This window comes from Hibiscus syriacus, unplaced genomic scaffold (assembly GCF_006381635.1).
Source record: "Hibiscus syriacus cultivar Baekdansim isolate YM2019G1 unplaced genomic scaffold, ASM638163v2 tig00111584_pilon, whole genome shotgun sequence".
NCBI classification, from domain to species: domain Eukaryota; kingdom Viridiplantae; phylum Streptophyta; class Magnoliopsida; order Malvales; family Malvaceae; genus Hibiscus; species Hibiscus syriacus.
Genome location: NW_024063127.1, coordinates 1,252,531 through 1,396,709, shown reverse-complemented (window position 1 = coordinate 1,396,709; position 144,179 = coordinate 1,252,531). Strand labels below are relative to the sequence as shown.

Genomic DNA, 144,179 nt, shown 5'->3' with positions numbered 1-144,179 from the left:
TTACTACAAAACTCCATGTCATTGTCCATTAATTCACCACTTGTCGACATTGTATAGATTTTGCTTCCATATAAGACAAACCCAACTTGAAGATGTTTCTCACAGCAAACATATTCAGGAAAAAATCATGGCTAGGGTTCCCTGCAAGCGTCTTCTTCTTGTTGCTTTTTTCCTCCTCCTCTTCATCGCTACAACAGCTAGAGGTAAAGTTTTGAATCTCCGATTGAATTTAATATATCTTTAGCCTTTAGGAGATCGGATCTGAACTCTTTGTTTTGTTTTTCAGCAATAAATATGCCGGTGGCTAAGGAAACTCAGAAAGTACTTCACGATGATCAAGTACTTACGGCGACGGAAATTCATGGAGAAGATCATGTTAAGGTTGATGAATTAGTAGCTATGGACTACAGTCCGGCAACAAGGAAGCCTCCGATCCACAATTAACTACCAAAGTTTTGTACATTAAAATAAGTACTTGCTAAAGCAGTTATTTTTATATATACATTCAGTCATTTCTACATGGTACGAAGGATAAAACAAGGTATTCATCATCTTATAGAGAATCCGATTCACTTATTCTCTAGATGGACTACAGTCCGGCAACAAGGAAGCCTCCGATCCACAATTAACTACCAAAGTTTTGTACATTAAAATAAGTACTTGCTAAAGCAGTTATTTTTATATATACATTCAGTCATTTCTACATGGTACGAAGGATAAAACAAGGTATTCATCATCTTATAGAGAATCCGATTCACTTATTCTCTAGGGTTTTTTTGTGTGTGTAACTAATAACCATGCATGGAGAAGCCTTGGATATTGTATCAGTTTTTTGTTTAATGGATACCTATAAATACCTACATGTTTCTGTCATTAAACTACAAGGCTTTGCTTTCTCACCTGAAAAATAATGGAACAAAATCAGGAAGCGGCACGAAATTGATGAATTAAGCAGCAAATAACAAAGGAGAGAGAGAGCCCGAGCTTTTCATAAAATCTGTTGCATAAAGTTGTATGACTTGCTTTGGATCGGGTTGATTAGTTATATCAGTTTGGAAACTAAACCCTTGAAACTTCACCAACAGATTCAGACAAATAAAAGTGCTATATATTCGGAGAACGAACTACGGAAACAACCAGCCCTTCGCTAACTTGGAACCCTAGGTTGATCCCTTCGTTTATCGAAGCTTCCAAAAAGTTTAGCTTCTCTAGCCAGCTACATCGCATATATAAAACTTTTAGACAAGATCTATAACAAACATGATTTACCAGAGTGAAAGTTAATATCTGATTATCATATCTACCTTGCATGTTGACCTATAAATATTTACAATGATTCACCGATTGATACACACACTAAATGCTACTATAAATACTCCCATCAAAACTAAAAAAAAGAGGGATAAACCATTCATTACCATAATCTACCCTTCTTTCTCTTCTTCTTCTAAACACCGATCAACGACAATTTCTTATCGACTGCAGTTCTTCGTTCAAACCAGAAAGAATAAGTTGTTAACTGTCGACAAGATAAACTTGTTGTCATCAACAATCGCTTATTGAAGCCTCCAAAAAGTTTGGCTCCTTTAGATAGAAATCCTCAAGCCAACTACAACGTGTAGACAAGACCATTAGGCAAAATCTCCGAAAGACTCGCATGATACGTCAAAGCAAAATCCAAGGTATGACTATTATATCTACTTAATTAGTATGCCAACCTATAAATAACCATAATGACCCTACGATTAACACACTAAAAGTCATTATAAATATCACAATCATAACTGAAAAAGAGAGTAAACCATTAATTACCTCGATCGACCCTTTTTCTTACTTACAATGAAACATTCTCTTCCTCTTCCTCTAAACACCAATTAAACACCGGCTTATAATCTTTCTCTTATTGACTGTAACTTTTGTTTAATTTAAAAGGTGTAATCTATCAATGACCGTCGAGATAAACTTATTACATCAACAACAACAAAAATTAAACTTAACTCTTCATAATTATTCTTAGAGATAATAGTAAACACAAAAGAACAACACCCCATTGCTATTGATTAAGAAGAAGTTCCCAAAATTATTGAAATTAACAAAAACAACAAAAACCTTGCTTGAACGGCATAGGAAGTTAAAATGGTTTGTAGAGCATAAACTATAGCATTCAATTGGAGATGGTTTACTTCTTAAATGGTTAATGGTGAAAATTCATTCTTGAAAAAATTTCAGTATTTTCTTATAATTTTGTGTATCGTATGTGAATAGAAGATGATATGATAATATGTAAAAATATTATCATGTTATCTATAGGGAAAATATATCAAATATTAACACATTAAAATTATGCATGTATATTTTTCAATTATAAATGTTAAAATTTGATTTCTATATACAATTAAATGTAAAGAGGAACATATGTATTTAATCAAAGATGTAAATTTTTAAGAAATTATAATATAAAGGAAAAATAGTAGCTTTTACTCCTGTAGTAGACTTAATTTATCACTTTCGCCCATATCGTATTTTCACATCAATTTAACCTTTTAAATTGCTCAATTGCATCATTTTATACCATACCCCAAACTTAAAATCCTAAATTATAAACCTTAAATCTTAAACCATATAAACCATAAACCTTATACCCTAAACCCTTAGGGTTTATAATTTACGATTTTAAGTTAGGCATAAGGTATAGAATGATGTATTTAAACAATTTTGAGGGCTAAATTGATACGAAAATACAATAGAGACAAAAATGATAAATTGTATCTGCTACAAGGACAAAAGTGATCCTTAAGCCTATTATAAATTTAGGAGCATAAAGTTACAAAAAAAAAAAAAAACTAGATCATCAGTATAAAATATAAAATTACTTGAATTATATAAAATTTAAAATTTTCTAAATTAAATCAGTTCCTCAACATCCTTCGGTGCATTTCTGACCAAATAAAATTAAGCTCAAAGAGTAGATGAACGAATTAAACATAATTCCTTTCAACGCATCCATTAACATTATCGAGCTCTTACATCACGTGTCTTGTTTGATGACCGCAAGCTTAGTGCTAATATTGTTAAATTTAATCTTTTAATTCTTTTGGATTAGAACTCCCTACATATCCGTTACCATCAGCTAATCCATCTTCAAAAAAAACAAAAAAACAAAAAAAATCATATAATCACAATTTTAAACTATAATCCGTTCATAAATTACAGTGCAGATGGATTTTTTTTCATATTTATTGCTCAGCACTAACTAAGCTTATAGAATCACCTACAAGTTTGACATCTAATACAAAAGTAACGCCAAAGTTTGGTCTCCTGAAATCCAAATAACATTACATGTCCAATCCAGTGAGGGGGGAAATGTTCTGTAAAACCCTACTCTCCCTTTAATCTAGAACCGAAGTAGAACTGATTTTGTTTTGTTTCCCTTCAGTTTCAAGGCTTTGTCCTGAGTAATCTATATCAATTCGAGTTTCAGTGAATTTTCTGCATATATAAGAACTCGAATATGAGATATTGCTTAAACGATATCAAACTTCTTACTACTTGAATTGTTCTGTTGATAAAGTAAAACTGAATTTCGTTAAAAAAAACCCACAATACTTCTCATTTCTTATATTTCATTTCGCAATCAAGAATATTAAAGATGTGTGTATTTAAATATATATTTTTTATATTTATTTCAGATTAATAAAAAAAATATAAAAAAAATTGTTTGGTTTCAGTTCCAGCTCCAGTTTCACTCTCTTAGTTTCTTTGCTGATAGTTGAGGTAAATCCAACAAAACCCAGAATTTCTTTTTGTTTGGTTTCTGTGTGTTTTTGATTGATTTTGTTGCTTTAGATTTGATAATGGGAAAAAAAGAAAATTGTAAAAGATAGATGGATCGGTATCAGAGGGTGGAGAAGCCAAAATCAGAGATTCCCATAAACCAAAATGAAATTAGGATAAGCAATGAGGAGTTTTATTACCTATGCCACCACTCTCCTCAAAGTATGTAATATTTTTCTGATACAATTGTTGGGATGAAATGCTTCCCTTCCTATAGTATGAGTAGCTATGAGTATGTTTAAGTTTTCCATTTATTTGGAGATTCATAGGTACTTTAAGTAGATTACATCCATGGAGATTTAACTTTGTGCTTCATAGTGACTATTGTGGTAATTGGGGTTCAGTAAGTGCTTCATACTTAAAAATTTAATCTTAGTATTAAAATTCCTTCATATGGAATTAAATTGTTTTTTATTTGACTTTTTTCCCTCTGCATTTTATGTAGGAGAAAGGTTCCAGTGAGATTGTTCTTAAAGCAATGGGCAGAGCCATTAGTAAGACTGATGATTGCAGAGCTAATCAAGGTAGCTTGAAGATGTCCCTCTCTGTTTCACTTCTCAATTACATGTATATATACGTATGCCATTTTCTTGATTTATATCAAGGTTTCTGTCTTCAGAGGAGAATTCCCGATCTTCATCAGAATACTTCCACTTATTTTTAATTGTTTCAAAGTTGGAAGTCTAATTTCCGGCTTTGGATTTAGACATTCTATGATGCATTTATGTGTTGTCCCTTGTTTTTGTTTCATGTGAAGAATTGTCTCTTTCTTTTTTTTACGACTGTATACTTCTATTTTTTTTTTTTTGGATAAGTAAGATTTTATTATCCAAATAGCAAGAAGCTACAAAATACAATAGAGTCAAAACAGATTACATACAAAAAGAATCAATGGTCTGCAATATTCCATTGATTGCAGAGGTTAATATTCACAGTAAGCAGTCGATTAAAAATCCTACCCTTTAAGTGAAGACTAACAACCTCTTTAATTGCCTTAAGTAAGTTTTCAAGAGACCTTGAACGCCCTTGGAGCAAACGTTTGTTCCTCTCTTCCCATAACAAATACAATAAAGTGTTCAAAGCCAGCTTCATAACCAAGGAAAGCAAGGATTTTCCTTTCCAGTAAATACAAGCCTGAGACATGAAGTCATCCCAGGTGCAGGCAGTAAAGATCAAACCTGATAAAGAGAAGATGGACTCCCAAAGGGAAGCTGCAGTAGGACAAGAAAGGAATAGGTGGTCTCTTGATTCAGGTTCTGCAGAACAAAGAACACAAAGAGAATCAGTAATCACTCCCATGCGTTGTAACCGGACCTTGGTAGGAAGCCTATCCAAAAATGCCATCCAGGTGATAAGGCTAAATTTTGGTATGTGCATGGGGTACCAAAGCAGTTTCTGCCAAGGAACCCTGGGTCTCTTTTCTCTGATAGAATCCCAAATGGAACTAGCAGTGACAGCTCCTGTAGACAGAAATTGATGCACCTCCAGTCTCATTTTCAACAGCCTCTTCATGCACCAGCTGGTGCTAGGTTTTTCTTATATAATATGGGTTACTATTTGTTCAATATTTCGTTGAGAAATATTGAATACATTTGAGTTTTCCCATTCTCTGGGTTTGAATTCTGCTTCTTAGGTCATATCTAATTACTCTTAAAATGCAACCTCCTCTTTCGGTTGATCAAGTGAAACCATTAAATGAATTTGAAGATGGAGGTATGCAATCTTGTTTCGTAAATAAGTACTCATCGAAGGGAAAATAAATTAGATGATGAGTTTGTAATATCTGATATTTTGATGTCATCTAGCTGTTGAGGCTCCACCGGAGACGTGAGGAAGGGGAAGAAGTGGTCGAGGTATCCTTATTATATCATATACGGTTTTCAGTTTGAGTATGTCAACTTTTCATTACCCTTTGCTTCTTGAATTTAGAATAATTATTTCAAAGCAATGCTGTTACCTTGGTGCATCCCGTGACTCCCTTTTTTTTGTGCACGGAGAAAATAACTTATCTACTTTCCTTTTTCTTCAGCCAATATATACTGTCTTATTTTAGTATTATTGTTGCGTTGATCTTTGGTATATCTTTGCATCCTTTACTTCGTATTTTTTTGCTTTTCTTTCATGTTATGTACTGTTTATATAACTTGGTGAATATGCTCATTGGATGTGTTCTGCCTCTTTGATGGGTTCAGGAAACTATCGTGCAGTAGGGGTATACAATGGTGATGGTTGGGACTCTGGCATGGTATTGGTGGCCTAGGTCGGGAGCGTGGAAGAGGTAACCCTTTCCGGGGTCGAGGACGAGGATATGATGCTGGATGGTACTATGAGTATGGTGAGTCCCATGCACCCCAGCCCAAGGTCGTGGTAAGTTTGTGATTTGGAATAGAGTTCGAAGTATGATGTTCTTGTTTTGCTACTAGCTTGTTGTTGAATAAGAGAGATGAATTTCAAATATAATAACAAGGCTAACTACCTACCTTCTAGGTAACATGCCTGCTCAGCATTCCAAATTCATTGCTAACTTGCATTTTATGCCAATTTTTCAAAATTAAAATAGTTGGAAATTTCAAGTACTTTTCTATTTGTATCAGAGTGAACTATCTGCCGACTTAAACTAGGTTTTCCAAAAATTTCATTTGAATGATGTGATTCGTATGTCGAAGAATGTGCAGTTCACGTAAGGAAGAATTTGGTTATCACAAGCATCTGCCGAGAGCAGACACCTAGTTTTATTATTAGATTGTCGTCATTGGTTTGTTGTACCTTTTAACATCATTGGCAGTGTATGATTTGCTCATCATCATGCTCGCAGGGCGTGGTCGTGGCAGGGGAAGAAGCGGGCGCGGGCGCGGGCGTGGTAGGTATTCTTCCAGGCCAGACTTACCAGTCCAAGCAAACGCCGTTTAAGAGGTGACGGCATCGTAGTTGGTGTGTTGTTTGAATTGTGGATGCCTGCTCTGCTTGTTTGTTCGCGAAGTTGATAGTGTTTAAGGTAATGTTATCTTACAAAGTATCAGACATGACATAATTAGGTTATTATATTAATATTGACACATATAAGTGAAATTTACACTAATCGTTAAAGTTCAGATTGAATTTGAAATCAGAGTAATCGAACATTAGTGGGGAAATCAAATACTTACATAAATTTTTACGTTCGTTAAATAAATCTAAAATTGGAGATTATATTCATATTTTATTCTTTAAAACATATCATGAGAGTAAAGTAATTCTTATTATATGTAGTTATAATCTGTTCCTTTATTATTCAATAAAAGATTATAATATAGCTTTTGACGATGTTCAATAGACTGATAAATACAATTACAATCCTAATTAAAAATATGACAGTAGGATTTAAATACTTATAATATATATGTCGGCATAAGTATGATATTTATTTTTAAAATAATTAGCTGACCCTTATTCTCATATGTAATGGGATAAGATGAGGTAAGATAGTAGGCTGCCCCCAACGCTAGGTTGAGAGCAGTTTCCATGGGAGACCTCCATATTATATGTAATTATAATCATGTTAACAATGTTATAATTAAAATCCATCTTGTAGCGTTGCCCTAGCCGTTCTCTCTTTTTCGTTCTTAGAATTTGTGTAGTCAACTGTAGATCAGTTTAATTTTTAAAATTTTATTTAGTTGACCACGATATTAGTTTTGATACTAGTTGTCGATCATCGATTTTTTTGTTTTTGTTTTTTATTTTTTTAATAAGAATAACTATACTACGTTTTTTTTATATTTGAAACACATTTTTCGTATTATTTCTTGGTCGTTTGGTTAGTCTTTTTATTTCATGTTTTTTCAGGGTTGAATTTGACGACGCACAAAGATGACATTTATTTGTAATCATGTTGATCTTCACTGCTATGGACTTTCAAATAGAGTTTGGATATGTGATTTTGCGTCTGTGGATAGTTTCTCATGATGTTCGTTTTGATTTGGAATTCTTGGAGATCTTTTAACAGTTTAATTTTTGTGTGGTTTATTTACCGATGTAATTAGATTTGTTTGTATCTATTTATCTTTGGAGTCATTTGATTGGGTTTTTAATCTTTTCTATGTATGATTGGTGTAAAGAAATTATTATTATTCCTTAAGGTCCCGGGTTTGAGCACAAAAAATATTTGGAGTGTGAGCATTTAATGTCAAATGGTTTAGAGTTTATTTTTGAACAAATATTGCCTTGTACTTACCCGTGATTAATAAAAAAATTATAATGTTAATTATAAAATTTTATTGTGATTTTAAATATTTTTATATTTTAATAAGATTAACCGATTCTATTAAAAAATAATATTCGTTTTTATTGAACAAGGTTATGATTTTCTTTGTTAAGGCTTCACTTTGATTAATTAGGAACAACCCGAGTCGCAAATATAGTTTTGTTGAGTTAATCTCCCGATGAAGATTTTCTAGATACACGAATACTTGAATTCAAAACTTAATTAAGCGAATTTACCACTTTAAGCAAGCCATTGGTTAGCATCATGGTTTTAAATCATCATTAACATTGATCGGAAAAGAAAATTCTATTGAAGTCGAAACATTTCATTGCCAAGATGCTGAATAAGCAGTAAATCAGGTAGAGGTAGAGAATCCCACTAAAACCCATACACAAGAAGAAGAAAAAAGAACAACAGGTGAATAAGCATGCAATGGAAGTTGAAAGGAAACTCAGCCCAAACTCGCTCAACTTTCAAGTTTCAACTCAGTCATCTAAAAAAGTACACTTCTCTCTGCAATCAAATATGCACACTTTTACTTCTAAAAATGTCTGAAAGAAAGAAAAAAAACGGCAGCAAGTCGTGTTCTTTTACAAGAATCCTTGCCATATCTTCAAAGGCTTAGTGTCCTTGTAAATGCTGTGAAGGAAGCGATACCTCCTCCGCTTCTTAAATGTAGGTCTGGAAATCTCTTCTTCTTTCCCGAAAATCTCTTGGATCATTGCAGAAGTTATCTCCTCTTGACTTTGTTCGGAAAATCTTTTGCTGTTGATCTTTGCTTCAACGTCGTTATTGCTACCGCTGCTGCTATACTTGTTAACTTCATCGCTGAGTTGCATCAGCTGTTGAGCCGCTTCTTCCATGTCCGAGTCCGGCATCACTGCTAAATCAATGATTGATTTCCCTCTCTTGCTTTGGCTAGTTTTTGGAAGGCAGGCGTAGAGCGTGCTTACTTTTGTGACGCCCAAAGGGTAGAAATAGAAGTTGCCGCGTTATTGCTATCAAGTCTTCAACCAAGATCACACGACTAAATAAAAAATTAATTTTTCTTTGATGTATGCGTAGATTTGCATTTTGGTACCTATATTTAATTTTAAGATTCAATTTAGTACCTAAAACTTCTTCTTCTTTAGCTCTATATCTGAACTTGACTTCTTCTTCAAATTTAGTACCTAAAATTTCTTACCAATGTAAATCTAATGTTTATTGATCAAACATCGTAAGGTTGATTGTTCTAGATCGGTGAATTTTTTATTTGAGGACTATTGAACCATATTCACCATTAATCTGTCAAAGTTTGTGTGTATGTGTACTTTGTTCTTTGGTTTACAGAATGAGATCATGACTCATAGACATTGACAAATTTCGGCTTCTTTAAGTCAATTGAAGGAAACGTCACAGATTTAGTGTTTTTTTTCTTCTTCAAAACATCTCTTAAATCTATTTATTTTCATTTATATTTTAGTACTAGAAAATACAATAACATTAAATATTTGATAAAATAAGTAGGGGTGTGCAAATCCGGGTACCCGGATCTTCGGGTAATTGATTTCTCAGCCCGTGTCTCGACTCGGATACTGTGGGTATCTGGTAATTGGGTACCTCAATTTTGCGAGTACCCAAATTTCGGGTACCCATATACCTTTTTTTTCAAATTATTAATTAAAAACACACACACAAATTTAAATTTATATATAATATTATTAATAATTAATAATATAATAATATTTTATATAAAAAGTATATAAAAATATATTATTAATAATTAAATATATAATAATTTAATATTATTTTATATATAAAACATCCCTAACAGGGTACTCGGGTACTCGAAAAAATTTAATTTTGTGACCTGGGTCCGACCCGTGAAATGTTGGGCCGGGTATCCGACCCGGCCAGATAATTTTTTTTTAGAGAATTACTCATTTTTTAGGATCGGGTCGACGAGTCGGATAAACTGAGTCGGATATTTTTGCACACCCCTAAAAATAAGTAAATGTAATTTTTTTTAATTTAAAAATTTAAAACATTATGAATTTTAAGGATCAAGTATTTTAAGTAATCTAAATATTATATAATAAAAACTTTAATCCTCTTAATTATCTCAAGAACCAATCCTATTATATATATATATATAACTACTATTACACATATGTGGTCATAGACAAAAAAAATCAAATATATGGTCAATATTGTTACACTGTTTTCAATAGGACAAATTTCTATAAAAAGGCTTTGTGATATAAGATACTCCAATAAATATGTTTTTATTATGAGGAATTAGCTTAAAAATCGTTTATGTGGATTGAATCAGTTCGCTCACTTTCTTCTCATTCTTTAAAAAAATTGTTCTCTAAAATAAATAGCAAATTGTTAGCTTTTACGAAATAGTGTCAAGATGAGTTGAATTGACCAATTGAAAATTTTAGGTATGAAGATAGGAAAAGAAAAAATGCACAAGTATTTAGAGTGATTTAACTTCCTCAAATAAAGTTTACATTCATTACCTTAGCTCCACACTAAGGATTTATAACAAAATCACTAATTTGTTCTTTATTTTTATAGGCTCAAGAGTAACCTTTAACAAATCCTTGGTTTTCAATGGCTAAACTAGAACCAAACTCATTTTACAAAAGGATAAAAATATTGTAAACAAGAAACCCTCACAAGGTGGATATTTACACAATTAAGCTCACAAAAACACTCTATGTACAAGAGAAAAGGAAAAATAAGATTGAAAGAGTTTTTCTCTTGATGTAGATTGTTTGGATAGATGTTGTAACCTTCTTCAAGTGTCCTCAACTAATTTTTATATATTGGAATGTGTTTGTGACAGTTTCTAGCCATTGGAGACTTAATTGCTGCAAAATAAAACTGCACAGACCAAGGAGTATCGGTACTCAAGATAGGAGTATCGGTACTACCCTAATAACTTTTAAATAAAATAGTCATTTATGACCGTTGGGCTACAACAATATCGGTATTGGGGTCATGATATTTATACTATGTAAAGTAGTATCGAGTATCGGTACAAAAAATTCCTACTGGAATCTAAACACCTTTGAAAACAACATACAATATCGGTACTGTCATATTAGTATTGATATTTTTCTTGCATTTGGTATCGATACTGCAAGAATAATATCGATATTGTTCAAGCGGTATAGAAAGCGGTATAGATATTGTAAGAATATTATCGATACTGCTTTCCAGAAAACTGTTTTTGTGTTCAAGTTAATGTTAAATAGACTTTGAATTATTTTTGAAATCTTTGAATAAATTCAATAAAGTCCAAAAAAATTCCCCTTAATTTGTTATATCAAAATATGTTTAACAATCTCCCCTTTTTGATATAACAAAACATTTGAAAATGTCATTGGCAAAACTCCCCCTTAATAAAACATTTAATGAAAAATAGAAGTATTTTAGAAAATATTTAAGCCCTCCTTTTTTATTCTTCAAATTGAATTTTTCAAACTTATACTTTTCTCCCGTTTATTATATAAAAAATAATTTAAAAATTTTAAGTTTCAAAAATAACAGTGGAGAGTAAGTAGAAATTTTAACATAAAATCTTTTAGAAAAAACAAAGCTCCCCCTAAACAAAAGAATTAAAAAAATGACTCTAAAATCTTGACAGTTAAAAAACTATTGAATTTCAACAAAGATATACAAACATGTTAGTAACAAATGAAATTCAATAAATACAAGTCTATTATACTTTATGCAATATTAACATGAGACATTAAAGTTCATATGCATAAAGCTTTCTAAAGATGGTATGCATTTGAGAATTTTGATATCAATTGTTAGAGAAATATTATTTACAATAAAAAACTCATGCATAGACATTTAAATTTAACGTTAAAAGTAAAAGTTTGTAAACAAAACACTAAAAATAAATTTGATCAAAATTTATTATGATGAATTAAAAAGTTTAATAAAAATCATTGACATTTTAAACTATTCACCATAAACATTTTAACATGAGAAAAAATAATCATTTAAGCTTAAAACTCATGCATGTATAAAACAAAATAGACAACCAATATATGAAAACAAAAACATTAAATTTAAAGGTTACCTATTCCTTTCATTGTGTGGCTAGAGCATTTGAATTTCTTCACTTTTGTCAACATTGCTCTCACACACCTACAAGAGACATTTATTTGGATTTTAGTATCCAGATTGCTTTGGATCCTTGAGCGTTAGTGAAAATATCTCTAGTTCCTTTAGGAACAGATACTCGTCTAATTTTAAAATATTTTCTAAGTTTTAAAGGACAAGTATGTTCCATGTGATCATGAAAATGATAATGTGAGCATTTTGCCATTTTTAAAATAGATTAAATGTTTTGAGAAATGATTTCATTTTCTTTTGTTAAGCATTCAAGCTTAACCTTCGAATTGAAATTTTCTTTTTCTAAATCTTCAATTTTGACTTTTAAAAGCTTAAAATCATTTTTCAAAATTTCGTTTTGTTTTTCAAAATCAAATTTTACTTTCAAAACCAAATCATTTTCATTTTTATATTTTGAAATCAATTTCTTAATTTAGAATTAATGGTCTCAAATTCCAAATACAATTCATCATAGGCATCATGTAACTCTTTAAATGAATAAGAATTTAAATCACAAGAGTTAGAAGTTACCCTTAAATCTTATTTGATGTCCATGAGACATAGATTGTGTAATACCCAAATTTTGACTAGTGGTTAAAATGTAAATTTTAAAAGTTTGAGAGCTAAAGTATAAACTTCGTAAAAGTTTACGGACAAAAATGTAATTTTAAAAAGTTATAGATTTTAGCCCATAAATGAATAGTTTGGCCTAAAACAAGGATTTTTTGGGAATCATATTTTCAGTATTGGATTCGTGTTAAAAGCTATAAAGCGATAAAGTTCGATATTGAAATCAGATAATTGGATCGAATCGAAATATTATAAAAATTTGAAGGATGTTATAAAATGATTGAAAATATTATTTCCATATTTTATATCAAAGAAATTTGTCTCAAAATAGTGTAATTTTTCAAATTTGGTTAAACTGCGAAATTTTAGTGACCAAAGTATAATTTTTGAAAATTGCATGGCCAAAGTGCCATGTCATTTGATAATTATCAAGGTACTTTTGGGATTTCTCATTAATTGAATTTTAAATTCAATTGTGTTATTAAAATGTCATGTGTCAAGGTTAATAAATACTAGATTAATCAAGAAAATTAGCACAAAATCATCTCCTTCTTCAAGCTTGGCCGAAACCACAATGTCTCCAAGGTAAACATTTTATTTTTTATTTTTAAGCTTACATGATTTATTTTTGGACTAAGTTATGAATTAGAGAATTAATCTACATGAAATTCTCTATCATTTGGTATCAATATTTCATAGTGTAGATTCTTATATGTTGATATTGAAGGTTAGGGTTAATGTAGGGTTTTTGAAGTTTGAAGAATTAATGAAAGATTATTATGTTTTTTTATGTTGGAGATTAATTTTCAAGCATGTATGATGTTTAAAATCAAGTGTAGAGTGATTTAAAACATTTGGCATAACGAGGGTTTTGATGATTGATTGGATTTTGGTTTAATTTGATGTTGTGTTGATTAGAATAACATGAATTTGAAGTAAGGAAGCTGAACGCATGCTTGAAATTGAATGAAAATATAGTCTTATGATCATAGTGACATTCGACCATTGGGGAAAAATTAGGGAAAATATTGAAAAAATTCCTATGATCTAGAATTGATATTAGAAGTGTTATATGTGACTTGGAGATCAATTTGGATCAATTTGGAGCCATGAGTTAGTAAAAGGGTTAATATACAAGTCTTGAGAATTGTGAGATATTATTACAAGAATGTAATATTTGAAGGGTTAATGTTGATTTTTTATAGTTGAAAATGCTAGAAATTTAAGTTTGAAAGTTGTTTGGAACCAAATTTCAAATTTGGTAAAATTTGAGGGTGGAATTCAAAAAGTCTCAATATTATGGGGACTTGATTTTAAATTTATTAAATGTGGTAGTATCATTTGAGTAAATTATTGTAATTCTGGAAATTTATTTAATATGTTGATTTTTGGGTTTAATTCTTAAGTTGAGATTTAATTCTAAGTTTATCAAGTTGTGTGATTGAATTTGAAAAGTCTAAGAAAATTTAGGATGAAATTGGAAGCTTTTGAATGTTTAAGTGTTGATTTGAATATTTTACCGAGGTGCTGGAAATTTTATGTGATTAATGTGAAACGATGATAATGGTGAAGGGCCATTATGATTAAATATGAAAGTTGATATGAATTCTAAAAAGAATTCATAATTAGTAGTTGAATTATGAAATTAGTAAAAGTTGAGTTGACAATGAAACGAAATATTCATGGAATTTAAGGAATATTTTGATATGTTTCAAATTACGATGGAATTACGATTTAGTTTTATATCAATTTAAGTATCAGATTTATTTTTATCGAATTTTATATTTAAGTTTAGATTATGTTAGTTCGATATTAACAAATAATTTGAATATTCTATCTTATTTCATGACGTCGTCAGTCCACGATAAATTTAGTGATTCAAGTAGCTTGAAAGGGAAGGAAAAAGTGTCGGATCGAGAAGATTATCGTGGAAAATATTTGATAGCGAGGCAAATGTGAGTGCATTTCATTTGTTTATATGTTTCGACCAAACATTGTGTTGCGACGAGCCAGTGTCGGAGTTACCTTAAGAATTGACTCTTAGTATTATGTGAAGTGTGATTCAAGTTTATATGTTTATTTAGTAAGCTAATAGAACTAGTGAATAAGTCAATGATACTATTTGGTAAAATATGCCTGGAAATTATGTTTTGAACAGTAAGTTTAGAAAATCATCAGAAATTCTATAAAAATAATTAGAAGATGAATATTATACCATTGGATTATTTTATCAGTCTAGTTTCGTTTAGAACAAACAGAAACTGATTTCTAGGAGTATACAAAAAGATATAAATTTTTAATCAGCTATAGGTCAGAAAATAAGACAGTAGATTCTGTCCAAAATTGCTTCTGTCAGTCAACTTTGAAAATTTGCTATAAATTGTGGAACTAGACAAAGTACCTTATATGGTTAGATTTGTATTTGAGTCTAGTTTTCATTGGTACAACCGGAATAATTTTTCAATATATATTAATACATAATAATATTTCTTTAAAGATAGTGCAAACTGTCAGAATATGAAATTTTAATAAATTGTGTAGTGGAAATAATGTTTAAAGCTTAGTGAGGTTGATATTTGATTTACAAGTAAAATTTTCAAATGATTATAGTTTATTTATTTGATTACTCTAATCAAGGACGACTTGTGATAAGTCAACCTCATTTTATTTTTCAGTAAGATTTGTAAATTTTCAGTATGGAATATTTCTATAATATTTTTCATCAACTTTTATAAATGATTTTGAGTACGGAATGCCCAAGTATGATATTTATGATGATGAATTCTAAATGTTTACAGTTATCAGATGATTTTTAGTTATCGTATATTTACATTTATCAAATGATTTTCAGTTTCAGATGTTTATAGTTATCAAATGTTTTACAGTTATCAGACTTAGATTAATAAATGATTCTATGATGATAAATATAAGCCCATTGTATATTGCTTTGATAGTTGTAGGTACATTTGACATGCCATTAAGTGAGTGTTTATCAGTTATCAATTATTAGTTCAACTTTGTTACATTTGTGTACCAATGTTCATAACCGTTGGTGCTCATGTTATGATTACACTAGAGTGCATCATATTGTAGTTTCAGCTATGATTCAAAATGTGTTGTGCCTAGTGTGCACCTTATACTCACGTACCTTGTGTTTTCTTACATAAAGTTATGATAGTATATAAAAGAAAAGAACATAGAATTGAAAAGAAAGTTATGAAATATGTTCGAATGAAAATAACAAAAGTTATTTATGATATTTAATGATGACTTACATGATTTTTGATAAAATAATGAGATGATGATTTTCAGGTTTTCAGAAGGAAACCGGTCTGACTAGCCCGGTTTGAAGTTTTAATTGTTTTTTATTTAGAATTTCAGTTTATTGTTTATATTTTATGGATTTTATGTTTTAGCTATATTTCTGCCTCACTAAATTTTACTTAGCGTGTGATGATTTTCATGTGTAGGTTCGAAAAAAGTAGTAGACGTGAAGTGAGAAGTTTGCTAGCATCTTATGGAAAATCAAACCTACCGACAGTATCAGTAAGACATCCTAAATTTAACTTATTAGTGGCATGTACATTATATCTATTGGGTTTCTTTATCAGATTTATTTTAAAAGGGTTTATAATAGTAATTAGGGATTATTTTCTTTTGTTTTGTTTAATTTTAGTATTAATCGTATTTATGAGTGAATAGTATAAATGTTATATTTTAAATGGTTTAAAATCAAGTAGTATTAGGCAAGTTGTATTTGGATATGAAACAACATTGAACTGCCTAATTACTGACTGGAATCAGATTAGTTTCAATGATCAAACAATATTTTATAAATCTATATGATTAAGGAAAAAGTTTTTAAAGTTAAAAAGGAAATTAATAAATTAAACAAAAGTGGATGAAACCTAGAAAACTCTAGACTCGATCAAACCTAGAAAACTAATCAAAATCAATAAAATGATGAATAGCAAAGTTTTAAGCATTTAAGTTCATCAAATGTCAGTTGAGTTGATATGACATATTTAGCTCGTATTACGAGACATATACGGGCCAAGGGTGTTACAAGTTGTGATAGAGAAGTGGAAAAGGATGATGAACTTTGCTATTCATTGAAGAATCAAACCTAGAAAACTCTAGACTCGATCAAAGAATGAGAGGATGAAAGGGGGATATGGGTTATGATAAGGTACTTGGATTAGGGTTTTGATTTATTGAATATAAGACAAATAAGAATAGGTTAAGAAAAAGGATTAGGGTTTTGATTTGTTAAATCTAACACAAATAATAATAGGTTAATACAATAAAAACAAGGGTAATAGAATTCTAATGAAATTAGGACAAAGGAAAAACAAAGGTAATGAAAAAAACTAAAAGACAATATATAATAAAGGAATTAAGTTTATATTCCCTTATGATGGCTAGTAAGGGGTTGTTATGGATAGATTTTGATAGATGAATACTCTTTGGAAAGATAATGAGAGAAAGATTGCAACGAAGAAGACGGATCAAAATTATGACAGTCGGATTTCATAAAAAGTGATTTGAAAATTTACCTCTAGTAGGTATGGTGCTTAACGCAAACCCTAAGGTTTTGAGATGGAAGTTGGCGTAAAGATGGAGGAAGAAGATGATGGTTTATGGAGATGAAAAATAGATGGATATGTACTACCGAACTCTCCTAGTCGCAATGAAAAGACAAACTCATCAATACAACTCTAATCAGCCCTCCTAATTACAATGAGAAGACAAACTAGAGTGAATATCTATTTCTCAAGAACTTGGAAGAACTTAAAGGAAAAGATGCTTCGAAGACACAAGACAATCAACTCTTGCAAAAACATTCTCACATTGTATTATTATTCAAATAAAGCTAAGAGACAACCGATCATAATTCTAGAAGACATGTTGACCAAATAACATCAGGATCCCATTCAAAAAGTAGTCGCAAGTCTGTTACTCTGTTGTTATTCTTTTCCAATGTTTTGTCGTGGGTATAACTTAGAAGCTTTAGTTCATCTTACTTTGATGTGAGCCATTTGGTATATGTATCATCATCCATCTCTTCAAAAGTATTCGACCTCGAATCTGGAACATCAAAGGGAGAAACATTAAAACCTTTTAAAAATTCACTCACATTATACTTACCAAGTAGATATGGTTTGAATCTTCGAGACTTTGTTCTTCTAATAGGTTCGAGTAGAAACAACAGTCCAAAGAAGCATTTTTTGTCATCATTAAGGACTCTAGTGCATGTGTTAGATTGGTTACTTCATCTTCATTATTTCAAGCAGCCACAAATGCCTTATTTTTGCTTGATCTTTTCTTCTTTAGGAGGGGACATTTATTTTTGACATGTCTCATTCTTTGGCATTCAAAGCACACATGGTACCTTTCTTCTTACTCAATTCATGTTTTTTGTCTTCTTTTGGAGTCATGAATTGTTTGAATCTTTTGAAGAGATTGGTTATCTCTTCATCTACATCTACCTCTTCACTTGAGTCTTGATTACTCTCATTGGTGGATTTGAAGGCGATTTACACCTCATTTTTCTTGTTCTTCTCTTCTTTTTCTTTTGGAGTCTCACATCATGATTGAGTAATGATCCGATGAGCTCATAGAGGGTGTACAACTCCAAATCCTTGGTTTTTTCGATGGCGTTTGATTTGCCTTCCCAAGATGTTGGTAATGAGACAACCATCTTTCTCACTACTTCTTTATTGGAATAGAACTTCCCAAAGTTCCTTAACTCGTTCGATTATTAAAGTGAACCGACCAAACATCGTCTTTATATTTTCATCGAGTTTCATCTTGAAGTTCTCGTAGTTGAGAGTGAGAATGTCAGTCTTAGACTTTTTTACTTGGTTTTTCCTTCATAGGTCACCTCCAACTTATTCTATATCTCCTTAGCATTAGAGCATTAAGATACTCTTCTATATTCATCCGGGCCAATTGCATATAAGAGAATGTGCATGGCTTTAGCATTGAGTTGGGTGAGTGTTTTTGTCTTCATTGGTCCACTCCGACCAGTTTCTTGGAGTATGAGAACCATCAATGATTGCATCCCAAACCACAAGATCAATGGCTTTAATGAACAAACTCATTATATTCTTCCAATAGAAGTAGTTGTCATCATTTAATTAAGGAGATTTTGAGATAGAGTGAAAGTCCTCGAGGTAGTATGAGCTAGAAGTCGAAGTCATCTTCTAGGTTGAGACGGGAATTGAAAGAGCGCTTCTATGATTTTCATAAGGTTGTTAAATCGTCGATTGTGACCCGCTCTGATACCAATTGTTAGCTCTTACGAACAATCGAAATAGTGCCAAGATGAGGTGAAATGGTCAATTGAAAATTTTGGGTATTGAGAGAATGATAAGAAAAAATGCACAAGTATTTAGAGTGGTTCAACTTACTCAAATGGAGTCTACATCAACTACCTTAGCTTCACACTAAGGATTTCTAACATATTCACTAATTTGTTCTTTCTTTTTCTAAGCTCAAGAGTAACATTTAACAAATCACTAGTTTTCAATGGCTAAACTAGAACTAAACTCCTTTTACAAAATGATAAAAGATTGTAAAAAAAATCTCACAAGATGGGTGTTTACACAATTAAGCTCACAAAAGCACTCTATGTACAAGAGAAAAGTACTATGTGTACCAAAAATGCTACTGGAATCTGAACACCTTTGTAAACAACATGTAATATCGATACTTTCATATGAGTATCAATACTTCTCTTGCCTTTGGTATCGATATTGCAAGAACAATATCGATATTACTTTTCCAGAAAACTGTTTTTGTGTTCAATTTAATGTTAAATGGACTTTGAATTATTTTTGAAAACTTTAAATAAATTCAATCAAGTCCAAAAAAGATTTTGCCCTTAATTTGTTATATTAAAATAGGTTTAACGCTAATAAACCATTGAAATTTAAATTAATTGATGGTAAGAAATAACTAATTAAGTTTGTATCAATTAATTAATTTTTTTTTTGTTAAACAGAGATGCATTATAGTTTGAAGGCAAATATCAGGATTCGAACTCACACAATTTAAGACAACATAAGTATCTTTAAACCCAAAGTCAATCAAACCGAACCTTCAAAAAGATTCTACTCAATTCAAATCCAAATCTTTAAAATAAAAAAAAAAATCGACTTGATCAGATCAAGTCGAGCTCCTAAGGTATGGGTGAAATGCTCTTCCTTAATATAAACTATGAAATAGAAAATGGTTGGACATAAAATTTTGTTTTGAAACTGAGGCACGGCCCGTTCAGCCAACTTTAACTAGACTTGAGAATAGTAAATTATGATTATGCTTGGTCTAGTGTAACAAGTCCCATCCCTGAATTTGATATCTAAAACACATAATAAAGTTTCATATAACTTGAATTTATGAGCATTACATTGGACAAATTCCCGATTCCATACCAAACATATTACAACATTCTGACAAACATTTAACAAAAAGAGAGAAAAAGTGGGAATGAATTTTTTGGCACCCCATTCTTTAATAAATGAAAACTCCCAAAACACAAATGAAAAATAATCTAAAACAATGAACAATCTGGTCCCATCTACATCACCCACCCCCCAACCTAAGTGATAATCATAATTATTAGCAAAATTTCTGCTTTGTTCTCATGATAACACCTTAACTCTTCATCATGAAAACATAGCCACACTACAACGAAACACAACTCCCTTCTTGACAACAGCCATTGCATGTGAGATGATTCAAGAACTGAATCTCTTTTTTCTCTTCTTTATTTTCTCTTAATTTTCCTAGTCGTCACAATTCAGCCCGCAAATCTCTAATACGGGGCCGTCTTTGGAGACAAATGGGTTTATTCGGACCCACATAAGGGTCAAGATCGAGGCCAGCAGGATCGACCACACCAATATAATGGTTGGCATCCGGTCTTGTTTCCCCAGTAAACCTTTGAGGAAGGGGTAAAGGTGGATAATAACCCAAAGGGCGAAAAATAGTCGCCCAAACAATGGTCCCCAGGAATCATACCCGTTATTGATTGCATCCGAGATTCCGACCACGACGCCGATTATGTTTAAGATCAATAGGGTGGTGGGAGGGATGAGCAAGGACGTCCACTTGAAGAGGTAAAGCTCGGAGAACTCACCATCATCAGCTGCTTTAGAGGTCACAGTGAAGCTTGTGCTGACACCGGCTAAAACCTTTAGCAAGCCCTGAAAGAGTGCAAATAGATGCGATGAAACACCTCCGATCACCCAGAATTGCTCATTTCTCCACCAGTCATCGATTCCAACACCACCCCACTGCATCTCAAGAATACCAGTTGCAGCAATTGATATGAAGAGAGCCATGAATATAAGACTGGCATAGTTGCTAATCTGCAAGTGTTGGAATTCAACATTAGACACCCGAGTTCTCTTTTTTCGAGGTTAGCAGTTGAAAAATCCTACCTAAAAAGTAAACATATCCGAAAGAAATAATTCAAAGTTATCCAAGTCCTGATATTGTGATATGGTCAATGAATGAGCAGTTATCAACGCTTTAGTATCATCTCAAAATGAAAATGCAAAGTTTAATCATGTATGAACTATGGAGCATAAAACAACATAAAAGTGAGTTCTTACCTCAGGAACAATAAATTTTCCAGTAAGGAGACAAATAGCTGGAAGGGTACAGTAAACAAGCAAGGGAATGGAGGTCCATGGATATACGACCGAGTTTATGTAGGAAAACCGTTCCAGCCATTTCAACCCGCCCCCATATCCATACCAAATGGGACAATGTCTGCTCAAGAAAATTTCAACAGATCCAAGAGCCCATCTCAGAACTTGGTGTAGACGATCTGAGAGGTTAATAGGAGCTGAACCCTTAAAAGCAGGTCGTTTAGGTATGCAGTACACAGATCGCCAACCATGACAGTGCATCTTGAATCCAGTCAGGATATCCTCAGTCACAGAGCCATATATCCAGCCAACCTGGTTTTCAAGTTCGAAATTTTGCTGATTATGAGATATTAATACATTAAAAACTTGCCTATATTATATACTCAGGTTTTTCACTTTTTACTTACTTCCTTCCCCCATTCGGTTTTATCTTCATAACCGCAACTTATAACTTGGATTGCTTCACTCAGTAATGATGCAGGGCTTGCATTTCGAGGAATTCCACCATTCTCCAGAAGAGTGGATGCCACGAAAACAGGAGACTGACCAAATTTCTTCTCCAGTTTCATTTGTGATGTCTCAGATGACTTGTGAGAGTTTGACTCTGACAGTGGCACAAAGATTTCTGGTTTAGAATGTTATGTTAAAAGCACATGATAGAAACATAGTTAGATCAATGGAACTCTCGTTGTCCCCTGGTAAGTAAACCCTTACCCGAAGATCCTTCAATGTTTTCAAGAGCGTGTATCTGCTTCGAAGCTTCCCTTTGTTTAGATTTCTTTGTTGTCTTCTTTTGCTTTGTTTTCTTGTTCTTTCTCGAAAAACAGCAGAGACAGAAGCACCATTTTGGCATACAATTGCAGGTCTTGCCAGGAGGCTTCTTGGTAACGGGTGCATCATAACCATAAAGTGCTTGCCTTCTGAAGACACACCCTGTTCCAACATATATAGGTCCTTGTATGCCATCTAACCCTTTCATGTTGATCTGGTTTAAATTTACGAGATTAGGTTTTGAAAGATGAGAGAAAGAACAGGTAATTCGCAGGGAACAAATGAAATAAGCTTACATCAAAGAACACAACATTCCGATTCGAGTATCTATCATGTCGATCAATTCCATCAAATCTTTGAGGAAACTGTACATAACAAACTTTCTTTCCAGATGTTGGATCCATCATGAAACACATGGCTTCTCTAAGTGCTTTGCTATTGTTAATATAGTGATCACAGTCAACGTTCAGAAGATACGGAGCATTTGAGAGAACGGCCGAGACTCGTATCTTCAGTACAATAATGAAAGTTCATAAGTTTAAAACCATGTGTTAAGTGTTAACTGCTAAATGAGTATGAAACATGAAAATTAAAGAACTTGTGCCTTACCAAAGCATTCATGGCCCCAGCCTTTTTATGATGTTCAAACCCTGGCCTCTTCTCACGAGAAACATAAACTAGGTGAGGTAACTCGTTTCCCTCCACATCGCGAACACCACTATGACCTAGGAAAACCTGCACATAAAAGGAATCAAAGATGATTCACGAGCTACTTTGACATATCACAAATAAAAGAAATAAACCCAATTTCCCAAGCATGCATCGATGGTGTTCTATGGAATAAACCCAATTTCCCAAGCATGCATCAATGGTGTTGTGTTCCATATAGCAAGCCAGATGTAACACCATCTCACCTGAATCATTCCGGGATGGTCACGAACACTGTTTCCAGGCCAAGGAGTTCCATCCTGCATCGTCCAGCCATCCTCCGGAACCTTCTGTGCTGTGGCAACCAATCCATTTATCCTAACTTTAAATTCTTCATACTCTCTCTGCATAATCAAATAATATAATAAATAAATTAAGCACTGCATGCTATCAAGAGCAAAAACCATGGTAAACACAACCTCAGATTGGTTGGAACTTAGGAACTGCAGATTAATTTTAGAACTCAAAATATGAAAGAAATGAAACAGAATACATGTTAAAATCCATGACAAGAAGTCACACACCTTCATCGCTCGCCTTTCCCTGACAAAAGTTGGATGGACTTTGTCTTTTAGGTAGTCTATCTTCTGAGAAAAATACCACTCTGGAGCACGAGGTTCAATATTGAATTTTTTACAGAAAGGAACCCATTTCCTAGCAAACTCAGATGTCTCGGAGAGAGCCTCAAATGTGAGCATGGCAGCACCATCATCTGATACATAGCATGCGACTTTATCAACCGGATAATCAACAGCGAGGATGGATAGAACAGTGTTCGCCGTGATCAGCGGAGGTTCTTTCATTGGATCCACTGTACTCACAAAAACATCTACACTAGCTAATTCGGATGGTTTCCCTTCTTTCTCATACCTGTGCATAACGGTAAAATTAGCAAAGAAGGAGCATCGTATTCAAAATAACATGAAGGAAAATTAAACATGGATGTGAAATCTAAATTCAAGTCAACAACCATAACACATAAAAAGCAAATGGGCAACACCACAAACCTCAAAGACAGTCGATCGAGGTATGTTTCACGCCGTATAGGGTACCATTTTGGGAATTGATCCAGAATCCATGAAACAGCAAACCATATTTCACAAATTACAGAAGTCAACCACAAGCCATAAGCATCTCTGACAGGGTGTAGAAGTCTATAGTGAAAAAAGAGGCCAAGAATTGCAAGACGAAGGATGATAATCATTCTGTACGGATTTATCTTGCTCGAAGGAATTGGAAGCTTCCTTGAAAGTGGTTGCCTGCCTTCATCCATCCTGAAAAGACAAACCATTTTTTTAGATGACAAAGCAACTACATTACAGTTACGATGCCCCAAAATAGCAGGGGAAAAGATAAGTCCGCCAGAAAACTGTCAATGTTCATAGATATTTATCTTGTCGCAAATTAAAATTGTATACTTTAAACAGTCACTTACATTGGCAAATCAGCATCCAGCTCGTCTCCATCAAAGTTTCCACCATCACTTCCTCCTTCGTGCTTAACCACCTGAAGTTTGTCATTCTGCCGTTTCTTCCACTCTTCCATCCGATCCTTCCATGAGACACTTCCATAACCATATACAGCTATATCTTTCTTAGGAACCATTGGTCTAGGTTGCACTGCAGCAATGGAAATGCTAAGGTTCAAGACTAGAGAGAATTTATTTAAAACTGATGACAAACAGAAGGATAATGACTTACAGGGTACGGATGGATCAGCATAGCTCATTGGATGAACTCTGTTTCCATGACCCATAGTCGAGGGTATAATGAGAGCATGATGATCGGCCGAAATCTCCGAACCCTAAAACAGTAAAAGCATTCTAATAAAGCAACTATTACCTGTGCAGTAAAGTGTAAAAAGAATTGCATCCATAATATGGAAATTCATATAAATGAGATTAGACGAGAGACTAACCTCCTCCCCATAGGTCAAGAGAGGAATTTCAGAGCTAGGAGGAGAAGAATCTAGTTCCGAGTGTGTAGGCATTCCAGAAGCGTTAAGGTGGGAACCACGGCCAATGTTAAGGCGTGCAGTAAGCATAGCTTCAGTAACTTGTTGAGGATCCAAGGTGTCATAGTCGAACTCATTGTCCAGATCATCTATATCATCTTCTTCTTCATCACCTTCAACTCTAGGACTGCCTGAAGTTTACATCTTTAGTTAGGGACACTTGTAACTCATATTTGGCTGCCAATGTAGACAAATACTTGCAGTGAAAATCTCACCTTTGATTCGTTTGTATCTGGTTTTGCACTGAGGGCAAGCTTGGTTTCCCTCTCTTCTCTCATATTCATAGCAGGTTAGGCAAACAGGGAAAGCACATTCGTTGCAGGCAACAAACGGCTCCCCGTCTGCTGTAAGCTCAATCTCATCTCCACAAATCTGACATGTTTGGCCACTCAATTCTTTCACGGACCGTATCTAGTAAAAACCACAACCATAAAGAGAATGCCATCAACGCTTAGCAATCAAATGTGACAACAAATTAAGCAAAAACTGAGATTCCTGGTGAATGTTCTACTTCCACGTCCTCGAAGGATAATGGTTCTCACCGAAACTCAAAAATGCTTGAAAGTACTAGAAACTAACTAGCTAATTACATCAAAACTTAACCAGTTACCAATCAAAAGTAATAGCTTCTATGTTCTTTTGCAAAATAAATAGAATTGCAGATAAAACAAAATTTATAGTCTTGAGTTCTATCTTATTTTAACTTCTAATTATCTATATGTGATCTCGATAGCTTCACAAAACCAGATTCCCTCCTCATTTTCTCCTTTACGAGAGTGTCGCATGTTTCATGTGAAACAAAGAACAAGAGAAGGGAAATGGAAGATAAGAAAACAGGAATTAATTAACATATTTTGCTATAACTTAAATCATATATGCATAAGGGTCCTGAAAAAAAGAGATTAAAAATGTTGTAAGCTACTTCATTAAATGTTTATATCAATGTCTCCAAAAAATGCAGAGCTCAATCAGTATTATGAATAAATTCATAATATACATTGGTCAATTTCCATAGGATTGGATATTTCTGAAGAATCCAAAAGTTGGCATGGACAACCATTTGCACCAGAAACAGAATCTTATTCTTTTCTTCCAAATGGTGCCAAAATTCCCAGAATCTATACAAAAGGAACGCCAAAATCTCAAATGCAAAAGAAAAATCTTACCCACTATTAATAAAACTATAAATTATACAAGTAACAACAACAGAAAGAAACCTATCCTTCAATTAAATCAACAAAATATTGACCATTTTTATGCAAATGTTCATTAATCAAGTCACCCTAGAACAAGTCAACATTTGTATCCTCCAGAAACCCCCAAAAAGTAATTGACAATATTAGAGATTTAACGCTCAAAATAGCAAGACAAAGGTACTAGATCGTGTAAATCGTGGTCTTAAAAACCCTAACTTGTTACCTTTCTAGTGAACGATGAACTGCATATAAAATAAAACAAAAAAGATCCACTTTTTCACATTTTTGGGAATACACACAGAAAATAAAGAAGAACGAATTTCTTTCATAAAGCAGTAAAAATAAGCAAACAGGATTCGCCAAATTAACAAATAAGGCCCAAAAAATGAGAAAAGTTCTTTTTTTCCAGTGAGATTTGGAATGTCTTACCCTTGCATTTTCATCAGCATTTATCAAGACAAACTCATTTCTGTTATGAGAACCAGCAATGAGACGACCCCCAGTGTCCATAACTCAGTAAACCAAGAACAACCCAACTCAGAAAAAATCGGTTTCTTCTTCAATGAATGAAGTCAAATATAATACCACCAACTTCCTTTGGGGGGGGGGGGAAAACTGGTCCCTTGACCTCCCATCACACGAAACCCCAAACCGCGGTTGGGAAAGAGAAGACTTTGATTGATGATATATAAACAAATGATTAAAGGGGGGGGGGGAAGCAAAGGCAAAAGGAACAAAATGGGAGAGAAAGAGTGGGATTTTGTTTGAGAAACAAGTTAAGTGTATTCTGTAACCTGGTTGGCTGCTTTGGTCTCAATCTAAAATGGCAATTTAAGAGGGGGGGGGCAAGCAAAGGCAAAAGGAACAAAATGGGAGAGAAAGAGTGTGATTTTGTTTGAGAAACAAGCTAAGTGTATTCTGTAACCTGGTTGGCTGCTTTGGTCTCAATCTAAAATGGCAATTTAAGAAGGGGGGGGGGGAAGTAAAGGCAAAAGGAACAAAATGGGAGAAAGAGTGTGATTTTGTTTGAGAAACAAGCTAAGTGTATTCTGTAACCTGGTTGGCTGCTTTGGTCTCAATCTAAAAGGGCAATTAGAGGGAGGGAGAGAGAGAGAGAGAGAGATAGATGAAATATGGAAACGTAACAAGGGATAGGGACAAACAGAATACAATACAACTCATCTAAATAGAGAGAGAGAAAATCTATAAGGAAAAAATAAAAGAAAAAGGTTGCAAAGGTGATATGGGGTCCAGAAAACGATGGTGGTGGCGCCGGCTGAGGGTATTCAGCAATGCCACTTCTTTTGCCCCACAGCCCCCAACCAAAGTTCGTGGATTTCCTTTATAAATTAAAATTTTATATTAGTAAAGATTTAATTTTTTATAGCTTTTTTGGAGAGTTTTTGAGATGAAAATAAAACTAAAATTGTGTACTTGGGTTTCTTTTCAGCATCACACAACTCTTTAGAGTAAAAGTAAAAACAAGAGAAGAAGAATGCGAGAGAGAACGTCACGTATATTTGGATTTCAATAAATTAAATGAGAGTACGTATATTTGATAAGAATTATTCTAAATGTTTAGTTATTTTGTATAGTGCTTGCTTTGTAATTATGTTATTTAAATTTTGTATAAAATGTTATTATAAATTTAAATAATATTTTAAAATTCTTATATTACAATTATGTTTAAAATGATATGTATTTCTATAAACTTTATTAATATACTATAACTATTGCATTTTTATACTATTAGTTATATTGTTTTTTATCTTATATGTCATTTTAACCATCTTTTTATCGTATCATCAAACGTTAATCGTTCTTCAAAGTTACAAAACGTAGTTGAGTTATATATCACATTATATTAAATATAAAAGAATCTAATGCGCCAATCAAATCAATAAAATGCTATTCTAAAGTGTCAAATCGAATCAATAATTTTGTTTAAAATAATCAATAATACTAAGAAAATAAATTTTGGAAAATTAAAGATTCGGGGGTGCTGATTGATTAAGGTAACGATGTCTGAAACCATCGTCAGTTTAAACAAATTTTGGCAAAACTTGACAGTAATTGTTAGTGATTTTTTTAAGATTAAATTAAAAAAATAATCAAAAATTTATATAATAAAATAAAATAGTTATGATGACGAGTTTAAGGAAAGAGTCTAAAAATTCAATTCACTTAGAAAGTAAAAATTGATTTATAAAAAATAGTTATATCTAAGCGTCTCCACTTTTATTTATTTATTTATAATTTGATTCTAAAATGGAAAAAGGAAATTGGGGCGAATTCGTTCGTGGCTGTCCATAATTTTACTGAAGTGGTTCTCGTTTTAGGACAATTTTATTTTTTCTTTTTTCTTTTTAGGATTAAATTGAAAAAAAATTAAAATATAAAGATTAAAATCATATATATATATATATATATAATAAAATAGGCAGGGTTAAAGAATGAGTGTAAAAATTTAATTCACTTAAAAATTATTTTTTAAAAAATCTCATTTTAGCCTTTTTATTTTTTATAATTTGATTCTAAAATATAAAAAAAGAAGAAAAATCGTGGTGATAATTAGGGTGAGAAAAACTCGACTCGACTCGAAGAAAATTTCATGTTCAAATCAAGTTGTAAAATACAACTCGAATAACTCGAAATTTTTAGTAATTAGTGGATTTATTTTCAAGTTTAAGTTGAGACCTTCTACTTTGTATGATATATGTATATCAAATATAAAAAATAAAGAAATATATTTGTATTATATATACGGTTATATAAAGTTACTTAAATTAGAATCAAATAATATTATAAATATTTATAATTACTTTTTTTTTAAAAACTAGAAAAATCGACTCGCCTGAAATCAAAAAAAAATTTGAAGTAAACTCTAAATTATAAAATAAAATTTATCAACTCGACTCGAGCGTACGCTCACCCTAATGATAATTTTATCAAATTTATTAATCATAAAAGAATTCACTCTATTTTCCTAAACAAATTGTTCTCGTAATTTAATTTCTCACCATTAATAGTGCTGTAGATTAAGTTTATTTATTTATTTAATCAGTTTATTTATTTTAAAAATTAAAAAAAGTTAGCATTTATTATTTACAGTGTGTGGTATGTGGGTGCCACCGATGTCACTGTCACCCTCGTGTTAGATCGGTAGGTACTGTCATATGTTCAATAGACTGTCGGTGGAGCAATTACCTTCCATTGTCAATATTTAACAACTTTATAAAGCTTTTAAATGATACATAAAGTAATTAAAAGCACCGATGATGGAATGTTTTTCTTAATTTTTATATGCTAATTAAGATTTATGATTACGTAGAGGCTTTTTTTGTAATAATTTAATATTTTTGTAATAATTGAATTTTATTGCAATTAATCTTGTTATTTAATATTTGAATGACATACACGTAGAGGCTTTCTTTTTTTACCCTTTTAGGGAGATAATAATAAGCTTTTGCTTTGCTTTAGTTTTTCAAGCAACGTGAATTTAAAGGAAGAATAGATATGGAAGAACGGAGGACTAAATTGAACTAATTATTACGTTTCCCCTCCCAAATAATCACATGCCACGTTCAACAAAACTACAAAAGTAGGGCTATAAGCCTACCGCTGAATGACTTTTTAGTGCAAATAAAATGATTGTATGTATGATTATCCCAAAGTTAAATTATCAATTCCTTTTTTGACATATATTTAAAAATTAAAGAAATAAATATATATATATATATATATATATATATATCTTTTAGAATTTTAAAATCATTTATAAAATAATTTTTATACTCATAATGGTAATTTATATATATTCAATTATATTTACCTACGATGATTGTCCTAGTCCTACCCAAAATAACAAATTTTATAAAACTCAAGTGGTGTTTGTTTTTCTTGAAAACATGCCACGTGGTTGACTTTGTTTTTCCGCTAACTCGACATGCTCCCAAACAAGTTTGATATATTTTTCTTTTCAAATTTTATATTTTGAAATTTTCAAGAAAAATATTCTTATTTAGCTATAAAAAATAAATATATAATATTTTTGAAATTTTTGTAAGTCAAAATGAAAGAGGGTACAACTGTTAACAGTGATTGCTTGGCTGGAAAGTCAATTGTAAATCACCCAAAATCTAAAGGTTCGTTTGATTTTAAAAATTATGATTGTTTTTATTTTGAGTTTTTGAAAAAAAATATTTAACTGTAAAATAAGAAAATAATTTGTAAAAGATAAAACAAAATGAAAGTATAAAAAAAGGAGTTCGCAACTCAACTCATACAGACTTAAATACTTTTAATAATATTTTTTATTAATTGAATGTATTTTTTTAATTTTAAAAAATAAAATAAACTTTATTTTATAAAAGTAAAAATACAAATTTGTTTTTTAAAAAAGATATTACAATTATACATTCCTTTTGTTTTAAGTACATAAACTGTTTCTTTCTCAAACTAAGCCTTTAAACTATTATATTTAATCATTTTAAGTCCTATTATTTTTCAGTTAGAAAAATATTTTTTAACTCGAAAATAATTTAGGAGTGTTGAGTTAATCGATCGACGAATATGACTAAGAGGGGGTGAATTGACAACGATTTAGAGTGGTTCGACTTTCTTAACCAAAGTCTACGTCCACTACCTTAGCTATTTGTCATAACCATTTTTTTTGTAAAACAATTAAATATTATTTTAAAAACGATTATGACTTTATTTTGGAAAAATTGGTGATTTTGAACGGATTTGAATAAAATTTAAAAGAGTCGCCATCGACCTTTGGGTTAGGTAGGTCGAATACCTAAAAAACGTCTTTTAAAAACAATTTTAAGAAAAATAATTTTATAAGACAAAAATTTGGTCTACGTTACCAAAGATTCATTTAAAACAGGTTCGGGAGTCGGTTACGTGTGGGGAAGGGTAAACACCCCACAACGCCCAAAATTGGTACTGTGTAGCTTACACATCGTCGTAAATGGTGGAAATTATAAGTTCGAATCTTTAGTAAAAAATATGATCTATTTATTGAATATTTGTTAAAATAATAGAAATACTTCACTTGGTAAGAAATCTCAAGATTTGCAATCCTCCAACGGGAAAGCTATCTCATCTATTTCTTATCTATAAAGTATATCCTATCTTTGAATTACCACTAAATAATATCGTCATGAGTAGAAAATAAAATATGCTTGATTTATGTATCGTTAATATTAACATAACAACCATTAATACAATAAAAATTATGAAAAATATAATAATAAATAAATTATGATCTATTTATTGAATATTAGTTAAAATAAATAAATAAAAAAAAATCCTTTTCTCAATAAGAAATCCCGAGATTTGTAATCCTCCGCCGGGAAAGCTACCTCGTCTATTTCTTACTTGTAAAGAATATTTTCTCCTTTTTTTTAAAAAAAAAATATCGAAAATTGACATAAAATACATCATATTTTATTTTTCCAAAACATACATCACTCATATTAAGATTCAATGAAGAAATAATAATAAAGATTAAAATTTAAATATTAAACAATATGAACATCAAAAAATAAAATAACAATAAAAATAATGTCTATAAGCTTGTAAAAGGAAGAATTTACATTTTTTATATTCTGTTTGAACGTCGTATCGGATTGTACCACTTCGATCAAGTGATACTTTCCACGCCCGTTCTATAAATATGTTTTCTTGAAAATAAAATCAAATATAATGAAAATAAAATGCAATTGGAAATATAAACATTTACATTAAATTGAATTAAATATAATACAAATAACCATAAAATATGTAAAATACATTCATACATAAATAACTAAAATAAAACTAAGTTAACATTACAAACCAAAATACAAACCAAATAAGCACATATGATAATTTCAGGGACCAAAATGACGTTTAACCAAGCTTGAAGGGCTAGAATAACAACAAAAAAAGAAATTTAAGGACCAAAATACAAGTACAGAAAATTAAAGGGCAAAAATCGAAGAAACGTAAGTTAAAGAACTAAACTGAAATTACACAAAAAACATGAAGGATCAACAAAATATTTAAACCAAATGCCAAAACAGTGACTAAAACAGAAGATGCATAAATCTGAGGGCCAAATTCGAACATCAGCTAAAATCACGCAACACATGCAAATAAGGACTAAAACGAATATTATACGAAACAAGCAACCAAAAATCTAAACACTTAGAAAATATAATACTAATCATATAGGATTAAAACGGAACAAGAAATAAATAAAGAGCTCAAAATAGAAAGATGAAATTTCATTAAGGATCATATTACAACCATTACAAAGCTAAAGGGATTTAAAATGTAGTTATCCTAAGAAAATAACAAAACACGGAAGAAGTTATGAGGACCCATACTGTCGTTATCCCCTTTTAACCCAGCATCCAACCCTCCCCTGTCTCAGAACGACGTCGTTTGACGTCTGAGATAGACCCTTTTAAGGGTTATTATGAAACCCTAAAATCATTTCCTCCTTCCCCCTCATTCCCTCAGCCGCAGACTCAACCCGTGAGAGAGAACTCTCCCTCGGCTCACCGCCATGGGAGGCGACCAAACCTCCTGCAACCGCTAATCAGTGGCCACTAAACCTAAACCGATCAACCATCCCCCACCAACGCTCTCTCCTTTGAAACCCAACCTCTAGGACCCAAACCCAACTATTACCACCCGAACCGGACCCCCCCCAAAACCAGAAAAACAAAGGCTTTACCTTCAGAAATGGGGCTAGCTAGGATCGGAGAAGGTCACAGCGAGATCCACGGTGGGGTTAGAGAAGGTAAAACTTTCCTTTCTTCTCTCCTTTTTTCTGTTTTTTTTTCGTTCTTTTTTCTTTGCTTTTCTTTTTTTCTGTTCTTTTATCTTTGCTTCCTCGGATTTCTGGTGAGATGATGATGATATCTAGGTAGAGCCTGGCTTTTTTTCTGATTTGGTAGGATAGAAATCCCGAATATTTAGGGATTTATTGGTATTTTAATTTGGAGTTTAGATTTTGTGAGATTTGAACTGTATGTGATATATTTTCTTGACTGGTTTTGCTGTAGATGACAATAGCGCAACAGTTGGGGTCAGATCGGAACAGTGATGGTGGCGGCGCTGAGGCAGAGAAGGGTCACACGGCGGCTGGAAGGGGATTAGGGTTTAAAACCCTAATATGTTTTAGGGTTTGAAACCCTAATCTACTAGGTTGGGTCCGGGTTAATTGGGCTTCTGGTCTCTGGGCCAATTGTAATCAGGCCTTAATTTGGCCTGCAAAAATACATGTAATTAATTTATAATAAAAATAACGATAATAATAATAATAATAATAAAATAACGGAAAAAAAAAACCCGGATAAAAACGGGTGTCTACAGCTGCCCCTCTTTGCACATTCTTGTGTTAACAAGAATAGGGCAAAGACGACAAGAAAACACGTTTTTGTCTGGTCATCCTCCTTTTGGTTTAAAAAAATGGATAATTTTGTTGGTGGGGACGACACTGCTCGTACGCAATGAAGAGGTCTGGTCGTCTAAGGGTGACACGGCTCCTACGTGATGAGGAAATCTGGTCATTTTTAGGAAGGGTGATAACTCGGTTCCTACGTGATGAGGACGGCTGGTTATCCTAATGTTGACACGGCTCTTACGTGATGAAGAGATCTGGCCATCTAAAGGTGATAACACGGTTCCTACGTGATGAAAAACTCTGGCCACCTTTAGGAAGGGTGATAACTCGGTTCCTACGTGATGAGGACGGCTGGTTATCCTAATGTTGACACGGCTCCTACGTGAGGAAGTCTGGTCAGTTGATGTTGACTGACTCATTGCTTCAATAAGTCTTGAAGATCCTGTAAAAAATGGTCATATGCCATGATTTCATGTTATCAATATGCTCTAAGAATGATCTAAATGCATGTTTAAAGGGTTATGCTCAGTTCGTTCCTGGCATTGAGACTCCCTCATACTCTTTGATCGAAACATGCGATATTTATGCGTTTATCCATGCCTGGTTACTTTCTTGTCCTCTCATTAAATATTCTTTGACTTTGTCCCTCTGATCTACCCCGAGAGAGTTTATCTTGCCTCTTTGATTCTTTGGTCATTGATTGATTTTTCAAAGAAAATTCATTCAGAATGGCCTCTCCTTGTTGCATGCCTTTAAATTGGGACTTCTTTGTTTGGGGAAAGTATGATTATGTTGAAACTGATTTCTTTGATTTAAACCCTTCTTTTTCAATGATTTGTTTAATGATTGATGGGAGCGTGTCTTTGTATGTGCTCTCTGGCGAACACCTGTTTCAAAATCCCCATACTCTGACACTTTTCAGAGTAAGGCATAATAATCAAAATCAATAATTTGGTGAATATATACAAGGACAATGAGTCAAATTTGACAAGTTTCATGGAAAAGAGGCAATGAGAAATTATAATCTTTTGGGGACAAGAAACAAGTAAATACAAAGGAAGATCAAAGGACAAATATAATGAATATCAAATGCTGAATCCTTTTACTTCTTCACCCCAAATCTTTCTTGAAAGTTGACATGTGTTTCAAAGATTCAGATCGTACAAAGATGTGAGCATGAGAGTCTTTCCCTGAACTGTCAGGCTTCCGAGGGAATCCGCCATTTCAACTTCTGGTTATTCGAGCCGTCCATTACGGATTTTCAACTCGAATCCTCCTTTGGTTTCAAGACGCCCATTTTGGGTTTTCATCTTGAACCCTCCTTTATTTAACTTTTCTTTTTTCTTTCTTTTTTTTTCTTTTTTTTTTTCATCATATTTTCATTTTTTTTCCTTTTTTTTTTTTTTTTAAGTGTAATATCGTTTGACCGAATCGGAATTTACGGGATTAGGCAAATCTTCTCCATCCATTTCTGTTAACACCAAAGCTCCTCCTGAGAATGCCTTTTTTACGACATAGGGACCTTCCCAGTTCGGCATCCACTTCCCTCGAAAGTCTTTTTGCATAGGTAAGATCTTTTTTAGTACCAAATCGCCTTCACGAAATTCTCGAGGTCTGACTTTCTTGTCATATGCTCGTATCATCCTTTTCTGGTACATTTGGCCATGGCAGATAGCTCTCAGCCTTTTCTCCTCAATCAAATTTAATTGATCAAACCTACTTTGTACCCAATCAGCCTCGTCCAGTTTCAACTCCATCAACACTCTCAAAGAAGGTATTTCCACTTCAACAGGTAAAACTGCTTCCATCCCATATACCAAAGAGAATGGTGTTGCCCCAGTAGATGTACGAACGGACGTGCGATAGGCCAGCAACGCAAAAGGTAATTTTTCATGCCAGTCCCTATATGTTTCAGTTGCTTTTGTGATGATCTTCTTGATGTTTTTATTCGCTGCCTCTACTGCCCCATTCATTTTTGGGCGATAAGGAGCCGAATTGTGATGTTTGATCTTTAACTTTGTGCAAACTTCCTTCATTAAATTGTTGTTCAAATTCAATGCATTATCTGTGATGATCCTTTCAGGTGTTCCATATCTACAAATGATTTCTCTTTTTAGAAATCTGCACACTACTCCTTTTGTGACATTAGCATAAGAGGCAGCTTCAACCCATTTGGTGAAGTAGTCTATAGCCACTAAGATAAAACGATGTCCATTTGAGGCCTTCGGTGAAATTGCCCCAATGACATCGATGCCCCACATTGAAAACGGCCAAGGTGCGTTCATCACATGGAGTGGTGAAGGAGGAACATGTATTTGGTTATCATGAATCTGGCATTTATGACATCTTCGAGCAAATCTGATACAATCTCCTTCCATAGTGGACCAATAGTACCCAAACCTCATGATTTTTCTAACCATTGTGAATCCATTAGCATGTGTTCCACAAACTCCTTCATGGACTTCCTCAAGTATTTTCTTGGCCTCGATTCTATCCACACATCTCAAAAGCACCTGATCCTTGCCCTTTTTATACAATATATCTCCATCAAGGACATACCCCATTGCTAATCTTCTTAAGGTCCGTTTATCATTCTCAGTTGCCTCCGCTGGGTATGCCCGATACTTCACATACTGGAGAATATCATAATACCATGGGAGATTATCATCCTCTTCTTCCTCTATGTTGCAACAATGAGCTGGCATTTCTCTTATACTCATCCGAATAGGCATCATTCGAGATTGATCATCGGCCTTAAACATAGCTGCCAACGTAGCCAAGGCATCTGCCATTTGATTTTCTTCACGAGGAAGATATGCAAAAGAAATTTCTTCAAACTCTTTGATCAACTCCATCACTAAGTTCTTGTATTCTATCAACTTGGAGTCTCGAGTCATCCATTCCCCGCGAAGCTGATAAATAACCAGAGCAGAATCGCCGAATACTTCTAGGCTTTTAACTTTGCGCTCAATTGCAGCTTGAATACCCAAGATACATGCTTCATACTCTGCCATATTGTTAGTGCATTCAAAGGCGAGCCTACTAGTACAAGGATAATGATCTCCCTCAGGTGAAACTAGTATTGCCCCAATTCCATGTCCCACAGCATTAGAAGCGCCATCGAAGTTCATTTTCCATGCTTCATTTTTTGGAGTATCTTATTCAGTAACAAATATACTCATCAAGTCCTCATTCGGAAAATCGAATTTTACTGGCTCATAGTCTTCTAATGCTCTGCTTGCCAGGAAATCTGCAATAGCACTTCCTTTAACTGATTTCTGGTCATGTAGACTATATCAAATTCGGACAACAACATTTGCCATCTCGCCATCCTTCCAGTTAGAGCCGTTGATTCCATCAGGTACTTTAACGGATCCAGTCTTGATATCAACCAGGTAGTATGATACAACAAATACTGTCTCAGCCTCTTAGTAGTCCATACTAAAGCACAACACAGCTTTTCGATAGAGGAGTATCGCGTCTCACAATCAGTGAATTTCTTACTGAGATAGTAAATAGCTCGTTCCCTTCTTCCAGTTTCGTCATGTTGGGCCAACACACATCCCATTGACTTCTCAAAGACAGTCAAATAAAATCAATGGTTTGTTTGGGATTGGTGGCATCAAGACAGGAGCATTAATTAAGTAACTCTTAATTCTATCGAAGCATTCTTGGCAACTATCATCCCATTCTCCTGGGTTTTGCTTTCTCAGTAATCGGAATATTGGATCACATTTCTCGGTCAACTGAGAGATGAATCTGGCAATATAATTTAACCTTCCAGAAAACCTCGTACTTCCTTTTGCGTTCTAGGGGGAGGTAATTCCAAAATTGCTTTGACTTTATCAGGATCTATTTCTATCCCCATTCTCACTGACTACAAATCCCAATAACTTCCCTGAAGTAGCTCCAAATGTGCACTTGGCCGGGTTAAGCTTGAGCTGGTATTTTCTTAATCTTAAAAATAGTTTCCTTAGGACTTTTACATGTTCTTCTCCAGTTTGTGATTTGGCAATCATATCATCCACGTACACTTCTATATCTCTGTGCATCATATCGTGGAACAACGTAACCATGGCTCTTTGATATGTTGCCCCGGCGTTCTTAAGTCCAAAGGGCATCACCTTGTAGCAAAACGTACCCCACATTGTCACAAAAGTTGTCTTTTCCATGTCTTCTGGTCCATCTTAATTTGATTGTAACCTGAGAAACCATCCATGAAAGAGAAAAGAGCATGACCAGCCGTATTGTCAACCAAAGTATCGATATGTGGGAGTGGAAAATTATCTTTGGGGCTCGCTCGATTGAGATCTCGGTAGTCAACACACATCCGAACTTTGCCATCTTTCTTTGGGACTGGCACTATGTTTGCTACCCATTCAGGGTACTTGGCCACTTGTAAAAATCCAGCATCGAATTGTTTCTTCACTTCTTCCTTGATTTTTAATAGCATATCTGGTCTCATTCTTCTAAGTTTTTGCTGAACAGGCTTGCATTCCGGTTTTATTGGTAGCTTGTGCATCACAATGTCAGTCTCCAACCCCGGCATATCTTGATAAGACCAAGCAAACACATCCCTATATTCCCGAAGAAGGCTTATAAGACCATCTCTTATTTTTGGTGAGAGTGAAGTGCCAATTTAACTTCCTTTATATCCTCTTCTGTTCCCAAATTATTGTTTCAGTTGTCTCTTTGTGGGGCATATTTGTCTATCTTCTTGCTCCATCATTCTAACAAGCTCAGAGTTTAACTCACATTCCTCTTCATCTTTATAACCCTCAGATTCTTCGAGACACATCATTTTCAAAATCAATTTGTGGTTCAAAAGTATCATTACTCGAACAGTTGATATCTGAAGACCTGCGAATCAAAAGGAGTATATTTGGCTGTGGACAAAAATTTTATCTAATATTTATTAAGAGAATAATTATCAATAAAGAATAAAGAATACTCAAGAGATGAATAAAATACTTGCTAAGATTAGAATGAAAGAAGAACACTGTTTCATTAAAGCAATGACAAATAACAATTTGTCCTTTTACAAAAGCCCTATTATATTTGGGTCAAAAGGAGACAGATTTGTTATTATGCATTACTTTGAAAAGTGCTTATAGAACACAGGGAGTTCTTCAACAGTGTAATTGTTCAAAACATAGCCAGGAGGACACGGACGGATTGATGCCAATGAACACTCTCCAGTAGACTCTTCTGTGATAACGTTGATGCTCAGGCTTCCCAATAAATCTTCAACAAACTCTGTATCTTCAATATCCCCTAACTGTTTCAGCGTGTCAATCACAAATCCTCCAGACACAAAAGATTTGGAGAGTGGTGGAATGACCATGGGTCCCCAAACAAGATCTTCTCCCCCTTTACTCTTGCCTTCCTCCTTTCCTTAAGCTTTTGTGCATCCTTGACTTTTCCCAAGCCTTTCCCTACCTTTGCTCCTCTAGCTAAGGTCTCCTTTAATTGCATCTTTGTATTTTTGAAAGATGAGGAATGGAATTCTTTTGCCTTCAGAAATAAAAGTAGCATTAACAAATTCCAAGGACTGGAAGGAGGACTCTAGTGCATTTTCATCTACCCCTACATATGGTGCATCTGTAGTGATAGAGGCAATGATATCTTCTTCCGCTTTGATGGTCACCAGAGTCCCATCAACAATGAATCGGAGCTTTTGGTGAAGGGAGGAAGGAACTGCCCAGCCATGTGAATCCAGGGTCTCCCTAGCAAGCAACTATAACTCGGATGAATATCCATGACAACAAAATCTACTTCAAATGTTGTAGGGCCAATTCTGAGAGGGATAATCATCTTCCCCATTATCTTGCGTTCCGTCCCATCAAATGCCCTTACAGCATTGCTACAAACCCTCATTTGTGATACATCCACAGGAAGTCTATTTAGAGTGGCGAATGGCATAACATTCAAGGCCGATCCGTTGTCAATTAATACACCTGAGACGATAACTCCTTTGCAATGAGTCGTAATGTGTAAAGCCTTGCCTCTGCCTTTTCCTTCTTCAGGTATTTCGTCATCATAAAAATAAATAAAATTATCTGCATTAATATGATTTACCATCCTGTCCACCCGTTCCACTGGTATATCCTTCCCTACAAAAGTTTCATTCAGCACTTTGATCAGAGTATTTCGATGTACTTCCGAATGCAACAGTAGAGATAACATTGAAATCGCGCTGGGGTCTTATGAAGCTGTTCCACAATATTATACTCGCTGTGTTTCAGAAACTTTAAAAATTCCTGAGCCTCCTCAATCTTAACAGGCTCATTCAATTTATCATCAGGATCTTTAATAACCACATCTCTTGCTTTATCAGCCTTTCCAGGAGCATAGCATCTTCCACTCCTGGTGAAAAATCCAACTTCAGCAACCTCTTCCTCCTTACTCTCAGGAGTATTAATTGGCATGTATAGTCCCAGGGAACACTCTTGTTACTCTTATAGGCAAAAGGCGCAGGGGTTTTGATCACCACCCTAGATGTATACTTCCACTGCTGGCCTCGTAATTGGCTTCGATATGACCAGGACAGGCTTTTTTAAATTCTTTTCAGCTTCCCTTGAATTTTCTTCAGAAGCGCAGATATATCTTTCATTCTCACTCATTCTTTCTTCATAGAACTGCAACTCCTGCTTGTTCATAATTCTTGGACATTTGCCTGAATTCTTGACAGTCCTGAATCTGATGACCATTTTCACCATGGTATTCACAAAAGTTCTCTATTTTTCCATTGAGCATCATTTCTAGGGCTCAACAACCCTCTCTCCTTTATTTGAGCATATACCCACTTCAGTGGTGTTCTTATTTATTCAATTCTCCTTTTAACTCTCTGATTTTTCTCAATAGCGTTTACTCCCTGATTCTGATGATTTGGAAGCGGGTTTGCAGCAACACATGGTGCTTCAGAATCATTAAAGGACACCACCTTTCTCTTGATCAGATCTTCAACCACTCTTTTAAAAGCGAGACACTTTTCAATGTTATGTCCTCTGAGATTTGCATGATATTCGCATGTCTCATTTTCGTTGAACCATTTTGGATAAGGTGGTTTAATTGGATCAATGAATTTTGGTGACACTACGTGAGCTTGGACTAATCCATGGAAGAGCTCGCTGTAAGTCATTGGTATGGGAGTGAACGTCATCCTTTCATTGTTATGTTCGCGCTTAGTCTCTCCTTGAGATGAAGAAGAGCTTCCCATCTTCGGCTTACTCACAGAGAAATTTACATTATTCACCTCTCCTTCTTTCCTTTTCACATAGGGTTTCTTTGCAGGAGTTTGGCTACCGACAATCTGCCCCTTCTTTAATGCTCTCTCGATCATCTCTCCGCACATCACGATATCAGAGAAGCTCTTAGTTGCCACTCCTAACATATGATCAATATAAGGAGATTTTAACGTATCTATAAACATGGTTATAAACTCCCTCTCAATAAGTGGTGGGTGCACTTGAGCAGCAATATCCCTCCAGCGCTGAGCGTACTGTCGGAAGGTCTCATTATGCTTCATCTCCATATTTTGGAGAGTAACACAATCAGGCATCATATCGGTAACGTGTTGATATTGTTCTTTAAACGCATTGGCCAAATCCTTCCAAGACCCTATTTTAGCTCGGGTTAATTGGTTATACCATCTGACAGCTGACCCCGTCAAGCTGGCCTGGAAACAGTGAATTAATAGCCCATCATCCTTCACAAATCCTGTCATTCTTCGACAAAACATGGTCAAGTGAGCAACAGGAAGTTTTTCCATCATACTTTTCAAATTCCTCCGTCTTGAGAACCCTGCTTTCCCCATTTCTTTAAAAAACCCTTTGCACCAGTCCTTTAAATGCTCCGGTACTTCCGTTTTAGGTTTCTCCTTTTCCTCAGGATCTACATCAATATACTCATAAGGACTGTTTTGAGGGTTAGTCGTGGCCATTTGAACCTTTACAGCTGAAGACCCTGCAGGATGTTCCACTAGCTTTTCAGGTGAGATAACTAGTCTCGGGGTAGACTCCTGCCTAGAAACTTCAACAGGGGCAGCGCTTGGTTCTTTAATTGTTTCAGTACGTGACCCAGACATCTTGGTCATCATCTCATTCATCATATTAGCCTGGCTTTGCAGGATTTGATCTATAATTGACTTTTGTGACTGATCCATCTTTGCCTGCCATTCTTGTTGTATTCTTAGTAAATCTTCTTGCATTTCTTTCTTTAATTGATCAAGCTTGGCCTCCATGGCTCTACTTCGCGTGTGATAAGGATTGGAGTTCTTACTTGCCAGAATCGTCTGTCACATAACCCTTCGGAAATTAATTTTATTGTTCTTTTAATCTCATTCATCATATTAGCCTGGCTTTGCAGGATTTGATCTATAATTGACTTTTGTGACTGATCCATCTTTGCCTGCCATTCTTGTTGTTTCTTATAAATCTTCTTGCATTTCTTTCTTTAATTGATCAAGCTTGGCCTCCATGGCTCTACTTCGCGTGTGATAAGGATTGGAGTTCTTACTTGCCAGAATCGTCTGTCACATAACCCTTCGGAAATTAATTTTTGTCTTTTAAATTCGAATGCATATTATTGGTAATGTGCTATAAATGATACATTTTATTGGTGATGCATTATAAATGATGAATTTACTTATGCATAATGAATGATGCAAGTATGAAATGCAATAAAAGGCGTTGACCCAAGCAGTAACCATTCGGAAATACTTTCATTGGATAAAAGTTTCACTCATTACAAAGGAGTTCTATTACATATAAGGCCTAGCCCTCAGACTCAGCTCTACAATTTCGTTCAAATGGCGATGATCTCCCTTGTATCAGAAACCGGATTTGTGCGCAGTTGGATGATCTCCGCTCTATTGGCTAATTCGTTCATGTACCGAGCCACTTCACCCATTTGAGCAATAGCTTCCCCATCATGCTCGCGTTCTTCTACTAAGGATCGTAATGCTCGTATTATTTTCCCATCCCTTATGATGCGTTGATCTCTTTTCTAGATTGGTAATATGAATTCGACATTTCTGGAGTTCACCCTTTAATTCTCTGATTTCCTTCTGGAATAATTTGTTTTCTTCGAGAGCAACTCTTAGGTCCCACTGAAGCGGAGGAACTTGCACTTGCAGAAGGGATTGCTCAAGGTTCGATACATGACTTTTGAGCTCATCATTCATGGCTCGAGATTGGTTCATCTCATGTTCGAATCTCATCTGTAATTCTCCCATTTCCCGTGAGCTCATCTACTTGCTGGACTTTTTGTCGAGATCTCTGCATCCACGATCCATCTCTGCCCTGCTTTCTTCGAGGAATCGATTCCATCCCTGTCTCTCAGACCACATCTCTTCTTTATTTCGCTTTCTTTCTTCTTCGAGCTCTAAATTCTTCGATCTTTGTCCTCAAAGTCCTCAATTATACGGTTCATCTCAGTTTTTATTCTTGATCTGACACTTGTTCTCAATTTCCAGACTTTTGATTCGCCGTCTTGCAGCCGCTAATTCTCCTGGATCCCAGTTTCTTTCTCACTTGCTGCACCCTTTGATAATCTTTTTTTAAGTCTTCTAAATCGGCTTCCACCTCCTCTTTCCGTCTCTCATCATTATAAACTGTCTGGCATGAAATTCAGACTCGATAGTCAACATGAAGTTTTCTCTCTCTCCATCTCTTCTATTTTCCTGGAATCTTTTAGCCTTTTCCATTTCAAACTCAATTCTTTGGATTTCCAGATTCGAAGGGATATTTCTGATTTGTTCTTCTATCGATCTTGATCCCTCTCCAGATGTTAAAGGTATCTTATCATTTACCTCCTGATTCTCCAGGCTTCATAATCAGGCGTCAAGATAACCCGCTCCAATTACTTTAGTCCTAAAGTCATCCTCCAGAATCAGCCACATCTTTGATTTTCTTTCTATAATTGCCTTCTTTATAATCAAATTCAGCACCATCAACCCATGAGTCACGGGAACAACTGTCGGGCACCGTACTGTCTCAATATCAACAAAGGAGCGTATCCCACTCCTCCCCACAGTCCCAATAATATGATCCAGTCCAAATCTCCGCACTTGAACAAGATTTGTGTATGCATCAGCCACGGTGTTCCCATGCTATGTTTTGACTTTGTAGATTCCGGAAGAAATCAATCCATTGATCTTTCTGAGATACTTCAGGCCACTCCTTCGTAAGGTACTCAGCAATAGGAGAATATCTTTCAAAAAACGGTTATAGTTGACTTTTTCTTCCCTCCCTTGATCCACACAGTAAGCAATTAACCCATAAAACGACCCTCCCCCCAACCTTCTACATATATTCAAAGATCGGAAAGTTTCAGCAAGAATTGCATGGACTGATTCACCTCTCTTCCTAACTTCTCAACCAAATCGACTACTGCTAGCTCGATCAATCCCAACATTTTGGAAAGATTACCAACCAGATATACCCAAAGCAAATACATCTACGCACGTTTTCATCTACATGTGCTTCAGCTATCTTTTGTAAGTGAGACCATGGCACTCCCTCACTTTCTCCCTTGCGTTGCAAACGATCATTCACCCATTTGTCGCTTGTGCCCGAGATCTTTGCAAGCTTTGACTTAAAGGAAGGCCCTTTTATCGACCGGGAGTAAACTTTGTCCACTTTAACGCTTGTCAAATCAACAGAAATTGGTACTCCTCGAGGGTTGGAGTCATGTCCTCTCGGTTGAATGTGAAACAACTATAGCCGGATTCCAAAACTGTATTATGCTTCGTATGAGAACGGGTCTACCTTCACGTATATCAGATGAAATATATCCCCATAAGTCTGCTGAAAAGCTTGCCTCTCAATAAGATTCCAACTTTCCCAAATTTTTCAATCCCTGAAGCTCATTCTGTTTTAAAGAAGCTGGTGTATAATCAGACAGATCTGACACGTAGTTCCCTGATAGACTATCTCCCTGCTCTTTCTGCTTGGCTTCGGACCAGTTCCTTACATCTGCTGGATTCACTTCTTTGTTTAGAAAACTCCTTTCCATCGTGAAAGTCTTTCCACGTTATCGATACTCACAGATCAATCGCCTTTTCTAATGATATGTCTATGCAGTATGAAAAAAAAATAAACAAAACAAACAAAACAGTTAGTCAAAACAATTGTATAAATTTAACATAAAAGATATATAAAACAGGAAATAAATCTATTTATTTATGTATTATCTACCCGAATAATATTCCTCAAAAAGGGTCCTACCCAAACATGCTCTCTACCCTCCTAAAATAATTACATTCTAACTGCACCTAAATTCTATTTCACATGCTTTAAAGAATAAATCTATTCTACACACTCAAAATAAATAATAAAATAAAATAAAAAGGTTAGAGGGTTTCCCCATTGTGTACGCCTATTTTGGGTACCTATTGACGGACCGAGGTTCAGTATGACTTTACCTAGTGTGACGTTCTATGGTTCACTATATGCATGGTTTCAGCTCTACAGGAAAAAAGGAACTCGAATCGTCCTTGATGTCAGTGCCCCCTTGGGCTACCAAACCCTCAATCCTCACCCATTACAGGTTTCAAACGGACCGAGTTCAATTCGAGGGGATTCACTGCCTTATACCCATACGAGGAATAAATTCCTACGAAGGTATAAGGTATGTATCCCATGGGTTATTTGCTAAAACTCATACGAAGAATAATTCTTACGAGAGTAAAGCAATCACCCTAACTAATTTGGATCGAACTCATGTCTAGAGCTCATGTTATGCTAATGAAATGTGTGGTGAGAAACAAACAAACCTTTGACTCAAAAACAGGGAAAATAAAAAATATAAAAAAAATAATACCCAACGAGAACTAAGAAATATCTGAAAAAATGAAAACAATTAAAATGTTAGTATATAAAAATAAGAGATAAAATAATACATAAAAATTCAATAAATAGATCATAGTTTTACTAAAGATTCGAACTTATAATTTCCACCATAACGACCATATATAAGCAACCGACAGCCTGACTCTCTAGATTTCCCCAGCAGAGTCGCCAAGCTGTCATAAACCATTTTTTTTTGTAAAACAATTAATATTATTTTAAAAACGATTATGACTTTATTTTGGAAAAATTGGTGATTTTGAACGGATTTGAATAAAATTTAAAAGAGTCGCCATCGACCTTTGGGTTAGGTAGGTCGAATACCTAAAAACGTCTTTTAAAAACAATTTTAAGAAAATAATTTTATAAGACAAAAATTTGGTCTACGTTACCAAAGATTCATTTAAAACAGGTTCGGGAGTCGGTTACGTGTGGGGAAGGGTAAACACCCCACAACGCCCAAAATTGGTACTGTGTAGCTTACACATCGTCGTAAATGGTGGAAATTATAAGTTCGAATCTTAGTAAAAATATGATCTATTTATTGAATATTTGTTAAAATAATAGAAATACTTCACTTGGTAAGAAATCTCAAGATTTGCAATCCTCCAACGGAAAGCTATCTCATCTATTTCTTATCTAAAGTATATCCTATCTTTGAATTACCACTAAATAATATCGTCATGAGTAGAAAATAAAATATGCTTGATTTATGTATCGTTAATATTACATAACAACCATTAATACAATAAAAATTATGAAAAATATAATAATAAATAAATTATGATCTATTTATTGAATATTAGTTAAAATAAATAAATAAAAAAAAAATCCTTTTCTCAATAAGAAATCCCGAGATTTGTATCCTCCGCGGGAAAGCTACCTCGTCTATTTCTTACTTGTAAAGAATATTTTCTCCTTTTTTTTAAAAAAAAAATATCGAAATTGACATAAAATACATCATTTTATTTTCCAAAACATACATCATCATATTAAGATTCATGAAGAAATAATAATAAAGATTAAAATTTAAATATTAAACATATGAACATCAAAAAATAAAATAACAATAAAAATAATGTCTATAAGCTTGTAAAAGAAGAATTTACATTTTTTATATTCTGTTTGAACGTCGTATCGGATTGTACCACTTCGATCAAGTGATACTTTCCACGCCCGTTCTATAAATATGTTTTCTTGAAAATAAATCAAATAATGAAAATAAAATGCAATTGGAAATATAAACATTTACATTAAATTGAATTAAATATATACAAATAACCATAAAATATGTAAAATACATTCATACATAAATAACTAAAATAAAACTAAGTTAACATTACAAACCAAAATACAAACCAATAAGCACATATGATAATTTCAGGGACCAAAATGACGTTTAACCAAGCTTGAAGGGCTAGAATAACAACAAAAAAGAAATTTAAGGACCAAAATACAAGTACAGAAAATAAAGGGCAAAAATCGAAGAAACGTAAGTTAAAGAACTAACTGAAATTACACAAAAAACATGAAGGATCAACAAAATATTTAAACCAAATGCCAAAACAGTGACTAAAACAGAAGATGCATAAATCTGAGGGCCAAATTCGAACATCAGCTAAAATCACGCAACACATGCAAATAAGGACTAAAACGAATATTATACGAAACAAGCAACCAAAATCTAAACACTTAGAAAATATATACTAATCATATAGGATTAAAACGGAACAAGAAATAAAAAGAGCTCAAAATAGAAAGATGAAATTTCATTAAGGATCATATTACAACCATTACAAGCTAAAGGGATTTAAAATGTAGTTATCCTAAGAAAATAACAAAACACGGAAGAAGTTATGAGGACCCATACTGTCGTTATCCCCTTTTAACCCAGCATCCAACCCTCCCCTGTCTCAGAACGACGTCGTTTGACGTCTGAGATAGACCCTTTTAAGGGTTATTATGAAACCCTAAAATCATTTCCTCCTTCCCCCTCATTCCCTCAGCCGCAGACTCAACCCGTGAGAGAGAACTCTCCCTCGGCTCACCGCCATGGGAGGCGACCAAACCTCCTGCAACCGCTAATCAGTGGCCACTAAACCTAAACCGATCAACCATCCCCACCAACGCTCTCTCCTTTGAAACCCAACCTCTAGGACCCAAACCCAACTATTACCACCCGAACCGGACCCCCCCCAAAACCAGAAAAACAAAGGCTTTACCTTCAGAAATGGGGCTAGCTAGGATCGGAGAAGGTCACAGCGAGATCCACGGTGGGGTTAGAGAAGGTAAAACTTTCCTTTCTTCTCTCCTTTTTTCTATTTTTTTTCGTTCTTTTTTCTTTGCTTTTCTTTTTTTCTGTTCTTTTATCTTGCCCCGGATTTCTGGTGAGATGATGATATCTAGGTAGAGCCTGGCTTTTTTTCTGATTTGGTAGGATAGAAATCCCGAATATTTAGGGATTTATTGGTATTTTAATTTGGAGTTTAGATTTTGTGAGATTTGAACTGTATGTGATATATTTTCTTGACTGGTTTTGCTGTAGATAACAATAGCGCAACAGTTGGGGTCAGATCGGAACAGTGATGGTGGCGGCGCTGAGGCAGAGAAGGGTCACACGGCGGCTGGAAGGGGATTAGGGTTTGAAACCCTAATATGTTTTAGGGTTTGAAACCCTAATCTACTAGGTTGGGTCCGGGTTAATTGGGCTTCTGGTCTCTGGGCCAATTGTAATCAGGCCTTAATTTGGCCTGCAAAAATACATGTAATTAATTTATAATAAAAATAACGATAATAATAATAATAATAATAAAATAACGGAAAAAAAAAACCCGGATAAAAACGGGTGTCTACACTATCCACACTAAGGATTTTCCAACAAATTCACTAATTTGTTCTTTCTTTTGAGGCCAAAGAAATAACCTTACAACTCCCTCAAGAATATACCCCAATTCTTGAGAACACTCTTTCTCAAAGAGAATATTACAAATTTGCAAACTTAGTAAAAAACCTCACAAGGTAAATGTGTTTGCACAATTCTAGAACAAAGAAAAGAACACTCAAGAATGAATACAATTGAGTACAAGTAGTGTTCTTGAAAGCAAAATGAATATTGAATGAAAAATAGGCTTGAAGTGCTCAAACAATGAGTTTGATGCTTTCTCTTTGATTCTCTCTTGATTCTAGTCTCTTGTTGTTTCTTATTGTTGATCAATGGCTTCTAAACTTGTTTAAATACTCATTCAATTGATTATGAACGTTGGGGATGATTAGTGGAGTCAATAGAGCCGTTTAAGTGTGAAAACAATTAATAAAATCAGTTGTGAGCGTCAGTGCATCGATGCATACACAAGGTGCATCGATGCATCAAGTGTAATATTCAAATATTTTGACTGTTGGAACACTTAGTGCATCGGTGCACTAAGTGTGCATCGATGCATAAAATGCATTTGATGTTTTGAATAAGCCTAAGTGCATCGATGCATGGTGTGTGCATCGATACATAAAATGCATTCAATGTTTTCATTAAAACCTGAGTGCATCAATGCATGGAGAGTGCATTGATGCATAAACTACATTCGATGTTCAATTTATTCATTGGTGCATCAATGCATGAATTGGTGCATCGATACATCCCTTTGAAAAATTGATTTTAGGCTTGATTTCGGTTCAAAATACTTTGTGAAAATTGTTTCAAAAATATTTTAATTATAAAACACAATTGTACACATTTAGTAAGGTTTGAAATTGATATTGAAAGACTTGGAGTAATAATTTGATATTCGATTAATTGAATCGAATATACTTATAAAAATCTTTGTAAAATCTTAAAATTCATTTATACTTAGTTTGTTATATCGAAACATAAAAATATTTTCAACAATCTCCCCCTTTTTTATATAACAAAACACTTGAGTAATTTTAAGATTTGATTTATTTTTGAAATCAATTTGAAAAATTGAAAACTACTCCCCCTTACTATGATACATCTTCTCCCCTTTTTTGTTAAATAAAAAAGACTCTAAAAAATTTAGCCATTTATTTAATAATAAGATTAAGCTGCTAAGATCACAATCAAGAGAGAGATTAGCCATTAGTTTTATAATCAATATTCATATCGAATGTGAAATGGTAAATTGGTCATATATGTTTAATGATGTAAAAATAAGAAAATTCAAACCAAACTAAACATATATGCATTAAGTTCTTATAGCCAAAACAACCAAAACACTAATCCAAACATTCAATCATCCAAAATAAACAATCCAGAAACGTCAAAATCAATCCAAGTTTTAAATCCAAGAAAGCATAACAAGGAAAAATCTACTCTATCGGAGGATCGGGAGGAGGAGGAAATCGTGCTTGCATCTCAAGAGAGAGAGAGCATCCATACGTGCAAGCATCTGCCGTTAAAACTCCATTTGTTGAGCTTCCAAAGTGTCTAAGCGATGATTCACCGCTTCGTTGTTAGCACTCAAATGGGATTCGATGGAAGCAAACCGTAGATCAAATGTCTCCAAAAACGAGCGAAAATATGGAGGCACTTGATCCTCTTGTGGTGCCGGCGCATTGTCGGTATCGTCAATGTCTTGAAATAATCCTTGAAGCTCGGGATCATCATCTGCAGCCGGTTCCGGATGAGGAGGAGGGGCACGAGAAGAGCTAGAAGCAGGAGGTTCTCGTGAAGAACTCGCTCCCGGAGTTTGCTTAGAGGGTCGATAAACCCATTGACCATTTTCCTCGTCCTGTTTCCAATCAGCTTTCTTTAAAGAGGTGAGATTGATTTGGTTTTGGAGAGGAATGGGATTGTCAAGAGAGACATTAAGATCGAGTTTGATAAAAAGGTTACTAAGAAGACATCCATAAACTAATTTTTCGACATGTTTTGAAGGAATAATGTTTATGGTATCCACTAGCTCACTAAATATAATGTGTGGCAAGTTTATTTTGTTCTTATTCTTGATATATTGAATCTACCATAAATCCCTAATACGAAGAGTGAAGTACATACCTCCGGATGGTCTAAACCACCAAGAGATCATCAAATGAAGAAAATGATCGTGATGAGATCGTAGAGTACTAACACTAGCATTTGGAACATAGGGATATTCCACAGTTTATTTCTCATTATATAAACCATCGTCATCTAGCCCAAAATGTGAAGCGATAGACTCGAAGTCAAATATGAATATATTGTCCTAAAAGATAGGATCTAATTCCTATAGTCCCACATTGAGCCTCGTTTTGAATACATACCGCATTAGAGTAGAAAATGCGGACTAACTGATGATAGACAATAGGTTTTAGGGAAAACCGTTTATCAAACTTCTATGTTTTGAGAATCGGAAGGTATTCGAAGTCAATATCAATCGTGGCTTGAACAGAAGGAATACGCTATTCCCGGATTCTATAAGATTGGAAGGAGTTCATATACCTATGGTAGAGTTCATCCCTACAATGCTCATGTAACATCCTCCATGCCGGGTTAGTGATTAATTTGCAAAGTTTCAACATTTGGTGATTAAAGTAGAACAATTATATAGTTTAAAAATAAAGGTTGGTAAATATGAGATTAAGGTGAGGACCAAATGGTCATTGGTAAGGAAATTTTAATTAAAATAAAATGTTATGGGGTATATATATGATACCCACGTGTGATTTTAGGTTCCAGAACCTCCCATTTCTTCTTCATTCTTCCTTACTTTCTCCTCTTCCTCCTCCAACCGTGGGCTTGCAATTATAGGTAAGAAACTGAACTTGGTAGTTTCTTGGATTGTTAAGATTGGAAATGAAAGTTGGTATGTTATATAAGATAAAGGAAACCTTATATGACATTAAAACAACAAGATAAGTGATTTAGAGAATGATTTGGAAAATGAGTTTTTAGATGAGATTTTGATATGGATGAGTTTTTGATGTTTGAATCAGAATTTTGACTTGTCAATAAGCTAATTAAGAAGTATGAGGGGTTAGAATTCAAATTAGAACATATTGGAATTGGAGTTGGATTCTTAAATGCCACATGGAGAATTAGATTTCTAAGTTTTAGAGGTATTTAATGGATAATAATTAGGTTAAGTAAGTGTATGAGAGCTAAGAGTAGTAAAGGGATTGAGATATGTATGTTTGAGTTGAAATTAGATGATTTTCGGGCTAAAAATAGGATTTCTGGGTTAGGGGAATCGGTACCCATTCAAGGGGAACCGATACCCCTTCAACGAATATGATTTCCAGAATGCTAGAGGGGAATCGGTACCCCCAGGGGGGGGAACCGATACCCCCTCATCGTATATGAAATTCCAGATTGCTTGAGGGGAATCGATACCCCCAGGGGGGGGAACCGATTCCCCCATGAGAAAAAGAAGAAGAAAGAAAAGAAAGCAAGACTAAGCTATAAATTCTTTAAATTAGTAAGCTATTAAAGCTTAATTGCAAGACATAGACATCTGATGATCATCTTAAAAATTATGTTTATGTAGATACCGAGCCTACTCGAGTTCGGGAACATCTACAAGTAGAATCGATCGAGGAAAAGGCAAAGAAGTATAGGTGAGTGCATATGCATAGCATGAATATAGTAGTATATTCAGTTCTAGACTTGTGATAAGTCTAGATTCCATATTTTGATATATGATTACATTCCATATTATGATACATGACATGAATTGTATTATATATTACATGATATGATGCAGAAAAGTTATATGCCTATGTGTTAAAGGTATGGAAATACTATGTCTACGCGATATGAACTACGGAAATGTATAAGCCCATGTAGATGAGAACTATAGGTATAGTTGGCATGCCAAGGGTAGAGGGTATACTCGGTTCTTTAGGACATATGTATATCCTTTGGAACCTGTGTGAAGTCTTGAAAGACACATACTTGATCCATAGTATATGTATATGGTTCTTAAAGAATTCTACGTGTCCTTATGGACATAATTCTACGGGCACTTCGGTGCAATTCTACGGGCACTTCGGTGCAATTCTACGGGCACTTCGGTGCATTTATACGAGCTGTGGTGACAGCATAGTGCACAACCTCACATTACTCAAATACCTTAGGTTCTCAATATGCTATCATGGGCCAATAAACTTATTAATACTGAATAATGAATGTTACAGTCATACGCTTACAGGTATGGATATTGATGAAGTATACTACATTGATTAGTTACATGTTTGCATCTCATCTCATATGATCCTGACATTTTCATTACAATACATTGCCTTGTTATTATTATTGCCTCACTAAGTCGATGACTTAGCGTGTGAGTGTTTCACACGTAGGATTCGAGGATATTAGACGAGACAGGTGAAGCAGCTTGACAGTATTACTCCTGCAACCATCAGATCAGAAGCAACTTATCAGTAGGTTATTTTGTTATGTAAATAGCAGTTGGCATGTAATTAAAGAGTTAAGTTGTGTATGCTCTGAATATTTTGTAAACTTATATTACAGTATGTATATTATTGTATTTTCTTAATACAAGTCCCAATATTTTACTATTATTTATTAAGAGTTGTGTTTTAAAGTCAATGTAGTATCTCTGACTCATATCCGGGTCGGGTATGGGGGGGGGGTTACATTTAATGGTATCAGAGCTATGGTTTAGCCGATTCTAGGCATAAACCAGAGTCTATGGAGTCTTTAAATGGAATACATGCCAACAAATAGTGAGAACTTCTGATCTGGTATAGTATGAGTATGCTGTTTTGCTAATAGGATAATGGTTATTCTTATTAGATGTCCGGACATAATAGCTCCCGAAGTGAAGGGAGAAGATAGGCATGCTGAAAGCAGTAATTCACCTGCCCTGGCCAGGCAAGGTGAAGAACAGGCATCTCAAGGAGTGCCTGTGCAAGATCAAGATACGTTCTTCAGAACGTTAGACGCTATTCTGACACGTCTTCAACCTCCTGCTCCACTAACTCCAAGAATTAATGTAGCAAAAGAGTTGAGAAGTTTAGGAGCTCCCGAATTTAAGGGAGAAGCTGAGGAAGGTCCGGTGTCAGCGGATCTTTGGTTGAATGATTTGAAAATCATGTTAGATGGTCTCCACTGTTCCGAAGTGGAGAAATTAGATGGAGCTGTGTCTTTATTAAGGGGTCAGGCGAGGATATGGTGGACGAATGTCACCATGAGGATGTCAACCGACCGGTTGACTTGGTCTTTGTTTTTAGAAGAATTTAAAAACAAGTATATTGGAGATCAGTTTATCCGACAAATGAAGCAGGAATTTATGAATTTGAAGCAGATGAGCCGCTCTGTGTATGAGTACGAATGTGAGTTTAATAAGCTGAGCAGGTTTGCAGCTAAGCTTGTGCCTACTGAAAAAGATGCTTGCGAGTGGTTCGTGGAGGGCTTGCGCCCTAGACTTAAAGAAATGTTGATAGTATTAAACCTGTCCTCGTTCCAGGAGGTGATCAATCGTGCAAAAGCTCTTGAAAGGGCTCAGAATGAAAGATTTGGGGACTCGAGAGTTCAGACATCAAAGAGGACGACTACTTATTCTGGTTCAACCAACAAAAAGGGGAAGAGACTCGGGATTTCGATCACAAGCTAGATCAGAATCAGTTGCATCGTCTGCTAGGGGAGCAAGTCAGGCAAGACCTAGACAGACGCAGTCAGTGGAATCTGGTGTTGGGAGATCTACTCCGGGTCAAAGGAAACATTGTGAGCACTGCGGGAAAAACCATTATGGGGATTGTCGTATGGCAGCTGGGACTTGTTTTCGATGCGGGGATGCCGGACATTTTGTCCGGGATTGTCCCTTGATTGTTGGTGAGCCGGCACCATCTGGAAGAGCTGGTTCTTTCTCACAAAGGGGACGAGGAAGAGGCAGAGGAAGGAACCCGTCTGAATTCTCTGCTCAACCTGAAGTTCGATCCACTGCTCGAGTGTACAACCTAAAGACAAGTGAAGACCGTGATGACCCTGATATTATAGCAGGTACTTTTCAGTTGTATGATAAATTAGTACTGGTACTGATTGATCCGGGTTCTAATTATTCTTATATTACAAGTAAGTTAGTAAAGGAGTTGGGGATTCCCTTAGAAGCTACGAGTAATGAGAATATAGTAACAACTCCGTTAGGCCAGAGTGCCCGGTGAATAAAGTTTGTAAGGGGTGTCCCATAAAGATTCAGGGAATTGAATTCCCTGCTAATCTGATGGAATTACCCTTTGACGAGTTTGAAGTGATTCTGGGAATGGATTGGTTGTTCCGGTATTATGGAGATGTTAGTTGCAGATTGAAAAAGGTAACTCTGAAAAGTCCAGACGGAATAGAGATAAGTGTGAACAGTGAAAAGTTTAATCCGTTAGCGAATGTAATATCAGTGATGTCTGCCAAGAAATTATTGCTACAAGGATGTCAGGGTTTTCTGGCAAATGTGATTGATTCAAGAGCTCAAGAGAAAAGGTTAGAGGAAATTCCAATAGTTCGAGAGTTTCCTGATTTTTCCTGCTGAATTGCCAGGATTACCTCCGGATAGAGAGGTAGAATTCCAAATAGAAAATGCGGGAACAGCTCCGATTGCAATGGCACCTTATCGAATGGCTCCGAAAGAATTGCAAGAGTTAAAGAATCAATTACAAGAATTGCTAGAGAAGGGATTTATCCAACCAAGTGTATCGCCTTGGGGAGCTCCGGTGTTATTTGTTAAAAAGAAGGATGGATCAATGCGTCTTTGCATTGACTATCGACAGCTCATAAGGTGACCATCAAGAACAAGTATCCCCTTCCGCGCATTGATGACTTGTTTGATCAACTAAAAGGAGCTTCGGTATTTTCAAAGATTGATCTACGTTCGGGTTATCATCAATTGAAGATCCAGAAAGATACTCCGAAGACAGCTTTCAGAACGAGATATGGTCATTATGAATTCATCGTAATGCCATTCGGAGTAACGAATGCACCTGCTGCTTTCATGGATCTTATGAACAGGATTTTTCAGCCCTACTTGGACCAGTTTGTTGTTGTCTTTATTGATGACATACTGGTGTACTCGAAATCCCATGAAGAGCATAGCACATCTGATGATCGTCTTGCAAATTTTAAAAGATAAAAAGTTGTATGCCAAATTGTCCAAATGTGAGTTCTGGTTAAGGGAAGTAATTTTCCTGGGGCATGTGATCTCGGCAGTTGGGATTAGAGTAGACCCTCAGAAAGTTAAAGCTATAATGGATTGGGAAGTTCCTAAGAATGTGTCTGAAGTTCGGAGTTTTCTTGGACTTGCCGGTTATTATCGAAGATTCGTTAAGAATTTTTCTATGATTGTGCTGCCTCTAACAAAGCTAATGAGAAAGAACGTACCATTTGTTTGGACTTCTGAATGTCAAGAAAGTTTCGAAGCTTTAAAGAGAATTCTGACGGAAACTCCGATATTGGTTCAACCAGAATCTGGCAAGAATTTTGTAGTATACAGTGACGCATCCCATAACGGGTTGGGGTGTGTACTAATGCAAGAAGGAAAAGTGGTAGCGTACGCATCGAGACAGTTGAAACACATGAAAGGAATTACCCCACACATGATCTAGAAATGGCTGCTGTAGTATTCGCTCTCAGGATTTGGCGTCATTATCTTTATGGGGAGCGTTGTTACTTATATACGGATCATAAGAGCCTGAAGTACTGATGACTCAAAAAGAATTGAATTTGAGGCAACGTAGATGGGTAGAGTTCTTAAAGGATTACGATGTGATAATTGACTATCATCCCGGAAAGGCTAATGTGGTAGCAGATGCTCTGAGTAGAAAGACGTTTGCAGCTTTACGAGCTATGGATGCAAGATTATCTTTAACGGGAGACGGTGGTCTTTGTGCAGAATTAACCCTTAGACCAACATGGTTGGAACGAATAGGAGAATTGCAAGGTAAAGATGAAATGTGTTTGAAAAGAATTGAGCAAGTAAAGAACAAAGAGATTAAAGACTTTGAGATTAAGTCAGATGGAAATCTTTATTGTAAAGGAAGAATTGTAATACCCGACAATGACGACTTGAAGAAGGAAATATTAACAGAGGCTCATTGCAGTCCGTTAACGATGCACCCGGTGGAACCAAGATGTATATGGATTTAAAGGATCGATTTTGGTGGTCAGGGATGAAGCGAAGCATCACCGAAATTGTGTCTAAGTGTTTGATTTGTCAGCAAGTCAAAGCCGAGCATCAAGTTCCCTCAGGATTATTGCAACCGCTGTTTATTCCTCAATGGAAATGGGAAAATGTTACGATGGATTTGTTACGGGTTACCCTTGACCCCGAACAAAAGAGAATCAATATGGGTTATTGTTGATAGATTAACTAAATCAGCGCATTTCCTCCCTGTTAGAACGGATTTCTCTATGGAAAAGTATGCAGAGCTGTATATTAGAGAAGTTATTAGATTGCATGGAGTACCTGTTTCCATAGTCTCTGATCGGGACCCTCGATTCACTTCTAGATTCTGGAAATCTTTGCATGGAGCGTTGGGGACTCGTTTAAACTTTAGTACGGCTTTTCATCCTCAGACTGATGGGCAATCAGAGAGAACTATTCAGATATTGGAAGATATGTTGAGAGCGTGCGTAATGGAATTTAAAGGATCATGGGAAAAGTATTTACCGCTGGCAGAGTTCGCTTACAACAATAGTTATCAGTCTAGTATAAAGATGGCCCCCTATGAAGCATTATATGGAAGAAAATGTCGTACTCCATTAAATTGGTATGAACTCAAAGACCGAAGTGTTCTGGGTCCGGATTTAATTCAAGATGTGGAACAGAAAGTTCGAGAAATTCAGCATAACCTCAAAGTGGCCTCTGATCGGCAAAAGTCCTATTCGGATCTTAAAAGGAAAGAAATTGAATTTCAAGTTGGAGATAAGGTGTTTTTAAAAGTGTCTCCATGGAAGAAGGTGTTGAGATTTGGTCGGAAAGGAAAATTGAGTCCTCGGTTTATTGGACCATATGAGATTGTAAAGAGAGTAGGACCAGTAGCATATCAGCTAATTTTACCACCTGAGATGGAAAAGATCATGATGTTTTTCACGTTTCAATGCTTCGAAGATATAGATCTGACCCTTCTCATATCGTGACACCAGAAGAGATTGAGGTTCGTCCTGACTTGACTTATGAGGAAGAACCGATTCAAATTTTAGCCCATGAAGTTAAGCAATTGAGGAACAAGACCATTCCTTTGGTCAAAGTGTTGTGGAGAAATCACAGAGTAGAAGAAGCAACGTGGGAGCGTGAAGAGGATATGCGACATCAATACCCTCATTTGTTCGTGCAATGAAAATTCGAGGACGAATTTTCTTAAGGGGGAGAGATTTGTAACATCCTCCATGCCGGGTTAGTGATTAATTTGCAAAGTTTCAACATTTGGTGATTAAAGTAGAACAATTATATAGTTTAAAAATAAAGGTTGGTAAATATGAGATTAAGGTGAGGACCAAATGGTCATTGGTAAGGAAATTTTAATTAAAATAAAATGTTATGGGGTATATATGATACCCACGTGTGATTTTAGGTTCCAGAACCTCCCATTTCTTCTTCATTCTTCCTTACTTTCTCCTCTTCCTCCTCCAACCGTGGGCTTGCAATTATAGGTAAGAAACTGAACTTGGTAGTTTCTTGGATTGTTAATTGGAAATGAAAGTTGGTATGTTATATAAGATAAAGGAAACCTTATATGACATTAAAACAACAAGATAAGTGATTTAGAGAATGATTTGGAAAATGAGTTTTTAGATGAGATTTTGATATGGATGAGTTTTTGATGTTTGAATCAGAATTTTGACTTGTCAATAAGCTAATTAAGAAGTATGAGGGGTTAGAATTCAAATTAGAACATATTGGAATTGGAGTTGGATTCTTAAATGCCACATGGAGAATTAGATTTCTAAGTTTTAGAGGTATTTAATGGATAATAATTAGGTTAAGTAAGTGTATGAGAGCTAAGAGTAGTAAAGGGATTGAGATATGTATGTTTGAGTTGAAATTAGATGATTTTCGGGCTAAAATAGGATTTCTGGGTTAGGGGAATCGGTACCCATTCAAGGGGAACCGATACCCCTTCAACGATATGATTTCCAGAATGCTAGAGGGGAATCGGTACCCCCAGGGGGGGGAACCGATACCCCCTCATCGTATATGAAATTCCAGATTGCTTGAGGGGAATCGATACCCCCAGGGGGGAACCGATTCCCCCATGAGAAAAAGAAGAAGAAAGAAAAGAAAGCAAGACTAGCTATAAATTCTTTAAATTAGTAAGCTATTAAAGCTTAATTGCAAGACTAGACATCTGATGATCATCTTAAAAATTATGTTTATGTAGATACCGAGCCTACTCGAGTTCGGGAACAATCTACAAGTAGAATCGATCGAGGAAAAGGCAAAGAAGTATAGGTGAGTGCATATGCATAGCATGAATATAGTAGTATATTCAGTTCTAGACTTGTGATAAGTCTAGATTCCATATTTTGATATATGATTACATTCCATATTATGATACATGACATGAATTGTATTATATGTATTACATGATATGAATATGCAAAAGTTATATGCCTATGTGTTAAAGGTATGGAAATACTATGTCTACGCGATATGAACTACGGGAAATGTATAAGCCCATGTTATGTAGATGAGAACTATAGGTATAGTTGGCATGCCAAGGGTAGAGGGTATACTCGGTTCTTTAGGACATATGTATATCCTTTGGAACCTGTGTGAAGTCTTGAAAGACACATACTTGATCCATAGTATATGTATATGGTTCTTAAAGAATTCTACGTGGTCCTTATGGACATAATTCTACGGGCACTTCGGTGCAATTCTACGGGCACTTCGGTGCAATTCTACGGGCACTTCGGTGCATTTATACGAGCTGTGGTGACAGCATAGTGCACAACCTCACATTACTCAAATACCTTAGGTTCTCAATATGCTATCATGGGCCAATAAACTTATTAATACTGAATAATGAATGTTACAGTCATACGCTTACAGGTATGGATATTGATGAAGTATACTACATTGATTAGTTACATGTTTGCATCTCATCTCATATGATCCTGACATTTTCATTACAATACATTGCCTTGTTATTATTATTGCCTCACTAAGTCGATGACTTAGCGTGTGAGTGTTTCACACGTAGGATTCGAGGATATTAGACGAGACAGGTGAAGCAGCTTGACAGTATTACTCCTGCAACCATCAGATCAGAAGCAACTTATCAGTAGGTTATTTTGTTATGTAAATAGCAGTTGGCATGTAATTAAAGAGTTAAGTTGGTGTATGCTCTGAATATTTTTGTAAACTTATATTACAGTATGTATATTATTGTATTTTCTTAATACAAGTCCCAATATTTTACTATTATTTATTAAGAGTTGTGTTTTAAAGTCAATGTAGTATCTCTGACTCATATCCGGGTCGGGTATGGGTTGGGGGTGTTACAGCTCAGGCATATTAAACCAAGAACTTATAATGTTTTGGTCATTCGGGTTTGGATTTTGAAGAGGAATGGGAGGTCGGTTTGAATGACTCGACGAAGACCTAGTGCGTTTTGGGTTTGACATGATTTAGGAAACAAAATTAGAAATGTAACCTGCAATTTTGAAATACATGTATGCAAAATAATCAATCCCAAAACTCAATTGAGTCCGCAATAATTCAAGGTTCTCTAAGTCGAATCCTAATGGGCAAAGTTTTTGAAAACTATTTGAAAATAACATTTAGAGATATCATAATTCATATAGTTTTTTATGAAAACAATAAAATTAAATCAAAAACAATGATTTTCAAAAATAACATTTTTTTATTTCAAAAATTCAAAGACAATGTTGAAAAATTGCTTGTTTTTTTTGATGAAATTGATTGTGAAATATAGTTTAGAAACATAATATAATCATTGCTCGATATAATGTTCATCCTATAACTAATCAAAACTAGTTCTAAGTTTAAAAATCAATAAAACTGAGGTTTTGAAATATTACCTTGAAAATTTTGAATTTGAGAGGAATGTGATGTTGTTTTGCACGAATTAATGATATAAGCAGGATTTGGAGTTGAAGAACGGTTGAAATCCGTAAAAAATACGTTGATTTGAGACAATGGAGAGTTAAGAGAGAGAGAGAGAGAGAGGCGGCAAAGAGGTGTTTTGAGGGTTTTCAGACAAAGAAGAGAAACATGGTTTTTAACCAAAACCCGACGGATGCATCGATGCATGGCCTTGTGCATCGATGCATGGCCTTGTGCATCGATGCACATTCAAGGAGTGCATCAGTGCACCTTCATGGTGTATCGATACACATTCAAAGGGATGCATCGATGTATTGTTAAGTGTATCGATGCATTAAGCACAAAAATGTCAAAAATCCGTTTTAAACACTCAAAATGCTAAATTAATTACCTCTAGTGGTATTGGAAACTCATATATTGAAAATTAATCATGTTCAATCAATCAAATTAATCCTTAAACTACATTTGAACATAAAGTTAATTTTCACCAAAGAACATAAACTCCCCCTAACTAATAGCAAAGAATGCAATAAAAAATTATTATTATAAGCATTTTTCATTTATTCTTAAAAGCGTTAAATATATTTTTAAACACTAAGTGAAGATAGGTTAGTTAAACCTAATTCTCTCATAAGTGTCTAAAATATTTCTTTGTCTAAAGGTTTTGTAAAGATATACGCTAATTGGTGCAAAGTATCAACAAATTCTAGAACTATATCTTCCTTAGCGACATGGTCTCTAATGAAGCGAAGTCTAATTTCAATGTGCTTAGTTCTAGAGTGTTGGATGGGATTTTTAGCCAGACAAATAGCACTAGTATTGTCACACTTGATAGGAATGGTACCTACTTCAATTCCATAATCAAAAAGTTGTTGTTTCATCCACAAAACTTGTGCACAACAACTACCGGCTGAAATGTATTCGGCTTCAGAGGTAGATAATGCAACACAATTTTGTTTCTTTGAAAACCAAGAAATCAGCATATTTCCAAGGAATTAGCAAGTACCGGAGGTGCTTTTCCTATCTAATTTGCATCCTCCATAATCCGCATCAGAAAATGCATGCAAGCTAAAGCTAGAGTCTCTAGGATACCAAAGTCCTAAACTAGGAGTGTCTTTAAGGTATCTAAAGATTCTCTTAGCAACTAGTAAATGTGATTCCTTAGGACATGATTGAAATCTAGCACATAAGCAAACACTAAACATAATATCCGGTCTACTTGCAGTTAGATAAAGCAAATATCAAATCATTGACCTATATAATTTAATATTCACACATTTACCTCCTTCATCTGTGTCAAGCTTTGTTGATGAGCTCATTGGAGTGTTATGTGGTTTCCTATTTTTCAGTCCAAACTTCTTGAGCATATCTTTGACGTACTTAGCTTGATTGTTGAAGATGCCATCTTTTCTTTGCTTGATTTGGAGTCCTAAGAAAAATGAGAGCTCCCCCATCATGCTCATCTCAAATTCACTTTGCATTAGCTTAGAAAATGCTCGGAAAAGAACATCATTAGTAGAACCAAATATTATATCATCAGCATAAATTTGAACTACTAATAAATCTTTACCTTTATACTTTAAACACAATGAAGTGTCAACATTCCCTTTTGAAAAACCTTTTTCGATTAAAAAACTTGACAATATTTCATACCAAGCTCTAGGAGCTTGTTTTAAACCATAAAGAGCTTTTGTCAATTTAAGAACATGGTTTGGAAATTTTGAATCTTCAAAACCAGGAGGTTGTTCCACATACACTTCTTATTTTATAAAACCATTTAAAAATGTACTTTTAACATCCATTTGATATAATTTAAATTCATGAAAACATGCAAATGCTAATAACATTCTAATTGCTTTCATCCTAGCTACGGGAGTATATGTTTCATCATAGTCTATGCCTTCTTCTTGAGTATACCCTTGAGCAACAAGTCTAGCCTTGTTTCTCACTATATTACCACTTTCATCAAGCTTATTCCTAAATACTCATCTAGTACCTACAGTAGATTTATTACTAGGACTTTCAACTAATGTCCATACTTCACTTCTCTCAAATTGATTTAACTCTTCTTGCATAGCCATAATCCAATGTTCATATTTTAATGCTTCTTTGATGTTCTTAGGCTCTATGCATGAAATAAATGCAACATAATTACAAGTATTTCTAAGAGAAGATCGAGTAGCTACCCCTTTGGATGGATTACCTATAATTTCACCATCCTTGACATAGTTGTACTCTCTTGGATAAGATACTTCCATTTCTTCAATGGTTGGATTCTCGAGAGGATCATGAGTTTCCTCATCTTTTGTTTCTTCTTTTGATGATGATTCTCCAACGTCATGTCTAACGTCATTTGCTTGTACAATACCTACATCATCATTAACACAAGAATCCTTCCTCGGAAGGGGATTATCATCGAAAACAACATGTATAGACTCTTCTACAACTAAAGTTATTTTATTAAATACTCGATAAGCTTTAGAATTTAAGGAATAACCAGAAAAATTCCTTCATCACTTTTAGCATCAAATTTGCCAAGGTTTTCTTTACCGTTGTTTAAAACAAAACATTTACATCCAAAATGATGAAAATAGCTAATGTTAGGTTTTTTATTTTTGAAAATTTCATATGGATTTTTCTTTAAAATTGGCCTAATCATTACTCGATTTACAACTTAACAAGTGGTATTTGTGGCTTCCGCCCAAAAATATTTTGGCAAATTATTTTCACAAAGCATGGTTCTAGCCATTTCTTCTAAAGTTCGATTTTTCCTCTCAATAACTCCATTTTGTTGAGGGGTTCTAGGTGCTGAAAAATTATGACTAATACCATTAGAATCACAAAACTCAGTAAATCCGAGATTTTCAAATTCAGTGCCATGATCACTCCTAACACTAGTTATAGAGTAGCCTTTTTCGTTTTGGATTATTTTTGAAAATGTGATGAAATGTTCTAATGCTTCATCTTTAGTACTTAAAAATAGAACCCAAGTATATCTAGAATAGTCATCTACCAAGACAAATGCATATTGTTTTCCACCCAAGCTAGTAGTCCCAGTTGGCCTAAAAAGATCTATATGGATCAATTGTAATACTCTACTAGTTGATACGTCATTAATGGATTTAAAAGAAACTCACTTTTGTTTTCCTTTAGCACAAACATCACAGATTTTATCATTATCAAATTTTAGTTTAGGCAACCCTCTTACTAAGCTCCTTGAATTAGTCATTGCAAAACACTCATGCTAGCATGTCATAGTCTCCTATGCCATAACAAACTATCATGCTCATCCTTATCAACTAGGCATAAATTAGTCATATCTATAGAATCTAAATGCACCATGTAAATGTTTCATATTCTATGACCAACAAGCATAATCTGATTATATGCAATGTCAATAACTTTACAACCATTAGTTTCAAACATGACATTGAATCCCTTATCACAAAATTGACTAATACGCAAAAGATTATGCTTTAATCCATTCACATATAAAACATTCTTAATTTGTATGGAAGAGGTATTACCTATAGTGTCTATACCTTCAATGTGACCTTTTGAGTTATCACCAAAAGTCACTTCTCCTCCATTTTTGGCGTTGAGCTCTATGAACCGACTTTTGTCTTTGGTCATGTGTCTTGAGCATCCACTATCAACGTACCATGAGTTTGAGTTTGTTTCTCGTGCCTTGTAACAATGCTCATTTTCCTACAAACATAGATTAATTTTTTATTTTTGGTACCCAAATTCTTTTGGGTCCATATTCATTAGTTTCCAAAACCCTAGTCCCCTTAGGTATCCATTTGTGTAGGATATCCTTATCTTTAGTAGTAATAAGTTCTTTAGGAACCCATATACTTCTAATGATTTTTCCATTAGAGGTTCTTCGGGGACATCTATGATTGTAGTTTCTAAAACTTTTTCTAACAAAGTTGATTTTTGAATTTTCTCCTTTTTGCAAAACCTTTTGATTCAACTTTATCAAAAGAAGCTTTAAGATCATCAATTTCCTTTTGATGATCATCATTAACTCTTGAAAATAAATTTTGCAAATCAGTATTTTTCTTTTCAAACTCTTCTAGTTTGATTTGTAAATATTTGATTTTACTTTCAAGATCATTGTTGGTCTTGGATATGAGATTATTTTTATTTTTCAATTTTGAAATATCATTTTTGTATTTTAAAAACAATTTCTCATAATTCGAAGCCAACCCATTATATTCCTCTAATAACTCATCATAAGATAAATCATCTAAATCAAATGAGTTAGAGGTTACCTTAGAATCTTTCCCGAATGCCATCAAGCACAAGTTTGATACTTCTTGTTCCTCTTCATCGGAACCTTCTTCATCGCTCCATGTAGCTACATGAGCCTTGTGCTTGTTCTTTGATTGACCCTTTCTCTTCAATTATGGGCAATCATATTTGATATGCCCCGATTTTTTGCATTCATAGCAAATGATCGGGTCTTTCTCTTTTGGTTCATTTTTGAAGTCTTTATTTTGTTTGAATTTTCTTCCTCGGTTAGGCCTCATCATTTTTCTGAACCGTTTGGCACACAATGCCATTTCCTCATCATCGTCATCTTCATCTGAATCACTCTCATCTTTTGTGGATTTGAGAGCAACTCCAATGTTTTTCTTCTTCTCTTTCTCCTTTGGTGTCTCGTCAATCTTATCGAGGTCCACCTCATCTTCAAACATCATTCATTAGTGAGGATAGAATCGATTAGCTCTTCAAGAGTTAAGGACTTAAGGTTCTTATACTCGATGATTTTCGTCTTCTTTGATTGCCATGATTTTGGAAGTGAATAAACTAACTTCCTCACAAGCTTTTCGTTTGGAATGATCTCTCCATATGATTTGAGACCATTGACAATAGTTGAAAATATATCCGTCATAGCTTTGAAATCTTTATTTGGTTTCATCCTGAAATTTTCATAGCTATGTGTTAGAAGACTAATTTTAGATTCTTTTACCTCGTCTGTGTCTTCATGAGTGACTTGTAGTTTATCCCATATTTCTTTGGTGGTTGTACAAGATGAAACCCTTCCGTAGTCATCTGCTCCAAGAACATAAAATATGATATGAATGGCTTTGGAGTTGAGGTGGAACATTTTTGTCTCTCATACACTCCACAATCTTTGATGAGTGAGAGGCTTGATATATCCGTCTTCTACAACATTCCATGCTCCCATGTCACTTGATTGAATGAAATACATCATCCTATTCTTCCAATAGGCATAGTTAGCTCCATTAAAGAAAGGAGGCTTGTTGACAGGCATCGAATCGAGATCGGAATTGAAGTTTGAAGTGGAGGTCATTGATGACTTGATTACCGATGTAACTCTTCCCGAATTGACTCAAGAGGCGATTAAACCTTCAAATGAGTGAGGCTCTGATACCAATTGTTGAGTTAATCGATCGACGAATATGGCCAAGAGGGGGTGAATTGGCAATTAAAATTTTGGTGGAAACTTTTGCAAAAAAATTGAAAGTAATTGCATAGCAATTTAGAGTGGTTCGACTTTCTCAACCAAAGTCTACGTCCACAACCTTAACTATCCACACTAAGGATTTTCCAACAAATTCACTAATTTGTTCTTTCTTTTGAGGTCAAAGAGATAACCTTACAACTCCCTCAAGAATATACCCTAATTCTTGAGAACACTCTTTCTCAAAGAGAATATTATAAATTTGCAAACTTAGTAAAAAACCTCACAAGGTAAATATGTTTTCACAATTCTAGAACAAAGAAAAGAACACTCAAGAATTAATACAATTGAGTACAAGTAGTGTTCTTGAAAGCAAAATAAATATTGAATAAAAAATAGGCTTGAAGTGCTCAAACAATGAGTTTGATGCTTTCTCTTTGATTTTCTCTTTGATTCTCTCTTGATTCTAGTTTCTTGTTGTTTCTTATTGTTGATCAATGGCTTCTAAGCTTGTTTAAATACTCATTCAATTGATTCTAAAGGTTGAGGATGATTAGTGGAGTCAATAGAGCCGTTTAAGTGTGAAAACAATTAATAAAATCAGTTGGGAGCGTCAGTGCATCGATGTATACACAAGGTGCATCGGTGCATCAAGTGTAAAATCAAATATTTTGACCGTTGGAACACTTAGTGCATCAGTGCACTAAGTGTGCACCGATGCATAAAATGCATTCGATGTTTTGAATAAGCCTAAGTGCATCGAAGCATGGTGTGTGCATCGATGCATAAAATGCATTCGATGTTTTCATTAAAACCTGAGTGCATCGATGCATAAACTGCATTCGATGTTCAATTTATTCATTGGTGTATCGATGCATGGATCGGTGCATCGGTGCATCCCTTTGAAAAATTGATTTTAGGCTTGATTTCGGTTCAAAATACTTTGTGAAAATTATTTCAAAAATATATTAAGCATAAAACACAATTTTACACATTTAGTAAGGTTTGAAATTGATCTTGAAAGACTTGGAGTAATAATTTGATATTTGATTAATTGAATCGAATATACTTATAAAAATCTTTGTAAAATCTTAAAATTCATTTATACTTGGCTTGTTATATCGAAACATAAAAATATTTTCAACAAGGAGCTTTAAGCAAAAAAAAAAGCATCATAGTTTAGGGTCTTTTCTATTTTTCTTTATCTTCTTTTTTAAATTTGAGTCTGGGATTCACTTTCTATGTCTAAATGGGATTTTCATAAAATGGTCCAAAAAGAAAATAATATTTTATGGACTAGAAAATATCAATGCTTTGCCTTAACCAGTGGCAGATCTAGAAATTAAAAAATGGGGGTCCAAAAATTTAATACCCTATTCTAAAAAAATTTGGGCATGCAAATTTTCTTATTTTTTTCTATTCCTATTAACAAATTAAACTAAATTTAACAATTTTCTCAAAATAAGGGTATGCAATGGCTCCTATAGGGAGCCATGCACATACGCCCCTGGCCTTAACCCGTAAGTAATAGTAAAGTGGTATCTATACTTGAGTTTATATTTATAATGCCCTTTCATGCCTTTAGATATAGTGTAGATATGTGTTAGACAAAATGGTTAATCCGATACATAAAATAATAATAACAAAAAATATTATTATGTAAATCGAACGAAGCAAAATAAATAAAGAATTAAAGTAGAGAAATGAAATTGTTTACTCGTATTTTGACATAAAATCGATTATGAGCGAAGTCAGATAAATAGAAGATAAATTTTTTGTTGAGTCATGTATGAACAATTTTCTTAAGACAGATCCTCTCCTCGGTGCTTTGAATAACGTTGGACATTGGTTTCCCAGGATACAACAATAAACGATCACAACAATAAACACAACCGTAGTGATGTAAACAAATTTGGAAGGAATTTTCTAAGTGTTTTCTTATTCCAACATTTTAACCTTGAATGGTGTAACTTGTGTCTCTAATTTGTGCCTTAACTAGTATATTTATAGAGGAGAGTAAATTAATCAAAATGTTATAACCTTTTTGACAAGGAGTTAAGACCATTTGATGAATGGATTAACTAAAAAGCTAATAGGTATAATTAAATGGATGCAACATTAAACCAAATGACATAATTTATTATTAATAAGTTTTTTCATCAAGTGGCACTATTTATCATAGAGAACATCAATTTTATTTAATTAATTCATAATTTTCCAACAATCCCACCACACATGAATGAAAATGATAATTTCAAACTGACTCGGTATGGTGCTAGATTATATGTTCGATATTTGCATATGATAGGTAGGCGTCCCCTTTTGAACCTTCCCTTGTGAAAATATGTTTACCTTACTGGCTGTCCAGTAGACGTGATGTCCTTGAACTATCTTGTTGTTTGTGTAAGCGATGACATACCTTCACACAAATATCTCCCTGACAAGAATTTAGTTCTTATGGTTATGTCCATATAGCCGTGGACATCTCCTGGTTCTGCAAGAGCTTAGAGAACTATGCCCCCAATAATCTCCTTGAAGCGGCTCCACTTCACTCTCACATAAGTGACTTTTGTTATTCTGCTCACTGAAACACATAGTGGTCATTAAAAGCATTGCTTGATCTTATTCACATTTTAGTCATTGTTTTCATCATAAAAATGAACATGGGATAAGAACCCTCACAGTGACCACACAAGGTCTATGCAAGTAGGTTGTCCCATTGAATTTAGATCATGAGATCTCCAGTCAACTAAGTTGGGTTTTCCTTCACATAACACCTTAAATATTCATGGGCTTTAGTCTCATTCCTTTCGATGTTTTATCAAATAGATCTTAATTTAACCCTTTGGTTAGAGAATCCGCAATGTTATTTTTTTTTGTCTTATAGAATCAATGAATATATCTCTTAATTTGAGATCAGTTGTCTAATGGTATTGTGCTGATAACACATAACATACATTACATTATGTGATCTACCAATTGTTTATTGGTTATCACAATAAATGTTTATTTTGGACACATACTTTAGTCATTGAAGAGTATGCTTCAAAATTATTTGTAGTCATTACACTTTCAAGTAGTTGTATGAAGGTTTTCTACCTTTCAATAATTCATATGAAGTCTTGTCCATTTTCTTGTAGGGCACCTTATTTAAAAAGAATTAATTGATAAAACAACTCCTCCACATGTCCTGTGACAACCTAGAATATCATCATTTCATTTAAGACAATTCTCTTGCTTTGTATTCATGGTCCATTACCGTTTATAAATGTATCCAATAATCCATTCAAGATGTGATTCCAACATAGGAAGTCAAAATGCTTCTAAGCTTTAACAACATTAAATGTGATAATAACGTTTACCACATCATATCTAATAATAGGAAGATCATTATGCGCATATATGATCATATATTCAACATGGTCAAATGTTACATCCATCGTTGCTATGTTTTGAAATTCTATCCATAAAATTTAATATGCTTCTCATTGTGAATTATAGTAATTGATATCGTTGAATTTTATTCGAAATTTAGAAAAATCGTTTCATATCACGATTTAAGTGAATTGATCATATTATCTAATGTTTCATTTAAACAGTGAAACTAGAATTCATAATTATTCCAATAATAAATTGAACATTAATTCAATTTATTTTACCATCCAGTTTTGTTAAACAACAATATTGTTACTTTCAAACTATTTTAATTATAGAAAATAATTCGAATAAATTCTTTTGGATGGAAAAATTAAAATCCTGAAACAAATCTTCTATTCACAACAGATCGCAATTTTGTTTCGGTACTATATTTATCACAATGAGTAATTTATGTTAAACGACGAGAATTTAGTAAAACTAAAACTCGAAACAGAAATTTACAATTATCACCATTTTGTTGAAACTATCAAATGTCATGTTTTTTTTTGAAAGAGGGTACTTTGTATTAGAGGAGATTACAAAGTACACCACCTCGAGGACCTCATTAAAAAACCTCCCTAAGCTTAAGTGGAGGAAAAAGAGTAACCTTGAGGCGGTTAAAATGAAATATTCTGGAAACAGTTGCATACAATCTATCCCCAGCCCAACTCATGGACAACAAACATGAACCACTGCCATGGAAAATGAGAAAGACGTAGAATACACAGACCCTAAACCCAAGGAAAGATAGCGTTACAACTAGAAGACAAACCACAACAGCAACCGAAACAAGGGTGAAGCCAAGCACTGAGAATTAAAGACCTCACAAACTGAAACCGGATCAACAAAGCAGGAATATCAAGCAGCAATTGAACCGAAAAGCTAGCATTAGATCAACCCAAAAAGAAAGTAATTCAAATGCTCTCAGACATGGGCGAGTGTTCAACACTCTGGCTAAGAACTTTCAGAAATAACACAGTATCCACCACAGGACTTCAATTAACCGCAACCAAATATAATAGCATCCGGACAACCCACAAAATCTAGTACTTGAGGAACTAGTGTCGGCCATAAAACATTACCCCAAAAACCAACCTGCAGTAATACCAAATTGAATAGTTGATCAACAGTGAATGAAGCACCATTGAATCTAGATTTATTTCTGCACAACCAAAACTGCCAAATTAAACCGAAAAAGCCAAGATGCCAAAGATTCCTCACTTTCCTTCTAATAAACTGTGACGACCACACCTGTAGAAGCTGTCTAACATCGATGGGAAAGATAATCCTAACTCTCCATAAGTAACACCACCTTTGCCACACTTGCCAAACAACACTACAATGGCAAAGCACATGGCTAACATCCTCCTGGTGCTCTTTGCAAAACAGGCAAAGGGCTGAACGCTAGCATTAACCCCTCTCTTCATCAATTCAGACTACCTCTTGCTATACATCGCTTTCCAAACAAAAGTAGCTACTTGGGAGGTGCGAATTTGTTTCCAGACTTATACCATAACGGATCTTGTAACTTACCGACCGATGCCAACTTAATGCAAAAATCTCTAGAATTATAGATGCCATTAGAAGCCCCTGACCACTTCAAACTATCTACCCCAGGAAACGTAGAAACTCCACTGTTAATAACTTGATTGAAACGATTCCAACTTGGAATTTCCCATGAGAACAACTCTCGCCTCAACTCGATGTTCCAAGACCACAAACCATTCACCCAACTTCCGAACTCACTGATTTTGCCCTGTTTATTAGTGACCAACCCATATATTCTAGGGAAAGCTTCCTTCAAGGAACGAACACCAGTCCAGAAGTCAGACCAGAAGTCAATTCGAACACCATTCCCCATAACACACCGAAACATCGAGTAGGAAATCTTCCTCATTTGATATCACCGAGCACACTATTTCTTTCCATAATCCATTTGAGGAACGAGCGGAAATTCCTTTGGGTAAAATCGCGAGAGGATCATAGTTATATTTAGCAACAATAATCTTTTTCCATAAGCTTTCGGTATCCTCACTAAAGCGCCAAATCCATTTGTTCAACAACACACGATTCCTGACTTTAACATCAAAGAAACCCAAACCACCATGAGATTTCAGACCACAAACCATATCCCACTTAATCCAATGAATACCTCTATCAGCCTTAACTTTCCACATAAAACTCGATATACATTTATTAATCATATCTGCTATGGATTTTGGCATAGAAAATAACGACATGTAATACATCGGCAAGTTTACCAAGACGGACTTAATCAATGTAATCCTACCCCCGAAAGAGAGTAAATTTCCTTTCCAACTTTGAAGACGGGATATTACCTTCTCCACAATAGGTTGCCACATCATTTTGCGATTTTTCCTATAACCTAACGGCAGTCCCAAATACAATGTTGGCAGCCTAGCCGAATCACACCTCAACGAGATAGCCCATCCTTTAATTCTTTCATCTACCACATTAATACCAAAATAATTTCGTCTTCTGCAGATTTAATTTCAGACTAGCTACGACCTCAAAGATTCTCAGAACACGAAACAAATTGAGGATCTTATCTTCATTTGCTTCCGAGAAAAGAATTAAATCATCAGCAAATTGGATGTGTGAAACACCTACATTACTTCTCCCAATATGCACACCTCAACACACATCGAGTGCGACTGCTTTTAATTGAAAAATATTGCGATGGATACCCATTAACCAACACAGCAATCTGAGGCGTCGAAATACACAAGTGAATCCATTTCCTCCATCTCTTTCCAAACCCCATTTTCTTAAGAATAAAATTCATAAAATCCCAGTCTACTGTGTCGTAAGCTTTGCTAAAGTCTGCTTTAACCATAACCGCTTCGCTTTAATTTTTTTTTAACTCATCTACGACCTCATTCGCTATCAAGGAGTAATCTAATATTTGTTTACCGGCTAAGAAAGCAAACTGATTCTCGCCAATCACTTCGTTAATACAAGCTGCCATTCTCTTCGCCAAAACACGCGCCACAATCTTATAAATACTCCCCACCAACGAGATAGGTCTGAAGTCCTCAGGATAGACAGCTTGTAATTTCTTCGGAATTAGAGTAATAAATGATTTATTGAAGGAGAAATCTGAAATTTTCCCCCAATAAAAATCATCCAAAAACTTCATAACATTAGATTTCACATACATCCAATATTTCTTGAAGAAGTCCAAACTAAACCCATCCGGACCGGGCGCTCTAGAGCCATCCGAAGAAATAATGGTGAACCAAACCTCCTTTTCCGAAAAAGGCCTTTCGATCCATCTACTCGAAGAAGAATTGATCCTTTTAAACGGAATATCAAACTTCTTTAACGGAATAGTATTAACTTCGTTATAGCAAGAGAGAAAGTGATTGACGAAAGCATGTTGGATCCCTGATTGATTTTTGAAGACCGAATCATGCACCTTCAACTTCGAAATCTGATTCGTACGACCTCTAAGCACAACAGTGAGGTGAAAATTTTTTGTATTTTTATCACATTCCTTAAACCATTTTAGTCTCGACTTTTGCAACCACTCTCTTTCCGTCTTCCTATACTCTGCCCACAGCTTCGCCCTAACTGATATAATTTCAGCCTGAGTAGCCTTATCAGTTGGATTCACCAAACACAATTTTTCTAAAGAATCATTTTTTTTTCATTTTCCACAACCGGATCAGACTTTGAATTTCTTCTCGCTTCGACCCAATCCTTAGTCACCTTCTTGGTTAACAACAGAACATGACTCAAATCTTGCCCATGATTTGCGCCGAAGACCATCCTTATTTTATCAGCAAGGGAAGGGTCGTCAGCCCAATGGTTGAACCATTTAAACGGCCTACAAGCCTTCTTCAGCTTCCCTTCACATAACAAGATAGGATTATGATCGGATAAGCCTCTATGAAGCGTAGCTTGCACTAGTGTCGGACTTAAACACACAATGTCAGCCGAAATTAGAAATCTGTCGAGCCTACTGGCTGCTGTACTCAAACCTCCCCTGAACCATGTAAAAACGCTGCCCGAAATAGGAATATCAACCAAGTCCCACTTTGAAATGAAATCTTCGAAAACCAGCGTGGAACACGAAATGTTGTGAACTCCTGTTCTTTCCAAGTCCGATCTGACAATATTAAAGTCCCCGCCCACAATAATCGGAACCTTCAGATTTTCTATAATGAGATTTAACTGATCAAAAAAACTCACTCTTTCGCCATGGTATTCGGACCATAGACATTGATGATGCCTATTTCCAGTTTAGATGCACAATCAACCTTTCACACTATAAATCTCTTGTAACATTACTGCAATTTACTTTAAAGAAATCTCTATCCCACAAAGAGATCAACCCCCCTGATGCACCTTCTGCCGGAGCACAAACCAACTCCGAAACAAACATACCCTTTAACCTTCTCTCAACACCAACAGGTAAGTTCACAACTTTAGACTCCTGCAACAGCACCACCCTAGCTTTATTTGAATTAATAACCCGACTAACTGCTCTAATTTTCTCAGCCTTACCCAACCCTCTTACATTCCACGACAATACAGAAAGACCAAAATCCATAAGAACCTAAAAAAAACACAGGAAATCACACCCAAATAACTAAACTCGGATTCAAGACTCACCCGATTGACGACTGGACGCCAATCTCTGGAGGACCCTCTCCCTTGAAGCACCAAACTGCACGCCCAACGTATCTGCCACTGCTAAGCATGCCTCTACTTCAATATCATTTCCAGAAGGTTGAACTAAAAACTCTTCAACTGTAGACCCAATCCGAATTTGAGAACTTCCAGAAATTTTCCTCTTCCTTCTACCCTTAACGCTCTTCTTCTTTTTAAGGGATTGAGCACTAAAAAGAACCTGTCCACCTTTCTGCGAGATTGAATTTTTACTAGCACCCCTCGCTGCCTTACCCACAGCAGACTTAAAAATTCCATCGGAGCTAGGAGAGACTGTGTCTCTGTCAACCGGTGATGGAAATACCCGAATACCGCCCACACAGCCTTGAATAGAAGAAGCTTCTATAATTGGAACTTCTAATAATCTGGAACTATTGGATACGGAATTTGACACTCCAAGTTGGGTTGACTCTCTATTAATATCCACAAATCCAATGCTATCATCAACCAACACATTCAAAGGCCCATCATTAGACATTATGGATACCTCGTGTAATTCGTCACCAACAGCCTCCACTATCCCCACAGCAGAAACAACATGCGTAGACCTGCTTTTCAGAAAACTGTGTTCGCACATATTGCTTTGAATTTCCAATAAACTATCTCCCATACAGCCTGCCTCGAGCCATCAACAGCAGCACTCTCCCGCAGCAGCCTAGGAAAGCGAGCGGCCACATCATCTGCTGGAGCAACCATACCACCCTCCGGCTTAGTGCCATCTATGAACACTCTCCTTCTTCATGGACCTCCGTCAGAATTTTAATGGAGAAAACCCTACCATTAATGAGAACGGAACATCTATCCGTACCGCCGACGCACACTGCACTTCCAAAAGAATCTTGGCTTCATCAAAACGAATCTATTTCTGGTTTCTTCATGAGAGACAACTGAGCCCCACAAGTTCCCTAACTCATTGAAGAATTTGTTACTCCACACTAACAGGGAACATCTATTAATATAACCCATATTTTCCTTTTAAGACTCTGCTCGTACCCTTCTAAAAATTCTAATTCATCAAACCAGGTTCGGAGCCACTCATCTCTACTATCCCAGCACGCCTTACGCTCCAATGTCCCCTTAAACTGAATAACCACCAGCGCCTCTTGCCAGATACTAACTCTAACATCAAAACCTTCTGCCATGAATGCTGGGAGAATAATGTCCTCATTATACATCTTTTTGATTTTGCCGACCAAACACGACTCTCTCCACCGCAACTCATACTTAGGGACCATAATATTTGAATTTTGTGCAAGCTTATCCCGGTTTAAGCTAAGAGAGCTATCATCCGAAATGTTAACATGAATAACAGCACCCGAAGCAACTATCCCAGAATGCTGAAACGCTTTTGCCTGATCTTGAGGCAGACCAGCATCCTTCCTGCCTCCTAAAGTATCCTTATAGGACCTGGAATCTCTCAACGCCGACTTCCACACCCTCTTCACCTCTTTCCCAGACTCATATCTGTTGCTTATTTGTTCCGAGGATTTCTCATGGACCATTTTAATTCTATAACCGTCCATTAACCTCCCATCTGCCCTCCGAACCGCTGCACTAGCTTCATTCTTCCTTCTATACCTGACGAAAGCAAATGTGGATCCAGCATATAGTCTTCTTCTGCTTCTGTAAGCAATAAAAACATCCACCACTACACCATACTCCATGAAAGCTTCCTTTAGAGTAGCCGGATGAATCCTCTTGCTAACAAAATTAACAAAAACAGTATGAGTCAGTAACGATTGATCGGCTCTCATCTTTGGTTTCATGGTTCCAAAAAAGCGACTATATGATTAGGTTAATTTTAGAGTCCCAATAATTATACTTTAGGGTCTCAATAAAATCACAGCGAGGGCGAAGACGAAGATAGATAAGATTTTTATCGTTTCAATCTTTCTATCAAATGTCATGTTTTAATAAAATTAAAATCCGAAACAAAAATATAAAGCCTAACACAATTATGTGTATAACATTAATTTTGATCCCTTGTTCTATAGCACCAAAGTTTCACTTTGCTCAACTTTCCATCAAAAGTTGGCTTGTGATCGCTGCATTGTCGAAACAAAGGCAAAAACAAAACGTTTTGATAGAAAATAACTATAACGAATAAATATGTCTCAATGGATTAATTCCATTAGTTCCAAACAATTTGATAAATTCTTAAAACAATTTAATATGCATATTCATATATATACCTTTGTAGTGCTTCCGCATTGGAGCCACCATTTTCGACTGGTTCGTAATGGTTGGAGCCTACATTGATACGTGAAACAGTTTTGTCTACAAGGTTGTTAATGTTTTTCTCTGTTGATACATCCACATACGTCCTTTGTCCGTTTAGTGTATCATCATCGATCCGGAGATTATCTTCGGAATGGAGGGCTTGAAAAAAACAATATTGTCATGGCCATAGCCTTGCTAAAAATTCAGTATCGGACCTTCGTTATCTTCAAATAACTTACTTTTCCAAAACCGATTCCAATGCTCGTATACAACAATTCAAAATGAACTGTAAATTTCACCCTCCATTGTTCGTACGATTAAAAACAATCGATTCAACAACATACCTTGCACATATGTTTCCTCTTTACTAATGGAAGGCTTCCTTTGTAAAATGACGAAGTAGCTTACTGCTTTCAAATTGAATCTAAGGATTATGTTATACTGCAAAAGTTGCATCTGCTTTAGCATTAACGATGCCTTCTTTCTCTTGTATTAATTTGTTCGTATATCTCGAATTAAAAAACAAGACAATTCTGTCTTAAGATTGTTAGACAAAATGGTTAATCCGATACATAAAATAATAATAACAAAGAAATATTATTATGTAAATCGAACAAAGCAAAATAAATAAAGAATTAAAGTAGAGAAATGAAACAGTTTACTCATATTTTGACATGAAATCAATGATGAGCGGAGTCAGATAAATAGAAGATGAAGTTTTTGTTGAGGCATGTATGAACAGTTTCCTTAAGACATATTTGTCATCTCTTTGGTGCTTTGAGTAACGTTGGACGTCGTCTCCCAGGATACAACAACAAACGATCACAACAGTAAGCACAACCGAAGTGATCAATCGAACACAATCTTACATTTCTCTATCACCAGAAAGAACAAATTTAGAAGGAATTTTCTAAGTATTTTCCTATTCCAACATTTTTAACCTTTCATGATGTAACTTGTGTCTCTAATTTGTGCCTTAACTAGCCTATTTATAAAGGAGATTAAATTAATCAAAAGGTTATTACCTTTTGACGAGGAGTTAATACTATTTGATGAAAGAATTAGTTGAAAAGCCAATATGTATAATTGAATGAATGCAACTTTAAATCAGGTGACATAACTTATTATTAATAAGACTTTTCACCAAGTGACACCATTTATCATAAAAAAACATCAATTTTATTCAATTAATTCATAATTTTCCAACAATATATTCATCTTAAAATTCAAAATTTGTATATTAATTGTTTATCTTTTTAATAATATTTATTCTTAAATTTTATTTATATTAATTTCATATAAAAGTTTTATACTATAAATACATACATATTCATCCTTGCAAATATTTATAGATACCAATGTTTAAATACATGTGTTTGGTTTAAAAAATATTGCTCTGGCATTACATAGCTTGGACATTACGACCCTCTAATATTACATGCTTTGAGTCCTCCACATTGCATGCCTCTAGTGCTACACATGCATTTGTGAGTTTAAGTATAATATTGATAAAATAAATAAATATTGAGCTATCGTAGTTATAAATATATTTTGTTTTTGATTTTATCTTAATTATTATTCTTAAATTTGAAATTATATTAAATCAAACTTAGATGGATTCAGAAGGTGCTTATGGTTATTTTTAAGCTTTTATATTGTGATTAGTTAACGGTTTTGAGATATCGAAAGTTCAAATTGAAATCCCTTTCAGGTTTATTTCAAATTATGTGATTTTGAATTGATTAAATATGTTTTATTATATTTTTATAAATTTTACTAATGTATCCCTTAAATACTAATGTGAAATGTAAATATTTTAAGAAAATAAAAAGATGTGAATTAAAGACAACTCTCAATTGTGCACAATCAGGATTCAAAATAAACACATAAAATCAGATTGGTTACAGCTGGTGGAAGAAGGTCAAAAAGGATATTCTAAATATTTTTCAATAGTTTATGAAGATCGCTTTCCACTTTATGAATATCAACGTGCAAAATGATATTATTATTTTTCCATGGGATTATTTAGTGTAAATACACGTTTAATATCTAAATTATAAGTTTTAGTTTGTTTTAATACCTAAATTTTTTAATTTTTTTAAATCTATATTTAAAGTTTAATTTTTATTTCATTTTACTACACTGCCATTAAAAAACCTTAACAAACTGGCTCGTTGACCACCGCGTCTACAATCATTGACCGTCGCATCCATCGGCTGATGAAGCCCAAACTTTCCAGCCTGCACCTTTTCGATCCCCGAAAATGATTTTGGCCTATGTTTCACTGAAAAATACCCCAATCTCACCCATAGAATCTTCGATTTCTTCATCCTTTGATCTCCTTCATCAAATGTCCGATAGACTTAAAATTGGACTATGTTGGTCGACTCATCATATTCTCTCATGGTCCATCGTTCAGCTTGATCGTCCATCCACTGAAGCTATATCTCGTCAGTCCGTCTATTATGTTTTTAACGATAAGGTACTAAAATGAAACAAAAACTAAACATTATATATGATTTTAAAAATATTAAAAATTTATGTATTAAAACGAATCAAAATAAATAGTTTATATATTCAATGCATAATTTATTATTTATAGTGTCGGCAAACTCATTTTGAATGATATATCGCAGTGTACGTAACGCTTGACCGATGCCATCTCCCATTTAAAAAGGCCATTTATACTATAGTTTAATAAATTATTATTTGATGGAGTTATCAGTTTGAAAGGTACCTATTCATCTGAAATATGCAAAGGGAAATAAATATAAACTGATTTATACTGTAGTCTAATAAATTATTTGATGGACTTCAGGATCCCAAGCTTCTGAATTTGTCGAAAGATTAGGGCTTGAACTGCTTTTTCAGTACCTGTATGTTGCACCAATTCCTCTTAAAAACTGATATATTCTGCAATGTCTATATGCATCAGAATATGCGTTTTATTTTGTAGTTTACATCTGCAACTTTATAAGGCATTATTTCCTTAAAGATTGGGTTGATGGACAATAAATAAGGATTGGACCGACATTATCTAATTTGGTCTGATTTATGGAAAGTAACCCTACTATAGTTGCAATGGGTGATGCAGCCATTGCCTACTTATGATGCGTACTAAATCTTTGGACCATGGATGTGTATATAAAACCAGTGAGCAATTCAACACGGATATAGTTCAATCTCAGATAAATGAGGGATGAAGTTCATGAACAATAAGTACTATATAAAATGGAAAATCATGAACAAGAATCAAACTTCATTTACCACCAACTTCTCAGATTTACAGTACTAAAACACTGAAACAAACCCTCATCAATAATTCCAGAAATTTCTTGGAATATTATAGAAACCAATCATCCATCAGAATATAGAAAAAAAAGAGGGGGAAACTGTCATTGGCATCAAAGAAATCAACTTTATCTGTATCCTATCAGTCAACGCGTTTAAACCGGAAAAATGTATTATGTTTAGTTCTCATCGTAGCGCCTCGATCATTATTACCACGGGAAGCCCCCTTATCATTCCTGGTTCGTGTTCCGATTGTCACAATCTCTGGTGAACCAATCCCGGTTGGCGCAAACTCTCCAGTGGGTTGGCCAGCAAAACATAGGTTTGATGAGAAAACTTGGGAGGCTCAGCAATAGCAGTGTCACCAATGGAGACGGTGGTGGAATCTTAGACTCCTTGCAGTAGCCAATTGTGTAAACATCTACTTCGACACTTTTTTCTTTATATATATATATATAATATGTCGTCTACCTATAATTATCCAACTATATATAAAACATTTGTAGGATTGTGCAGGGGATAGTGGTGACAGGCGTGACATATTACCTACAAGCGTGAATTATCGAGGCGAAGGGCCGGTGTTCTTGTCCAAGTCCACACCATTGAATCTCATCTTCACACTCTTAGTTCTGCAGTTCTCTTATGCCAGTTCATAACTACAGGAAGGTCAGATTTTCTCTCTTTACTCATTATTAGAATCCATCTCAATTGTTAACGTGAATTAACTAATGTTTGTGAAATTTGTGCAGTCTGTTATGTGGGTTTTTACTGATCGTAGGGCTATATAGTGTGTTGTGGGGGAAAACCAAAGAGCAAAGAATGATGGATGATGAAAATTGTTTACAAGCACATCATGTAGACAAAGGCTGCACAGAGTTGAAAGTGGTTGATGATGCCTCATGAATTGCTCAAGGCAACCATTTGGATCTTCTTAATGAAAATCATTTGGAGAATTGATATAGATTCTGAACTGATAATCAGGGATTCAAATAGCGGAATGAAAACGCTTCAGCGCCCGTTATTTTCCGGTAACGCCGCCATCCGAAATCGATATTAACGAATTTTGGGTAGGTAGCGGATTCACGTCGATAGCGGTCTATCGCACCAGCAACTTAAAAAAAAATTGAAAAAAATTAAGAAAACCCAAATTCACACCCAGAAAATCAAGAGAGAAAACATATCAATTACCAAGCATTTAAAATCAAGACTTACCAAAGAGACATACATCAAGACGGGAAGGAGACAAGCCAGCAAGACAAAACTATTTTAGAGGGAAATCCTGTACCCGTTGAGCTTTGCCGCCGGTGAAGAAGAGGAGTAATAGAACTGCCTCCATCAAAGTTAAAAAAGTTAAAAGCCTTAAAGATTTGAGACTTGGGAGTTGAGAGAATTAAGATGAGATTTAGAACTCCAGCGCAGCTTCAGTGTGGTGCATATCTCCACTTTGGAGATGGTATCAGTGGTCCAACCCATCGTCAATCTGCAGTTATGTTCTGGCGATCTGCTATAGAACACGCTAATTGTGGTGTTGCACTGTAACATTTATTTATTTATTTTGTAATTTTTTTGTAAATTCAAGTAGATTAAATTGTAAGATAGATAAAAATACATTAAAATTAGATAAATAAACATATTAATTTTTTGAAATATAAAAACTATAACAAACATAAAAACATAGAAAATACTAATAAAACTTAAACAACATTTTAACCAACAACCCAAACACAACAATTTAACTAATAATCAGACAGACCCCCTTCACTCCCTCCAAGATCATCAAAGTTTATTCCAAACACATTAAAAGTTAAATATTATAAAATATTTATTTATTTATATTTTTTATCTTGATATTTATTAGAAATGTATATGTTTTATTTTATATTTACAAAATTAATATTATAATAATTAAATATTATGAATAAAGTAGAGTTAGTGGTAATGTAGAGATAACACTAAAGATGAATTACTGTTTCATCTTTAGAATAGAGATAAAGATACTGTAAAGTAGAGATGAAGGCTGGAAATAACCTCATAAAGAAGAAAAACTTATTAAATTTTCCTCAACTCCAAAACCTTAAAAGTTATTTTGTCTGTTCACTCACTCCTCCTATTTTCATTTTTATTTTTTTTAAATAAATTTTAAAATACACTTTTAAATGGTATGGTTTATTTGTCATCCCTCCCTCTCATCTTTTAAAACTTATAATTGAATCCCATCTTTTAAAATTTATAATTCAATCTTTAGTTTAAAATGTAAACTTTAGTTTTTATTTAATTTAGTTCTAATTTCAGTAATCTAAATTTCTGCAATTTAAATTTTATACTTTTATTTTAATTCTATTTAATTTAGTAATCTTATCTTCTCACTGAGTTTTTAAAGTATTCTATTTGATTAAACTATATTATATATATGTCATTTTCGCTTATAAAATATTCTAAAAATCATTAAAAATGAGTCTTTATAATTATAATTATCATGTTTTAGGATAAGTTGTGCAAAATTTAAAAAACATCACGACCGCGACACCAACAGTAACCACAATAACATCCGTTATGCCTGCAACCGCGAACGCTATTTAAATCCCTGCTAATAATGTTGTTTCATTAGAGATTATCTAATATAAATGATCTCTCATATATATTTGATAACAAAAGGAGAGGATTGTCTGAGTTAAACTCGAACCTGAATGGAACCTGTTGTGCTAATAGGTTTAAGATCTAACATATATGCTTATAAATTGAACATGATAAATGAATGAGTAGAAAAAAATATAGAAAGCAAAAAACACAAACTCGGATGTGGAAAAAAAAAGCATTTAAGAGCAACAAACATAAGTCACATAAAAGCCGTAAACCAAGTGAAGTACTTGATTTCTATAACATCCTAAACCAAAAGAAAAAGAAGCAAAATGTGTATTTATCACACTTGTTTGAACATAAATGTTGCAACTTCACTTTGTTACTTCAGTCTTGCCTTCTTCACCTTCAACTGCTGCAGCTGATGATGTTTCTTTCTTTTCTGTCTCAGGCTCAGCCACATCCGCTGTTGCTGTCGCCTCTGGTGCTGCTTCGACTTCGACAGACAAGGGCTCTAGCTCCTTGGTCGACTCGATTGGCTCGATTGGCTTCTTCTCCTCCGTTGATTCTTGATCCACTGGCTCTAGTGGTTCGGTTTTCGCCGGCTCCGATGGCTTGTTGTTATCGGTCTCGGTCTCAGCTAAACTCTTGTTTTCATTCTGCAAAAAAGACACGGGGGTCAATTTACATAGGGCACGACCATTGAAAAAATATACTTCTTTTGTTCCCCGTCAATCCCGTGCTTCGAATCTTGATTATTAATACAAAATCGACAGGAAAACGTACGTGGAATTATTATTATTATTATTATTTCTTTTTGAATCTCTCCCTTCAATTTCACTTTCTCATCAACCAAACGGCACACATGAACCAATCATAATTCAGTGAAACATCCAACATACTGCAAAAACAGGTACGAAATCATATTCAAATGAAACATCCCATCATCCCATTCAAATGAAACATCCTTTAAAAAGTGTATGCAACATGGTCATGGAGTTGCAGAAAGTGGTACCTCATTCAACAAGTTACCAAGAGACTGTGGCATGCTCTCTTCATCATCTACCTTATAAGCCTCATCAACATCCTTGCTCTTAACATCCACACCAACAACATCACCTTCCTCCTTTCGATCACCTTTTTCGGCAACGACATCCACACCCTCCTTTGCTTCCGCCGCAACGGCTTCTTTCTTTGGCTCGGGAGGTGGTGCCGGGATACTGCGGTCGTCAGCCTTTAAAACCTTGGGTTTGGTGGCGCAACCTCCCATATTTCCACAGCTTTAGAAACCGAAGAGAGAGCCTGTTCTCTTTAAAGAAGAGAGAAAGAGGGGAATTATAGGGAAAATTAAGGAAAGCGAGTATCGCTAGGCTGGTTTTAAATATAGGGAATTATAGGTTGGCTTCTGATAAATATAATGGAAATTGTATATAAACGGACAACGGAAACTAATCGACATAGTTAACTATGCTCCAAGGAATTTGCAATAATAATAATAATAATAATGAGAAAAAACAGGTGGCTCAAGCTGTAAAGGTTTTGATCACCCTAAGTTGGTGTAGCGTTGATTAAGAGAATATTTTAATTGTGGAAGGTGGACCAAATGAAGAAGTTGAGGAGCATGAGTTGGCCACGGGTTTTTAATTTCCTTGTAAACGGCTCCTTGGATTGAGCCATTGATGCCTGTAATTTCAATGGAGAAGGGACCATTTGCCATAAATGGAATTGAGTTATAATAGAGTCCGGTGGGTCATACCAACCTTTTCTCCCAAGTCTAAGTTTACATCGGGTTAAACACATGAACAACTACAAAATTTTATGTCAGGACTTAAATAATATATTTTATAAAATTCTAAAAAGAAAAAAATAGATTTTTAATAGAAAATATGAAAAATAATTAAATTAAATAAAAATTTAAATTTTCAATTAATATGATCAGCGTCAGTTTATACCATTTTTTTAATAAATTAGACCAAATTTTTAAATATGTTTTAATCAAATTTTATTTGATTTGTTGACATGTTTATATCTAATGCACATTACTTGAACTCCACTAACATATATTTTAAGATATGAATTATTATGTACAATAAATACATAAAGTAATGGTTTTTTTTTTCAATTATTATTTAATGCAAAGTGCAAACAACATAATAACGAGTTCGATGCTTTTCATGATGCCGGCCAGGACTGCAGTTCGGAGCCGTCAAGAAACAATCAGTCTCAAAGAGGGAGAATTTTGGTAATATATTATAAAGGACATTGATGTCTAACTTAGGCAAGATACAATGAATGGCATAGAATAAAAATCCCTACAAAGTAGGGCATAAGATTCTTCCCAATATTAGCTAACAGATCGTCAAATGTGCTCAGCGCTGAACAATATCATTTACCACAGTTATAACAAAAAAAAAATAAGTCGGTTTAATTAATTCACTTTATTAAGAATTAATATTTTTGAATTACAAGTGTTGGGTACAATAATGAAACATATTATACCTTCAAAAAAATTAAATTTAAATATCGAAAATAACATTGTTAGAAGAAATATTCATGAACATGAACATATTTCATAATATATAAATAACAACTAAGTTGCTATAACACTAAAAGAAATTTACACAAAAAAAAATCAATCTCCAATTTCTCACTCTATACAAGTTTGTGGGAATATTAAGATGACAAATGCTTCTGGATTGGTTATTAACAATTTAACTACCACATCATGAGGTATTATGAGCCGGTTCTAGCTGAATTGCATAGCCTTGCTGCAATTGTTAATCTTGCAGTCGAGGAGGATTGGCGGGACATTGTTATTGAGCTGGACTCCACTATAATTGTCAAACTTTACAATGACGTGGATGGTGATGATTCCACGATCAATGTTCACATGCAGTCAATATGTGAGAAATGTATTGTTTTTTTATAGTTGTCTTATGACATATGTATGTGGGGAAGCAAATACGATAGCTCATAAGTTAGCTCAACGATACCTTAATTGTAATACTTCCTTTTTTTAGATCGATGTTCCACAATTCATTGCTCACGATGTAAAACATGATTGTTTACTGGATGATTAATGGATTTTGGGCATTTTTTCCTCTTATAGGAACCTAACATTGTGTTGGTAGAAGGGATTTTTAATGAAACCCGTATTTTTTTATTAAAAAAAAATACAAATTTGTGGGTCAAGATTTTCTATATTGCATCTAAAAGATTTTGTGAGTACAATTTCACGAATCAATCCAATAAGGTCATGATCAATTCTAACATTGTTACTAAAACAACACATATTTGAGGAGAAAAATACAAGGGGACTCACCTTTAGGCAAAGCAACATCCCATCTCAGCACATGGTCCCATTTGGACACAACCCTTTTAACACCACACAACGATCGAGCAACATTACCCAAACAGCAGCTGAAGATGAACATTTGAAAACAAATGATTTCTTGATTCTGAATCCTCCCTACACAACACACATCGCTCCTTGACAGCCACCTCCATGCGTTGTAACTTATCTTTGGTAGCCAATCGATCTAAAACTATCATCCATGTGATAATAGAATGTCGAGGCACATGCAACGGGAACCATAATAATTTCTGTCAAAGAACCTTATTCACAATCACCCTCATTAAATACCATGTTCTCCTAGTTTTGAAGACCCTCCAATCAACACCAACTACTAAAATCATCTCTTTTAGGACCTGCGGAGTGAGAGAACTATCCTCAAGCTCTAACTACTATAATTTTTAAGTTCAAACTCCCAAACATCTCTATCTTTTATAAAATATGCCCGAACGCAGGCTACCCACAAAGACCTCTTATTGGCAAGAAGTTTTTGCAACAAGTAGATGAAACAGACCATATTCTAACATGTAAGGTTTTTAAGCCCTAGCCCAATCTCAAATTTTAGAGTACAAGCTCAGCTCCAACTCACTTTGACAGCAGTAATAGGGATACCTGCACCATTTTAGAAAAATATCATGCATAATTGTTTTACATTTCTCACCATAACTTTTGAGAGAATAAGATGCATGCTCCAAATATTAATTATACTAAACAAGACAGATTGAATCAATTGGAGCCTCCATGCAAAGCTAATGGCCCAACCTCTTCTTAATGCACTCCAATAAACTTTGACAGACTTTCTCTGAGAGCTTTTGAGTAACCAATGACACCCATAAATATCAGACCAATAAAGTACCAATTTAAACCTCAACTTGTCACTGATGCTTGCCGATTCAGCCCTCAGAATACCGTAAGCAAAACACTTCACATTTGACCGAATTAATCTTCAAACCGGACATACTATAAAATTGTTTCAGTACAATTTGAACACCCAAAACAAAGCCCAGGGAGCCTTTGGTGAAGATGAGAAGATCATCCGTAAAACACAAATGGGTCATCCTAATTTTCTTACACTTCGGATAAAATTAGAACATCCCATTGACCGCGGTCAAGTCCAATAATTTTTACAACACGTTCATGGCTAAAACAAAAAGGTAGTGTGAAAGTGGGTCACCCTGCATCATCCCTCTTGCTCCCTTAAAAAACCAACCAAAATTTCATCAAATGCAATGGAGAAGTGAAGTTATGCAAACCCGAATCCCAACCTTTGAACTTTTCAGGGAGCCCCATGACTTCTAATATCATAACGATAATCTTTCAACTCAAACTATCAAAATATTTTTGGAGGTCTACCTTTATAGCACGTCTAGGTGATAATATCTTCATAGCATACCCTCATGAGCTAGTAATGTATTGTCAACAATACAATCCCTGAATGAAAACCGATTGGTTTGGTGCGGCCATATTTAGAAAGAAAGTCACAAGTCTAGACACCAAAAATCGACTGATAGCTTTATACACCCCTGAACAACAAGATATTGATCGAAACACCTCTTACTATATGTATTTATGGTTTTTAGGACAAGATTCAGAGCAGTAGCATTAAGCACCAAGAATAAGAAGGAATACTCAAAAAAAATATTTGACATCCAAGGTAACATCATCCCCACAATCTTACACACAACCTTGAAAAATCAAGGGGAATAATCATCCGGACCTAGAGCTTTTCCATCCTCTTGCTGGAAGAACACCTTCTTTATTTCCTCTCTGAAAACATCCACAATTAAACTATCACAAACATTAGAAGGCAGAACTAAGTTGATGATATCTTTTAAAAGGTCAATCCCATATCCTTCAACATTTCCATCAGTTGTACCCACGAGATTAGTGAAAATTTTAATAGCTTTAACTGACTTCTCTTCAAAAGAAACAACATGTTGCTCAAGATCATCGTGGAGCACACAAATGGTTTCTCTCTTCTGTTTAATCCAATCGAGGAGTGAAAGAATTTAGTGCATGAATCCTCATCTCGTAACCATTGGATCTTATTTTTTTTACTGTAAAATAATTTCTTCGTTGCCTCAAGATCCATGCATTATTGAAGATCTCCCATTTTAATTGTAGTAATCATAATTTTTAATATATTCTGTTAATTTAATAATAAAATTTAACATTTTAATTTTTTTTATAGAAAGCCGTTAGTTTTATTAAGAATAGAAAATATACAGAATTACAATGAAGAATTACAAACATAATTATAAACTAAAATATAATTAGGAGATTTTCTTATAACCATTGACTCAAAAAACTAGTTACCTAGATCACGCGAGGACCAAAGAAGGAAAAGATAAAAAAATCTAACAAAAAAACTCAAACAGAATAAAAATATGAACAAATCTGACTGCATCGGCAAATAAACCACAAAAGGGGATGAAACTACTGAAAGATCATCGACAAATCACAAATCATAGTCGAGCAACATGAGAAAATTATCCACGAACATAAAATGTGTATCTAAATCAATCCGAGGGTTTAAAGCAGGAAAGATCAACATGATAACAAATAAGAGTCATCTTGATCAATCGTGATGATGTCAAATCTAATCATGAGAAAAAAGAGAAACGAAAACAACGACCAAACGACCGAAAACTACCAAAAAATAGAGAAAAATATGCCACAAAGCTAGAGATAAACATACCACAAAGGTAGAGGTAAACATGTCACAAAGACAAAATTAATCTTATTAAAAAACTAAAAAAGAAACAAAGAGTAAAGACAACCGACAGTCGACAATTAGCATCAAAACTGGTGCCACCGTCGACTAAAGAAAATCAAAGAAGAAGAAGTTGATTTGATCTATAGAAAATGACACAAATTATAAAGAAAAAAATGAAGAAGGATGAGGGAGAGAACGACTAGGATTTTGTAAATTATTAACTTTTCTAAACTAATTTAACATTTTGACTAAATGAACCAAATTATATAATACAACATATGTGATAATGTGTATAATATTATATTTCGATAATTCTATTACCGAATATAATCATATGCAGAGACAAAGACATATACAGAGTGGAAGAGACTAGTGTCCTTCCAAAATTTATGATTTAATGACATTTTAAGTCTTAATAAGTCTAAATATTTTTATTTTAAATAATATATCTTTATGAACAATATTTTAGGTCCCATTAGTTTGAACCTAAATTAAGTTAGACTCTTACTTACTCTAATTTAAAGTTAAATTCTTGACGAGTTTCTATTTTTTTGAATTTAAATAATTTATATCTGTTTGATTGTAACTCGAGATTGGTCTTATATTTTATGAATCAAACACCTTTATTTGCTTTATTTGATCTTGTTACATTGGGCTATGATATGAGCTATATTAATGGTAAGTTAGGAGAAAATGTTTAAACTACGTAATTTGTTCATAACCCAATGCAAAATAATTTGCTTTATTTTATGAATCAAATTATTAACCATTATGAAAAGCCGAAAATATGTAATTAAAAAATGAGGAAGAATGAAAAATAAAAAAATAAATGTTTAATTATAATAAGAAGGATAAAGCAATAAAAATATTTTACTTTGTTCGGGTATATGCACAATAAATCTATTAATCAATTAAGTCTATTACTAATATATTGGATTAGTCCATTAATTATTTGGATCAATCCGTTATTCAATTATTAGTTTGGGCTATAGATATTAATGTGTTGTAGTGGGCCGATGACCCGATTATTGTAATCCGTTTTTGCTGTACAGTTTAGAATCATTTCAGCAGCTGTTTTAGTTCTCCTTACCCTAATCACGAAATCCCAGCCGTTCACTGCTCTCCTCCTGCTCAACGTTCACCGGTCGCCGCTGTTCACCTACTCCGGCCACCGATGCCGCCCCTCTCCCAATAAGAAAAATATCATTTCTTTTCATTTAAAATTTGTTAAAACTAGTTCTTTTTTCCAAAAATGAAAACCCCTCCGCCAGGATTTTATTCACGATCACATTTTCGATCGCGTCACGTTTATCATAATTACGGATATAAAAGATTCTATTACGATCATTGCGGATATCACGATCGTTAATGTTTTTTCGAATGAGTTGAGTTTTTTGATAAAATCCTTTTTAAAAAAATTTAAAATAACGAAATAACGGTTGTCGCGATAGGCCGTGATCTGTTAAATTGCGGGTGCCATCCACTATTATTGGTGCGATCCCGTTTCACACTGTTGCAACCGTCCTTTAACTGCCGCGACACCGCTATTCGACCGTAATTTGAAACCTGTTCCCAGCTTCCTGCGGCAGGTGATTCGGTCTTTTTTTTTTTTTATCTAATTATGCAATTTTTAAGATGCCGAAACATCTTTCTACTCAAGAATTCGTTGATTCCAGCTTTCTTACCCGCAAAACAATCGGCTGCTGCTGCTACAACCCATGTCGGTTCATTTCATTCCACGCCTTTTACCTGTGAAAAACGGAAGAACAATGGGAATTCTGTGAGTCTTACTCTTTCTTTTCTCTTTGGTTCATGTATTATACTCTAAAATGCCATGGGTGAGCTTGAATTTTGATTTCTATTTTCAATTGAATAGCAAGTTCATGGATTTGTTGCACTGGAAAGATTGATGGGATCCCTGGACAGTGCTAATATCAAAATTAATTGTAGTAAAAATATCTGCTTGGTGGGTCTTTTCTCTGTGTGAACAATTATTTATACTTCTTCCCCCTGAGATCAGCATAGAATTGAGCTTTAGATTTTAGTAATGAATTAAACTTTTTGGTTTAGGAATTAGGATAAATCTGTACTTTGCCACGAAAGCTTGACAAATAACATTGTTTCTACAGGATAAAAGAAGCACTCAACAACCAAGGTATGGAGCTTTGCAGGGTTTCTATTTGTGTAATCATTTTCACATGTATCTCTTAACTGTCTTGATCCTACTATATAGGATACATGTATCTTAAGATTGAACTTATTCTAGGTCGGACATTTTAGCTCAGTCTGTTCGAGTTTTATTTTCGTGTTCTAAGAGCAGTGTTCAAATCCTCCTTTCAGTAGACTAAGCGCAAGTCCAAAGTCTTGACAACTGATCTGTACTTGTCTTGTCGGATTTCTAGGTTTATTCTTTGCTTAGACTGGGAAGTTAGCTGTCATCATTTAGTAAAAATAGAAATATAATGCATCTCAGGAACTGATTCAGCACGATTAATTTGAATGTTTTCCGTTGGCCACATGATGCATATTATCTGCTAATAGGTTAAGATACTGTTATTTGTTAATTTCTTCCTAAGTAGCTTTGTACGAACAGTTTGTCTTTACATTCTTACTTGATTTGTTGTTTTCAAAAATAGAACTTCTCAGGCATTTCAAATATTAAATGCAGAGTGAAGAAAGATATGTGGTATGTCAAAAGCATGCCGAAACAAAGAGAGCTTTGAGAGACCTTGTCTTTAGTGGCCGTGTCTCTAATATTTTATTTCAGGTAAACTTTTCTGAACTCTTGTTTGATTTAAAGCCTACACCACCTCATTGAAGGTGTTCAATTACGTCTTCCTCATGCATTGTTTACATTATCGCAGTTGTAATAAGTAAAATGAGCTGAAGCATTTCTTGTATTTCAGCATAAGCGCATGCCTTAGATTTGGTTTTAGTTTCTTCATTATTTGCATTGCCGTGCCTCAAATATTTTATTATGTGCTACATTTCTAAAAAATATCCAAATAGGCTCTCCGACTATAGAAGAAAATTATGATTTTAGTTATGCGACTGAAAGAGTTAGTTTGCTGCCTTTTGGAAGTGGCTAATGACAAGTGTATGGGACCAATACCATTATCCTGCTTTTCATTACATTATATACTGGAGATTGAGCTTATGCATTTCATTAGTACATGAAATTACACTATGAATTTATGCTTGCCTTTGGCTTTTATCTAGGATGAAGGTCCAATATGGAAATTTGATGCGAAAGAAGGCCGGGATTCAGATGGCTCTGTTAAGAAGAATCAGTCGAGGTTTTCTGGACGATGTGCTGGAAAATCTAACCTCAAAAAAAGAAAACGTGAGTTTCATCTTCCTTTTTCTACAATTACTTCCCTCTTCTCTCTCTCTAAATGTATTTTTTTTAAATAGTCTCTTTTACACACTATTTTCACAGCTGAACCAGGTATATTTTGATGACCTAAATATCTGCATGTTTGCATAAAATAACTTTAGAGTTTCCTTGTGCACACTAGTATCTGGTTTTGTTTGTATGATCTTATGTTTTGTTCATTTATCTATTATTTCAAAACAATGAGTAAGTAACTCAGTCTAAGACTATTGACATGATCACTCATTATATCCTTTGGGTAAAATTTAGTAGCACGAAGACTGGAAAGGGATAGGTTCGTGTGAAATTACAACTAGCTGTTTGAACGTACATCTAATATCATTAATGAAATGCAAGTTCATTTTCCTGCTTTCTAACAGTCACATTCCCATCAGTGAAAAGGCTTTTTCTTGTTCAATAGAATGTGTACATCTTCGTGATATAGAAAAAACAATTGAATTCTGTTTTCATAGCTTTCGTATTAAAGAACTGTTATTTTCCGTTCTGATTCACAAATATCATATTTACCTATCATGATTAGATGTAAAAGAATTTAAGTGCAATAACTTAAAATCAGAACTTAGGTTTGTTGATATAATCTTCATGTTGTGTATAATTCAGAGATGTCAACCAATTATTTGAGGTAATAATAGATTAAGACCTAGCTAATTGCATTTCCAAATTAAAAAACCAAATCCACATAACAGATGGGAGCTAGCATTTTACAAGTGCTTGCCCTCGTGTTATTAACAAACGAGATGTCCTTCTTTTACTTGCACAGGAAGGTTTAGAAGACACAGTTTCCCGGAGGACTTTGATAATCCCGAGACAATATTTGAAGCTGCATTTGGGAGCAAGTGGACTACTTGGTCTTTTAGGGAGGATTTTACTTTCCGAAATTCAGACTTTGGATTCGAGTGGAGAGAAAAACGGGACTGGACTATTCAAAGAACAGAAGAGCAGGAGATTCATAGCGAAACTGAGTCTGAGGATGAGTCATATGCTGTAGGATCATGTTCTGATAGAGAGATCCTTGGGCTACCTCTAACTGGCCGCTTAAAGCTCGAAGATGTTAAAAAGGCGTAAGTAGTGTGTTTTCAGTTAAGTTTAGGTGTCAGAGCGCGTGTTTCAAAATATTTGATGAATTTCAGCTTCTCCTTTTCTCTACCCTCTTTTATAATCATGTATTCTAAAATTATTAAAATCATGTTGCAGCTTCCGCTTATCAGCTTTAAAGTGGCATCCTGATAAACATCAAGGCCCTTTGCAGGTTAGTTATATCCTTCTCGAGAACAATGCTTATGCCGTTGATTTAGTCATGCCAATCTACTGCGGCATCGATCTGTCCTGTGATTTCATTCCCTATTCTTTTTTCCAAAAAGTCGCATGATGTCAATATATATTTATGCAGGCAATGGCTAAAGAGAAATTTAAAACATTTGCTGCTGCATACAAATCATTATGTCATGCTTTAGCCTGAGGTGACACTAGTTTTCCTTAAAATTTAAGCTCCAAGTGAAGAATAGCTACAACAATTTGACCATTTTTTATTTTATTTTGTAATCTTCATAAGCAATTCTCCTCCCACCCAAGTTGGCTTTGATGCAAGCTAAAACCAAAATCTTACAGAAATTAGAGGAGAGGTTAAGATTAAGATTGTAGATGGCAGAATTTCGAATCAGGAAAACGGAGAAAAGTCTCCATTCATTCAATCGATACCTCAAACCCTAACCCGGTCTGTGTGTTTTACCCCCCCCCCCATCCTACACGAAGAGGACGCATCAGCATAGCAAATGACTAACACAAAATATTTTTAACTTCTGATATTTTGGATCAAAATAATCTTTCTGTAAATGGAAATCGTTAGTTAACTAATATTGTTAACTCGAGATATTTTGTTTTTACAAGCATATAAGCCAATCAACCCAAGATTAAAATGCCATTTCATTATTTTAAATTGTACTTTGTTATGCAGGCGCAGGAGTGATGTAATTACCACTTTATCACAAAGTTGAAACATGCAATTATACACTGAGCCATGAATTACAAACACAATAAAACCAAACCATTTGCCTCGCCTTCCAAAAGCTAAAAGAAAAGGGGACAATCTTATTCCACTCTCACACAGTTTATTCAAAACAATTGATGATCAAAATATATACATTTATGCCTGTCATTTTACTCGCTGTATCAAAACAAACTATTTTACAGACACCAACACTATGGACCATGATGGCCCACCTCAACAAAATTTAAGCATCCGAAATGGAAATTTCACTACTAATTTGTTTCAAATTTTGGTCAAGTTTAAAACATTACATCTGAGTCTGTATTGAAAACTCCAGTTGAATAAATCGATTCAAATAATTGAATTTAAGCTAGTTTTGTGAGATATAATTTAATTTCATATTGATATATAAATCATAACATTGATAATAAATTATATGATTTCCATACTTATAAGACACAATTGTTATCTATTAAAAAAAAATATAATTATCATAGGAAGTACGAAATTAATAATTGAATCATGTATCTTGACCTGGGAGTGCTTTGTAGGTCGAAAAGAAAGGGAATTACTTGTGGAACCAGAATTATGAAAATGTTAATCGTTATTACAAAATGCCACAAAAAAACCAAGAAATTCTCATCTCTCGTAGTCTCATCGTGATATGGAACACGCTGGTCGGTAAAGGGATGCAAAGCAGGGCTGTAAATGTTAATAAAAGCAACATGATATTATTATCGTGATATTATATCAAAATATTTTTATTTAAATTATTAAATAAAAATTATATTATTTTTCAAACTTATCAAATGATTTCGATGATAAAAAGAAACGTGATTTCTTTAAAGATCTTTAAAAATTACACTCCCCAAAGAACCTTAGATAACCTGAAATGAAGAGAACCCTAGAGCTTAACATTCAAAACACTAGGGGGGAGGGGAAACATATTTGTAATGGTTTCTCATAATAATCACAACTCAGAGGCAGACATGTCACCATTTTTGTGGCATGAATCAAAAGGAAACACATTCACCAGAATTTAACAACTGAATTTACAGAAGATGAATTCAGATAAAATGCATTCACCCCCATAAGATTTAAAAACCAGGCATCCAATATAATTTCCATCAAAAGAGTTCATGACCACAAGCTGACACTAATTTAAACCGTACAACAGCTATTAACATTAATGTTCTCAGGTAAAAAAATGCTTTTAAAATGAAAATAAGGAAAATATAATGACCCCCACAATCATGCTCCAGCTACAAACAACACCCTACTAAGCAACGTGTTTGAAAGATGCATGGAAATGGAGGACCCCAGAATTAATTGTCTGATGGGCTGCCATCTCAGTTGCATTGACACCGGCGGGTATCACAACTGATGAAGGCTTATATAATACATTAATACCAGAGAAGAGTCTCCAATTATCCCTGCCTTCAATGCTTCCCCACATGAACCAGACTTTAATTCACTTGACACAGGACACGAAAAAGCCAACTAAACCGAAAATGTAACCGACCATGAAAGCACTTACAGAGTTTCTTAGAAACACTTCCTGTGGACAATGGATGGACCAGACTCGTCATACTCGCCCTTTGAAATCCACATCTGATGCATCAGGTAAACCAAGATATGTCGGTCTTAGACAACCAACACACAGAAAAGTAAAATAGAAGCCATTTATATGCAAAAATATATTTCACCTGCTGAAAGGTGCTGAGCGATGCCAAGATAGATCCTCCAATCCAGACACTGTACTTTCTCTCTGGTGGTGCAACGACCTTGATCTTCATGCTGCTTGGAGCAAGGGCGGTGATTTCCTTGCTCATACGGTCTGCAATGCCAGGGAACATAGTTGAGCCACCACTGAGCACAATGTTGCCGTACAGATCCTTCCTGATATCCACATCGCACTTCATGATTGAGTTGTATGTAGTTTCATGGATACCAGCAGCTTCCATTCCAATGAGAGACGGCTGAAACAGGACTTCGGGACAACGGAATCTCTCAGCCCCAATAGTAATGACTTGTCCATCAGGTAACTCATAGTTCTTCTCAACAGAAGAGCTGCTCTTGGCAGTCTCCAGTTCTTGCTCGTAGTCCAGAGCAACATATGCAAGCTTCTCTTTCATGTCACGGACAATTTCCCGTTCAGCAGTGGTTGTGAACATGTAACCTCTCTCAGTAAGAATCTTCATCAAAGCATCAGTAAGATCACGACCTGCAAGGTCCAGACGGAGGATGGCATGTGGAAGAGCATATCCTTCGTAAATCGGCACGGTGTGAGAGACACCATCACCAGAATCCAGCACAATACCTGTTCCGATAGGGAGATAACTCAATGGTGGGTTGACTACAAACAATCTATAAAACTATGAAACATTTAAAGGGATTTAACGAACCTGTTGTACGACCACTGGCATACAAAGAGAGAACGGCCTGGATGGCAACGTACATGGCAGGTGCATTGAAGGTCTCAAACATGATTTGGGTCATCTTTTCTCTGTTGGCCTTGGGGTTCAGAGGTGCCTCAGTGAGAAGAACAGGGTGCTCCTCTGGAGCAACACGAAGCTCATTGTAGAATGTATGATGCCAGATCTTTTCCATGTCATCCCAGTTGCTGACAATACCATGCTCAATGGGATATTTCAAAGTAAGGATACCTCTTTTAGATTGCGCCTCATCTCCTACATAGGCATCCTTCTGACCCATCCCAACCATGACACCAGTGTGTCGTGGTCGACCAACAATGCTGGGAAAAACTGCCCTGGGAGCATCATCACCAGCAAAACCAGCCTGAATGATAAACAAACTCAGCTCCACCAAGACAAAGTAAAGCTCTTCATTAAAGAAACAAACAACAATGGAGAGAATAACACAGGTCTACAAATCAACTAACCTTCACCATTCCAGTTCCATTGTCACAAACAAGGGGTTGAATATCCTCGGTATCAGCCATCCTTTAAAATTCTGCAAACAAGATTTGAGAGAGTGAGTTCTAGAAAGAAAAACAATCTCTACAAAGAATCTATGCCATTTCAAATAATTAAGAAAAAAATGGGAAATATATGTCAATCACGTATCTAAAAAAAACCAAAAGAAGAGAAACTTAGGTAATCATTCTTTTCTTCAAGTACATAAAAAATATTATTCAATACCCTAGTTAGCTAAAGAATCTAAAATTGTGCGAAAAGTCGGTGAACCGAATAAACCAATTCAACAAAATCAATTTGACCACATCAGTTATGATTAGTTGATATTTTATTTTGTTGGCTCGGAGATTCGGTAGAATACTTATGAAAGTATTTTTATCCTAAAATTCAATTTGAAATGCAGAAGTATTTCCAAATAATTGATTTTCAACCAAAAATTCAAAATTTAAAAAGTGATTATTAACTCGAACTAAAAATTAAAAAAAAATCGAATAAAACATCGTTTTCCTTCAAACATTCTCGCGTAAGTCAGTTGTTGATTTTACTTTAAAACCAAATAAATCACTTATACCTTATATAACTGTACCTAGACCAAATACAACTTTTATATAACTATACCTAAACTTGATACCCATACACAACCCAACTCATTTTAGTTTAAATCCATTTACAATCTACAAATTTATAAATCCAACCCAAAATTATAAATTTACAATAAATTCAATTAAAAATAAAATTAATTGATTAAAACGCAACTAAAAAATTGAACCACCATGATGTGACACGTATCTATCAATATCATCCCCTTCCCTACCCAAATCAAGGGCAACCCAGACCAACCTATCCCATCAGACGGAATATTTATTTTAGCTATAGATAAAATGAAAAAAATGACCAAACTGAACGAAGGATTATCTCGGTTATGGTATATATGGTCAGACGGGTCGGTCAATTTTGATGTATTAAACGATTCATCCAGTGTTTGTTATATAAAAAGTTTACTGATTGGAACTTACCGATTTGCAAACATTTAAAAAAGATTATAAGTTTTGTAGCCAACCAATTTCACAGTCCAAAACGTAGAAGGCATTCACGGACAGTTATAAGCAAGACACAAAATCAATTATCCAAAGAAAAAAAAACTAGAGCCTCCAAATAACTTCAGAACAAATCTTGAAAAACCAATTAAAATCATAAAAATGAAAGGATTAACCAGAAGAGGCTGGAAGGGAAAATGAATCATCTCATAGATATCTACAAAGAAATCGCAAATGTAATGAAGCAAACCAAGCTAAGTAAAGATCCAGATAGAAAAAGAAGCTGATCGAACAATATCAAACTCTCTGGAAATTAAAAGCACTTTAGATCTCAGCTCCATCAGCGGTAAAACATCGAAATCCACAGATCGGTTGATTTTAAAGTAAAATAGAAGCAAACTAAAAGTTTCACCTGAATAAGAACAGAAGCAAGGAGAAGTACTGGATGAAGAAAGAGAGATGAAGACGATGACCAAAACGAGGACGGAGAAAACGACGTCGTTTGTTTTCTCTCTTTCTCTCGGGTGGCTAATGGCTATGCTGCTGGAGACGGAAATGGAGACTGAATGGAGAGAAAGACGGATACTTATATATGAAAAAAACAATGGACAATTTCAAGGGAAGAATTAATTATAAATATATATTTTTCAAATTAAAATCAAATATGAAGAAACTAAAATAAAAATAAATTGAACTGTTTGTACACATTGTATTGCAATTTTTATTTTTAAATATTATAAATTTTAATATAATAAAAATTTATATTATTTTAGATTTTCATTAATATTCGTACCAACTCTAAATTAAAGGCAATTGGAAATCATTTTGACCGCCTTGAAAAGAGATAGGGTGACCTGGCTGACAGCCTTGACACCCACATATCTCATGCTTTTCACTTTTTCTCCAATTCGGGATTTTAATTATCTTTTACTTAGAAAGTTTTACCGTTTATACCTCGAAATAAAATACGATTTTGATTAAGTTAAAGTAATTATAAAAATAATATATATTTTTAATATTTTAAATATTTTACTAATAAATATTCAATCATTTTGTTACTTTTTAAAAATATTAACGATATTTTTAAACATTGAAATCAGTTGATTCGTGTGAAATAAAACAAGTTTATTGCTGCAATTTGTGTTTTAAAGCATATGTTGTGGTTGAGTTGCTGTAATATATTCGGTTATAAGCATAACAGTTGAATGGTAATTTTTTTAATATGATGTAAATCATAATAATATTTTTTGAAAGCCCATAAATAATTTTATATAGTGTATATTTCAAACCTAAATATTTATACAATATTCAAAAAATATTTATACAACTTTTATTTCTATTTTGAAAGTATAAGAATCGAAATACACATCACACTATAGTGCATACTTATAATATATTATGGTAAAAATAATATTTACTTTTTATAACGCATAATACAGTAAATATAATTTTTATATGCACGATATTGTCCTAAATAAGTAAATTTGATAATGGTATAAAATCTTCTAAATAGTGACCGGATCATGCAGAATGTAAGCAAACATATGAATTGAAATTGGAAAAATTATATATTTTAATTAAAATAATTATTGGAATGTTTAGCTTATGGAATATAAGATTACTAATGATAATTTTATATATTTTTTTAAAATATTTTAATATTTAAAAGATTACTTTGAGCTGTAATATAATATTTTAATAAGGATAAACAACGTGTTTGATCACTTTCATTTAAGTTTTGTACATCTTTTCTCATTGAATTTAAAAATTAAATATTTGGTCACCTTCAATTTTATTTATTTAAGATATGATCACTGAGAGTTCTTGTCTTTAGATTTTTAAGAGATTGTTAATGTGACACAATAAATTTATACAATTAAGATGTGGTCACTGAAAGTTAACTGCACAATGGTCACTAATGTTTGAGTTAATTTTCGTTTTCTCCACTAAAGTTTCAAAAGTAACAAATTGGTCACCACAACATCAAATATGTTTTTGAATATTTAATTTATCCCAAAAAAATTCTAATATTTCCAATTTTCCTGTTTCTTATATATACTTTTTAAATTTTAAAAATAAAACTTAAAAATTAACTTTTTTGGACACGAAAAATTGAAAATTTCAAATGATAAACAAGAAATTAGAAATCTTTTAGAATAAGTTAGATATAAAATCATTATTCAAATACCTATTTGATGTTTTAGTGACTAATTTGTTATTTTTGAAACTTCAATAGGGAAAAAACTTTTTTTTAACTTACTCAAACATTAGTGACCATTTGTTTAGTTTACCCTTTTAATTTTATATATTCATTATTCCACATCAACAATCCGTTAAAGGCTTAACGACAGTTACTTCTCAGTGGCCACATCTTAATTAAATAAAAACGAAAGTGACCAAATCTTAACTAAATAAAAACAAAAGTGATCAAATATTATATTTTTTGAATTTATCGAGAAAAAATGTACAAATCTTAAACGAAAGCGATCAATCATGTAGTTTGCCATTTTAATAAGAGAAAATCGCCTCAGTGACCAAAAATGCCTTATAATATACGATTTTAACCAACTTTTTTTGGATTTGCCAAAATGACCAACAAAATCGCAATGCGAAATAAAAATCGCAACGCGATCCCCAGAATCGCAAATCAGTTTCCAAAATCGCAACGCGATTCTTTAAAATCGCAATGCGATAGTACAAATTCGCATTGCGATTTTCCAGAATCGCAACGCGAATATGAAAATCGCAACGCGAACACATAAATCGCAACGCGTATCCGTAAATCGCAACGTGTATCCGTAAATCGCAACGCGTATCCGTAAATCGCAATGCGTATCCGTATATCGCAACGCGTATCCGTAAATCGCAACGATAATACATAAAATCGCAACGCGTATCCGTAAATCGCAACGCGATATTTAAAGCGCCATTATAATCGCTACGCGTATTTTATTTTCAAATTACAAAAACGAATATTAAGACAAAATCCCGTAATCGCAACTCATAACCTAAAACCTAAAATCACAACTCAGTCCCATCTCCATCTCTCACTCTCTACGGCGAAATCCGTCCCCATCTCCGAAGATTTCCGTCCCCATCTCCGGCGAAATCCCTCACAACCATTCACGGTCAGAAATCCCTCACAATATTCAGAAATGGAAAATCAACCTCCGAGGGTTAGTTTTTTTAATTATTTTTATTTTGAAATTTTTGCATTATTGTAGGTTTTTCATATTGAAACTGATGATAAGTTTACTGGTCATTTCAATAATAGATTAACCATTTCACTTAGATTTCATTTCGCGTTACGATTCTCTCGTTGCGATTTTCATTTCGCGTTGCTATTCTCTCGTTGCGATTTTCAAGTTAGTATTTGTCTTTGTCTTTGTTCTGTCTTTGGTTGAAGTAATGCAATCCATTCAAGTTTCAATTTGCAGAAGAGTCGCAACGAGATAAATGAAAATCGCAACGAGAGAATGACTGTCGCAACGAGATAAATGAAAATCGCAACGAGAGAATCGCAACGCGAAATGAAAATCGCAACGAGAGAATCGCAACGCGAAACCAAAATCGCATTGCGATTTTCATTTCGCGTTGCGATTCTCTCGTTGCGATTTTCATTTCGCGTTGCGATTCTCTCGTTGCGATTTTCATTTATCTCGTTGCGACAGTCATTCTCTCGTTGCGATTTTCATTTCAACCAAAAGACAAAACAGTGTTGCAAATTTTAGTTTCAAGAATAAACTACTACTTTTTATGTTTATTGTTTTTGGTATATCTTCACAGTGTAGTTTTTGGTATATCTAACTTGGTATGTTTATTGTTTTTGTAGAAATTTTTTTCGGCTTCATTGACATTAAGGAATAAAGTTAGCCTAGCCACTACAATTGCTTCGAAGCTTTCACCTGCTCAAAGACAATTGTTTGAGGAAACCTGCTTCGGGCCATGGCTGAGAATACAGCATCCGGGTGGAGATACTAATTTGACCCATTTGTGGCTTCAGACCATGACATCAAATCTACCCGACAGTATACAACGTGGTGAGGAAGAGATATGGTTTCATTTTCCACCAGCGTATACTTGTTTTGGGCGGAAGGAGTTCTGCTTAATCACTGGTCTACGATTCGGACACGATGATGTAGGCCGGTACACTCGTCATATCGCCCGCCCATCATGGTTATCCCGGGTTTTTCCGGATGAGTCAATGGAGAAGCCGAACCTACACGTCGACGACCTGAAGAAATTGTTTAATAAGAAAGCTGGTTTCACTCGGATGGATGACGTCGATGTTGTCCGAGTATGCCTTCTACTACTTGTGTATGCCGGCTTTTTAGGCAGAGAGGCCAGACAACCTATTCCTCGGGAGCTAATAATATTGGTAGAGGACCTGAATGCATGGAATCTGTTTCCGTGGGGTTCGTATATATGGAAAGCTACTTGGACTAAGTTGTCTACTGCCTTTGATGACCGCAAAAGTTAGCGTGGCGATGGGTCGAAATACACTTTGTCAGGCTTTGTTTGGGCCTTTAAGGTAAGAATTTCTATATAATGTTTCTAAAATTATAATTAATTATTTAACAATTACTAATTTTGTTATTATATTGTTTGTAGATTTGGATATTCGAGGCTTTCCCCAGCATGCGTACATATGCAATAAAAACGTCAAATGATATTCCCAGGGCTATTTCCTGGAAGAGGAAAACTCTGTTGGATTGGGAAGACTTAATACCATATGCGACAATAAATAATGTAAGTTAACACAAATACTTTCATATAATATATAAACAAGTTATTAATAGTAGACGTTTAACTTTGTTTGAGTTTTTATATTTTAGGAGGCCAACATTCCATTACAAAGACTGACACCCACGGAGGAAGAGCTTGCCACTGATTGGTGGCAAGCTAGTCAGAGTTTTTTTGATGGCACGGATGATGAGCAGCATTCACTTCCTCCAATTCGAGAGCCATCACCTCACCTAGAGCCATCACCCGATCGACCCGACTATACACCTCTAGAACGAGAGCCATCACCTATCCCGTCACATCATCGAGCCTCTTCTCCACCATCACCTCATGATAGGCGACCGGCAAAGATGCCACGACTCCTATCTCCCTGTTCTCCACCTCCACCTCCACGGGATGAGTCAAGGGAGTTACGTGATGAGGTCAATGCCTTGCGTGAGGAGATCGGTACTCTATGCGATAACGATGGTGCATGGCGTGTGGAGGTGTCAACTTTACGTGGTGAGGTTTCCGCTCTATGTGAGATGATAGTATCGTTGTAGAATGAGGTTCATACTCTACGCAACGAGGTAAGTTTAAGATTTTCCATATTTAACTTAATGATAATTTTACTCGTAATTTCACTTAGATTAGCCATTTCACTTAGATTGCTTAGTAAATTTATTCGGTTGCTGCCAATTCTGCTAAACTGTGTATTCTTTAACACTGTGAAATAGTATTTGTCTTTGTTTTGTCTTTTGGTTGAAAGTAAATTTGTTCGGTTGCTGCCAATTCTGCTAAACTGTGTATTCTTTAACACTGTGAAATAGTATTTGTCTTTGTTTTGTCTTTTGGTTGAAAGTAAATTTGTTCGGTTGCTGCCAATTCTGCTAAACTGTGTATTCTTTAACACTGTGAAATAGTATTTGTCTTTGTTTTGTCTTTTGGTTGAAAGTAAATTTGTTCGGTTGCTGCCAATTCTGCTAAACTGTGTATTCTTTAACACTGTGAAATAGTATTTGTCTTTGTTTTGTCTTTTGGTTGAAGTAATGCAATCCATTCAAGTTTCAATTTGCAGAAGAAATAGTTTACTTTCGCAACACGAAACTTAAAATCGCAACGCGAAACCAAAATCGCAACGCGAAATGAAAATCGCAACAAAAGAATCGTAACGCGAAACCAAAATCGCAACGACAAAATCGCAACGCGAAACCAAAATCGCATTGCGATTTTCATTTCGCGTTGCGATTCTTTCGTTGCGATTTTCATTTCGCATTGCGATTCTGTCGTTGCGATTTTCATTTCGCGTTGCGATTTTGGTTTCTCGTTGCGATTATCATTTCGCGTTGCGATTTTAAGTTTCGTGTTGCGAAAGTAAACTATTTCTTCTTCTGCAAATTGAAACTTGAATGGATTGCATTACTTCAACCAATAGACAAAACAAAGACAAATACTAACTTCAGGGTATTAGTTTGAAACATATTTTTCTTTGTTATCTGATGCATTTTGTGAACTATGATAGAATAATGACTTGGGTGAATACAATGCAAGTTTGAAACATATTTGTCTTTGTTTTCACTGTTTAAATATCATGTCTGTTTATTTACTGATTTTTGTATTTAATTATTTAGCGGCCCGATAGAGTGGATGCTTTACGTCGGGTTATGCTTGCACGACGGAGTTCACGCATCAGACAGCGTGCACGTGCTATTAAGTCTCCGTACACCCCAATAGTGCGAAGACACCGCAAGAAGAAGCCCGACTCGCCTGTCATCCCTCAAGAGTCCACTCCTATCGTTGAAGAGGCCCCCCCTATCATTCCTCGAGAGTCCCCTCCCACCGTTCAAGAGGCCACTGTCATCATTGAAGAGGTCCCTCCCACCATTCAAGAGCCCGATTCACATGGTGTCATATGTAGGCTTCTTGAGAAACCCTCTGACGTGCCGGACATTATGGATTCAAGAGCACGAGATGAATCATTTGATTTGGGCAATGGACAAGCTAAACTTTATCCTGCATGGTGGGAGGTCGATAAGGTTAGTATTTATTTTAGATTGAGTTTAAAGGTTTTATGAAATAAGTGCGCAAATGAATGAATTATTACTTATGATTGCAGGTGTTTATCCCTGTTTTGGAACGTAAACATTGGATTCTCGTCGAGCTTCAGCTCCCATCCCTTAAGACAATAGTGTATGACAGCATGATAAATTACATATCATTGGCTGATTTAAGAGATGTTATTAAGGGATGGAGCTCTCATTTGGCTAAATTCTTGGATGCGATCAATTATTGGACTCGTTCTGGAAACAAGAAGCCAAAGAAGCTCAATATTACAGTTATTAGAGACGAGACCGCGCCACAACAAACGAGCGGAGCCAGAGGAGATTGTGGTCCTCTCGTATGCTTGGCGTTGGAGCGTTTGACGACGGGAAGCACCAAGTATCTACCTCCCACCGATAGAGATAGAGCTGCAGTAGGCTTGTGGTTTCGGCATTATATGGCTAAATCGATATATACGAGACGCTGCCTACCTGCATCCGCGTTATAAAAATGTCCATAAACAATTGGTAAGTTTATAGACTTTTGGTTTGAAAATGTTTGGTTAAGTACCTAGAATTCAATAATTTGCTGTTTGTAGGTTTAGATGTGTAGAAAGTGTTGTTTGAGCAAATGTTTGGTTTCTGCAGGTTAATCTCAGAAGTGAACTGCGTGAAAATGATGTATGGCTGCAAAAGTTGATTCAATAGTTTAATTGATTGTTTAATTGATTTGTAAAAGTTGATTCAATAGTAGATGATCGGAAATAAGAATTATTGCTTATTTTTTGATTGTTTAATTGATTTGTAAAAGATGATTTGTAAAAGTTGATTTGTGTAATTGATGCGAACATAATTCTTATTTGTGCTTGTTTAATTGATTGAAATGTAATGGTTGATTTTGTTGATTTCAATCTGCATTATGTTGAAGGCAAAAATGACTATCGCAATGCGAAATGAAAATCGCAATGCGAAATGAAAATCGCAACGAGAGAATCGCAATGCGAAATGAAAATCGCAATGCGGAAATGAAAATCGCAACGAGAGAATCGCAATGCGATTTTAATTTCGCATTGCGATTCTCTCGTTGCGATTTTCATTTCGCATTGCGATTCTCTCGTTGCGATTTTCATTTCGCATTGCGATTTTCATTTCCGCATTGCGATTCTCTCGTTGCGATTTTCATTTCGCATTGCGATTTTCATTTCGCATTGCGATTTTCATTTCCGCATTGCGATTTTCATGTTGGGATTTTCATTTCGCATTGCGATTCTCTCGTTGCGATTGTAATTTCCGTGTTGCGATAGTCAAATGCATGCCTAATAAGTGATAACAACTGAATAACAAGAGTTGGTTAAGTCAAAATGGTTGGCCTGAGTCATTAATTCAACTGAAAATGTTAAAAGTTCACACATAAAATCCACATAATACAACGTTTGCATTTAAAAATCACCTAAGTTAACAGTCCCAAAAGGTGAAGCCAATTGTGATTGGGATTTTAAAGATGATTGCCTTTTGCTTGACACCATATGAGCTTTGGATTTTGATGAGGATCCATATTTTGGTAGAGGAAAAGATGATTTTGATGGCACTGGTGATCCACATGTCAACCTTGTATGACCACTTTCCTTGCACCGACTACGTGTCGATCTCTTCTTCTCTTCACCCTTAGACGGTATACGATCGTGACTTTTTGGTCGGCCAGGTAGCCTTCTGTCCATGGCTGGTGGCAAAACTGTTTGTAAGTCATCTGGTATGTCCCACTCAGAAGGATGTGGAATAGGGTAGACAATCTCGGCATAAGTCTGTCGATAAACTTCTGTAGTGTAGCAATCCATAGCGTATGCGCTTGAATCATCTTGGTTTAAATGAAGAGCAACTTTTATAACATGGCCACACGGATAACCAGATGTTTGCCATTTCATACAACTACACGTCTTTGCATTTAGATCGACTAGCCCATTTAAGTTATTATCCAGTACTTGAAACAAAGTGTTTGAACATGGTTCAACTCTCCATGACGTTGACTTCACAACACGTTTCGTTATCTTTTTTTCAGTCCATGGTGTAACACGATGTTCCAATGTTCTTGTAAATTTAAATAAACAATACTTAGTAAAATATATAAATATGATAAGTTACGAATTCAAAGAAATAATACCTGCATGGTTTCTTTTCTTGTAGTACCACTGTTGAATAGAGGCTCGAAAAAACTCCATTAACATAGTAATGGGTAATTTCCGGGAATGACGACTTAGAGCGTTGATTGATTCTGCACTATTAGACGTCATGAAACCATATCTTGCTCCAAGTTGATGTACTCTTGACCATCTTTCAAACCCGACATCTTCTAGTGTTTGAGCACACTGAGGCAAAACACGTCTTAAACAATTTATATGCTTATTGAAATCCACTTCCCGATAAGCTTTTACAGCCTTCCAGTATGTCCATTTGTGCTTTTTTATACCAGCAGACCTTGATTTTAGATTTCTATACAAATGAACACCACAAAGTCCATGAAAAGCATCTGGGAAACACCTTCTAACAGCGTTGTCAATTGAGTTTGCCCTATCGAATATGATTGTCAGATTGCTAATAGGACCTATGCAATCCCTAAGATGCCCCATAAACCATGTCCATGAATCAGAGGTTTCAGATTTGCCAACCCCGTAAGCTATTGGCAATATCCCATTGTTAGCATCCATGGCTACTGCTAATAAGTTTACTCCAAGGTATCGACCTTTCAAATGTGCTCCGTCAACTATAATAACTGGGCGCATGCAAGTAATAAACGAACGAATCTACAAAATAATATACACAAGAAATATAATCATTTAAATGTGAAATGCATGTAACTAACAAAAATGAGTCAACAAAATTATATTGATTTACTAACCGTAGCACCAATGGCGATAAACAACAACTCAAAGCGTCCATCTCTATCTGTTTTGATATGAGTTACCGACCCAGGATTTTTCATCTTTAAATTGTGACAATAAGCCGGCAGTTGGGCAAACGATGCTTCTGGCGACCCCCTCAACAATTCCAAGGCATAACATTTGGCTCTCCAAGCTTGAGAATATGATATACTAATCTTGAACCGAGCATTCATGTCAGTCATAATTTCATGTCCCCGATATACCCTGCCATTCAAAAACATTAACTCAGCCAGAAAACCACCCAACACCTTTTTGTTTGCCTGTCTATGGTGAGGAAAAACTTGGGTTCTTGAACATGTATGTTTATCAATAAAAGTCCTAACTTGAAACATTTCGCAATCTTTTATTCTCTTTGCAATCCTACGCCACGTATAGTTTTTGTCAATCATACACCTTGTTTCGAAACGATCTTTGCTTGATTTGTTAACTTTTAGTTGATAGCCATCTTCCACACATTTCGTATACAAAGCTATCTTCAAGTCTTCCTTTGTATCAAAACAATCATCTTTCTTGATACGAATAACTTTTGTGTAACAATCAACTACTTTCTTTACCAACTCTTCTTCCGGTATCTGAAGTAATTCTGGCATATTCCAGTTATACGCCCGTGGCATTTTCTTTTCTTCGGGGATTTTTTCTTCTTCTTTTTCTTCTTCAGGAATATATGAATTACAGAATGGATGTTCATTCACAGTCGTAACTTCCTCCTCATTATCATCAACAATACATTCTTCGGCAACGGCTGTTTCATCATCAAAATTCGGGTATTGACCAATATCAAAATCATTACACGCAGGGTCTGTTTCTTCTTCTGAAACATCATCAAAATCCGTGTATTGACCAATATCAAAGTCCGGATATTGACCAAGACCAAATTTCGAATACTGACTAGTACTCACAATTTTTTCTGTTGGCTCATCATCGTCTAACTGGTCAATACGAAAACCGGAATTTGGTGCTGAAAGTTGATTGGGATTTGGATTAGAGAAAGGTTGTGGGTTTTGAGAAAAACTTAGTTGATTACTACCCGCTATTGACCCAACAATACTACTTCTAGGTTCAACAACATACAATGTAACATCATCTTGTGAAACACTAATGTAAGCAATGAATCGTTCAACATCTTCATTGTCGGTTAACAAATAAACTTTACCATTTCTCTGATAAGATAGCCTAAATCCACTTAGGGGCTCTAAATTCAATTTATTTGAAACACGTAGCATTAGAGTTTCATAAGTTAACTTTTGTAAAGACAATTTTAGTTGAAGATTCATGGGTAAAGGCATATATTGTAAAACACCATGAACATTATCCCATGACCCTCCAAAACACAAATCTATCCAAACATGATCAACATTAGATGATTTCATGGTTGTAAATTAATTTACTAAACAGACGAGCTGCGAAACTAAAACCTGTTGCCGGATTGGGAAGGATGTCGTTGGATATAGGAACGGATGTCGCCGGAGAGAGTGATAGATGGAGATGGAATGAGTTGCGATTTAGGGATTTAGTTTATGATTTGCTGCTGTTTCGTAGTTATATACCCAAAATTTCAGTGTTGTGATTTACAGATTCTCGTTGCGATTTACGGATTATCGTTGCGATTTACAGATTCTCGTTGCGATTTACGGATTATCGTTGCGATTTACGGATACGCATTGCGATATACGGATACGCATTGCGATTTACGGATACGCGTTGCGATTTACGGATACACGTTGCGATTTACGGATACGCGTTGCGATTTATGTGTTCGCGTTGCGATTTTCATATTCGCGTTGCGATTCTGGAAAATCGCAATGCGAATTTGTACTATCGCATTGCGATTTTCAAGAATCGCGTTGCGATTTTGGAAACTGATTTGCGATTCTGGGGATCGCGTTGCGATTTTTATTTCGCGTTGCGATTTTGTTGGTCATTTTGGCAAATCCAAAAAAAGTTGGTTAAAATCGTATATTATAAGGCATTTTTGGTCACTGAGGCGATTTTCTCTTTTAATAATTACCAGAATTTAATAATACAAAGTAATTTTAATAACGTGAGATTTGTAACAAATTTACTCAATTTTAAATTTTAATGAATTCAATCCATTTTTTAAATTTATTTTAGTTAAATAAAAATAAAAATGTTAAACTATGTTAATAAAGGTTAACCTATTTCTAAGTCATTATACTTTTTGTATTTGAAATTTAGTCCTTTTGTTTTTTAAACTTAAGAATTTAAATCCAATTATTAACTCTTCTATTTGATCATCTCACATATGATGTTGACCATTGACAAATATGTCTACTCTTGAGGATGAGATAAATTGGGTTGACCGTAAATAATGTTCTTTTGTGTTGTGATCTCAATATCTCATACAAATGTGATGTTTAAGTTTTCTTCCAAACAAAGCTTGTTTTCAAGGCAAGAGAGGGCTGGATTTCATGCCTCAAACTTACGATTCTTCCAGAATGCGTTCAACCCTCATTTCTTCGGCTTACAAATTTATAATATTTGTTATTGTAATCGAAATATTAAATTACGTTGATTTTAAGGTTTATAACCGAAAAGATTATGTAAATTTATAAAATTTTCGGTCTAACATAAAATGTTACTCTGTCCAATCTAAAAAACTACGACTCTTGATAATATTTTAGGTTACAATTGATTTATGTTGTTTTTTAATGTTACATTAACAAGTTATATTTTAGAATCTATACATATTCCTAATGTCACTCTCTCTTCCTTGGCTGGATGTTTTAATCTCCACGATAAGGGAGAGCAGTTACGGCCAGGGATGAACCTAGGTGAGAGTAAATGTCTTTTAAGTGTCTTCTAACATAAAATCTTGTGTCCGTCTCTAGTTGTGAAGTCAAGTAAAGTAAAGCTTGAGCCAGAAAAGAATGCCCAGGTACCTAGTCAATAGATAAAGCCTCAGACTCAGCATGCTTTGGGTAAGAAGACCATGCATTCTTGTCGCGTGATCCATATGATAAGCAGTTACAAGTTTTTGTTAGTTGCTTTTATTCAGTTGATTCTCTTTCCCAAACGTATTTGGCTCGTGGTACGCTTTGGGTGGAAAAGTCACGTTCTCTTTGGGAATCATGCTATTGGAGGTATTCAATATGCTAAGCATGAATTGAGGAGAACCAAGTTAACTGATATATTGTTGTTGTTAATATGGAAGTACTAGTGCAAAATCAAGATGTTAATATTGATTAGACTAATAAAATTGAAAGTAAGAAGTCAATGTTGCCTAAATAGCAGATAAAATTATGATCGGTATAATGCTCGAAAATGGATGTTGCCCACCGAAGTTAACATGATCCTTCAAAATTTGTACACCCAAATATTGAAATGGAAATCGATGGTATTAATCGACAACTATGCTTCCTTCAAAATAAAAATATTATGCACGTATAATTTACGACTTTAAAAGCATAATCATCAAAGAACATAATATGTTCAAATGATTTTAGTTTAAACTTGTACTTTTATGTATTTTAAAAGGATAATGAAGCCAGTGATTTACTTCAACTATTAACAACTTGCAAGGATTTTTAACTATTCATATCTTAGCGTAACAAGGCGTACGTTGTGAGCATAGAATAGGTGAAAAAGTAGATTGAAAGCAAAGAAATAATAATTATTACATGGTATAAATATTCTACCATGGCATATGTATTTGATTTACATGCCTCAAGTTAGTAAACTTTGCTTAGCTTAGCTATTAAGAATAAGAATAAGAAGCCGCATTGTTGGAGTATTATTAAAGTCAGCTTGTTGGAAGCTCCATCACCTAGTTAGTTTTTTAATATGATCCCTAATAATTTGTTTTTTAATAATATAATCATAAATATTTCATTTTATATTTTATCATATCCAACAAAAACATATATAAAAAAATAACTAAACATCTATCAATTCGACGAATGGAAATAAAATCAATTCTAAATAAATAAATAAACTTATAAAAATAAGACGAAAAAATTGTATGAGACAAGACAAATTTTAAACGAGATAAGATAGAAAGACATAATTATTAAACAAAAATAATTTACAAAATAAAGCATAGATTTATAAAATGGATATATAAGATGAAATTATTTGGTGGTTGAATCATCTTTCGACTTTGACGATAGATAAATGTGAGAAAAGAAAGAAAACAATGAATTAAACAAAAGAAAGGTAGAAAATAAAAAAATAAAAAAAAGTTTGGGGAAGAAAAAAATGAAGTGAAAAAAAGATTAATGACGATTCTTGGACCGTCGATAATGAATTTGATTCTTAAATAATTTTTTTAATTATTTTATTTAAATATTACAAAAATATAAAATTATTATAAATTTTTTAATTCTCTAGATAAGTTTATTGATGAAATGTAATTATATTATAATTATCCATATTATGTTTTAGTACTAATATAAATTATAATTATTCAATTATATAGATTTAAATTTTAAAATAATATTAATTATAAAATTAAAACATGTATAATTAGGAGTGATAATTATACCGATTCTTACTATCCAAGAATTGAATAGTGTAAATAAGGAACTCGGATTACACTCAATTCAATGAAACTCGTAAATTGCAATGATTATCTAAACATGTCACAATTATATGATATTTTTTCTAATCATACTCTAATTTCGAGTTCAAAATATGTATGTATATCTTAATACAATTCGAAATAACATGATATGTGATGTGTGGTCAAAAAATATTATAAATTTGAATGGGGGGAGTCTTTTATTTCCCGGGATAAATATAGAGGTTGATTGGAATTCTTACATGTCCAAAGAAGAGAACAAAGAGATGAATGGGGTTGTGTAGCAAGCAAGAGAGACCAAAAGCTATTAGTGGCCATATTGTGCCGATATTGACAGGGGTGGCATTTGGACCAAACATGTCCTACGGCTACAAATACAACATTCACCTTTACAAAATTGATGGACCAACAATGGAACACGTTTCAAATTGCTCTTCCATTCAACTTTATATTGCAATACACACTCGATTTCCTTATCTAAAATCAAAGAAATTGTGGGTTTCCAGAATTTGTATTTAGGGGAGGGGACCACTGACTGAAATTTTTTAGTTTTGTCATTTGACTTGATAAAGAGTGTTGTCCGGGAATTATGGATTTACATGACTTTCTCCTGTGGTGAGTTCAGTTGTGGACCCAAAGTCGATGGGATGCAAATAGTGAAAGAAAAAGAAGGCCCATGTGCAGGAGAATGTCTTTCCTTCAATGGCCCATGCATGTATAGAAAACACTCCATTCCCTCTATGCTTTGGATTTGGTAACATGTTGTGACATTGGTATGAACAGACAAGGAATTTATATTGTTCAAATACCCTGTCTAAGAGCATTTCAGTTATATTATAGATTGCCTACTTAATCCATCTGATTATGCCTTCAACCATTCACAATTTTCTACTTCCTTGCTGCTATACACTTTCCTGCATTGGAACAGACTGTTCCAATGCCTCTGCGCTGCTGCAGTTAACAACAGTCTTGGTTTCTTTCAGTCACGCAGTGCCTGCACGTAGGACACCAAAGAATGCGAACTAAGCTATTTATCGATGCATTGGGTACCGCACATGTTCCCCGGCAGCAAACTCGGACAAGCATATAACACAAGCCAAGTCTAAGTCCGGCAGTTTCAACTCTGGTGCGTATTTAACAGTGGGGAAGGCTTTTACCGCATATTTCAACTCCTACTTTTGCCAACTCACTGAAAAGTTTGGTAAGATTCGAGTTCCTTTAAAAAATGTATGCTGCTTAGTGTTATTTGTTTTGCTGTCAAAATCACAAGTATTCCAGCTTTCCCTGCACAGAAAAGGTTCGCTAGTAGAGCAGAATTATGGGAGAGATGTTTGAGGAACGCGAGGTGTTTTTAAATTTCCAAATTGGTATAATCAAAGGTTGGTCTCAATCTATCTTATGATACTGCTGCTATTATTAGTTTACTTTTAACTCTAATGGTTGGAGTAGTATTATTCATGTATGATTACATTTTAGTACAAGAATTAGAGTAAATGATTATCAATAATTATCATTAAAAGTTTGAGAGGATTCTGAAAGTAGAAAGTTCCCCATGATCCAGGGAAGAACTTAGGTTGTAAGTTGTAACTTCAGCCAATTTCATGTTTCAAACCAGTTGTACAGAAAAAGGAAAATTCTGATTACTTTCTCAAGACTTGTTTTTGATGAATTTGAGAACTTTCAGTGGTTTTCAAGTGAGTTGAATTTGTAAAAATTGGTATTGAATTTCAGTCTCCAGACAACACACAGAAATTTGATTGTTTACATATCCTCGTCTGAGAACAATTACACTCAAGCTTTGCCTAGTTCAAAACCCTCTAATTATGGCTTGAAAGATTCCCAATTTTCTACCTCTTTGCTGCTATACACTTTCTTGCACCGGGCCAGACTGGACCAACGACTCTGTCCTTCTGCACTCAACAACAGTGTTTTGGTCCATTGCAGTCAGGCAACGCCTGCACGTAGGACACGAAGAATGCCAACTAAGCCATTTATCGATGCATCGAACATGATATCCATGGTTGCACTGGGGCAAAATCCGCACATGTTCCCCGGCAACAAACTCGGACAAGCATATAACACAAGCCAAGTCCAAGCCCGGCAGTTTCAACTCCGATGTATATTTCACCGTCGGGAACGCTTTTAAAGCGTTCTTCTCAACTCCTGCTGTCGCCAACTTGGCCGAAGCGTTTTCCATCGCGGTAACAGAAATCGAGCACCGAGTCGCACACTTCACGATGAAAAACAACCCCAAAGACGTGTACACACTGAACATAAGGACCGAGAGAACGAAAATTACATTCGCATCGAATTTGCTGTTGATGAGGCCATGATCGTTAGCTAGAGCCGGGGAGATCACCGGGGATTCGGTCGAATAAAGAGACGAATGTTGCAGAAATTTTCTCGGATTAAAGGATTCAATCAAGTGTTGGGAAAATTGGGTAGTTGTTGTCCCAGGAGTTGGTTCCATTGAAACATTATATACACATGGAAAAGTTAAATAAAAAGGTGGGTTCTTTTTCTATTTTGGAAAAGTGACAACTTTTCATCCATTTTCCCCCATCAACGAAAGCTCAGTCAATAACCAGTCGTTCTGGAAAGGACATTAACGGATGGTCTTTTCTTTTGCGACATTAGAACTTGTCCGAGATCGAACTGAATCTTTAATGATGTAACGAGGAACAGGGACAGTAGTGGAGTCGATTCCCAGCGAGCAAATCAGCTGCCTGAAACAACAGTCAAATGACTCAAATCCACAATTTGCAGGTATGATTACAATTTACATAGTTATTTCGAGCAACTTCTAAGCTGGTAGATATAAGCCTGTATCACAAAGGGTAAGTTGCTTTTTCCTAGTGGCTAAGTTCATATTGACCATCAAACTAATACACAAAATTTACACTTTATAATATAATATTTGGGTGGCTAATCAGATGTCGACAGACAACTCGATGGCATGTAAGATCTGGGGTTGCTTTCGAGAATCCATATGTTGTTTTAGTGTAATTATTTTGGTGTCAAAATCAGGTCCTCATCTCTCAAGTGTTTCCAGCTTTCCTATAAACAAGTTTTTCACTTGTGGCTGCAAGTAGAGCAGAATTATTCGTGAGATCTTTGAATACATTTCTTCTTGGCGGAGGAAATCTGCAAACAAGCACCGTTATCTGGAAATATTTTCTGCAAACAAACACTAATTATTATCTGAATTCAAGTTTTTTCATGAGTAATTTTAATTTTATTAATAAGATTGTACAGATATTTTGTTTTTGTATTGTTTATTTGTTTTTGTTCTCTAAAATTTTATAAATTTATCCTCATAATATAACAATTTTACATATGTCCTTTGTTGTAGTGCTTTATTTAAGAGAAAATATGTAAATCAACCTTGCATATAGGCCTGTCTCTAAGCATGGACAAAAGAGGCACTTGCCCGAAGCCCTCTCTTACTCGAGCTCAAAATTATAAATTTACATATAATTAAAAGATGATAAATTATCTATTTAGTCATTAATCTATTATTTTATTTATGTTTTCATCATCCAACTATTATTTTGTTTCAAAATCATACTTAACGTTACATTTTGTTTCTGTTTTTTTTTTGTTAACGTTATATTTATATATAGCAACAATTTCATGCAATGGAACTAAAAACAACGATAATGAATGAGAAAAAATATATGGGTAAATGATTTAAATTACGATTATACATTGTGTTTATTACGATTGTGAACCTAATAGATTAATAGTGATAAATCAAATTGTTTGTTTCTTTACAAATGTGGAACTACCAAAGCAAGGCGAAGGTGTTTTAAACGACATATTTGGGCAAGTGGTTGGGTACGCTGTTGAGTCTGCTATTGGTGAAGGTAATTTTGGTCCAATAATGTAGATGAATTAATTATTTAATCTAATATGGTATCAAATATTTTATTTTAAGAACTACGATATTTTTATAGTAATTTAGAACTTATTAAATGGATATGATGTGTTTCAATAAAATATATTTTTTTATTAGAATTTATTATTTTGAAGTGTCAAAATTCAGAAAATATTTTTTTTTGAACTCGACACTTCAATATGATGAATTTAAATAAAAATATTATTCGAACAAATTAATCATGTGAACGTGAAGAGTTTATTTTGTGTTGTAACATTTATCGTAAATCTCAAATTAACTTTAGAGATGATTAATTTTTTTACCCGCATGGCCTGTTGGGCCAATTTTACTCACCAGTGAGGGCTCAGATGCCCAATAAGTTGGGCTCATACGCATAAATAAAATCAGCAAAGGAAAGTAATGACGTGGCAAGATCAAGAGTGCCGGCCCCATCCATGATCCATATTCCATAACTTCTTCGCTTCCAACTTCTGACTACACCATAAATTGTTTCGCGTCTTCTTTCTTCCCTTTCCCTAAATAGTCTTATATATTTAACGAATCCAAAAGTGGTGCCAGTTTCACCAAACAAGGAGTAGATGAGCCTGTTCAACTGAGAACAAAGCAAAAAATCATGGTTCATTAAACTCACTCCATTAAGAAACAGGTGACTCAGCTTCTCTCTCTGCTTCCTTTGCCCTATTTTTTTTCTTAGTTTGGTTTTTTTTTTTGCTTTCTTCAATTTGCTTTCAAAGTTGTTCAATTTTTTTTACTAAATTTCTGGGGAAACTGAGATGGATGATGAGGAGGAAAACCCAAAACACAAAAATTAGTGGAAAGATAAAGAAAAACGGCCGGTGTGATCAAACGTGTTCGTTACACAAGCAGGGACAATTTGATTTTATAAAGAACGTAAGAAAACAGAAGTCTAAGATGTTTGTTTGTTTGCTTGCTTTTTAATTGAGTATTCCTAATAGCTTTTATTTGATAAAATATGTGTATGGCTGCTGCTTGTACCACTTTTTCTTCTTTCGTCCGCTATTTTCACTGGTTAATTTAGTGCCTTTTGAGTTATTTCCTACTGGGTTTATATCGATGTATGAGCTTTTTTTATTATTATTGTTCCTTATGGCTTTTCTAATTGTATCTGCAGTGAGATTGTCTCCCGAGGTATTTCCAGTTTATAAATCTCAATTTCTCTTTAAAGGGTTTGATTGTTCCACTTATAGCAAATTTAAACGTTATGGCATCAACTCATACGAGTTCTCACACAGAAGCAGCCAAAATGGAACAAGTTATCACTGAATTCTTCTATGAGAGTCTTTTTATAATTCTTGAATCGAGGTCTCCTTTTGTGTCATCGCGTAATTATAGCGGGGAACAAACTGTGTCGTCTCCATCTTCATCCTCATCCTCTTCATCTAGTGTGAGACCAAGAGATAAATGGTTCAATTTAGCTCTTAGGGAGTGCCCTTCAGCGCTAGAAAATCTTGACCTTTGTCGGCAGAGTAATTTTGAGTCTGTAGTTGTTGATGTTATATTGGAGCAGAAGCCTCTTGATTGGGGACCTGCAAGTTTTTCTCCCAAGAGGGATCTTTTTGGGAATTTGTCTTCTAAAGATAAGAATTCGCTTTTCTGGAATTCTGATCAAGAAGAATCAGGCAGGGAGATAAAAAGTGAAAAGATTATAGAAAGATGGTTGGTGCTGCACGAAAGTAGAAAGGGTCGGGATTGTAATTTAGGGAATAGAAGGTCAAGTTGTTATAGTTTGAGTGCATTATATAAGAAATTGATATTGTTGTGGAGGTCCTTATATGTGACTGTGAGGCTTTTACCTGCTTACAACATTTTTCGTGATCTCAATTCATCTGGTCAAATCTGTGCCTTTAAGCTTGTTCCTAGGGTATACTCTTTTGTTGAACCCTTGACTCGTAAAGAAGAGGTTGATATGCAGCGATTTTGGTTTACCCCTGTGGACACATCTTGCGGTAGGCTTTGTGTTTCTGTTTTGTACTATTCATCAATCTCAGATACAAGCTCAGAATCGTCAACCCCTATGTCCCCTCAATTTATACCAAATTATGTTGGAAGCCCATTGGCAGACCCATTGAGGAGATTTCCATCACTTCCTATTTCACATGGCTCTCCATCATCTTTACCATTTTCAAGAAGGCATGGTTGGAGTTATGACCATTACAAGGCTTCACCACCTTTGGTTTCTTTCTCACCATCACCAACACATTCGGAGTCACACGCTTTGGTTATGAACTTAGATGAGTATTGTCCTTCCCCCAATTTCTCTGCTTCCCCTTCCCCATCACCATCACTCCCCATCCACATACCCAGATCTCATTTATCAGAAGCTCTTTTACGCCCTGAAAGTGCTCCTGTTGACATACCGGGTCCTAAGGTTGCTAATTCCCCTGCATTGTCTGACAAGCACAAGTTGCCACCATCACCTCCCCTTAAAATTACAAGAACTGGTACTTCTAGGACCGATAATTTTAGGGTACCTGCTAAAACTGGTGCAACAATTGAGAAGGTATTTCATATGCACATCGCCATATGTGGTTATTTCTAGTGTATCTTGTTTCTCAACTTGGAATTTATTTCTCTTTTGTCTCTTGTAGCTGTTCTCTTTTGAGAAAGAAGACCGTCGAAAATATTCTGGAGTGAAGATATCTTCCTGCGGTTCACCACGAATTTCATGTTCTAGAAGTTCCAGTAGGTCTTTTCAAGATGATTTTGATGACTCTGAGTTTCCTTGCCCATTTGATGTGGAGGATGATGAAATGACGAATCCTGGTAGCAGGTAATCCACAAAATTCATGTTATGTTTGTTTAATACTTCTCTGAACCCTTCTGCGTCATTTGTGGATAATTCCCGTTTGTAGTCATAGTGGAGTATATTTTACTGGAATTAGCATAAGTATCTATTTGTCATCTACAGAGAACTACCTTAAAAAGTGTTCTTTCTTGTTTTGAGGAAAAAAAAAACTAGGTGGTTATTCTAGATTTCAATATTTATTCCGGGTAGTAACCATAGTGGAATATCTGGTTCAGGAATCGGTAAAGGTTTCTGTTTATCATCTATGTACAGTTACCATGTATAGTTTGCATTCTAGTTTTCAGAAAGGCAGCCTGGCCTATTAACTTTAAGATGTTTATTAACTTCCTTATTCTCATTGTTTGTTGGTGAATAATTGAATTAATTTAAACTTAGATGATTAAGTTGAGTAAAAAGAATGGGATCGGTGATTAAGAAACACCCGTTATTGACTGAAGGATGTGGCTATTTCCAAAACGATATATACTTTCCTTTTCATTTATATTTATTTAATCTCTAAATTAACTCCGGTGGAGAAGTCTGAATGTTTTAAAGGTAGTTTGAGTGTGGGGCATTTTCTTTTCTGCAATTGTTGGTTTGGAATTACCCCTTGAGAAAATCCATTTGATCAGTTAACTGAATTGACACAGATAAATTTCACTAGTAACGGCTAGACCTTGTTTTACCTCTGCTACTGCTTCAAAATTTTCTGAATTATTGTGTGAACTGAATTGTTCTTTTTGCATATTCTCTAGAGTTGAGTCTTACGATAAAAGAGAGCATCCATCCGATATAAATGAAGCTGGGTTGTTCGTGAATAGAAAATCCCAAGATGCTGCAGTTGGTGCTCTTGTCCGTATGCTGAAAAAAGCCCCTCCTCTCTGCCAGGACATCTCCCTTAATTTTTCAGAAGCCTCAAGGCCAGAAATGTGGAGCAACAGCATCCAAAAGCAGAGTCAGATCTCAGAAGCTGCGACTGTTGAACATGCTGCTGCTTTGAGCAGTGCATCTTCGAGGCTTGTTGCATCAAAGACAGCTGCTGATGCATTAGAGGAACTTCGGGGTTACAAAGTGATGAAAAACCTGTTGCTTAGTGAAGGGGGTAAGGCTTACACATCTGCAAATGTATAAGCTATATATTGAGAGAGAGAGACACAGCAATATATATCTCTATGCTTAGCTTATTTGAATTTCAGGTGCAATGTGTATGCTTAGTGCTCTGCTCCAAGCTAGGAAGTGCAATTGCCTATCAGATTTTAAAAATACCAGTGTAGTTTAATATATTAAATATTTTACATGATCGTGAAAATCTTTTTACTTTCTCAGAAAGAAACCTTCAATTTTTTTTAAAAGAAGTCTTTGGGTTCGAGTCCTATGCCCATCCCTAGGGATAATTGAGCTTCTCCGGATAAAAAAAATACCTTATATATATATATATATATATTTTTTTTTTCTTTTGGGTAAAAGGATTTCTTAGGTCTCTCGAGTAAAAATTAGATAAAGTAGTCCCTAACAAAAAAGAGGAACGATTAATTTTGAAAATGAACAATTAAGAAAATTAATCCTGAAATTAACGTTTTTTTTTATCAATTCTATATAATTTTGGTTGAAATAATAGCAAATTTAGTATCAATATTAATATATTATGTTAATCTGATTTCAATTTAAAAAATTAACCTTCAATATCTATTAAATAAAGGAATACATGTTACATTCGTTAAATTAAATTGACATAATATGTATATATTAAGGACTATATTATTGTGTTAAATCAAAATTATAGAAAATTTATAGACAACACTAAATTCATGAATATTTGTCCCAAATTTGCTCATTTTTGAAAGGCTTAAATACATCATTGAAAATTATACCATTTGTATCGAATTATCCTTTAAAGTATTTTTTTAGAACGTTTTGCCTCATTAATTATAAATCGTTATCCCGTTTATCTCAAATCACTGAATCTATTAAAAAAAATTTACAAACCAATCAAAACACATCACATCACAATTTAATTTTAATTTATTTTTTTATGAAGAAATGGAAATTAATTAAAAATTAAAATTATATAATATATAAAAAATGTTCCTCCCCTCTCTTCTTCCACCGTCCGCCCTCCCTCTCTCCAACACCAACATCCTTTACGTGTTACAACGTATCATCATTCGGTTAGAGGATTAATTTTATTTTAATTTAATATATTTATTTTTCACCTATACTTTGAAAAGTTAGTCCTCCAATCGAATGGTAACACGTGACACGACACATGGTACCAACGACACGTGTCATCATTCGATTGAAGGATTAAATTTATTTTAATTTATTAGAAGTAGAACTAAATTAAGAAAATATATAAATAATATAAACCAAATGTATAACTATATCAACATATTTAACGACAATTATCTAATGGTGATTACATCTTAATTAAATAAAAACAAAAGTGATCATATATTATGTTCTTAAAATACTTAACGACGGTTAACTGATGGTGACCACATCTTAGTTAAATAAAAAACTAAAGTAACCATACATTATGATTTTTGAAATCAGTAAAGAAAAGTAGATAAAACATAAACATAAGTGTTCAATCACGCAGTTAACCCAAAGCAAATTCTTCTATTACCGCTATGAAAATTGGCTTTATTATTTCCAAGAATTGATGAACAACATACTAATATCTGCCATTCGTTCATATCGGAAGGAAATTAATCCCATATCAAAAAGAAAGGAAAAAGTCCTTATAAACAGAAATACTGCACATCCTATAGCATGTCATTTGGGGAAGAAGTTAATGATATTGTGACACAAATAGCAAATGCAATATATTTTTTGAATTAATCATTGGTATCCGATCTATTGACCGACTAATCCAGATCGGATACTGAAGAGGCGAGGGCTACCCTCCCAACCCATTTTTGCTCCATTAAAATACTTGAGATGCAGATAACCCATGAAGGATCAATGTTAATCAATTCCCAAAGTGCACGTTCAACATCATCTCAAAGCCTGAAACCTGTTCTAATGTCTCAGACATTACTGAAAAATTACAAAGAATGGATTAGAATCCTTCCTGTCTCAGACACATCGATGGCCGAACTTGCAACTCATTCTTCAGGCGAATCAATGAGGAGAGCTGATATTAAACCAAAAAGATACATCATCAGAATACTTTACATTAATGGTAAATAATGATATCAATTCTGAAAAGGGATTAAAAGAGATGAGAGTAAAAAGTATTCTACAGATCAATTGAATAATACGATTAGCTTGTATCACATATGAATTCACATATACCATAATCAAAGACAAGTGAAGACATGGTTAAATACTAAGAGAGAGAAGTAATCTGATCAAACAAAAAAGTTTTTTTTTACAGTTTGGCAGCATCATGCAGCAAATAAGGAATGCTATATAGATATTAGAGAGATCTGCAGAAGATAATAAATCCGACTTCAATCCCTGTAAATATAGTATTCGCGACGTGATGAGAAAGCTTGAAAACAATTTGAATTGTGGAAATGACTCAGGATTCACACAAAATAATCTTCATGACTTTAAACATTATATACTAAAGGGAAATCGAAAACTAACTGCTCATAAAAGGTTTAAGCTATCAAACTGGAAGGCGGTGACACAATTCATTGACCAGACACGGTAATGATTCATGCAAGCAAAACTACAGCTGATGTAATTTGGTCTGATCAACTTGTTTCAGCTAACTATGTCAAGTAAACCCACAAGCTATGAGCTTTGTGTGATCTAGCAGTATATTAAAGAATTTAAGTCACATTCCACTGCAATAGTTATCTTTTAATCAGGGAAAATTACCCGGCAAGCAAAGAATTTCGCAGATGCAAAGCACAAATTAGCACGCTGCAAAAAAAACCCATCCAAACTAAACATTGCATCGGGTTCCACAACGTCGTTCTTCAACAGCCGATGCTCAATTGGGGCCTTTATTTATTTTATTTGTTGGATTTAGGCCGATGAGCCTGGGCTTCACTATAGACATTGCTATCCCAATAAGTATTTCTTTATTGGGTTAATTTCATTATACATCCCTATACAATTGAAATGTATGTTTGATAAGAGTGTATTTGGTTCGATTTGATTTAATTTTAATAAAATATTTACTGAATTATATTGTATGGTTTTAAAAGAAAATATAACTCTGAATGATATAATAATCAAACTTTGGACAAGTGATATAGTTTATAAAAAATTAATTATCAATATAGTTATACGTGAATTGTTATATAAAAACCCTAACATATTATATATATATATATATATATATCAATGTTGTAGAAAAGAAGAAGAATAAATTCATGTTATAAATAAATTATTATTTTTGTTATAAAATTGTATTAAAATAGAAAATCATGTTACAACACGAACCAACTTACCTTAGTGATTAGAGGAATCGTTGTTGTTCCTAGAGGTTATAGGTTCAAGCACAAGCGACAGCAGTAGGGTGGTTGAACGTTCATTGTCAAATGGTTGAAATTATTTAGAACAAATACAACAATGATATAATCAGCACACGGTAGCATTACTTGTGAGATTACAAATTATTTCATGTTAGAGTTTATCACCGATTGAACAGAGAAAAATAAAAGAGATTTTTTTTGGTTGTATAAAACATAATAGGTTTACACGGTATTTATAGTGTTTCATATAGAAGAAGAATTAGGAAAAATATATTCTGAAAAGTATAGCTACTAATTAGTATCCAAATAAAACCAAAAATAATAAATTACTACCACTTTAATTAGAATATATTCGTGAACTGTAAGTCATATCATATTAACATTTGAATTAAAAGAAAATCATATAATATCATTTTTAATTCAGAATATTCAAAAAGATATGTCGCATTTAAGTAAAATATTTAATTCGTAGTGGGTAAAATATCTACAGGCCCCTGGAGAGCCCGACCAGTCCGGACATTTGCATAACCCACGTCATACGGGTGCGCCCCTAACCCTGAGAGGTTTGGCGGGCTTCGATTTATACCCCTTCGATTTATACCCCCTGCACAGTTTCAACCCAAGTCATTCAATAACTAGCAAGTTGGTTTGTGTATATAAACCATTTCCTTGCTTGATATCCCACCAATGTAGGATATAGGTTTCCTCATTTTCCTTACACAACACAATTCACATGTATCCTACTTTGAACATCAATTTCTCATTCATCACTCAACCACTTTGAGTATATGAGATATCGTTGTAAAGATATCATAGAGTAGAATATAATCAGTAAATTCATTATTTGATTCTCCATCTTTACACTTAGAAAATATGCCTCAAAGTTCTCAATTTGTTACATTTTTCTCAATAATCCCCAACATGAATGAAATTGATGATTTCATCAAGATATTTTGACTCGATGTGGTGATAGACCTTACGAATGATAGTTGCATAGTATAAGTAGGTATCCTCCTTTGAACCTTCCCTTATAATAGTATATTTACTTTGCTGGCTAATCAGTTGACGTGATGTCTTTGAACTGTTCTACCGTTTTTGTAAATGATGATATATTTAACACAACTGTCTTTCTGACAAGTATATTAGTTCTCATGGGTATGTTCTTATATCAGTGAACATCGTCTAATTCTATAAGAGTTTGAAAGAACTATTCCATATAGTCTCCTTAAAATGGCCCTACTTCACTCTCACGTAAGTGACTTATGTTGCTCGACTCATCGAAACACACAATGGTCATTAAAAGCCTTGCTTATCCTATACCAATATGATCACTATTTACATCATAGGAAGGGTTTTGGGATAAACCCCCCATAATGATCACATATGGTTTATGCAATTAGGTTGTTCCTTTGAACCTAGATCTAGGGATCTCCTGTCAACAAGGTAGGATTTTCCTTCACATAACACCTTGAATTTCCATGGGCTTTAGTCTCGTTCCTTTACATGTTTTCTTAACTTGATTTCTATTTAACCCTTTGGTTAGTGAATGATGTTATCCTTTAATCTTATGAAATCAATAGAGATAACTCTATTTGAGATCAGTTGTCTAACAATATTGTGTCTATGACGCATATATCTCGATTTACCGTTATATATGAAATTTTGTGCTCTAGCAATTGTTGTTTGGTTATCACAGTAGATGCATACTATGGACACATGTTTTGACCATTCAGGTATATCCTCAAGAAAATATTGAATTCATTCTACTTTTTCTCCAAACTTATCTAGAGCTACAAACTCAGATTCCATTGTGGATCTAGTTATAATCATTTGTCTTGAGAATTTCCATGACACAGTTCCTCCTCCAAAAGTGAATACATGTCCACTCGTATATTTGGTATCTTGAATATCTGATATCCAACTGGCATCATAGTATCATTCTAGGGCGACAAGATCTTTGGAATAATTCAACCTATAGTATGGAGTATATTTGATATATCACAGTATCCTCATTATCGTTTTCCAGTGGTTTTTTCTTAAATTTCTTGTAAATTGATAAGTGTTCTAAATCGATATTATTTGTTTGTTAAATATTCTATCTTATGGATTTATTGTTGCTGATTTGGTAGTGTTATGCTTATTTTCATCCAGGATCTAACTTTCCAGAATTGTCAGTAAAACGGGCACATTCTGTATTTTTTTATTATTTGGTTATGGCTGGAGACATGGGCACGACTCTGGGTATGACACGGTCTAATGTGGCAGTTTCTAGAAGGTCCAGTCACCATCAATTTTCTAGAAGATCTAGTTAGGGCCTTCTAGAAGGTGGACAGGCAGAGATATATTAGGAGACTTATTTTTAAATTTTAAAGTTTGAATTTAGAAAATATTTGGAATTATCTTTATGATTATTTTTATTTCTATGTTTATCTCTAGGGTTTTAGAGGCTATAAATACCCTCTTGGGGTAAGCCTAAATAAACAACTCAGAATTTAGTCTTATTCTTCTTTCTAGTTTTATAAAGTTATTTCTTTTCTTTTCAAGTTTTCGTGTTCGTGTTCGTGTTCGTGTTCGTGTTCGTTTTCGTTTTCATTTTTATTTTAAGTTTTATTTTTAAACATACTAAGTATGAATTTTGTCATGCTTAGCTAATTTTCTCATAAGCCGAGAGCTGAAGCGATGAATCAATTCCAACGTGAGAATTGAAAAGCACCTTAATAACTTTGGAATATCTCTCTCAATAACTGCTCTTATTTTCAAAATCAAAACAGTTTTCAAAATCAAAGATTGACTTTGGTCAAGATGTTGTTGCGATTAAATGTGTGAGAGAAATGACGGGCTTATTGAAATCACATTCGACTTCCTGGGAACACACTTGGTGAGATTGCCTTGCCAAGAGCAAATTGAGATCGAAATTAGTAGTTATTGAAACAACAATCTGAGTCGGTCTTCACGAACTTAAATGGTTATTGATCTACGATAATTGATATTGATCAGACCAATTTCTGAAGCCAGGATCAAAGATTGCCTTGGGTATTCGGTATACAAAGAAGAGTCACGAGGATTGCCCTTGTAGATAAAGTAACTAACGTGAATCTCGAAAGGAAAATCTAATTCGATAATCCGAAGAAAATTGATTCAAAGCGAGGCAGGAGGTTTTTTTTACCATATTCATTTTCAACCTTCAATTTTTATTTTCTTTATTTTTCTTTAAATCGTTTTTTATTTAATAATTGTTTACCAAAAAACCCTTTTTTACTACTTATCGCCTGATATAAGCAATTCAAACATAAATTTGGAATTTTCTAAGTCTTTGAGGATCGACCCGTACTTACATTTACTATATATTTCCTTTAATTATTAATTAAGAAGAATGAATTTATTTTGACATCAAAACAACAATTATCATAAATCTGATTAAATTGCTTATAGTAAAAGCGATGCTTGGTCTAGTGCAACTCATAAGATACATTAGACTGCATGCCCCTTGCATGTTCCACTTGATGAACACTTTCACCATTGTTTTTAGACAAATATGAACAATAATCTATTAGAGTTCTGGTTATACCAGAATCATCCTTGTTAAATTTCTCAAGAATTATGTCCACATAGTGTGACTGAGTCAATATGAGGCCTTCAAATGACCTTTTAATTTTGATGTCCAAAATTGTGTTGGTCAATCCCATATCTTTTATGTCAAACCTTGAATTTAACATATCTTTAGTACGTTTTACCATTTCATTGTTACTTCCAACAATGAGTATGCCATCAACATATAAACATAAAATTACATATTCTACGTTTTTGTTTTTGACATATACACACTTATCACACTCATTTTTCTTGAAGTCGTTTGTTATCATGACATTATCAAACTTCTCATGCTATTGTTTTAGTGCTTGTTTAAGTTCATATAAAGACTTCATCAATCTACATACTTTTATTTCTTGTCCTGAACTACAAGACCCTCAGGTTGTTCCATGTATATTTCTTCATCAAGATCTCTATTTAGAAAAGTAGTTTTAATATCCGTTTGACGTACTTCTAGATTTCGCAAAGTAGTAACTACAAGTATCATTCTTATGGATGTTATTCTGGATATAAAAGAATATGTATCAAAATAATCAAGGCATTCATTTTGTCGGTAATCTTTTATTACCAATCTAGCCTTATACTTATCAATTATTTCATCTGTTTTTATTTTCCATTTGAAAATCCACTTTGAACTTAGTGGTTTCTTTCTCGAAGGAAGATCCATTAATTCCCATGTATGGTTTTACATGATGAAATATATCTCACTTTTATGGTTTTCTTTCATAATGTGTCTTTCGAAGATCGTATAACATTGTTATACGTTTTAGGTTCAGCCTCTAGCATAAAAGTTTGGAAATATGATCCAAATGATCTTTTCACTCTAGCTTGATTGCTCCTTTTTGGCTCTATTTCAGTTTCAACCTCTTGTTGATCATTTGGAATATCTTCATTTTTAGTCTTCAAAGTTTGTTTTTATTGTACTATGATCAACCACTTTAGACTTGTAAGGGAATATATCTTCAAAGAATAATGCATTCTTTGATTTTATTATCGTGTTCTTATGAATCTTAAGATTCTTTAATTCATACACAAGAAACCGGTATGCATTGTTATGTTCTACATAGCCAATGAAAATGCAATTCACAATTTTATTGTACTATGATCAACCACCCTAAACTTGTAAGGGAATATATCTTCAAATAATTATTCATTCTTTGATTTTATTATCATGTTCTTATGAATCTCAGGATTCTTTGATTCATACACAAGAAACCGATATGCATTGTTATGTTCTACATAGCAAATGAAAATACAATCTATAGTTTTGTGACATATTTTCATTTGCTTTGGTAATAAGGCAATTACCTTGGTAAGACACTCTCACATTTTCAACTGTTTGTATGAAGGCTTTTGACCTTTCTATAACTCATATGATGTCTTGTCATTTTTCTTTTTGTGTACCTTATTTAAAAGGTAATTTATTGAAAGAACAACTTCCCCTACATGTTCTGTGATAACTCCAAGCTTCATAACAAAGCGTTCACTATTTCTTTTAGAGTCCAATTTTTCTATTTGACTACTATATTAGATTGAGGAGAACATGGTGGAGTTACTTTTTGAATAATACCATGTTTGAACAAAATTCACCAAATAGTTTAACATATTCACCACCACGATCACTTCTCACCATCTTAATCCTTTTATTAACTTGGTTTTCGACTTCCTGCTTATAGAGTTTAAATTTATCTATAGCTTCATCTTTTCTCTTAAGCAAATAGACATAACAATACTTCTTGCTATCATCAATAAAGATAACAAAATATTTATTCCCTCTCATCGTTTGTATAAATTTTAAGTCACAAATGTCGCTATGTATTAGATCAAGAGGTTCATTATTTCATTTAACTGTTTGAAACAATGATATATTTAATTTTGCCTCAACAAATGTTTCACATTTAGGTTTATAATTGATATGAAATGAAGGAATGTGTTCCAAATTAATTAGCAAACACAAGATATTATAATTAACATGTCCAAGACTACCATGTTATAAATTAAATGACTCAAACATATAAACAAAAGAATAAGCGATATTATTTGTCTTTTAGAGAGATTGCATTTAGTTCCAAATATCATTGGATACAAACCCTATGCCATAAACATTCCCATTGAGATAGAAATAACTTTTAGGATCCAAACACCATCCTAAAGCCGTGAACATTTAAAAGTGTCTCAAATACAAGATTTTTTTCATATGTCAAGAGCATACAATACATTACATAGCTTGAGTTCTTTTCCAGAAGTCATATTCAATACCACAATACCCTTCCCCCTGATCTCGGAACTTATACCATTACCCATGTAAAGCTTTTCCCCATTGTTGTAGGATATCAACTCAGAAAATGAATCCTCGTTGTAATAATTATGGCACCTGACTCCATATGAAGCCACCATTCCTTTAGGTTAGAGTCATCCATGTTGATTTCAGAGATTATAACACACATATCCATGTCCTCCACGTTCTTGGCAATTCATTCCACAATATTTGTCTTGTGAACTTTAACGTTCTTTGGTTGTCTGCATTCAGTAGACTTGTGCCCCATTTTTACATAATTGTAGCACTTTCCTTGAAACTTTTCCCTTTTGGAAATTCCACCTTTAGGTCTCACTTTGACCTATTATTGGTATGTTTTGAAGTTCTTGACTTCAACCACGTTTGCCTTAGCCTCCTTGAAGGATTCTATGTTGAGCTTTTTGGCATTAACTCTATTGTCTTCTTCAATGCGAAATTTAAAAATAAGTTCCTCTATGGTCATTTTCTTCCTCTTATGCTTTAGGTAATTCTTGAAGTCATTCCATCCAGAAGGTAGCTTCTCAATAATAGTTGCCACCTGGAATGATTCGCCTCTGATCATATTCTCAGCGAGAATTTCGTTAATAATCAGTTGGAATTCCTCCACTTGATTTACTATTGTTTTGGAGTCAACCATAACATACTTCAAGAATTTGACAATTAAAAACTTTTTAGCTCTAACATCTTCGGATAGATATTTGTGGTCTAATGCCTCCCATAATTTCTTTGATGTTTGATACGTAGAATACATTGGATACAGTGAATCATGTAAAAAATCAAGATATAATTCTGGCATATGAAGTGAGAATGCTTCCAAGATTCAACAATATTGAAGGCGATGATATTATTCACCTCTCATTCACCTTCTCCATCTTTAAAATCATGAGGATCTTCCTTAAAAAACTTTACATGGTTCACCGTGGTAAGATAGAATCACATATTTTGTTGTTATATCTTGAAATTTTCCCCACAAAATTTTGATGGCCTCTCAATGTGGTTAACTACAACTGTTGATTGATTCGTATTCATATTTTTCTTATGAACCAGAATGATCATTTTATTATCTAAGTTGGGCAACACGTTGGAATCTATTGTTTCCATTGTTCTATAAAAGAAATGGAACCAAAATTAATAACCAATGTTACTACACTGATAATTTATGTTAAAACAAACTTGTCCACTCTAAGCAAACCTGTTAAAACGACATGATAAATCCTGAAAATGAATTAATTTGCTTTGATTTTCACAAGTTTTTTCAAACAATCTTGGATTTGTTTTTAGAAAGGTTGAAGAAGAGTATGCCTTAAGATTGTTACAATATAACAATCCAAGACAAAAAAAAGAATTTTATTAATAAAAGAGAATATACAATTTAGATTAAAGAGTCTGAATAACAAATTGGAAACTAGTTTAGGCTTCTAACTACACAGTTTTTTTTAAGATAGATTTTCAGTAACTTATTGGTGCTCGAGATCTTTTGGTCGTTTGTCTCCCAGGATACAACAATGATATGATCAGTGCACAGTAGCACAACTTGCAAGATCACGAGTATTACTTGCTAGAGTTTATCACCGAAAATAAAGAAGAAGAAAAGAGATTTTTTTAGTTGTGTGAAATATAGTAGGTTTACACGGTTTTTATAGTGTTTCACATAAGAGAAGAATTGAAAACAATATATTCTGAAAAGTTGGGCTATTAATTAGTATCAAGATAAAATCAAAAATAATAAATTAATGTCGCTTTAATTAAAATATATTCATATGTGGTTAACTGCTATTATCGATTGACTCGTATTCAATTTTGCTTCTGAATTGGAACCATCATTCTAGTATCAAAGCTAGGGAACCTGTTGGAATCTATTGTTTTCATTGTTCTGTAAATGAAATGAAACCAGAATTAGTAACCAATGTTACTACACCGACAATTTATGTTAAAACATATTTGTCCACTCTAAGCAAACCCATTAAGACGTAATGATAAATCCTGAAAACAGATTAATTTGTTTTGATTTCCATAATTTTTTCGAAGAGCCTTGGATTTGTTTTCAGAAAGGTAGAGGAAGAGTACGTCTTAAGATTGTTTCATTATAACAATCCGAGATGAAAATAAAATAAATAATTTTATTAATAAAGGAGAAGATACAATTTAGAATAAAGAACGTGAATAACAAACTGGAAACTAGTTGAGTCCTATAATTGCACAATTTCCTTAAGACAGGTTTTCGACCACTCATTGGTGTTCGAGATCTTTTGGTCAGTTGTCTCCCAGGACACAATAATGATATGATCAGCGCACATTAACACAACTTGCGAGATCACGAACTATTTATTGCTAGAGTTTATCACCGAAAACATATAAGAAGAAAATAGATTTTTTTAGTTGTGTAAAACCTAATATGTTTACACGGTATTTATAGTGTTTCACATAAGAGAAGAATTGAAAACAATATATTCTGAAAAGTATGACTATTAATTAGTATCCGAATAAAATCAGAGATAATAAATTAATATCGCTTTGATTAGAATATATTTGTGAACGGTAAGTAATACAATATTAACATTTGAATTAAAATAAAATCACATATGTCGTGCTAATGCACCTTCAACTTTAAAAGATTTGAATGAGTTTAGAATTACACCTCCTACACCTAAAGGTAAGGCACCAATTCAAACTCAAACTATTCAATAATTAATAAGTTGGTTTAGGTATATAAACTATTTTTTTGTTTGATATCTCACCAAAGTGGGATATTTGGTGGGATATGAGTTTTCTCATTTTCCTTATCCAACACAATTCACATGTACCATACTTTGAGCATTAATTTCTCATTCATCACTCAATCGTTTTGAGCATATGAGTTACTGTTGTAAATATCTCACAGAGCAAAATATAAATCATTAAATTTATTATTCAATTCTCCATTTTTACATTTAGAAAATGTCTCAAAGTTCTCAATTTATCACATTTTTCCAAGAAATAACTCGTGTACTTTTTTTAATTTTTTAATAGCTTTATGTGAAAGAAAAAAAAACTTAAGCTATCATCTTGATTGGAACTTGAATCCAGAAACATCCATGTATATGAACCTTAATTGATTAATAAAGCAGTCAATCAAAATAAATACGACGATTTTGACTAAATAATGGAGATATATTGGATGTGAATCATCGAGACTTTTCCTCTAACCGACCACCTAACGGTGCAGCCGGCCAACATTTTCAAAGGGGAGTCGTATTTGTTATTAATGCAAGCAGCTTTGTGGGTTCCCATTTGACTAAACTATCACATTGATTTCAACACATTAGTTATACATCTCTATTCTTAAATTAGTTAAGTAAACTAATCAATTTATTTAAACCTATTACTTAAATCATACATTCCTTTTGCTTAATAAAAAAAAAGTAAAATCTTGTTCTTGAATTTTTTTTATTTAATCCGTCCAACAATCATAAAATTATTCTTGAAATATAACACCGATAAATCTTGAATATAAATTTTACCGAGTTAAATTAAACCAGTTGAATTTGCTTTTAAATCATATTTATATTGAATTTGATTTGATATCTTTTATATTAAGGTAAGGTGATTACAAAATAGTTTATTTATTTTAAGTACTCTCAACCATTTGACAATGAACATTCAATCATCATTAGTATTCAAACCCTAACCTCTAAAAATAATAATGATTCACTTAATCATTTAAATAATTCGATTCGTGGCAAATTTGATTTGATATTAAAGACAAGAATTGCACGTTATTCTAAAAATTTTAGAGGGTTAAAGGAATCCAACGGAACCTTTTTAATGATGGCCAAATGGCTTTGGAGCCATCAACAACCCCCCACCACCATGGGCAACTTGGAGAATTGATATAGAAGCTATCGAGGTCTTTGCATTTGTTGTGACAAATATGATGTTAAATACACAAAAGAAGAAGCTTGTGTTACAATAATTGACCATGTTTGTTGCTTTTTCCTTGGATTGCATTACTATACCCACTTCATACGAATATGATATAAGCATGACAATTCCGACTGAACTAGCGATATTAATAATATTTTGGATAAACTATATCATAGATCACTAAAGTTTTACCCATGTATTATTTATATCATTCAATTTTCAATTACTCCAGTTATAGCACTAAACTTTTATTTTGACACCAACTATATTATTAGGTCATTAAAATCCAAACGTCGTGATGACATGAATAAAATTTTATTATTTTGATGTGCCTATTTATTCTTAAAATGGCGTCATTTTGGACACTAAACTTTAGTGGCATATCGATTTTTCCTTTAAACCTTTAAACATGTCACATTTTAGAACTTTACTTTTTTGGCAGTCGTTGGCAGTAAATTATCGCCTATCACCAATCACCTTTTACGACAAGATTAGTATCAAAACCTTCGCCTTAATTCCTCTTTTTTCTCCTAAGATTAGTTTTTCATGAAACCCACCGAAATTGACAAAATTGAACAAAAATTCACATTTTTAGGGATTTGAGGGCTTTCTCAAATTTGAGGGGTTTAAGGTTTTCCTTAATAAATTCAAACAATAAGAAAAATTATTTTAAGAAATATTATTTTAAGAAGACAAACAACATACTTGAAAATTAGTCTCATTGGATGGTCATCGGAGGTGATCAAAATATTATCACATCGAACCTTTATATGGATTTTCATCAATTTTAAGTGAGTTTCGTGAAAAACCATTATGATGAAAAGAAAATTGAGTGAAATATGAATATTTTGAAATCGATATTTTCATGAATGACCATCAATGGTACGCCGCAATTAGTGACAGATGTTGACCAAAAAGGTTTACTGAAAAAAATGATGTGTTTAAAAATTTAGTGATAAAATCGATACAATGGTAAAATTTAATGACTAAAACAGACATTTTAGACATCAATAGCTGCATCAAAACATCATTTTGTCCATGTTATTACATTGACAAAAAGATATATCCATGTCACTATAGTGATAAAAGATGTGTTCATGTCATCACAACAATGGAATGATGTGCCCATGTCATCACAATGACAGAGAAATATGATAATGTTTATGTGTATAATTGAAGTCAAAATTAAAATTTAGTGTTATTATTTGAAGCAATTGAAAGTTCAATATTATAAGCAATACACCACCTAAAATTCAATGGTATCTTATCTATTTTTTTCATAATATTTAAGAAGTATAATTATATAAACACAAAGCCTTCAATTCAATTCCAGTAAGAAACCTGAAAATGAAATTAAAAGAACAAATTCATTTTCTTTAGGAGTAGTAAAATTCCCTCATGGCGATCTCCAGCTTTGTAAGCCGAGGTCATTGTGTTTCCGGGAAGGACCGGACGATGGAATCGGGAGATGTCTCGGCAAGAAGCCGACGAAGTGGCCTACGTTAGTAGATTTCGGCTTGATTTTGAACACGTTGTTGTTGGTGGAACCATGGCAGTGGCTAACTATGAACGTAAGCATTAACAGGAGCCAGAGGAGGAGTGGAAACGGTTGTCTTCTGCAATCAACCATCATGCGCTGCAGATCAAGAACAGTAGCAAACCAGGGAAAACCAGAGAAAAAGAGAGAGGGAAATGTGAAGAGAGAAAACAAAAGGGGCCAACTTTGAAACAAAATCATACGTGCTTTCTACATGTAGTACAGTCCTAGTAGTTAGTAATAAAAGTAAACAGAGGGGATGAATCATACATGATTCGAAACTTGATCTTTGATGACAATGTATATAACAATCTTATTACTTGAGCTATGATTCGATCGGTTATAAAACGCGTAGAAAAGAATCAGGTAGAGGAATGGGAGCTAAAGGATTGCCAAAAATAAAGTTTGGGGGGGGGGGGGCGAGAGTTTGGTCCCACTCCAATAAGGGAAGTTCAACTTTTCTTACTTTCTACTACCCTATTTTGCAGGCCTCCGCTTTGAAGTTTACCTGCATCAAATATATTACACTATACTTGCCCATATATATATATATATATAATGTCAAAATTTACCTAACGTTTGATTGAATTTTTTTACCTTCTTCTCTCTTTTAAAGTATTTTAATTTGTAACATTTCATTATGGGTTAAAGTGACTCATGGTTAAAGAAGAATTGTTAGTTGACATTCTTCGACATTTATTTGTTGATGATTTGATAAATTTTATGTGTTTAAAAGATTGATTTAGCATATGTTATATAATTATTTTGAACACGTGATATATTTTACATTATCACTTTAGATAAATAATATGTATCACATCACCATTTTAGACACATGACATATATCATATCGTCATTTTGAACACGTGACATATATCATATCACTTTACACATGTGACATGTATCGTATCATTACTTTAAACGTGATGTGTCACTAGTGTCGTATATGAGATTGGATGCGAGGGCACCAGGACCCAAAATTAGGAAATAAAAATATAATTAAAAAAGGTAAATTATATATATATATATATAGCCACTTACCTATTATTTTATTTTTACTTTGGTAATTTGATTATTATTGTTTTTATATCATACCTAGAGATACTTTTATTTATATTTTTGACATTAATCGTTAAAAAATAAAAATGAAACCGATAGTTAAAATTGAACCCTGACCTCTTAAATTTCAATTATTGTAAGACTTGTTATTAGAGGCTCAATCTTTATATTTGTTCTGGACCAGTAAAATCTCAAAAACGGATTTATGTGTCACATCATTATTTTGGACATGTAACATATATTATATTATCACTTATGTACTTATGACATGTGTCATGTCATCATTAATGTACATGTGATATGTGTCATGCCATCACTTTATACATATAATATATGTCACATCTTCACTTATGTAACATATAATTTATAATGTCACCACGTTGAACGTTAATTAACGATTTTTATATAATCATAGGCTATTTTGATCTAAAAAAATGTTTTTGGTTAAAATACTTCAAAAAATTTTCAAAAAATAGCATTCAGTTAAACGTTAATGATGAATTTTAACATTATATATATATATATATATATATATATATAGTTTTCTAGTGAGCAATGTTGATAAAATGAACTATTCTAACAGTTGTGATAAATCATAAATTATTATTAAATTTTAACCTATGAGGCTATGACCTATCCAACCGCATTAAATAAACAAAGATTTCGAAGTCATTTTCTGCTCTTTACTTTTCCAGTGTTCCCCATACCATATTCACACCTTCAATATTTTGTAGTCCCTCTTTGGAGAAATCAATTACCATTAATGGATTGATGCTAAACTTGTTGTTACATTATAAGGGCAGCACATTTTTTGTTTCAAGAAAATTAATTTCTCAAGTGGAATGAGGATGCAAAGAGGAAAGAGGGCAATGCCTTCAGCTTTTTTGACATTGAAACGTTACTTGGCACACACAAACAACCAGATGCAATTGTCATGTTTCTTAAGGGTACACCCATACCCTTTCTCATATGTTAACCTATTCAACCTATGAGGCATCATCAATGACCTTTGCTTTTCCCCTGTCTCCTCCTTGTAGGAATCAATTCTTTCCTGGAATTTGATTTGACTTTCTTTTTCGGGGTTTTTAATACATAATGTTAAAATTAGTCTCTCTATATTTATTGAAATAACTTTTTTGACATTTATTCTTTTTTTAAACATTTTGACTTCTAGAGTTTCACTTTAAGATAATTTTTTTAATATTTGACTGAGTATTTATTTTTCATTTTTAAATAGAAAATACCCTTATTTTAGACATTAATTATTTATTAACTAATGATTTTTGTCTATTAAGGGATCTCTTATCCTCAAAATGAAACGTTGGGAGCCAAAGTGCTCCAAGAAAATAATGTCCAAAGTAATTATTTAGTCCATGTTATGAGCTTTTTGACATTATATCTTTTCTTAAAACAAAACTCATGGTTTAATTGGATAGTATCAATATTAACCTGAGCATGAACGAACGCATTATTTTATGTCAATGAGATAAATTTATAAAATTTAGGGAAAGAAAAAAATAAATTATTTAATGAAAATTAAAAAATATATAAAATTTAAAAAACGATGGTCCTATTAATCCTTTAGGGTGCGTTTGGTTCACGGAATGTAAGATTACCAGTGGGAATAAAAGATTACTAGGGAATAAGATTACTGGGAATGTTGTATTTTGTGTTTGGTTAGTTTAGCAGGAATGTAATATTATCGTGTTTGATTAAAGGAATAAAAGATTATTTGAATGTATATTTGATCAAATTGTCCTTATTATATATTTGTATAATATTACAAGTTGGAAAATATTTATATATTTTCTTTAAAAAAAATTAAATTCATAAAATTTATATAATTTTTTACAAAATTAAAAATATAAAAAAGGTTTAATGAAAGGGTAAAATTTTATTTTAACCTCTGAACTTCATATAAAATTTTAATTAGACTTTTTTTGTAAATCTAAAATAGTTTAAGGATAAATTTATAATTTAACCTTCGTAGAATTTTTATTATTCAATGACAGAAGAAGGATATTTTTGAAAAAATAAATAAATTTAAGGGCATTTTAGTCCAAAACGCCGGTAATGTTACAATACCTAAAGGAATGGAGGTAATGACATTCCCGATAATATACCCTAAAAAATCTACTATTGGTAATAAAACATTACCGGGAATGACATTCCCGACCAACCAAACGGGGGAATGTGGATTCCATTCCCGGGGGAATCCCACATTTCCCCATCCAAACCGCCCCTTAGTTCATCAAGATGGGGAGGGACGAGAAGTTCATTTCGAGTATCCCATGCTTTGTTGTGTATTTATTTGTGTAGGTTAGGTTTACTCATAGATGCCATAAACTCATAAAGTGAATAGTGGGCATAGTCTCTTGAATGAATAGAAATTTCTTTGATGCATCACTGAAGTCGTGTAATTACACAGTCTCACTAATTTGAAACTGTGTTTTGGACTTGGGGGGCCATTCTTTAGTGTAAAAAAAGGAGGTACGAGTAGTTGTATCACATGGCTTTCTTCCTTTTTCTTTTGAGCTTTCATTATCTTCCAAAACCTTCATCTTTTCACGAGAAAGCTTCATGCTCCCACAAAGTCCCATCCACCTTTGAGGCACGCATGCTCAAAGGTGTGAATTAGATGTTAAAATGTAAAGTTCTATTCGATATTCAAAAGAATTTTGATAATATTCGATTCATGGTTCGGATGAAGCTTAAATTATTTGGAAAAAAAATTTAAATAATGTATTAAATATTGCGTTCATGAATATTACACTATATTATTTAGTTTATTTGACAATACTGTAAAATAACATCTTTTTTAATAGAAAAAAATCTAAAATTATTTGAATGCATGTTTTACTAAAGTGTATTGATGAAATTTTTTATTTTAAAAGTGAAATTTTTGTCATTGTGATAGATAATAATAATAATAATAATAAGGTTTATGATTTTTTAATTATTATTTTGCAATCATCAGTTAAATCTTTATGAATAACGACTTCGTTTTATTTCGACCATGGACCCAACTTTATATTTGGGCTTCCCTTTTTGAGCCCTTTAATGTTGGACATCATGTCTATTAGATTCTTTAATTATTAAACAACGAAAAAAATATACATCTCTAAAATAGATATTAACAGCGATAGAATCATTTTCGACAACTAACAATGAAGAAAAAAAGTTAGTCAAACAATCATATTAAATTTATTTTAAGAGTTGAAGTGTCGTATTAAAAAAATAATACGAATATTAAGTTAATTTTTTTCAAAAATATAGGAACTTCTAATTCTTTTTACCAAAAAATAAATAAAGTTAAACACTAATAATTATCAAAACATGTATAATTTAAGAAGTATTAGTCTTGTTATTTATAAATGTCGGGATGCGATATGATTGAATTATGCTAATAAAATGCTTAAGAGACGATGCATTTGATTTTATAGGGGTCAAATGTATACTTATTGTTTTGAATAAATTGATAAATATAGTTTAATATGTTAAGAGAGAGAAACAGAATAAAAATAATTTACATAATTATTTTATTAAAATAAAAATAATAAAATTTCTAGACCCTATTCATAGAATAAATTAAAAAGTGAAAGAAGCAACAAGTTTCACAGAAATTAACTTTAAGGGGAAAAAGAATAAAAAAGCACTCCCACAAAATCAAAGGTGCACGGTTCTCCTTAGTCATTAAACAACAAATGATGCAAAATCGAGACCGACCAACTGAACCTTCTCCGTGGGCCCCTCCACCTTTCCATCCTCAATCTACGCATGTATTTTTCTCCTTCATCTAATCTTCGCCGTTCATTGGATCTCGCGATCCTTTTTGTTTATTTTCTTACACTCCCAAAATCTGAACTTACACGCGAGTGAAGATTCCCTCCCAACAACCTTACACTCCTTTGACCGACGACTAGTAAAAAAAAGGTAAATAAAAGAATATAATTTATTAAAAACTTAGAATAAAGAGTGAATTTTATGACGTCAGCTATCCTTTGACTAATTCTCTCTCTTCTTTAAACCCGCACCGTTGTCTCCCTCTTCCAACTCTCCCATTTCATTTCTTACATTTTCTCTCTGAAATTTTCATTTTCTGTCATTTTCTTTCCGGCCAAACAAGGAAAAAGAAAAATATATACATGGGAAGAGGAAGAGACGATTTGCACATTACGGTTCCGGGTATTTTTCGGTGTCCGATATCGTTGGACGTGATGAAATCCCCGGTGAGCTTGTGCACGGGCGTAACCTACGACCGAGCCAGCATCCAACGGTGGCTGGACAGCGGCAACAACACGTGTCCGGCCACCATGCAGGTCCTCCAAAGCAAGGAATTCGTGCCGAACAGGAATTTACAACGGCTCATTAAGATCTGGTCCGACTCAGTTGCTCGCCGTCAACTCGAAGCTGATTCGACGGCCAATTCAGCTGTTCCTTCTCAAGATCAGATCAATCTCTTGGTCAAGCAGCTCGACAACAAAAATTTCTTTTCATCGTTGACGAAGATCGTTTGTTTTGCCAGAGAATCGGAGGAAAACCGCGAAATCCTGGCCAGTATCGACGGATTTTTGAATTCGGTGTTCTATTTCATGAGAAACGTGGAATCGGACGTCAAATCAATCGAACAAGTGGTTGAGATTTTGAATTTGATGTCAAGTAAAATTTTGGAGAAGAAGCCGTTGTTGGAATCAAATTGCTTGTCGAAGATCCTTCTGGTTCTACAACGAGGAACTTTAGATTCGCAAATCCAGTCGATTGGATTACTGAAGTCCATTGCGGTCGATGGAGAGTCCAAGCTCAAAATAGCCGAAGAAGAGGGATTACTACAGGAATTGGTGAAATCATTAAGCAAAGAGAAGGATCCAAGCTTGATCGAAGCGAGCTTATCTTGTTTGATCGAAATCACAATGCCCAAAAGAGTAAAAATCAAAGTAATCCAATCCAGAACAATCCCAGAATTAAAGAAACAGTTATCTGAGCCAAACACGAGCGTTTCCATAATTGAGAAGTCATTAAAACTGCTGGAAACGTTGTCGTCTTGCAGAGAAGGGAGGATGGAGATATGGCACGATTCCATATTGCTACAAGCGATCGTGCAGAAAGTGTTGAAAGTATCGAACAAAGCGACGGAGCACGCGGTGACAGTACTCTGGTGCGTTTGCTATTTGTTTAGGGACGAAAAAGCGCAAGAAGCGGTAGTTAGCAGCAATGGGATGACCAAGTTTTTGTTGCTGATGCAAATCGACTGCTCGGCTGCCGTTCGGCAAATGTCGGCGGATTTGCTTAAGATTTTCCGGGTTAATTCCAAGTCTTGCTTATCAAGTTATGATACTAGAACTACCCATATTATGCCCTTTTAATGAAGAACAAAAACAAAACAAATCAAATCAAAGTTTGTAAATCAAAGAAATTTTTTGTTAGTGAAATATTCAAACAGAAAATTCATTTGAATGGTACACAAGCATTTCATCGATCGATTCAATTGGGTGTCGCAGATGATGATAATGTTTTGGGAGTGGTGAAATTGAATATTCATTCATTGCTCGCTTTGTTTTGTTGAAGTTTCAGAAGGTACAGTTTTGTTTTGATTTTCGACTAAGAACCTTTCAAAACTGTGCACGGTGAACACTCATAAATAGCTGTAGTTGTGATTGTAGCAATTTGCTGCTACAACTTGCGCTCCCTTGTACTCTCTGCTCATAGTCAATAAAGGGACTGCAAATCGTATGTTGATTCCCAGTTGCCAACTGTTTTATCGGGACTATTACCTTCTTTTTTTAAAAAAAAAGTTTTAAATATAGATAATTTTAATAATATTCTTATATTTACAATACTCAAATTTGAAATCTTATTTCAATCAGATGAAGTATTTTCATTGTTTCTTATAATGAATACCTAATTTGAAATCTTAGATGCCTCGATAAGTGAAAAAATACTTGAAGGTTTTGATAAAGGTATAAGAGTAGATATATGGACCGCAAAGGGAATTCGAAGAAGATACAACAAAAAATCCATAGCTTGGAGGTAACGTAGGGCAAAGGAGTAAATATAGAAAGAAGATGGAGAAACAAAAAGCCAAGTAGTAGGGCAGGGGGTGGGGTTAATTAGAGAGAAAGCAACAACACAAGGACAAAGTGCCCGCAATTGCTGAAATGGAGTCTGCTTTGCTGACTGTAATCTCAACACTTGGAGCCTTTAATTAGCATGAAAACAAATTGGTTTTCTCACCACAGGAAGTAATGAAAGGGATTGGAATCACAATCTGCATAAAGAGAGATTTGTTAAAAATAAGAAAGCGAGGGCAGAGAGATTTGTTAAAATTAAGAAAGCGAGGGCAGATAGATTTGACCAATGCCCCTGCCCCCACTTCATTATTATCTTAAACAAACATATACAAGACGATAAAGGAGAGGTGTCCAATGCACTGAAACCCTTAATCTAAACTTCTTAATCGCAATTAACAAACAAAAGAATTGTAAACAATGGCCGCTTGTGTTGGATTTGGGGTTTGAAAAAAGCTATGGGATTTGGTTCTTTCCAGCACTTTCCAACTTTTTTTTTTCTTTTGGGACTCTCCATTATTCATATATGCCTCGATTCTTTCTAATGTTTAATCAATATTTATTAAACATAAAAAATTAAATAATAGTTAAATAATCATTAATTACCGCTCATTAGAAAATTCTTAATCAATCCATTAAATGAAATGGAGTGCAAGTTGATGGTTGTAGTTTAGTGGGATGTCTGATGATTCCATGGCTAAAATGTTGGGCCATATGTAATTATTTTTAGAGAAAATCGCCTCAGTGACCAAAAAAAACTTTTTTTGGATTTGCCAAAATGACCAACAAAATCGCAACGCGAAATAAAATCGCAACGCGATCCCCAGAATCGCAAATCAGTTTCCAAAATCGCAACGCGATTCTTGAAACGTATCCGTAATCGCAACGATAATACATAAAATCGCAACGCGTATCCGTAAATCGCAACGCGATATTTAAAGCGCCATTATAATCGCTACGCGTATTTTATTTTCAAATTACAAAGAATATTAGACAAATCCCGTAATCGCAAACTCATAACCTAAAACCTAAAATCACAACTCAGTCCCATCTCCCTCTCTCTACGGCGAAGAAATCCGTCCCCATCTCGAAGATTTCCGTCCCCATCTCCGGCGAAATCCCTCACAACCATTCACGGTCAGAAATCCCTCACAATATTCAGAAATGGAAATCAACCTCCGAGGGTTAGTTTTTTAATTATTTTTATTTGAAATGTTTGCATTATTGTAGGTTTTTCATATTGAAACTGATGATAAGTTTACTGGTCATTTCAATAATAGATTAACCATTTCACTTAGATTTCATTTCGCGTTACGATTCTCTCGTTGCGATTTTCATTTCGCGTTGCTATTCTCTCGTTGCGATTTTCAAGTTAGTATTTGTCTTTGTCTTTGTTCTGTCTTTTGGTTGAAGTAATGCAATCCATTCAAGTTTCAATTTGCAGAAGAGTCGCAACGAGATAAATGAAAATCGCAACGAGAGAATGACTGTCGCAACGCGAAATGAAAATCGCAACGAGAGAATCGCAACGCGAAACCAAAATCGCATTGCGATTTTTATTTCGCGTTGCGATTCTCTCGTTGCGATTTTCATTTCGCGTTGCGATTCTCTCGTTGCGATTGTCATCTCGCGTTGCGATTCTCTCGTTGCGATTTTCATTTCAACCAAAAGACAAAACAGAGTTGCAAATTTTAGTTTCAAGAATAAACTACTACTTTTTATGTTTATTGTTTTTGGTATATCTTCACAGTGTAGTTTTTGGTATATCTAACTTGGTGTTTATTGTTTTTGTAGAAATTTTTTTTCGGCTCAATTGACCTTGAGAAATAAAGTCAGTCTGGCCACTACAATTGCAAAGAAGCTTTCACCTGCTCAAAGACAATTGTTTGAGGAAACCTGCTTCGGGCCATGGCTGAGAGTACAACATCCGGGTGGAGATGCTAATTTGACCCATTTGTGGCTTCAGACCATGACATCAAATCTACCCGACAGTATACAACGTGGTGAGGAAGAGATATGGTTTCATTTTCCACCAGCGTATACTTGTTTTGGGCGGAAGGAGTTCTGCTTAATCACTGGTCTACGATTCGGACACGATGATGTAGGCCGGTACACTCGTCATATCGCCCGCCCATCATGGTTATCCCGGTTTTTCCGGATGAGTCAATGGAGAAGCCGAACCTACATGTCGACGACCTGAAGAAATTGTTTAATAAGAAAGCTGGTTTCACTCGGATGGATGACGTCGATGTTGTCCGAGTATGCCTTCTACTACTTGTGTATGCCGGCTTTTTAGGCAGAGAGGCCAGACAACCTATTCATCGGGAGCTAATAATATTGGTAGAGGACCTGAATGCATGGAATCTGTTTCCGTGGGGTTCGTAATATGGAAAGCTACCTGGACTAAGTTGTCGTCTGCCTTTGATGACCGCAAAAGTTTGCGGGGCGATGGTCCAAATACACTTTGTCAGGCTTTGTTTGGGCCTTTAAGGTAAGAATTTCTATATAATGTTTCTAAATTATAATTAATTATTTAACAATTACTAATTTTGTTATTATATTGTTTGTAGATTTGGATATTCGAGGCTTTCCCCAGCATGCGTACATATGCAATAAAACGTCAAATAATATTCCCAGGGCTATTTCCTGGAAGAGGAAAACTCTGTTGGATTGGGAAGACTTAATACCATATGCCACAATAAATAATGTAAGTTAACACAAATACTTTCATATAATATAAACAAGTTATTAATAGTAGACGTTTAACTTTGTTTGAGTTTTTATATTTTAGGAGGCTAACATTCCATTACAAAGACTGACACCCACGGAGGAAGAGCTTGCCACTGATTGGTGGCAAGCTAGTCAGAATTTTTTTGATGGCACGGATGATGAGCAGCATCCACTTCCTCCAATTCGAGAGCCATC

At 34.2% G+C, this 144,179-nt stretch overlaps 8 protein-coding genes and 2 long non-coding RNA genes across 10 annotated transcripts; 6 read left to right on the top strand and 4 right to left on the bottom strand.

Moving 5' to 3' along the window:
- The first annotated feature begins 122 nt into the window (after positions 1–122).
- LOC120165633 lies at positions 123–451 on the top strand. Its single transcript, XM_039175110.1, has 2 exons — positions 123–203; positions 287–451. The coding sequence occupies exons 1-2, from the start codon at positions 128–130 to the stop codon at positions 442–444; spliced, it is 234 nt and encodes a 77-aa protein (XP_039031041.1). The 5' UTR covers positions 123–127; the 3' UTR covers positions 445–451.
- Positions 452–3,695: 3,244 nt separating this feature from the next.
- Positions 3,696–3,912, top strand: LOC120165641. The gene is made up of 2 exons (XR_005519843.1): positions 3,696–3,774; positions 3,847–3,912. It is a non-coding gene; the product is annotated as an uncharacterized LOC120165641 (long non-coding RNA).
- Positions 3,913–20,540: 16,628 nt separating this feature from the next.
- On the bottom strand, positions 20,541–26,704 carry LOC120165626 (cellulose synthase A catalytic subunit 2 [UDP-forming]-like). The gene is made up of 14 exons (XM_039175103.1): positions 26,544–26,704; positions 25,134–25,329; positions 24,823–25,049; positions 24,606–24,708; positions 24,341–24,524; positions 23,913–24,179; positions 23,430–23,775; positions 23,112–23,249; positions 22,807–22,932; positions 22,494–22,706; positions 22,141–22,411; positions 21,834–22,030; positions 21,388–21,738; positions 20,541–21,141 (listed from the first exon to the last, which is right to left on the bottom strand). The coding sequence occupies exons 1-14, from the start codon at positions 26,622–26,624 to the stop codon at positions 20,557–20,559; spliced, it is 3,285 nt and encodes a 1,094-aa protein (XP_039031034.1). The 5' UTR covers positions 26,625–26,704; the 3' UTR covers positions 20,541–20,556.
- Positions 26,705–80,059: 53,355 nt separating this feature from the next.
- LOC120165638 lies at positions 80,060–89,932 on the top strand. Its single transcript, XR_005519840.1, has 3 exons — positions 80,060–80,099; positions 80,183–80,308; positions 89,922–89,932. It is a non-coding gene; the product is annotated as an uncharacterized LOC120165638 (long non-coding RNA).
- Positions 82,232–83,382, bottom strand: LOC120165637 (MARCKS-related protein 1-A-like). The gene is made up of 2 exons (XM_039175112.1): positions 83,026–83,382; positions 82,232–82,669 (listed from the first exon to the last, which is right to left on the bottom strand). The coding sequence occupies exons 1-2, from the start codon at positions 83,278–83,280 to the stop codon at positions 82,385–82,387; spliced, it is 540 nt and encodes a 179-aa protein (XP_039031043.1). The 5' UTR covers positions 83,281–83,382; the 3' UTR covers positions 82,232–82,384.
- A 280-nt stretch (positions 89,933–90,212) lies between the features above and the next one.
- LOC120165580 lies at positions 90,213–93,052 on the top strand (the record flags this gene model as incomplete). The annotated part of the gene is made up of 6 exons (XM_039175068.1): positions 90,213–90,233; positions 90,747–90,845; positions 91,298–91,421; positions 92,233–92,533; positions 92,667–92,721; positions 92,863–93,052. Coding segments are annotated over 6 exons (669 nt in total), but the record flags the coding sequence as incomplete, so codon positions are not given.
- Positions 93,053–94,533: 1,481 nt separating this feature from the next.
- LOC120165643 (actin-7-like) lies at positions 94,534–97,978 on the bottom strand. Its single transcript, XM_039175115.1, has 5 exons — positions 97,845–97,978; positions 96,362–96,432; positions 95,865–96,258; positions 95,166–95,779; positions 94,534–95,070 (listed from the first exon to the last, which is right to left on the bottom strand). Exons 2-5 carry the CDS (start codon positions 96,419–96,421, stop codon positions 95,005–95,007), a joined length of 1,134 nt encoding a protein of 377 aa, XP_039031046.1. The 5' UTR covers positions 96,422–96,432; positions 97,845–97,978; the 3' UTR covers positions 94,534–95,004.
- Positions 97,979–112,536: 14,558 nt separating this feature from the next.
- On the bottom strand, positions 112,537–114,136 carry LOC120165579 (RING-H2 finger protein ATL78-like). Its single transcript, XM_039175067.1, has 2 exons — positions 113,591–114,136; positions 112,537–112,634 (listed from the first exon to the last, which is right to left on the bottom strand). Exons 1-2 carry the CDS (start codon positions 114,134–114,136, stop codon positions 112,569–112,571), a joined length of 612 nt encoding a protein of 203 aa, XP_039030998.1. The 3' UTR covers positions 112,537–112,568.
- A 1,928-nt stretch (positions 114,137–116,064) lies between these two features.
- On the top strand, positions 116,065–119,635 carry LOC120165604 (autophagy-related protein 13b-like). The gene is made up of 4 exons (XM_039175084.1): positions 116,065–116,210; positions 116,697–118,085; positions 118,174–118,355; positions 119,126–119,635. Exons 2-4 carry the CDS (start codon positions 116,787–116,789, stop codon positions 119,499–119,501), a joined length of 1,857 nt encoding a protein of 618 aa, XP_039031015.1. The 5' UTR covers positions 116,065–116,210; positions 116,697–116,786; the 3' UTR covers positions 119,502–119,635.
- Positions 119,636–139,263: 19,628 nt separating this feature from the next.
- LOC120165656 (U-box domain-containing protein 27-like) lies at positions 139,264–140,622 on the top strand. The gene has a single exon (XM_039175132.1). The coding sequence runs from the start codon at positions 139,335–139,337 to the stop codon at positions 140,550–140,552; it is 1,218 nt and encodes a 405-aa protein (XP_039031063.1). The 5' UTR covers positions 139,264–139,334; the 3' UTR covers positions 140,553–140,622.
- The last annotated feature ends 3,557 nt before the right edge of the window (positions 140,623–144,179 follow it).

Excerpts from the sequence above, each read along its gene's own strand:
- LOC120165579 (XM_039175067.1), bottom strand. The coding sequence starts at position 114,136 with ATGGAACCAACTCCTGGGACAACAACTACCCAATTTTCCCAACACTTG. Across the intron at positions 112,635-113,590 it reads CTGCAATGGACCAAAACACT|ACTGTTGTTAACTGCAGCAG; the intron begins GTTGTTGAGTGC and ends AAAGAAACCAAG.
- LOC120165656 (XM_039175132.1), top strand. The coding sequence starts at position 139,335 with ATGGGAAGAGGAAGAGACGATTTGCACATTACGGTTCCGGGTATTTTT.
- LOC120165633 (XM_039175110.1), top strand. The coding sequence starts at position 128 with ATGGCTAGGGTTCCCTGCAAGCGTCTTCTTCTTGTTGCTTTTTTCCTC. Across the intron at positions 204-286 it reads CATCGCTACAACAGCTAGAG|CAATAAATATGCCGGTGGCT; the intron begins GTAAAGTTTTGA and ends TTTGTTTTTCAG.
- LOC120165604 (XM_039175084.1), top strand. The coding sequence starts at position 116,787 with ATGGCATCAACTCATACGAGTTCTCACACAGAAGCAGCCAAAATGGAA. Across the intron at positions 118,086-118,173 it reads CTGGTGCAACAATTGAGAAG|CTGTTCTCTTTTGAGAAAGA; the intron begins GTATTTCATATG and ends TGTCTCTTGTAG. Across the intron at positions 118,356-119,125 it reads ATGACGAATCCTGGTAGCAG|AGTTGAGTCTTACGATAAAA; the intron begins GTAATCCACAAA and ends CATATTCTCTAG.
- LOC120165637 (XM_039175112.1), bottom strand. The coding sequence starts at position 83,280 with ATGGGAGGTTGCGCCACCAAACCCAAGGTTTTAAAGGCTGACGACCGC. Across the intron at positions 82,670-83,025 it reads TTGGTAACTTGTTGAATGAG|AATGAAAACAAGAGTTTAGC; the intron begins GTACCACTTTCT and ends TCTTTTTTGCAG.
- LOC120165643 (XM_039175115.1), bottom strand. The coding sequence starts at position 96,421 with ATGGCTGATACCGAGGATATTCAACCCCTTGTTTGTGACAATGGAACT. Across the intron at positions 96,259-96,361 it reads ATGGAACTGGAATGGTGAAG|GCTGGTTTTGCTGGTGATGA; the intron begins GTTAGTTGATTT and ends TTTATCATTCAG. Across the intron at positions 95,071-95,165 it reads CGCTCAGCACCTTTCAGCAG|ATGTGGATTTCAAAGGGCGA; the intron begins GTGAAATATATT and ends CTGATGCATCAG.
- LOC120165626 (XM_039175103.1), bottom strand. The coding sequence starts at position 26,624 with ATGGACACTGGGGGTCGTCTCATTGCTGGTTCTCATAACAGAAATGAG. Across the intron at positions 24,709-24,822 it reads TCTTGACCTATGGGGAGGAG|GGTTCGGAGATTTCGGCCGA; the intron begins GTTAGTCTCTCG and ends TTACTGTTTTAG. Across the intron at positions 22,031-22,140 it reads AAACATTGAAGGATCTTCGG|AGTCAAACTCTCACAAGTCA; the intron begins GTAAGGGTTTAC and ends TGCCACTGTCAG.